This window comes from Heptranchias perlo, chromosome 15 (genome assembly GCF_035084215.1).
Source record: "Heptranchias perlo isolate sHepPer1 chromosome 15, sHepPer1.hap1, whole genome shotgun sequence".
Classification (NCBI taxonomy): Eukaryota; Metazoa; Chordata; class Chondrichthyes; order Hexanchiformes; family Hexanchidae; genus Heptranchias; species Heptranchias perlo.
Window position 1 is genome coordinate 66,060,686 of NC_090339.1, and position 144,179 is coordinate 66,204,864.

Here is a 144,179-nt window from a genome sequence, read left to right on the forward strand (position 1 = left end):
TTCGGGGGTTCTGCAGGTGACACCTCTCTGTCTGAACACGGTGATTGCCTTGGCAACGGGCAGTTGCAGGGGCAGTCTGTAAACACCATGTATTGTTCTGTGATGTATAAATGCGTAGACTTCAAGGAGCTCCTGAACATTTACCTGACGAAGGAGGAAGCCTCCGAAAGCTTGTGAATTTAAAATAAAATTGCTGGACTATAACTTGGTGTCGAAAAATAAGAAGGGAGAGATCACTTTGATAGGATTGTACTACAGACCCCCAAATAGTCAACGGGAAATTGAGAAGCAAATATGTAAGGAGATTACAGACAGCTGCAAGAAAAATAGGGTGGTAATAGTAGGGGACTTTAACTTTCCCAACATTGACTGGGACAGCCATAGCATTAGGGGCTTGGATGGGGAGAAATTTGTTGAGTGCATTCAGGAGGAATTTCTCATTCAGTATGTGGATGGCCCGACTAGAGAGGGGGCAAAACTTGACCTCCTCTTGGGAAATAAGGAAGGGCAGGTGACAGAAGTGTTAGTGAGGGATCACTTTGGGACCAGTGATCATAATTCCATTCGGTCTGGCCCAAAAGTTAAAATTCTAAATTGGGGAAAGGCCAATTTTGATGGTATTAGACAGGAACTTTCAGAAGTTGATTGGGAGAGTCTGTTGGCAGGCAAAGGGACGTCTGGTAAGCGGGAGGCTTTCAAAAGTGTGTTAACCAGGGTTCAGGGTAAGCACATTCCTTATAAAGTGAAGGGCAAGGCTGGTAGAAGTAGGGAACCTTGGATGACTCGGGAGATTGAGGCCCTAGTCAAAAAGAAGAAGGAGGCATATGACATGCATAGGCAGCTGGGATCAAGTGGATCCCTTGAAGAGTATAGAGATTGCCGGAGTAGAGTTAAGAGAGAAATCAGGAGGGCAAAAAGGGGATATGAGATTGCTTTGGCAGATCAGGCAACGGTGAATCCAAAGAGCTTCTACAAATACATAAAGGGCAAAAGAGTAACTAGGGAGAGAGTAGGGCCTCTTAAGGATCAACAAGGTCATCTATGTGCAGAACCACAAGAGATGGGTGAGATCCTGAATGAATATTTCGCATCGGTATTTACGGTTGAGAAAGGCATGGATGTTAGGGAACTTGGGGAAATAAATAGTGATGTCTTGAGGAGTGTACATATTAGAGAGGGAGGTGCTGGAAGTCTTATCGCGCATCAAGGTAGATAAATCTCCGGGATCTGATGAAATGTATCCCAGGGCGTTATGGGAGGTTAGGGAGGAAATAGCGGGTCCCCTAGCAGAGATATTTGAATCATCGACAGCTACAGGTGAGGTGCCTGAAGATTGGAGGGTAGCAAATGTTGTGCCTTTGTTTAAGAAGGGCGGCAGGGAAAAGCCTGGGAACTACAGACCGGTGAGCCTGACATCTGTAGTGGGTAAGTTGTTAGAGGGTATTCTGAGAGACAGGATCTACAGGCATTTGGAGAGGCAGGAACAGTCAGCATGGTTTTGTGAGAGGAAAATCATGTCTCACGAATTTGATTGAGTTTTTTGAAGGGGTAACCAAGAAGATAGATGAGGGCTGTGCAGTCGACGTGGTCTACATGGACTTCAGCAAAGCCTTTGACAAGGTACCGCATGGTAGGTTGTTACATAAGGTTAAATCTCACGGGATCCAAGGTGAGGTAGCCAATTGGATACAAAATTGGATTGACGACAGAAGACAGAGGGTGGTTGTAGAGGGTTGTTTTTCAAACTGGATGCCTGTGACCAGCGGTGTGCCTCAGGGATCGGTGCTGGGTCCGCTGTTATTTGTTATTTATATTAATGATTTGGATGAGAATTTAGGAGGCATGGTTAGTAAGTTTGCAGATGACACCAAGATCGGTGGCATTGTGGACAGTGAAGAAGGTTATCTAGGATTACAACGGGATCTTGATAAATTGGGCCAGTGGGCCGATGAATGGCAGATGGGAGTTTAATTTAGATAAATGTGAGGTGATGCATTTTGGTAGATCGAATCGGGCCAGGACCTACTCCGTTAATGGTAGGGCGTTGGGGAAAGTTATAGAACAAAGAGATCTAGGAGTACAGGTTCATAGCTCCTTGAAAGTGGAGTCACAGGTGGATAGGGTGGTGAAGAAGGCATTCAGCATGCTTGGTTTCATTGGTCAGAACATTGAATACAGGAGTTGGGATGTCTTGTTGAAGTTGTACAAGACATTAGTAAGGCCACACTTGGAATACTGTGTACAGTTCTGGTCACCCTATTATAGAAAGGATATTATTAAACTAGAAAGAGTGCAGAAAAGATTTACTAGGTTGCTAGCGGGACTTGATGGTTTGACTTATAGGGAGAGGTTGGATAGACTGAGACTTTTTTCCCTGGAGAGTAGGAGGTTTCGGGGTGATCTTATAGAAGTCTATAAAATAATGCGGGGCAAAGATAAGGTAGATAGTCAAAATCTTTTCCCAAAGGTAGGGGAGTCTATAACGAGGGTGCATAGATTTCAGGTGAGAGGGGAGAGATACAAAAGGGTCCAGAGGGGCAATTTTTTCACTCAAAGGGTGGTGAGTGTCTGGAACGAGCTGCCAGAGGCAGTAGTAGTGGTGGGTACAATTTTATCTTTTAAAAAGCAATTGGACAGTAAGATGTGTATAGAGGGATATGGGCCAAGTGCAGGCAATTGGGACTAGCTTAGTGGTATAAACTGGGCGACATGGACATGTTGGGCCAAAGGGCCTGTTTCCATGTTGTAAACTTCTATGATTCTATTTCTTATGTTCTAATGGAACTCCCTCCCTAAACCTCTCTGCCACCTTAAAATCAACCTCTTAGACCAAGCTTTTGGTCACCTATCCTTTCCCTACTTTAGAATAGTGACTGCACTTCAAAAATACTTCATTGGATGTGAAGCATTTGGGACAGCCAGAGAGTGCAAAAGATGCTCTATGCAGGTTCTTTCTCTACATCTCCTGTGGACTGGACTGTGGAATACGCAGCCTCTACACATGGCCATCTGATCTTGCTGTCGAACTCATTTTGGACCATTATCGTTAGGACATCAGGTATGCAGTTCATGGCCATTTCCCATCCTAATTTCCAAAGCCTCCCTCTACCCAGCCCACGTATAAAGATAGATTTGTGTATCAGTGAAAGATCCCTATGACAATTTTTTTTTATTCGTTCATGGGATGTGGGCGTCGCTGGCAAGGCCGGCATTTATTGCCCATCTCTAATTGCCCTTGAGAAGGTGGTGGTGAAGGTTCTCCCACAATGCGGTTAGGTAGGGAGGTCCAGGATTTTGACCCAGTGACAACGAAGGAACGGCGATATATTTCCAAGTCGTGATGGTGTGTTATTTGGAGGGGAACGTGCCGGTGATGGTGTTCCATGTGCCTGCTGCCTTTGTCCTTCTAGGTGGTAGAGGTCGCGGGTTTGGGAGTTACTGTCGAAGAAGCCTTGGCGAGTTGCTGCAGTGCATCCTGTGGACGGTACAAACTGCAGCCACGGTGTGCCAGCGAAGGGAATGAATGTTTAGGATGGTGGAAGGGGTTCCAATCAAACGGGCTGCTTTGTCCTGGATGGTGTTGAGCTTCTTGTGTTGTTGGAGCTGCACTCATCCAGGCAGGTGGAGAGTCTTCCATCACACTCCTGACTTGTGCCTTGTAGATGGTGGAAAGGCTTTGGGGAGTCAGGAGGTGAGTCACTTGCCGCAAAATACCCTGCCTCTGACCTGCTCTTGTAGCCACAGTATTTATGTGGTTGGTCCACTTAAGTTTCTGGTCAATGGTGACCCCCAGGATGTTGATGGTGGGGGATTCGGTGATGGTAATGCCGTTGAATGTCAAGGGGAGGTGGTTGGACTCTCTCTTGTTGGAGATGGTCTTTGCCTGGCACTTGTCTGGCACGAATGTTACTTGCCACTTATCAGCCCAAGCCTGGATGTTGTCCAGGTCTTGCTGCATGCGGGCACGGACTGCTTCATTATTTGAGGGGTTGCGAATGGAATTGAACACTGTGATCAATGTCTCACTGATGCGTTGCCACATGTCGGGAGGAGCCTGCTTCCAAAACATCAGAATGAGTTCACAGTGATGGTAAGAAACTCACCTGTGGGCGAATACAGACTCAAAGTTTTACCAGCCCCGGCTCCATATCCCCCTCCCCGCCCACCAATTCCCTCTCCCATTTTCCTCACCCCCAAACCCCCTCCCCTACCCAGGCCTCCAACCCCCCATCCCACCTCCCCGCTCCCCTCCTTCAGCCTGATGTGTTGACCGAGGGGAGTGATGACCGAGGGGAGTGATGACCGAGGGGAGTGATGACCGAGGGGAGTGATGACCGAGGGGAGTGATGACCGAGGGGAGTTATTACCTTGAGTGTGGAAAAATCCGTCTGATTCCAGCCCTTTGACAGAAAGACCGAATCCAGCGAGAGAATCTCCGTGAGAACAGAGTTAGTCGCAACACCAAACAAACAAACACCACTCAAACTGCCAGAGTAAACTCGTGGTTTATTGTGATTTATGCTGTTTCAGGTTCCTTTACCGTTCTCTCACCAATCATTTACCGTTTGCGAAAGCTTAGGAAGTATTTTTGTGGAGAATATAATTCAGGCAATAACTTCACAATGAAATGGAATGACAATAGATACTAGATTTATGTTTGATAATACAAAAATAAAATACTTTTTAAGCTCATGATGGACCCTTTAAATATGTGGATTCACCGACAGCGATGGGCGAGAGTATATGCAGGTTCAGAATTTGACAGCGACTGCGTGCAGGAGCTTTCAACTAAAACTATCCGAATCTCCATTAACGTGTCAGGTCTTCAGGTCTTGTACTTCTCCTTTCCCTTTTCACTGATCACACAAATATGCTGAAAGAGAAAATAAGTAAAAGTGTCAAACACCAGGGACCAATGTTGGAAACATTACTGCTTCTCATTTACACCAACGACCTGGATTCAGAAACCCAATGCAATGTAGTCAAATTAGTAGAGAAGACCAAACCAGGAGGGCAGTGGAATCGAATGAGGCAGTTTAGCAATTAGGAAAAGAGTTGGACAAAATGTGTCCGTGGGCAGAACGATGGCAGATGAGATTTAACATAGACAAGTGGAAAGTACTGTATACAGAAGGAAAAAGGCACAACACACAGACTCCATTACGGGGACTAGCTGCGTTACTCTTGCATAGAGCCGGCGCGGACTTGATGGGCCGAATGGCCTCCTTCTGTGCTGTAACTTATGATTCTATGAATGGTACAATAGCCAAGGATGGAGCCTTAGTGGACTCGATGCTGAACATGTCCAACCAATGCAAAGCAGCAATGAATAAAGCCAATAGAATGTTAACTATATCGTCAAAATAGTACCATATAAGTTAGAGAAAGTTGTGATCAAACTCTACTGGGTTCTGGTCAGACCCGCCTTGAGCACTGTGTCCAGTTCTGGTCAGACCCGCCTTGAGCACTGTGTCCAGTTCTGGTCAGACCCGCCTTGAGCACTGTGTCCAGTTCTGGTCAGACCCGCCTTGAGCACTGTGTCCAGTTCTGGTCAGACCCGCCTTGAGCACTGTGTCCAGTTCTGGTCACTGAGACACAAGGGAGATATTCAAGCACTGGAGGCAGAGCAGTGAAGAGTCACAAGATTGACTCCCAGGGGTCAAGGGAAAGGCTGGAGAGACCTACGTTTATTGAGGTACACGGGATACTTAAAGAAACGGAAAAAGTAAAAGCAGAAAATGACTAAAATGTGAGAGAAGAACAATGGGACACAGGTTCAAACTAGTAAAAGGTAAATTTAGAACTGATATCAGGAAATTTTTCTTCATACAGAGAGTGACCAACACTTGGAATGGCCTCCCAGATATAGTAATGGAAGAATAAAGCCTGCGGTGGGCGCGGGCCTGGGCGGAGGTGGAAGGAGGGGGCCGGGGGCAGTCCGGGGGGAATGGGGGAGCGGACGGTGGGCACAGCCCGGGCGGAGGCGGAAGGAGGGAGGAATGGACCCAGGGATGAGGGGTGAGCGGGAGTGGACCCAGGAGGGGGGGGGGGGGGGGGAACGGACGCGGAAGTGGACCCTGGGGGGGTGGGGGGGGAGGCTGACCCTGGGGGGGGGGGGGGGGGGGAGAGAGAGGAGGATGCGGACCCCGGGAGGGGGGGGGGGGGGGGGGGGAAAACGACGCGCGGCAGACCCGGTGGTTGGGGATGGGCGGTGGGGGGAGAGAGAGGAGGATGCGGACCCCGGGGGGAGGGTTGGGAGGGGGACCCCGGGGGGGGGACGGGGACGCAGTCAGTAGAAATCAAGGCAAAAGGAGAAAAAACAGTCGTGAAGTCACAGGGGAGCAGGTAGATGATTGGCTGGTAACTGTTACAGCTGCTTTTTTTCTCCCCTCAGTTAGGGAATTGGGTAAAATTAAAGTAAAAGCTGGGAGTGTAAATAGAAACATGGAAAATAGGAGCAAGAGTAGGCCATTCGGCCCTTCGGGCCTGCTCCCCCATTCAAATGATTATGGCTGATCGTCTAACTCAGTTCCCTGTTCCCGCTTTTTCCCCATATCCCTTTAGCATTAAGAAATATATCTATCTCCTTCTTGAATACATCTAATGACTTGGCCTCCACTGCCTTCTGTGGGAGAGAATTCCACAGGTTCACCACCCTCTGAGTGAAGAAATTTCTCCTCATCTCGGTTATAAATGACATACCCCGTATCCTGAGACTGTGACCCCTGGTTCTGGACTCCGCAGCCATCTGGAACATCCTCCCTGCATCTAGTCTGTCTAGTCCTGTTAGAATTTTATATGTTTCGATGAGATCACCTCTCATTCTTCTAAACTCGAGTGAATATAGGCCTAGTCGACCCAATCTCTCCTCATACGTCAGTCCTGCCATCCCAGGAATCAGTCTGGTAAACCTTCAATGCACTCCCTCCATGGCAAGGACATCCTTCCTCAGATAAGGAGACCAAACTAGTTTATTAACTAGAGTAATAAAACTATAAATAACCGGTTTTAAGGCTTGATTTGCTTTAGTTTTGTTAATAATCTAAAAACAAAAGCATGGCAGGGCAGCTCAGACCCGGCGAATGCACATCCTGTGCCATGTGGGAACTCCAGGATGCTTCCCGTGTCCTGGAAGTGTCGTCAGCTGGAGGAGCTTGAGCTCCGGGTTTCGGATCTGGAGCAGCGGCTGGCGTCACTGCAGTGTATCCGCGAGGCTGAGAGTTTTGTGGATAGCACGTTTCAGGAGGTGGTCACCCTGCAGCCTAAGAAAGGCAGAGAGGGACTGGGTGACCGCCAGGCAGACAAGGAGGACCAGGCAGGTAGTTCAGGAGTCCCCTGAGGGCATCTCACTCTCTAACCAGTTCTGAATACTGGTGGAGGTGAGGGTTCTCCTGAGGAGTGCAGCCACAGCCAAGACCAGAGCACCATGGGCAGCTCAGCTGTATGGGGGGGGGTGGGGGGAGGAGACAGGTCGGGAGAGCAATAGTGATAGGGGATTCCAGTTAGGGGAGCAGACAGGTGTTCCTGCAGCCCCAGGCATGATTCCAGGATATGTTGCCTCCCTGGTGCCAGGGTCATGGATGTCACTGAGCAGTTGCAGAACATTCTTGGGGGTGGGGGTGGGGGGGGCGGCGGGTGGTGAACAGCCAGAGGTCACGGTCCATATCGGGACCAACAACATAGGTAGGAAGAGGGATGAGGCCCTGCAAGCAGAGTCTAAGGAGTTAAGAAAAAGATTACAAAGCAGGACCTCAAAGGTAGTAATCTCCGGATTACTCCCAGTGCCACGTGCTAGTGAGTATAGAAATAGGAGGATGGAGCAGATGAATGCGTGGCTGGAGAGATGGTGCAGGAGGGAGGGCTTTAGATTCCTGGGGCATTGGGACCGGTTCTGGGGGAGGTGGGACTTGTACAGGCCGGACGTGTTACACCTCAACAGGGCTGGTACCAATATCCTTGCGGGGAGGTTTGCTAGTGCTGTTGGGGAGGGTTTAAACTAGTTCGGCAGGGGGATGGGAACCTGAGTGTGGATTCAGATGGGATAAAGTCAGAACTGGAAATGGAAGGCAGAAAATTAGTGAGTCTGGAAGGCAGAGGGAATGAAGGTTAGAAAATAAACAACAGAAGAGTTTGGCAGTCCTTAAATGTATTTACCTCAATGCAAGGAGTATAGGAAATAAGGCGGATGAGCTGAGGGCACAGATAGACACGTGGCAGTACGATATCATAACTATTACAGAAACATGGTTTAAAGAGGGGCAGGAATGGCAGCTCAACGTTCCTGGTTACAGGGTTTTCAGACGCGATAGAGAAGGGGATAAAAAAGGAGGGGGGTGGTGGCAATTTTGGTTAAAGAAACAATTACAGTTGTGAGGAGGGATGGTATTTTAGAAGGAGCATCAAATGAGGCCTTATGGGTTGAGCTAAAGAACAAAAAAGGTCCAATCACACTGCTGGGAGTGTACTATAGACCCCCAAACAGTCAGAGGGAGATAGAGGAGCAAATATTTAGGCAAATTTCTGAGAAGTACAAAAATAGGGCAGTAATAGTCAGGGATTTCAACTACCCTAATATTAACTGGGACACAGTATGAATGGTGTAGAGGGCACAGAATTCTTAAATTGCATAAAGGAGAATTTTTTTAGCCAATATATAGCAAGCCCAACGAGAGGGGGGGAAGTTCTGGGAAATGAAGAGGGGCAGGTGGAAGGAGTAGCAGTGGGAGAGCATTTTGGTGGGAGTGATCATAATACAGTTGGTTTTAGCATAGTTATGGAAAAGGACAAAGACAGAGCAGGAGTTAAAGTTTTCAACTGGGGAAAGGCCAATTTTACCAAATTAAGAAGTGATTTAGCAAAAGTAAACTGGAAACAGCTACTTGAAGGTAAATCAGTGTCAGAGCAGTGGGAGACATTCAAGGGGGAGATTCAAGGGGTTCAGGGTAAACATGTTCCCACAAAGAAAAAGGGCGGGGCTGCCAAATCTAGAGCCCCCTGGATGACGAGGAGCATTCAGGGTAAGATAAGGCAGAAAAGAAAGCCGATGATAGACACCGGGAACTCAATACTAAAAGCATAGGAGTATACAAAGTTAAAAAGGAAATTAGGAAAGCAAAGAGAGGGCATGAAAAAATATTAGCAGGTAAAATCAAAGAAAACCCAAAGATAAATACATTAAGAGCAAGAGGATAACTAAGGAAAGAGTAGGGCCTATTAGAGACCAAAAAGGTAACCTGTGTGTGGAGGCGGAAGATGTGGGTATGGTTCTTAATGAATACTTTGCATCTGTCTTCACAAAGGAGAGGGATGATACAGGGATTGAAGTTAAGGAGGAGGAGTGTGAAATATTGGATGGGATAAACAAAGTGAGAGAGGAATTATTAAGGGGATTAGCATCTTTGAAAGTGAATAAATCACCAAGGTCAGATGGAATGTATCCCAGGCTGTTAAAAGAAGCCAGGGAGGAAATAGCGGAGGCTTTAACAATCATCTTCCAAACTTCACTGGATACAGGCGTGGTGCCGGAGGATTGGAGGACTGCTAACGTTGTACCATTGTTTAAAAAGGGAGCGAGGGATGGACCAAGTAATTACAGGCCAATCAGCCTAACCTCGGTGGTGGGCAAATTATTGGAATCAATTCTGAGGGACAGGATAAACTGTCACTTAGAAAGGCACAGAGTAAGTGGGCAAGAACATGGCAGATGCAGTATAACGTGGATAAATGTGAGGTTATCCACTTTGGTTGTAAAAACAGAAAGGCAGATTATTATCTGAATGGTGATAGATTGGGAAAAGGGGAGGTGCAACGAGACCTGGGTGTCCTTGTACACCAGTCACTGAAAGCGAGCATTCAGGTGCAGCAAGCAGTTCGGAAGGCGAATGGTATGTTGGCCTTCATTGCAAGAGGATTTGAGTACAGGAGCAGGGATGTCTTACTGCAGTTATACAGGGCCTTGGTGAGACCACATCTGGAGTATTGTGTGCAGTTTTGGTCTCCTTATCTGAGGAAGGATGTCCTTGCCATGGAGGGAGTGCAACGAAGGTTTACCAGACTGATTCCTGGGATGGCAGGACTGACCTATGAGGAGAGATTGGGTCGACTAGGCCTGTATTCACTAGAGTTTAGAAGAATGAGAGGTGATCTCATCGAAACGTATAAAATTCTAATAGGACTAGACAGACTAGATGCAGGGAGGATGTTCCTGATGGCTGGGGAGTCCAGAACCAGGGGTCACAGTCTCAGGATACGGGGTATGTCATTTAGAACAGAGATGAGGAGAAATTTCTTCACTCAGAGGGTGGTGAACCTGTGGAATTCTCTACCACAGAAGGCAGTGGAGGCCAAGTCATTAGATGTATTCAAGAAGGAGATAGATATATTTCTTAATGCTAAAGGGATCAAGGGGTAAGGGGAAAAAGCGGGAACAGGGTACTGAGTTAGATGATCAGCCATGATCATTTTGAATGGCGGAGCAGGCCCGAAGGGCCGAATGGCCTACTCTTGCTCCTATTTTCTATGTTTCTATGTTTAATCAAGGACAGTCAGCACGGATTTGTTAAGGCGAGGTCGTGTTTGACTAACTTGATTGAATTTTTCGAGGAGGTGACAAGGAGGATCGATGAGGGTAACGTGTTTGATGTAGTCTACATGGATTTTAGCAAGGTCTCACATGGCAGAATGGTCAAAAAAGTAAAGGCCCATGGGATCCAAGAGAATGTGGCAAATTGGATCTAAAATTGGCTCAGTGGCAGGAAGCAAAGGGTAATGGTCGACGGGTGTTTTTGCGACTGGAAGGCTGTCTCCAGTGGGGTTCCGCAGGGCCCTTGCTTTTTGTGGTATACATTAACGATTTGCTCTTAAACGTAGGGGGCATGATTAAGAAATTTGAGGATGATAAAGATAGGCCGTGTGGTTGATAGTGAGGCAAAAAACTGTAGGCTGCAGGAAGATATCAATGGACTGGTCAGATGGGCAGAAAAGTGGCAAATGGAGTTCAATCCGGAGAAGTGTGAGGTAATGCATTTGGGAAGAACAAACAAGGCAAGGGAATACACAATAAATGGGAGGATTCTGAGAGATGTACAGCAAGTGAGGGACCTTGGAGTGCATGTCCACAGATTCCTGAAGGTAGCAAGACAGGTAGGTAAGGTGGTTAAGAAGGCATATGGAATACTTTCCTTTATTAGCCGAGGCATAGAATATAAAAGCAGGGAGGTTATGCTGGAACTGTATAAAACACTAGTTAGGTCACAGCTTGAGTACTGTGCACAGTTCTGATCACCACGTTACAGGAAGGATGTGATTGCACTAGAGAGGGTAGAGAGGAGATTTACGAGGATGTTGCAGGACTGGAGAATTTTAGCTATGAGGAAAGATTGGATAGGCTGGGGTTGTTTTCCTTGAAACAGAGGAAGCTGAGGGGTGATTTGATTGAGGTGTACAAAATTATGAGGGGCCTAGATAGAGTGATTAGGAAGGACCTATTTCCCTTAGCGGAGGGGTCAATAACCAGGGGGCATAGATTTAAAGTAATTGGTAGAAGGATTAGAGTGGAAATGAGGAAAAACATTTTCCCCCAGAGGGTGGTGGGGGTCTGGAACTCACTGCCTGAGAGGGTGGGAGAGGCAGAAACCCTCAACTCATTTAAAAAATACCTGGATGTGCACCTGAAGAGCTGTGACCCGCAGGGCTACGGACCAAATGTGGGAAAGTGGGATAAGGCTGGGTGGTTCGTTTCTCAGCCGGCGCAGACACGATGGGCCGAATGGCCTCCTTCTGTGCCGTAAATTTTCTGTGATTCTATGGGCTGAATTCGCGACCTTGTGTTTTGTGAGATAGACTGATGGTGATGCCCATCTGTAAAGCGAGGATGTTAGGCATTCTGATATTAATGAAATGCAGCTTAATTGTCTTCACTTTGCATACAAATGGATAGAATTGCAGCCTAAAGCTCCCTAATATTTGATGATTGTAATCCAATAATACAGAAGCTACCTGGATCAGCTCAGTATCTTACAGTAGTTTCATGGTCTGAACCCCAGGAGATTCATCTCCTCCACACACAAGCCCACACGTGAGCCTCAGCAGAGCAGACACAAGCCCCCTCACTGGCTTCTGAATGAACCACTGGGAGGCAGTTAGATCAGGGCAGGACCCCAGGTCCCAGTCTCCCCCCACCCCATCCCCTCCCACCCCTCCCCCCCCCCTCCCCTTCCCCTTCCCCTTCCTTCCCCCCTCCTCCTCCTCCTCTCCCCCCCTCCCCCAATCTATGGCACCAACACACAGCTTCACCCTAGTTAGAACTTAGTTTGGGTCCCTGTTTATATACAATGCAAGAAACCAGCGACAGCAACAAAATCATCAGAGGAAATAGTAAAATCGGACATTGATTCAATATTCAAATACAAACCTGATTTGCGATCCTGCCTTCAACTAAAGAGTAGAAATTAATATTTCCAAAGTACCACCAAAAACCAGTTAATACATTTGAGAATATGCAGTTCCAAACTTCAGATTGTGAAGTACTTACATTTAAATCTCTGAAGTATTCATTATAATCGAGAGCGTAGCCCACCACAAACTTGTCGGGGATTTCAAAACCTACAACTACAATTGAAGTTCCCCGAGGTTAGTGAAATATTTGCCAGATGACAAACTAGAAGAAGCAGATTAATGTGAAAGAGACAATAATATAATTGTTTGAGACAGCAGTGAAGAGTTTCAACCCCTCCAATACTGCGACCCTCTGGGGCTTGAACCCCGAGACTGATGACATCAGGAACCCCCGAGACTGATGACATCAGGAACCCCCAATACTGACATCAGGAACCCTGTGACGAGAAGGATTAGACTGGGTGGGATATTAAAGGGTACGGGGAGTGAGAGGGAGAGTGGGATTAGACTGGGTGGGATATTAAAGGGTACGGGGAGTGAGGGGAGAGCGGGATTAGACTGGGTGGGATATTAAAGGGTACGGGGAGTGAGAGGGAGAGTGGGATTAGACTGGGTGGGTTATTAAAAGGGTACAGGGAGTGAGGGGAGAGCGGGATTAGACTGGGTGGGATATTAAAGGGTACGGGGAGTGAGGGGAGAGCGGGATTAGACTGGGTGGGATATTAAAGGGTACGGGGAGTGAGGGGAGAGTGGGATTAGACTGGGTGGGTTATTAAAAGGGTACAGGGAGTGAGGGGAGAGCGGGATTAGACTGGGTGGGATATTAAAGGGTACGGGGAGTGAGGGGAGAGCGGGATTAGACTGGGTGGGATATTAAAGGGTACGGGGAGTGAGGGGAGAGTGGGATTAGACTGGGTGGGATATTAAAGGGTACGGGGAGTGAGAGGGAGAGTGGGATTAGACTGGGTGGGTTATTAAAAGGGTACAGGGAGTGAGGGGAGAGCGGGATTAGACTGGGTGGGATATTAAAGGGTACGGGGAGTGAGGGGAGAGCGGGATTAGACTGGGTGGGATATTAAAGGGTACGGGGAGTGAGGGGAGAGTGGGATTAGACTGGGTGGGTTATTAAAAGGGTACAGGGAGTGAGGGGAGAGCGGGATTAGACTGGGTGGGATATTAAAGGGTACGGGGAGTGAGGGGAGAGCGGGATTAGACTGGGTGGGATATTAAAGGGTACGGGGAGTGAGGGGAGAGTGGGATTAGACTGGGTGGGTTATTAAAAGGGTACAGGGAGTGAGGGGAGAGCGGGATTAGACTGGGTGGGATATTAAAGGGTACGGGGAGTGAGGGGAGAGCGGGATTAGACTGGGTGGGTTATTAAAAGGGTACGGGGAGTGAGGGGGAGAGTGGGATTAGACTGGGTGGGATATTAAAGGGTGCGGGGAGTGAGGGGAGAGCGGGATTAGACTGGGTGGGATATTAAAGGGTACGGGGAGTGAGGGGAGAGCGGGATTAGACTGGGTGTGATATTAAAGGGTACGGGGAGTGAGGGGAGAGTGGGATTAGACTGGGTGGGATATTAAAGGGTGCGGGGAGTGAGGGGAGAGCGGGATTAGACTGGGTGGGATATTAAAGGGTACGGGGAGTGAGGGGAGAGCGGGATTAGACTGGGTGGGATATTAAAAGGGTACAGGGAGTGAGGGGAGAGCGGGATTAGACTGGGTGGGATATTAAAGGGTACGGGGAGTGAGAGGGAGAGTGGGATTAGACTGGGTGGGATATTAAAGGGTACGGGGAGTGAGGGGAGAGTGGGATTAGACTGGGTGTGATATTAAAGGGTACGGGGAGTGAGAGGGAGAGTGGGATTAGACTGGGTGGGATATTAAAGGGTACAGGGAGTGAGGGGAGAGCGGGATTAGACTGGGTGGGATATTAAAGGGTACGGGGAGTGAGGGGAGAGCGGGATTAGACTGGGTGGGTTATTAAAAGGGTACAGGGAGTGAGGGGAGAGCGGGATTAGACTGGGTGGGATATTAAAGGGTACGGGGAGTGAGGGGAGAGCGGGATTAGACTGGATGGGATATTAAAGGGTACGGGGAGTGAGGGGAGAGCGGGATTAGACTGGGTGGGATATTAAAGGGTACAGGGAGTGAGGGGAGAGCAGGATTAGACTGGGTGGGTTATTAAAAGGGTACAGGGAGTGAGGGGAAGAGTGGGATTAGACTGGGTGGAAATTCTTTACCCCAAAAAGCTGTGGGGGCTGAGTCATTGAATGCATTCAAGGCTGAGTTAGACAAATTTTTGATCAGAAAGGGAGTCAAAGGATATGGGGAAAGAGCGGGAAAATGGAGTTGAGGTAAAAATCAGATCAGTCATGATCTCATTAAATGGCGGAGCAGGCTCGAGGGGCCGAGTGGCCTACTCCTGCTCCTATCTCTTATGGGTGGGATATTAAAGGGTATGGGGAGTGAGCAGGAGAGTGGGAATATCTGTTTTTTATATAATCTCAAGTAGCTAGGGTTGAAAATGGAGGCCGCTCGTTGCTAAATACAAAATGGAAGACTCGAAAAGCAAGGTTACAATAAAAGGGAAAATCTCTTTTCGTCAGTAATCAATATGACAAACAGTCTGGGAGGGTCCTGTGACTTTTTGCTGCTCTGCTTCATTTTACTTGTAAATAAATCCTGATCAATAGCTTAGCCTGCACAGGACTGTCTGATATGTGTTCCCCATTAGGCGATTCAAACAATCAAACCCCAAAAATGCAGCGATGAGATACTTGGGTTCCCGTCTGTAGCAGATGCAGGCTGTGTACAGAAAATGTCATTAAACTATTTAAAGGAGCAACAGGGAGTTGGACACAAGACATTGGAACACCACCTGCAACAAGTAACAGCCAATTCCCAAATGCTTGCCACTACGAGTCTCTGACTAAAAAACTTTATCATGAGGAAAAACTTTTTTACACAGCGAGTGGTTAGGATCTGGAATACACTGCCTGAGGGGGTGGTGGAGGCAGATTCAATCATAGCCTTCAAAAGGGAATTGGATAAGTACTTGAAAGGAAAAAAATTGCAGGGCTACGGAGAAAGAGCAGGGGAGTGGGACTAGCTGGATTGCTCTTGCATAGAGCCGGCGCAGACTCGACGGGCCGAATGGCCTCCTTCCGTGCTGTAACCTTTCTATGATTCTTTGATTTATATTATATTTACTGCAGTTTTATGAGGAAAGAAGACTCATTAAATGTAATTCACTTAAAACTGAAGCGATGATCAGTAAAAGGAGACCAATAGTCCCACTTATTGGAGCTCAATTCAAAGTTCTTGGGCCAATAAAAGGAGCAGGGAGGGCGGACCTGAACGGTGAACGAGAGAGGTCTGCTCTCGCTGCGAGTTAGAGACACTCCGACACAGAGCTCAGCAGGCTAAGGGGAACCAAGGAGAGATAAAGAAGGAGGTCCCGCAGACACTGGTCCTGTCCAACAGCTACAATTTACTTGCTATCTGTGAGGATAAGAATGCAGGCTGCAGGGAGGACAGCCAGAATCTCTGGACTTTAGAAGAATGAGAAGTGATCTCATTGAAACGTATAAAATTCTTAGAGGGCTTGACAGGGTAAATGCTGAGAGGATGTTTCCCTGGCTGAAGAGTCTAGAACTAGAGGTCATAGACTAAAGATCAGGGGTCGGACATTTTGCACTGAGATGAGGAGGGAATTTCTTTACTCAGAGGGTTGTGAATATTTGGAATTCTCTATGCCAGAGGGCTGTGGATGCTCAGTTGTTGAGTATATTCAAGACTGAGGCGGATAGATTTTTGGATGCTCAGGGAATCAAGGGATATGGGGATCGGGTGGGAAAGTGGAGTTGAGGTCGAAGATCAGCCATGATCTGATTGAATGGCAAACATAGAAACATAGAAAATAGGAGCAGGAGTAGGCCATTCGGCCCTTCGAGCCTGCTCCGCCATTCTATATGATCATGGCTGATCCTCTATCTCAATACCATATTCCCGCTCTCTCCCCAGACCCCTTGATTCCTTTTGTGTCTAAAAATCTATCTATCTCCTTCTTAAATATATTCAGTGACTTGGCCTCCACAGCCTTCTGTGGTAGAGAATTCCACAGGTTCACCACCCTCTGAGTGAAGAAATTTCTCCTCATCTCAGTCCTAAATGTCCTGAGACTGTGACCCCTCGTTCTGGACCCCCCAGCCAGGGGAAACATCCTCCCTGCATCCAGTCTGTCTAGCCCTGTCAGAATTTTATATGTTTCAATGAGATCCCCTCTTATTCTTCTAAACTCGAGTGAATACAGGCCGAGTCGACCCAATCTCTCCTCATACGACAGTCCTGCCATCCCAGGGATCAGTCTGGTGAACCCTCTATGGCAAGTATATCCTTTCTTAGGTAAGGAGACCAAAACTGCACACAATATCCAGGTGTGGTCTCACCAAGGCCCTGTAAAACTGCAGTAAGAAATCCTTGCTCCTGTACTCAAATCCTCTTGCAATGAAAGCCAACATACCATTTGCCTTCCTAACTGCTTGCTGCACCTGCATGTTTGCTTTCAGTGACTGGTGTACAAGGACACCCAGGTCTCTTTGTACATCAACATTTCCCAATCTATCACTATTTAAATAATACTCTGCCTTTCTGTTTTTCCTTCTGAAGTGGATAACTTCACATTTATCCACATTATACTGCATCTGCCATGTATTTGCCCACTCACTCAACGTGTCTAAATCAGAGCAGGCTCAAGGGGCCGTATGGCCTACTCCTGCTCCTATTTCTTATGTTCTTATATAATGCTAACCATGGCACCGTGGAGAAGGAGGCAGTCCAAAGTTGCGGGGGGGGGGGGTGGGGGTGGGGGGCGCTCCAACTGAACCGGGCTGGGACCAGGGTCCTAGCGGAAAGGATAAATAGGGCTGTGGATAGGACTTTAACTAGTAAGACGGGGGGAGGGATCTGGGGAAGAGAACACGTCTGAAGAAAAAAGAATTAGGAAATGAGAGTAAAGGTCAGACCAAAGTAAGGAATATGGGTAACAAATGCAGTTATAGAACATCAGTGGAAAATGACTGTTAAAAACAAAGGGAGGGGAATAATTACAAAAACCAAATTAAATTGCCTGTACAGCAATGTGCACAGCATCCGAAACAAAATGGGGGCACTGGAGGCAATAAATCATCGTGAGGAGCCAGATGTGGTAGGAATAACTGAAATACGGTTACGTGAGGAACAGGATTGGCAGTTAAATATTGCAGGATATAACGTATTTAGAAAGAATAGAGAAGGAAGGGGTGGGGTCGCTGTATTAATTAGAGACAACATAACGGCAAGAGAAAAAAGGGACAAAATATTTAGAAACAGAATCCATATGGATTGAGACAAAGGATCAGAAGGAATCGATCACGTTAACAGGTATATTCTACAGACCACCTAATAGTGGAAGGATGATGGAGGATGAAATATGTAGACAAATCTATGAAATGAGTAAAAAAAAATCATCGAATAATCATGGGAGATTTCAACTCCCCCAAATAAACTGGCAAGAGGTGGAGGGGAATGAGAATGGGGAATGGAGTTTTTACCATGTGTACAGGGCTCCTTTCTTACCCAGTATGTGAGAAGCCCAACAAGAGAGGAATCACTGCTGGATCTAGTAATGGGAAATGAACCAGAACAGATAAGAGAAGTAAGCGTAGGGGAACATCTAGGCAATAGCGATCACAACATAATGAGGTTTAAAATAATGACTTGAGAAAGACAGAAGTAAGACAAAGACCAAAGTAATAGATTGGAAAAAAGCTAATTTTGAGGGGATGAGAATAGAACCAGGGAAGGTAAACTGGAAAAAAATTTGGACAGACAAAGAGATAGAACAGCAGTGATCAATAGAGTTTAGGAGAAATATATTCCTCCAAAAAGTAAGAACAAACTAGCCAACAATGAAATACCATGGATAAATAAAGAGATAAGGGTAAAACTGAAACAGAAGAAAGCATACTCTGAGTACGTAGACAACAATGGGGAGGGGGACAAAAGGGAATATGAAGAGATTAGGAAAGAAGTCAAAAAACAATTAGGAAGACTAGAGGAACTACAAAATTAAACTATTAAGGAATATAAAAAGAGATAGTGAATTATTCTACAGACACAAATAACCAAAGAAAAATCAGGATAGGGATAGGGCCACTAAGTGATGCACAAGATAAATTCACAGGTAGGAACAGCAAAACGGCAGAAATATTGAATAGTTACTTAGTCTCCCTGGTAAATATGGAGACAAACAAGGTGGGCAAGACATTGGAAGAGGTCGAAAAAGTTTTGAAACGTTTAAGATATAAAGGGGAGATCATAGAAAGTTACGGCACAGAAGGAGGCCATTCGGCCCATCGTGCCCTTGCCGATCGAAAAGAGCCATCCAGGTTAATCCCGTTTTCCAGCACTTGGTCCGTAGCCCTGTGGGTTACGGCACTTCAGGTGCACATCCAAGTACTTCTTAAATGAGTTGAGGATTTCTGCCTCTCCCACCCTCTCAGGCAGTGAGTTCCAGACCCCCACCACCCTCTGGGTGAAAAAATTTCTCCTCAGCTCCCCTCTAATCCTGCTACCAATTACTTTAAATCTATGCCCCCTGGTCACTGACCCCTCTGCTAAGGGAAATAGCTCCTCCCTATCCACTCTATCTAGGCCCCTCATAATTTTATACACCTCAATTAAATTTCCCCTCAGCCTCCTTTGATCCAAAGAAAACAACCCCAGCCTATCCAATCTTTTCTCATAACTAAAATTCTCCAGTCCTGGCAACATCTTCGTAAATCTCCTCTGCACCCTCTCTAGTGCAATCACATCTTTCCTGTAATGTGGTGACCAGAACTGTACGCAGTACTCAAGCTGTGGCCGAACCAGTGTTTTATACAGTTCTAGCATAACCTCCCTGCTCTTATATTCTAAGCCTTGGCTAATAAGGAAAGTATCCCATATGCCTTTTTAACCACCTTATCTACCCGTCCTGCTACCTTCAGGGATCTGTGGACATGCACTCCAAGGTCCCTCACTTCCTCTACACCTCTCAGTATCCTCCCATTTATTGTGTATTCCCTTGCCTGGTTTGCCCTCCCCAAATGCATTACCTCACACTTCTCTGGACTGAATTCCATTTGCCACTTTTCTGCCCAACTGACCAGTCCATTGATATCTTCCTGCAGTCTACAACTTTCCTCCTCACTATCAACCACACGGCCAATTTTTGTACCATCTGCAAACTTCTTAATCATGCCCCCTACATTCAAGTCCAAATCATTAATATATACCACAAAAAGTAAAGGACCCAGTACTGAGCCCTGCGGAACCCCACTGGAAACAGCCTTCCAGTCACAAAAACACCCGTCGACCATTACCCTTTGCTTCCTGCCACTGAGCCAATTTTGGATCCAACTTGCCACTCTCCCTTAGATCCCATGGGCGCTTACTTTTTGCCATGAGGGACCTTATCAAAAGCCTTGCTAAAATCCATGTACACTACATCAAATACGTTACCCTCATCGACCCTCCTTGTTACTGCCTCAAAAAATTCAATCAAGTTAGTCAGACACAACATTCCCTTAAAAAATCCGCGCTGACTGTCCTTGATTACTCCATGCCTTTCTAAATGACGATTAATACTGTCCCTCAGAATTGATTCCAGTAATTTGCCCACCACCGAGATTAGACTGACTGGCCTGGAATTACTCGATCTATCCTTTTCTCCCTTTTTAAACAATGGTTAGCAGTCTTCCAATCCTCCGGCACCACACCTGTAGCCAGGGAGGTTTGGAAAATGATGGTCAGAGATAATTGATAAACTAATCAAACTAAGGCAGGATAAGACCCCTGGTCTGGATGGATTGCATCCGGGAATATTAAAAGATGTTAGGGAAGAGATATATTACATATATATAAAAATTCATTAGAAAAGGGAATAGTGCCAGAGGACTGGCGGACAGTTAATGTGATTCCTATATTTAAAAAGGGAGATAGAACAAGTCCAGGGAACTATAGACCAGTCAGCTTAACGTCGGTGGTAGGAAAGATAATGGAATCTTTACTCAAAGATGTAATAGAAAAACATCTAGAGAACGAAAATATAATAAAGAATAGTCAGCACGGATTTCAGAAGGGAAAGTCATGCTTGACCAAACTTATTGAATTCTTTGAGGAAGTAACAGAAAGGGTAGACAAGGGTAATGCAGGGTAATATATTTGGATTTTCAAAAGGCCTTTGATAAGGTACCGCATAGTAGACTCATGACTAAAGTCACAGTATGTGGAATAGGGGACAAGTAGCAGAATGGATAGCAAGCTGGCTACAAAACAGAAAACAGTGAGTAGGGGTTAAAGGTAGTTACTCAGACTGGCAAAAGGTGGGAAGTGGTGTTCCACAAGGATCGGTGCTGGGACCACTGTTCACCATTTACATAAACGATTTGGATTCGGGAATTGGAACTACAATTTCAAAATTTGTGGACGACACCAAATTGGGGGGTATAGTTAATACCGAGGAGGACTGCGACAAAATACAGGAAGACATTAATAAACCAGAATGGGCGTGTAATTTGGGGTGGGGGATGGGGAGGTGCAGTTAATACAAAGGAAGAAAGCGTCAAAATGCAAGGGGACATTAATAAACTTGCAGAATGGGCGTGTAATTGGCAAATGAATTTCAACATAGTGTGAGGTGGTGCATTTTGATAGGAAGAATAAGAGGGCCGCACACTGCTGGGATAGAAGAGCAAAGGGATCTAGGGGTACAGATACACGAATCACTAAAACTAGCGATGCAGGTTATTAAGGCCATAAAAAAAAACTAAGCACTGGGGTTCACTTCCAGAAGGATAGAATTGAAAAGCAGAGAAGTTATGTTAATAGAAACATAGAACATAGGAGGAGTAGGCCATTCGGCCCTTCAAGCCTGATCTGCCATTCAATATGATCATGGCTGATCCTCTATCTCAATACCATATTCCCGCTCTCTCCCCTATCAAACCCTATCATTATCTTAAAGACCTCTATCAGGTCACCCCTCAGCCTTCTCTTTTCCAGAGAAAAGAGCCCCAGCCTGTTCAGCCTTTCCAATAAGTAAATCCTCTCAGTTCTGGTATCATCTTTGTGAATCTTTTTTGCACCCTATCCATTGCCTCTATATCCTTTCTATAATATGGAGACCAGAATGGTGCACAATACTTCAATTGTGATCTAACCAAGGTTCTATACAAGATTATACCTGGAGTATTATGTGCAGTTTTGGTCTCCTTACCGAAGAAAGGTTATACTTGCCCTAGATGGAGTGCAACGAAGGTTCACCAGATTTATTTCTGGGATGGCAGGACTGTCATATGAGGAGAGATTGGGTTGACTAGGCCTATATTCACTGGAGTTTAGAAGAATGAGAGGTGATCTCATTGAAACATATAAAATTCTGACAGGGCTAGACAGACTGGATGCAGGGAGGATGTTTCCCCTGTCTGGGGGGTCCAGAACGAGGGGTCACAGTCTCAGGATACGGGGTAGGACATTTAGGACTGAGATAAGAAGAAATTTCTTCACTCAGAGGGTGGGGAACCTGTGGAATTCTCTACCACAGAAGGCTGTGGAGGCCAAGTCACTGAATATATTTAAGAAGGAGCTAGATAGATTTCTAGACCCAAAAGGCATCAAGGGGTGTGGGGAGAGAGCGGGAATATGGTATTGAGATAGAGGATCAGCCATGATCATATTGAATTGCAGATCAGGCTCGAAGGGCCGAATGGCCAACTCCTCCTATTTTCTATGTTTCTATTAACATAACTTCTCTGCTTTTCAATTCTATCCTTCTGGAAGTGAACCCCAGTGCTTAGTTTTTTTTTATGGCCTTAATAACCTGCATCGCTAGTTTTAGTGATTCGTGTATCTGTACCCCTAGATCCCTTTGCTCTTCTATCCCAGCAGTGTGCGGCCCTCTTATTCTTCCTATCAAAATGCACCACCTCACACTATGTTGAAATTCATTTGCCAATTACACGCCCATTCTGCAAGTTTATTAATGTCCCCTTGCATTTTGACGCTTTCTTCCTTTGTATTAACTGCACCTCCCCATCCCCCACCCCAAATTACACGCCCATTCTGGTTTATTAATGTCTTCCTGTATTTTGTCGCAGTCCTCCTCAGATGTTTCCACTTGTGGGGGAGTCCAAAATTAGAGGTATAAGATAGTCGCTAATAAATCCAATGGGGAATTCAGGAGAAACTTCTTTACCCAGAGAGTGGTGAGAATGTGGAACTCGCTCCCACAAGGAGTAGTTGAGGCAAATAGCGTAGATGCATTTAAGGGGAAACTAGATAAACACATGAGGGAGAAAGGATTAGAAGGATATGCTGATAGGGTGAGATGAAGTAGGGAGGGAGGAGGCTCATGTGGAGCATAGTATTCAGTTTCATTCGCAACCCCTCAGATAATGAAGCAGTCCGAGCCCGCATGCAGCAAGACCTGGACAACATCCAGGCTTGGGCTCATAAGTGGCAAGTAACATTCGCACCAGACAAGTGCCAGGCAATGACCATCTCTGACAAGAGAGTGTCTAACCACCTCCCCTTGACATTCAACGGCATTACCATCGCCGAATCCCCCACCATCAACATCCTGGGGGTCACCATTGACCAGAAACTTAACTGGACCAGCCATATAAATACTGTGGCTACAAGAGCAGGTCAGAGGCTGGGTATTCTGTGGCGAGTGACTCACCTCCTGACTCCCCAAAGCCTTTCCACCATCTACAAGGCACAAGTCAGGAGTGTGATGGAATACTCTCCACTTGCCTGGATGAGTGCAGCTCCAACAACACTCAAGAAGCTCGACATCATCCAGGACAAAGCAGCCCGCTTGATTGGCACCCCATCCACCACCCTAAACATTCACTCTCTTCACCACCAGTGCACAGTGGCTGCAGTGTGTACCATCCACAGGATGCACTGCAGCAACTCGCCAAGGCTTCTTCGACAGCACCTCCCAAACCCACGACCTCTACCACCTAGAAGGACAAGAGCAGCAGGCACATGGGAACAACACCACCTGCACGTTCCCCTCCAAGTCACACGCCATCCCGACTTGGAAATATATCGCCGTTCCTTCATTGTCGCTGGGTCAAAATCCTGGAACTCCCTTCCTAACAGCACTGTGGGAGAACCTTCACCACATGGACTGCAGCGGTTCAAGAAGGCGGCTCACCACCACCTTCTCAAAGGCAATTAGGGATGGGCAGTAAATGCCGGCCTTGCCAGCGACGCCCACCTCCCATGAACGAATAATTAAAAAAAACACCAGCATAGACCAGTGGGGCCGAATGGCCTGTTTGTGATGTAGTTTTGATGTAAAAGGCAGTATTCGGAGCCAATTACAGGCGTACAGAAAACCAGATATTCAAACGCAATTGATGGGCTGCCCTGATTTTAAATGCAATACTCACAGTCTGGCCGATACCCGACACTTCGCGGAGTTCGTTTAACCAGCAGACTATTAAACAGGAAGAGAGTGTTAGTGAAACGATGAATTGATAATTACAGACCCACTTGTACTGCCCAGTGGAATTGGAGAGTCAAGCAGAGAATTTAAAAATGAGGCTAATAGCTAACCCCAGAATTTAATGTTTTCAACGCATGTGTAACTTTAAACCAGTTAAACGCACATAAAATTCCTCATTTAACACAATTGTTAAATCACTCTCCCCTCTTCTTCCTGCCCCCGAGTACAAATAGAAGAAAAGCAAATAATAAACCAAACAGAAACTGTTGGAAACACACAACTGGTCAATTACCAATACCGGGAAAGACAGATTTTGTGTGTAAACCTGTGTTAGAAAACTTCTATTTAATACAAATAGCTGAAGCAGAGTCTGGGGTCTGATTGCTGGTCCCTGCTCATTGACCTGAAACAACACAATCAGCCCCACGGTTACCTGGGTGGGTTCAGGACGGGGAAGGCGGCTGTGCAAAGGACGTAATTGGTCAGGGTTCCTACTCCCCAGCACCGTGTGGTGACCTCATTGAGAGTATGCATGAGCTTTCATCGCTTGGGGGTGGGGGGGGGGGGAAAGAGAGATTTGGTGTTCGGTTGCTGTCTACCCCCCGCCCCCTCCCTCCCCAGGGGGGAGGGGGTGTTGATGATATTTTTAGTGGGGTAACGCCTTCACTAATGGAAGTTACTGACATTTGACTGGATTCTTACAACAGCGACTACACTTCAAAAGTACTTCATTGGTTGTAAAGTGTTTTGGGACATCCTGAGGTCGTGAAAGGCGCTATAGAAATGCAGGCCTTCCTTTCTCACAGGATGCAATGGCACAGTGTCGGGGATCGTGGTACATAAACTGAAATTAACATAAAATATGTACGTCAAGGGACTCTGGATATTTCTGGAGCTGACAGCAGTACAAAGACTTAAAGTGGGGACGCGATCTATTCTTAATACATCATGAGCAGCTGTCACTAGATGGGTTTTAGAAACGAAACGCACCTCACCACTTTCACCATGTTGGGTTTGTACTCCATCAAAATGCTCAGAAGAGTCTGCATCGTTTTACCCGTGTCAATAATATCCTGAGAATAAAAGGAGTTTAACTCAGTGCAACGTTCACAGGAAGCAAACTCACCCCCTGCCCTCCCCACACTCACGCTCGCCCTCCACCTCCACCCCACGCTTGCCCCCCCTACCTTCGCCCCCCCACGTCCACCCTCCCCACCTCCACTCCAGGCTCACCACCCACTCCCCAACACTCGCGCTCGCCGTCCCCTCCACAGCCTCACCCCTCCCTATCTCTGTAACCTCCTCCAGCCCCACAATCCTCCGAGATCTCTGTACTCCTCCAATTCTGGCCTCTTGTGCATCCCCCATTATTGTTCCAACATTGGCAGCCGTGCCTTCAGCCTATGCTTCTGGAATTCCCTCCCTAAACCTCTCCGCCTCTCTCTCCTCTTGTAAGACGCTCCTTAAAACCTACCTCTTTGACAGTCACCTGTCCTAATCTCTCTTTCTTTGTCTCGGCACCCATGTTTGTCTGATTATGATCCTGTGAAGCACCGTGGGACATTTTTCTACATTAAAGGTGCTATATAAATGCAAGCTGTTGTATAAACACTCCTCATTTGCTTATTTCTCCTAACCTCTCTCCTCACTCTCTGTGACTTCAATTTGATGGCCTCTCCTCAGAATCCCTGGCATATCCTGGTGAATCTAAGCTGTAGAATGGTTTTCATGTCCTGTCTATAATGCAGGGTAATAGATTCTAATTTCAGGAGACTACAACCTAGTCACAGATGTCTGTGTAAGGTTACTTTCATCAATTCTGAGAGTAGAGTTTTCCCAAGAGGAAAAATCTGCCAAACACCACGAGAGAGTTCCACTGATTCCAGAGTTGGACTGTTTTGCGTCATCGACATGGAATCCAGAGATTGGACAGAATTCAAAAAGTGAATTGTGTTAAAGCAGAAATCAGCTCCCTAGGGAAGGGACTAAAAATGGGCAGAAACCCCAAACCAGTTGGATTTGGACACATTGGAAGTACTGCAAGTATTGAGTTACGCAATTTCAAAACATTCATTAATATAATTAGGAGAGATTCAAACAAATAAATCGAACTTACCTCAACTATTAAGACATTCTGTCTCCCAGGGAGGTGGGGAAAAGAGAAAGAAAAAAGTTTAAAGGTTGAACATATTATTGCTTCACAATATGACAGACTCGCAATCCTTCACTGAGTGGCCTGATCTACAACACACCCACAAGCTCGGCTAACATTTCCTTGCCTACTGAAGTGTGCAAATACTCTCCTCTTAACTTCTAATTTTCCTGACATCCGATCAACATCCTCACAAATCCAACAAATATATGTCACATTCAGTGTAAAAGAGTTTTTAAATAAGTTTCTTTCTAATAAAAGATACTTTAATCTATCCATTGATCCAAGGTCAGTGATAAACTGAATGGAACTCATTTGATGGTTAAAAGTGACCTGGCCCTTGACTGAGGAACCAATTAGGGAACAGGATATTTTAGATCTGATATTGTGTAATGAGACAGGGTTCATTAGTAATCTTCTCATCAAGGATCCTCTGGGGTAGAGTGATCATAATATGAAAGAATTTCATATTGAGTTTGAGAGTAATGTAGTTAAGTCCGAAACTAGGGTCTTAAATTTAAACAAAGCCAATTATATAGGTATGAGGGGCAAGTTGGCTAAGGTAGATTGGGAAATTAGATCAAAAAATATGATGGTAGATAAGCAATGGCAAACATTGAACTAACTAATTCATAATTCATGGAATCATAGAAGTTACAACATGGAAACAGGCCCTTCGGCCCAACATGTCCATGTCGCCCAGTTTATACCACTAAGCTAGTCCCAATTGCCTGCACTTGGCCCATATCCCCCTATACACATCTTACCCATGCAACTGTCCAAATGCTTTTTAAAAGACAAAATTGTACCCGCCTCTACTACTGCCTCTGGCAGCTCGTTCCAGACACTCACCACCCTTTGAGTGAAAAATTTGCCCCTCTGGACCCTTTTGTATCTCTCCCCTCTCACCTTAAATCTATGTCCCCTCGTTATAGACTCCCCTACCTTTGGGAAAAGATTTTGACTATCTACCTTATCTATGCCCCTCATTATTTTATAGACTTCTATAAGATCACCCCTTAACCTCCTACTCGCCAGGGAAAAAAGTCCCAGTCTAGAGATCTAGGAGTACAGGTTCATAGCTCCTTGAAAGTGGAGTCACAGGTGGATAGGGTGGTGAAGAAGGCATTCAGCATGCTTGGTTTCATTGGTCAGAACATTGAATACAGGAGTTGGGATGTCTTGTTGAAGTTGTACAAGACATTAGTAAGGCCACACTTGGAATACTGTGTACAGTTCTGGTCACCCTATTATAGAAAGGATATTATTAAACTAGAAAGAGTGCAGAAAAGATTTACTAGGATGCTAGCGGGACTTGATGATTTGACCTATAGGGAGAGGTTGGATAGACTGAGACTTTTTTCCCTGGAGAGTAGGAGGTTTCGGGGTGATCTTATAGAAGTCTATAAAATAATGCGGGGCAAAGATAAGGTAGATCGTCAAAATCTTTCCCCAAAGGTGGGGGAGTCTATAACGAGGGGGCATAGATTTCAGGTGAGAGGGGAGAGATACAAAAGGGTCCAGAGGGGCAATTTTTTCACTCAAAGGGTGGTGAGTGTCTGGAACGAGCTGCCAGAGGCAGTAGTAGTGGTGGGTACAATTTTATCTTTTAAAAAGCAATTGGACAGTAACATGGGTAAGATGGGTATAGAGGGATATGGGCCAAGTGCAGGCAATTGGGACTAGCTTAGTGGTATAAACTGGGCGACATGGACATGTTGGGCCAAAGGGCCTGTTTCCATGTTGTAAACTTCTATGATTTTATGATTCTATCTAACCTCTCCCTATGAGTCAAACCATCAAGTCCCGGTAGCATCCTAGTAAATCTTTTCTGCACTCTTTCTAGTTTAATAATATCCTTTCTATAATAGGGTGACCAGAACTGTACACAGTATTCCAAGTGTGGCCTTACTAATGTCTTGTACAACTTCAACAAGACATCCCAACTCCTGTATTCAATGTTCTGACCAATGAAACCAAGCATGCTGAATGCCTTCTTCACCACCCTATCCACCTGTGATTCCACTTTCAAGGAGCTATGAACCTGTACTCCTAGATCTCTTTGTTCTATAACTCTCCCCAACGCCCTACCATTAACGGAGTAGGTCCTGGCCCGATTCGATCTACCAAAATGCATCACCTCACATTTATCTAAATTAAACTCCATCTGCCATTCATCGGCCCACTGGCCCAATTTATCAAGATCCCGTTGCAATCCTAGATAACCTTCTTCACTGTCCACAATGCCACCAATCTTGGTGTCATCTGCAAACTTACTAACCATGCCTCCTAAATTCTCATCCAAATCATTAATATAAATAACAAATAACAGCGGACCCAGCACCGATCCCTGAGGCACACCGCTGGTCACAGGCCTCCAGTTTGAAAAACAACCCTCTACAACCACCCTCTGTCTTCTGTCGTCAAGCCAATTTTGTATCCAATTGGCTACCTCACCTTGGATCCCATGAGATTTAACCTTATGTAACAAACTACCATGCGGTACCTTGTCAAAGGCTTTGCTGAAGTCCATGTAGACCACGTCTACTGCACAGCCCTCATCTATCTTCTTGGTTACCCCTTCAAAAAACTCAATCAAATTCGTGAGACATGATTTTCCTCTCACAAAACCATGCTGACTGTTCCTAATCAGTCCCTGCCTCTCCAAATGCCTGTAGATCCTGTCCCTCAGAATACCCTCTAACAACTTACTCACTACAGATGTCAGGCTCACCGGTCTGGAGTTCCCAGGCCTCTCCCTGCCGCCCTTCTTAAACAAAGGCACAACATTTGCTATCCTCCAATTCTCAACAAATCTACATTCCCTTGAGGAATAAAAACACCATGGGAAAAATGATCCAACCGTGGCTAACTAGAGACGTTAAGGATAGTATTAGATTAAAAGAAAAGGCTTACAATGTTGCCAAAAATAGTAACCTGAAGATTGGGAGGGTTTTAGAAATCAGCAAAGGATGACCAAGAAATTGATAGAAAGAGAAAATTGAATATGTGATTTGATCGAAGTTTTGAAGATATTAAGGGGAACTGATAGGGTAGATAGAGAGAAACTATTTCTGCTGGTTGGGGAGTCTAGGACTAGGGGACATAGCCTAAAAATTAAGAGCCAGGACTTTCAGGAGTGAAGTTAGGAAACACTTCTACACGCAAAGGGTGGTAGAAGTTTGGAACCCTCTTCCGCAAACGGCAGTTGATGCCAGCTCAATTGTTAATTTTAAATCTGAGATTGATAGATTTTTGTTAACCACAAGTATTAAGGGATATGGGGCTAAGGCGGGTATATGGAGTTAGGTGACAGATCAACCATGATCTTACTGAATGACGGAACAGGCTCGAGGGGCTAAATGACCTACTCCTGGTTCCTATGAGAGTAAACTAGCAAGAAATATGAAAACAGTTTGTAAGAGCTTCTACAAGTATGTAAAAAGGAAAAGATTAGCGAAAGTAAATATGGGTCCCTTAGAGGCAGAGACAGGAAAAATTATAATGGCGAATAAGGAAATGGCAGAGACATTAAACAAATATTTTATATCTGTCTTCACAGTGGAAGACATAAAAAACATACCAGAAATAGAATCATAGAAGTTTACAACATGGAAACAGGCCCTTCGGCCCAACATGTCCATGTCGCCCAGTTTATACCACTAAGCTAGTCCCAATTGCCTGCACTTGGCCCATATCCCTCTATACCCATCTTATCCATGTAACTGTCCAAATGCTTTTTAAAAGACAAAATTGTACCCGCCTCTACTGCTGCCTATGGCAGCTCGTTCCAGACACTCACCACCCTTTGAGTGAAAAAAATTGCCCCTCTGGACCCTTTTGTATCTCTCCCCTCTCACCTTAAATCTATGCCCCCTCGTTATAGACTCCCCTACCTTTGGGAAAAGATTTTGACTATCTACCTTATCTATGCCCCTCATTATTTTATAGACTTCTATAAGATCACCCCGAAACCTCCTACTCTCCAGGGAAAAAAGTCTCAGTCTATCCAACCTCTCCCTATAAGTCAAACCATCAAGTCCTGCTAGCATCCGAGTAAATCTTTTCTGCACTCTTTCTAGTTTAATAATATCCTTTCCATAATAGGGTGACCAGAACTGTACACAGTATTCCAAGTGTGGCCTCACTAATGTCTTGTACAACTTCAACAAGACATCCCAACTCCTGTATTCAATGTTCTGACCAATGAAACCAAGCATGCTGAATGCCTTCTTCACCACCCTATCCACCTGTGACTCCACTTTCAAGGAGCTATAAACCTGTACTCCTAGATCTCTTTGTGCTATAACTCTCCCCAATGCCCTACCATTAACGGAGTAGGTCCTGGCCAGATTTGATCTACCAAAATGCATCACCTCACATTTATCTAAATTAAACTCCATCTGCCATTCATCGGCCCAATGTATCAAGATCCCGTTGCAATCCTAGATAACCTTCTTCACTCTCCACAATGCCACCAATCTTGGTGTCATCTGCAAACTTACTAACCATGCCTCCTAAATTCTCATCCAAATCATTAATATAAATAACAAATAACAGCAGACCCAGCACCGATCCCTGAGGCACACCGCTGGTCACAGGTCTCCAGTTTGAAAAACAACCCTCTACAACCACCCTCTGTCTTCTGTCGTCAATCCAATTTTGTATCCAATTGGCTACCTCACCTTGGATCCTGTGAGATTTAACCTTATGTAATAGTGGGGAACCAATGGGCTAATGAGAGTGAGGAAGTTAAAACAATTAAGATTAATAAAGAAAAAGTACTGGAGAAATTAAAGGGACTATTTGGATAGAGTTAAGAAATAGAGGTGCCATTACACTACTGGGTGTATTCTATAGGTCACCAACTAGTGGGAAGGATATAGAGGAGCAAATTTGCATGGAAATTACAGAGAGGTGCAAGAACCATAGGGTAGAGATAATGGGGGACTTCAATTTTTAAAAATTCGTTCATGGGATGTGGGCGTCGCTGGCGAGGCCGGCATTTATTGCCCATCCCTAATTGCCCTTGAGAAGGTAGTGGTGAGCCGCCTTCTTGAACCACTGCAGTCCGTGTGGTGAAGGTTCTCCCACAGTGCTGTTAGGAAGGGAGTTCCAGGATTTTGACCCAGCAACAATGAAGGAACGGCGATATATTTCCAAGTCGGGATGGTGTGTGACTTGGAGGGGAACGTGCAGGTGGTGTTGTTCCCATGTACCTGCTGCTCTTGTCCTTCTAGGTGGTAAAGGTTGCGGGTTTGGGAGGTGCTGTCGAAGGAGCCTTGGCGAGTTGCTGCAGTGCATCCTGTGGATGGTACACACTGCAGCCACTGTGCGCCGGTGGTGAATGTTTAGGGTGGTGGATGGGGTGCCAATCAAGCGGGCTGCTTTGTCCTGGATGGTGTCGAGCTTCTTGAGTGTTGTTGGAGCTCCAAGCAAGTGGAGAGTATTCCATCACACTCCTGACTTGTTCCTTATAGATGGTGGAAAGGCTTTGGGGAGTCAGGAGGTGAGTCACTTGCCGCAGAATACCCAGCCTCTGACCTGCTCTTGTAGCCACAGTATTTATATGGCTGGTCCAGTTAAGTTTCTGGTCAATGGTGACCCCCAGGATGTTGATGGTGGGGGATTCGGCGATGGTATTGCCGTTGAATGTCAAGGGGAGGTTGGTTAAGACTCTCTTTTGTTGGAGATTGTCATTGCCTGGCACTTGTCTGGCGCTAATGTTACTTGCCACTCATGAGCCCAAGCCTGGATGTTGTCCAGGTCTTGCTGCATGTGGGCTCGGACTGCTTCATTATTTGAGGGGTTACGAATGGAACTGAACACTGTGCAATCATCAGTGAACATCCCCATTTCTGACCTTATGATGGAGGGAAGGTCATTGATGAAGCAGCTGAAGATGATTGGGCCTAGGACACTGCCCTGAGGAACTCCTGCAGCAATGTCCTGGGGCTGAGATGATTGGCCTCCAACAACCATTACCATCTTCCTTTGTGCTAGGTATGACTCCAGCCACTGGAGAGTTTTCCCCCTGATTCTCATTGACTTCAATTTTACTCGGGATCCTTGGTGCCACACTCGGTCAAATGCTGCCTTGATGTCAAGGGCAGTCACTCTCACCTCACCTCTGGAATTCAGCTCTTTTGTCCATGTTTGGACCAAGGCTGTAACGAGGTCTGGAGCCGAGTGGTCCTGGCGGAACCCAAACTGAGCATCGGTGAGCAGGTTATTGGTGAGTAAGTGCCGCTTGATAGCACTGTCGACGACACCTTCCATCACTTTGCTGATGATCGAGAGTAGACTGATGGGGCGGTAATTATCCTAATATAGACTGGGATAGTAATACTGTAAAGGGCAGAGAGGGGGAAGAATTTCTGCAGTGTGTTCAGGAGATCTTGATCAGTATGTTTCCAGCCCAACAAGGAAGAAGGCATTGCAGGATCTGGTTCTGGGAAATGAGGTGGGTCAAGTGGAGCAAGAGTCAGTGGGGGAACAATTAGGGAACAGCGATCATAGTATCACAAGGTTTAGAATAGCTATGGAAAAGGAGAAGGAGCAATCTGAAGTAAAAATACTTAATTGGAGGAGGGCCAATTTCAGTGGGTTGAGAACAGGATCTGACTCAGGTAAACTGGAATCAAAGATTGGCAGGCAAAACTGTAATTGAACAATGGGCGGCCTTTAAGGAGGAGATGGTTCGGGTACAGTCTAGGGACATTCCCATGAGGAGGAAAGATAGGACAACTGAAGCCAGAGCTCCCTGGATGACAAAAGCGATAGAGAGTGAGATGAAGCAGAAAAAGAGGGCGTATGACAGATGTCAGGTTGATAACACAAGTGAGAACCAGGCTGAATATGGAAAGTTCAGAGGGGAAGAGAAAAAGGTAACAAGAGGGGCGAAGAGAATAGACTGGCAACTAACATAGAAGGGAATCCAAAAGTCTTCTATAGGCATGTTCACAATAAACTGGTAGTAAGAGGAGGGGTGGGGCTGATTAGGGACCAAAATGGAGACCTACTCATGGAGGCAAAGGGCATGGCTGAGGTACTAAATGAGTACTTTGCATCTGTCTTTATCAAGGAAGAAGATGCTGACAAAGTCACAGTAAAAGTGGTAGTTGAGATACTGGATGGGCTAAAAATTGATAAAGAGGAGGTACTAGAAAGGCTGGCTGCACTTAAAGTAGATAAGTCACCCGGTCATGATGGGATGCACGCCGAGCGAAGTGAGGTTGGAAATTGCGGAGGTACTGGCCATAATGGTAAGGGCTCATGGGATTGGGGGTACTATATTAGCATGGGCAGAGGATTGGTTAAAGGACAGTAAACAGAGAGTAGGCATAAACGGGTCATTCTCAGGTTGGCAGTATGTAACTAGTGGGGTGCCGCAAGGATCAGTGCTTGGGCCTCAGCTATTTACAATCTATATTAATGACTTAGATGAAGGGGCAAAGTGTAATGAATCCAAGTTTGCTGACGATACAAAGCCAGGTGGGAAAGTAAACTGTGAGGAGGACACAAAGAGTCTGCAAAGGGATATAGACATGTGAATGGGCAAGAAGGTGGCAGATGGCATATAATGTAGGGAAATGTGAGGTTATTCACTTTGGTAGGAAGAATAGAAAAACAGATTTTTTTTAAATGGTGAGAAACTATTAAATGTTGGTGTTCAGAGAGACTTGTGTGTCCTTGTACAAGAAATACAAAATGTTGGTATGCGGGTACAGCGGCAATTAGGAAAGCAAATGGCACGTCAAGCACTTGAAGGAGAAATATTTGCAGGGCTACGGGGATAGGGCGGGGGAGTGGGACTAGCTGGATTGCTCTTGCATAGAGCTGGCACGGGCTCGGTGGGCCAAATGGCCTCCTTCTGTGCTGTAACCATTCTATGACTAAAAGCCGACAAATCCCCTGGACCTGATGGCCCACATCCTAGGGTTCTAAAAGAGGTGGCTGCAGAGATAGTGGATGCATTGGTTTTGATCTTTCAGAATTCCCTAGATTCTAGAACGGTCCCCATGGATGGGAAAGTAGCAAATGTAACACTGCTATTTAAGAAAGGAGGGAGAGAGAAAACAGGGAACTGCAGGCCAGTTAGCCTGACATCGGTAGTAGGGAAAATGCTGGAATCCATTATTAAGGACGTAGTAACAGGGCACTTAGAAAATCAAAATATGTTTTGGAATGATCAACACAGTTTTATGAAGGGGAAATCATGTTTGACAGATCTATTAGAATTTTTTGAGGGTGTAACTAGCAGGGTAGATAAGGGGGAACCAGTGGATGTAGTATATTTGGATTTTCAAAAGGCATTCGATAAGGCGCCACACAAGGGGCAGTTACACAAGATTAAGGCTCATGGGATTGGGGTATTATATTAGCATGGATTGAGGATTGACTAACAGACAGAAAACAAAGAGTAGGAATAAACGGGTCATTCTCAGGTTGGCAAGCTGTAACTAGTGGGGTGCCGCAAGGATCAATGCTGGGGCCTCAGCTATTTACAATCTATATTAATGACTTAGATGAAGGGACCGAGTGTAATGTATCCAAGTTTGCTGACGATACAAAGCTAGGTGGGAAAGTAAGCTGTGAGGAGGACACAAAGAGTCTGCAAAGGGATATAGACAGGTTAAGTGACTGGGTAAAAAGATGTGGAGATGCCGGTGATGGACTGGGGTTGACAATTGTAAACAATTTTACAACACCAAGTTATAGTCCAGCAATTTTATTTTAAAAAGATGGCAGATGGAGTATAATGTGGGGAAATGTGAAATTAGCCACTTCATAAGAATAGAAAAGCAGAATATTTATTAAAAAGGTGTAAGACTAAGAAACATTAGTGTTCCGAAGGATTTGGGTGTCCTCGTACATGAATCATAGAAAGTTAACATGCAGGTACGGCAAGCAATTAAAAAGGCAAATGGTGAGTTAGTCTTTATTGCAAGGGGGTTGGTGTATAAGAGTAAGGAAGTCTTGCTGCAATTATATCGGGCTCTGGTGAGACCTCACCTGGAGTACTGTGTACAGTTTTGATCTCCTTACCTAAGGAAGGATATACTTGCCTTAGAGGGGGTGCAACAAAGGTTCACTGGATTGATTCCCGGGATGAGAGGATTGTCCTATGAGGAGAGATTGAGTAGAATGGGCCAATACTCTCTGGAGTTTAGAAGAATGAGAGGTGATTTCATTGAAATGTATAAAATTCTTAGAGGGCTTGACAGGGTAGATGCTGAGAGGCTGTTTCCCCTGGCTGGAGAGTCCAGAACTAGGGGTCATAGTCTCAGGATAAGGGGTCGGCCATTTAGGACCGAGATGAGGAAAAATTTCTTCATTCAGAGGGTTGTGAATCTTTGGAATTCTCTACCCCAGAGGGCTGTGGATGGTCAGTCATTGAGTATATTCAAGGCTGAAATCGATGGATATTTGGATTCTAAGGGAATCAAGGGATATGAGCATAGGGCAGCAAAGTGGAGATCAAGTAGAAGATCAGCCATGATCTTATTGAATGGCGGAGCAGGGGGGCTGTATGGCCTACTCCTGCTCCTATTTCTTATGTTCTTAGGTAGTCCGTGCCCCACTGGTGTGTTCACCCTAACCCCAAGAGCAATTGGCTTCCTCTCTGGGCGATGGGACATCTTTCCAACATGATCAACCTCATTGAAAGATTCAAGTGTCAGGCACAGGAAAGCTCCTGCACTCTCAGTCATGGCTGACCGCACCCACAGGTCAGAGCCACCTCCTACACCACCTCCCCCCCAAACTCCTAATCCTCCCCCCACCCCCTTTCCTGCCCCCTCCCCCGCTCCCTCACCCCCATTTCTTCCCACTGCCCCTCCCCACTCCTGGTCCCCCCCACCCCACTCCTGGTGCCCCCGCCGCTCCCAGCCCCTTCCCCACCCAGAGAAGTTTCTGTTGAAGAAAAGTCGCCGTAAGCTATCAAAAGATAGGTGGACAGCCTTGCAGAGGTCAGAGGTCAGTGAATGGCATGGGGCTTATTGGGTCACTCTATATCAGCCTGTCTTCACTGGGTGTGGATTAGGCACAGAATTGAAACAATTTTCTATCAGTGACTGGCATTACACCGGACATTTTACTGCATCTGGCTTTCTCATCCACCCCTGAATTCAACTTCCTCGTCCAAATTCTGGAATGCTAATAGAACTCCCAAAGGAATTCCCATCCCCAGAGTTTTCTTTGTAATCACTGAAAATGTGGCTGTAAGACTGCTGTAGGAAAGGGAGTGAAGGGAATCTGCCCTCCACAGGCACAGATTAATGGAAGAACGAAAATGTAGATTAAAAGAACGGTTCCATGAATAAAAAGCTAAACTGTGAAACCAACAGTCAAAATTGCAACACAGTCTCCGGGACAGAAGAGAGGACACGAGGATAGTCTAGGATAGGAAAGGTCTGGGCCGGCACAGGGACAGGAGAGGAGAGGACAGTGTGGCCAGGGACAGGAGAGGACTGGCCAGGGACAGGAGAGGACTGGCCAGGGACAGGAGAGGACTGGCCAGGGACAGGAGAGGACTGGCCAGGGACAGGAGAGGACTGGCCAGGGACAGGAGAGGACTGGCCAGGGACAGGAGAGGACTGGCCAGGGACAGGAGAGGACTGGCCAGGAGAGGACTGGCCAGGGACAGACACTTGGGCCCAGTTTCAATAACCGAGCAGCAAGAAACGTGTGACCCCAATGTGGGAGTCGAAGGATAATTATGGAGATTGGTGCCTCAGCCTCACTATAGCTGCCCCATTGGACATAAGGTCTCAGTGTTCCTGATCTCAGGTGCCTTGCTCAATGTTCACAGGCTCATTAGAGGTAGAACCATAGAAAAGATACAGCACAGGAGGGGGCCATTCGGCCCATCGTGTCCGCGCCGGCTCGAAGAACAACCAGGTGCCCATTCTAATCCTACCTTCCAGCACCCGGTCCGTAGCCCTGCAGCTTACAGCACTTTAGGTGCAGGTCCAGGTACTTTTTAAAAGAGTTGAGGGTCCCTGCCTCTACCACCAATTCAGGCAGCAAATTCCATACACCCACCACCCTCTGGGTAAAAAAGTTTTTCCTCATGTCCCCTCTAATCCTTCCGCCAATCAGCTTAAATCTGTGTCCTCTAGTTCTTGAACTCCGCTAGGGGAAACAGGTACTTCCTGTCTACTCTATCTGGGCCACTCATAATTTTGTACACCTCAATCAAGTCTCCCCTCAGCCTCCTCTGCTCCAAGGAAAACAACCCCAGCCTATCCAATCTCTCCTCGTAGCTGCAATTTTCAAGCCCCGGCAACATTCTTGTAAATCTTCTCTGCACACTCTCCAGAGCAATTACGTCCTTCCTGTAATGTGGTGACCAGAACTGTGCACAATACTCCAGCTGTGGCCTTATCAGCGTTTTATACAGTTCCATCATTACATCCCTGCTTTTGTATTCTATACCTCGGCTAATAACGGAGAGCATTCCGTATGCCTTCTTCACAACCTTATCTACCTGTACTGCCACCTTCAGGGACCTGTGCACATGCACTCCAAGATCTCTCACTTCTTCTACCCCTCTCAATATATTCCCATTTACTGCGTATTCCCTTTTACTGTTTGCCCTCCCAAAGTGCATTACCTCACACTTCTCCGGGTTGAACTCCATTTGCCACTTTTCTGTCCACTCCACCAACCCATTGATATCTTCTTGGAGTCTACAGCTATCCTCTTCACTATCAACTACATGGCCAATTTTTGTGTCGTCTGCAAATTTGCCAATCATGCCCCCTACATTCAAGTCCAAATCATTAATATATACCACAAACAGCAAGGGACCCAACACTGAGCCCTGTGCCACACCACTGGAAACGGATTTCCATTCGCAAAGATATCCATCGACTTTTACCCTTTGTTTCCTGTTACTGAGCCAATTTTGGATCCAATTCGCCACATTTCCCTGTATCCCATGGGCTTTTACCTTTCTGACCAGTCTGCCATGTGGGACCTTGTCAAATGCCTTACTAAAATCCAAGTACACAACATCCACTGCACTACCCTCATCAATCCTCCTTGTCACTTCCTCAAAGAATTCAATCAGATTTGTAAGGCATGACCTTCCCTGAACAAATCCATGCTGACTATCCCTGATTATACCATGCCTTTCCAAGTGACAGTTTATCCTATCTCTCAGTATTGATTTTAATAGTTTGCCCACCACCGAGGTAAAGCTGACCGGCCTATAATTGTTCGGCCTTTCCCTCGTACCCTTTTTAAACAATGGTACTACGTTTGCCGTCTTCCAGTCCTCTGGTACCTCCCCTGTATCCAGTGAGGATCGGAGAATGATCCTCAGAGCATCCACTATTTCCTCCCTGGCTTCCTTCAATAGCCTAAGAAACAATCCATCCGGCCCTGGTGACTTATCAACTTTCAAGGATTCCAGTCCCTCTAGTACTTCCTTCTCTTGTTATGTTTACCGTATCCAATATTTCACACCTCTCCCCTTTAACTACTACGTCCGGATCATCCCTTTCCATTGTGAATACGGAGACAAAATATTCATTTAAAACCCTACCCACATCCTCTGCTTCTACACACAAGTTACCCTTATCATCCCTGATAGGTCCCAACTTTTCCTTAGCTATCATTTTGTTCTTAATGTACTGGGTCTGTCAAACCAGGGCTAAGTATCTCTGACTGCACTTCATATAAAACCAGTGATGGGACACCGACTGTGGAAAGCAGAATCTGCAGGTTTTGGTGTTTTTAGTGAAGGAGACAGTATGTTTGTTGGGAATTGTGGAGATTTATTTTAAAATCTCAAGTCACTTTAAAAAATGACAACTTGTACAAAAATAATAGAAATCTCAGCACTGTGAAGTACTTTAGGGGAATAAGGAAGGTTTATATTGTGCTGCTTTATGAGCCTCCCCCTCAGACCCTGACTGCTTCCTCCCCCCTCAGGCCCTCAATGACCCCCAACAGACCCTCAATGACCCCCAACCTCTCTTCCAACCCCCCCACCCTGCCCTCAGGCCCCAATGACCCCTAACCTCCCCCTGCCCTCAGGCCCCAATGACTTCCGAACTCTCCCCCCCACCCCATGACCTCTGACCTCACCAAGCTCCCCGTGTCCCACAGAATCAACACTAAGATTCTCATCCTCGCCCCAATATTGGTGGCCCATCAGTCACCTCCCTTGATTCCTGTATGGAACCCCTTCCTCACTGCCTCCACCTCACCCCCCTCCCTCAATAAGCTGTTATTGACGTTGGCCAAACCTTTCCAGTTAATGTAGAGAGGTCGTCTCCACCGATCACCTTTATCTCTCCTGTCGACTGATCGTTCTGCAATTTAAAAACAATCTATTTTCATTGAGATTCCACTTTAGAGAGTACAATTTAATCCAATCGCTGCTCGACAGAAAGCAGAGCATAATCCTTCACAGTAAACAGGAGTCTTTACTGTTGTCATAAAATAGTCATAATTTAATATCCTGACTTAATAAGCTTAAAAGAACATTTGAACCTCATCTGCTGGTATCTAGAGCCAGAACTAACCCCAGGCGTCCACTCCCCATGATCAATTTCTGTTACTCTGCACACCTTCATCCATGCCCATAACTCCAGGTTCAGGAAACAGGTGAGACAGTGTACACCTGGTGTACAACATGGGAGTTGAGTTAGGGGAGGTGGAAAGTGGAAGAAGGAGACACATATCGCACAGCTTATCATTGTGATCTGACAGTCAGGCGACAGGGAAGGACAATGGGTCACTGATTCAACAAAGTAAATACCACACTAAGGACTGTTTATTGCTGCAATGAGGAAGGAGGGAGTGAGCTTGCATTCATATAGCGCCTTTCACATCCTCGGGACGTCCCAAAGCGCTTCCCTGCCAATGAAGTACTTTTGCAGTGCAGTCACTTTTTTTTTTAGGCAAACACAGCAGCCAATTAGCACATAAGCAAGATCCCACAAACAGCAAATGAGAATTTAGAACATTGATATCACCTGATTTTAAAATTATAATCCTTAAAATAAAACTATTAGCCAAATATTTAAAAAATAAATCAATAAGCCAATTGCGGTGGAAATATTCGGGCTCTTCGACCCGCAACGTGTTACACACACACGAGACTGGGTTCTTGGTCTGATCGATGGGTCAGGAACTGGACACGATGCATCTGCTGCGACCGATTGCTGCTTTTCTCAGCACAGTAGCAAAGTGATATCAGCGTGGCTTGAAAAATGAACTATACTGAACATTAGAAGTGAAATCTTGTTCCTGCACCATTTCCGGGCAGGGCTAGCCGTTCTGATAATCAGGTGCAGTGGAAAGAACGATGGAGTCAGAGTCAGCATTAGTCCCTTTCATGCTGCACACAGATGGATTTCGATGGATGTTAAACCTTAGACACGGCAGCAGGACTTTTCCTGGACCTGTTCATTGTGTTAAATTTACGTTTGGCATCAGATACCTTTTCAGACATACCTCCTGATACACACACCAAGTGTACACTATGAGACCCCCTACACACACCAAGTGTACACTGTGAGACCCCCTACACACACCAAGTGTACACCGAGACCCCTATACACACACCAAGTGTACACTGAGACCCCCTACACACACCAAGTGTACACTGAGACCCCCTACACACACCAAGTGTACACTGTGAGACCCCCTACACACACCAAGTGTACATTGTGAGACCCCCTACACACACCAAGTGTACACTGTGAGACCCCCTACACACACCAAGTGTACACCGAGACCCCTATACACACACCAAGTGTACACTATGAGACCCCTTGCAAAGCCCGATAAACATATACTAAACAAGCATGTACAATAGGAACCTTCAAAAACCACCTAACCTTTCAAAAAAAAAGTTTGCATCAACTGGATAGCAAATGTCACTTTAATCAAGAAGTACTTGTGTTGCGAGAAGTTTTTGAATGGATTGAGTTTTCTCCTCCCTCCAAAGTGACAAATAAAGCAATGAATGGAGGATTCTGGGCAAACGGACCCTTGCAGTGACCTACACTGTCGACCTTGGTTTGACAGCGTCTGTCACATCTTGGGCGACAGGATCTGACTAGAAGCCCAGAGGCTGAGAGTTCAAATTCGATCAGGCAAGATCTGAAACTGAATTCAATAAATCTGGTGATTTGCGGCTGGTATAAAAAAAACCATGAAAGCTGCCAGATTGTTGTAAAATCCCAACTGGTTCACTGGTGTCCTTGTGGAAAGGGAACCAGTCATCCCTCACCCAGTCCGGCCGACACCAGTCTCCAGTCCGGCCGACACCAGTCTCCAGTCCGGCCGACACCAGTCTCCAGTCCGGCCGACACCAGTCCCCAGTCCGGCCGACACCAGTCCCCAGTCCGGCCGACACCAGTCCCCAGTCCGGCCGACACCAGTCCCCAGTCCGGCCGACACCAGTCCCCAGTCCGGCCGACACCAGTCCCCAGTCTGGCCGACACCAGTCCCCAGTCCGGCCGACACCAGTCCCCAGTCCGGCCGACACCAGTCTCCAGTCCGGCCGACACCAGTCTCCAGTCCCACACCATGTGGTTGATTCTTAGTATCTTCTGAAATGTCCGAACACCCAGTAAACAATTGTTCAATAATGAGACAATCAGTGGATCGATGGGAAATGACCCAGCCATCAATTCAGGATCAGGCTTAGGTAATCACAGTCCAATCATCCCTGCAAACTCCTCCTCAAACACCTGGGGTTTGGTTCCCAACCTGACACAGATGAGCAACAGCTTGACGTAGAATCCCATTTATCAGCCCACACATCAGTCTTCTCCATCACTGTCCCCGGTTACACCCTGTCCCAGAGGTGGGGGCACGGTCAGGCGAGGGGTAACCCCACATGACCTCGCTGTCACCTACCTACCTGTGGCAGACACGTCTTTCCACCACAGTGACCAGCGCAGAGTCCTTGTGAAGGCAAAGTCTGATCTCCCTCGTGTCGTGTGGCACTGTCACAGTGTTGAATGGGACAGACTAAGGACAGATCTCGCAGCTCAAAACTGACCATCCATGAAGCGCTGTGGGCCATCAGCAGCAACAGAATTGTATTCCAGCACAATCTGTAACCTCATGGCCAGGAATATCCCTCATTCCTATCACCATCAAACCAGGAAACGAACCCTGGTTCATTGAGAGTGTAAAGGGTGTGTCAGGAGCACCAGGCATACCTTAGAATGAGGCAGGAACTTAGTGCAGCAACTACACAGGGCTACATGCAGCAAAACACCACATGCAGCAGGCCAGAGACAGAGCTAAGCGACCCCACAACCAGTGGATTAGTTCTGATACAAAGATCTGTAGCCCAACCACGTGGTCATGAGCGATGGTAAAGAATCAGGTAACTAACGGGATGAGGAGGCTCCATAAACATCCCCATCCTTAACTATGATGTGGAGATGCCGGTGATGGACTGGGGTTGACAATTGTAAACAATTTTACAACACCAAGTTATAGTCCAGCAATTTTATTTTAAATTCACAAGCTTTCGGAGATTTTCGGAGATTTTCTCCTTCCTCAGGCAAATGTTTCAAGATCTCCTTGAAGCCTACGCATTTATACATATTGAACAATAATACATGTTACCCGCAGATCCGACCAAAGAACACACCCACCAGCTCAACAAACTGATCAAGACCTTCGATCCAGACCTTCAAAGCATCCTACGCATTCTCATCCCACGTAATCCCCGCGTGGGAGACTTCTACTGCCTCCCAAAGATACACAAAGCCAACACACCCGGACGTCCCATCGTATCAGGCAACGGAACCCTGTGTGAGAACCTCTCTGGATACATCGAGGGCATCCTGAAACCCATCGTACAGGGAACCCCCAGCTTCTGTCGTGACACTACAGACTTCCTACAAAAACTCAGTACCCACGGACCAGTTGAACCAGGAACACTTCTCACCACGATGGACGTCTCGGCACTATACACCAGTATCCCCCACGATGACGGCATCGCTGCGACAGCATCAATACTCAACACCAACAACAGCCAATCTCCGGAAGCCATCCTACAACTCATCCGCTTCATCCTGGATCACAATGTCTTCACCTTCGATAACCAGTTCTTTACCCAAACACACGGAACAGCCATGGGGACCAAATTCGCACCCCAATACGCCAACATTTTCATGCACAAGTTCGAGCAGGACTTCTTCACTGCACAAGACCTCCAACCAACACTATACACCAGATACATCGACGACATTTTCTTTCTATGGACCCACGGCAAGGAATCACTAAAGAGACTACACGATAACATCAACAAGTTCCATCCCACCATCAAGCTCACCATGGACTACTCCTCAGAATCAGTTTCTTTCTTGGACACACGAATCTCCATCAAAGACGGGCACCTCAGCACCTCACTCTACCGCAAGCCCACGGACAACCTCACGATGCTCCACTTTTCCAGCTTCCACCCTAACCACGTCAAAGAGGCCATCCCCTATGGACAGGCCCTGCGAATACACAGGGTCTGCTCAGACGAGGAGGAACGCGATGGACACCTACAGACGCTGAAAGACGCCCTAGTAAGAACGGGATATGACGCTCGACTCGTCGATCGACAGTTCCGACGGGCCACAGCGAAAAATCGCATAGACCTCCTCGGGAGACTAGCACGGGACGCAACCAACAGAGTACCCTTTGTCGTCCGGTGCTTCCCCGGAGCGGAGAAACTGCGCCATGTTCTCCGCAGCCTTCAACATGTCATCAATGAGGACAAACACCTCGCTATGGCCATCCCCACACCTCCACTACTCGCCTTTAAACAGCCACCCAACCTCAAACAGACCATCGTTCGCAGCAAACTGCCTAGCTTTCGGGAGAACGGCGTCCACGGCGCCGCACGGCCCTGCCACGGTGGCCTCTGCAAGACATGCCAGATCATCGACACAGATACCACCATCACACGAGATGACACCACCCACCAGGTGCATGGTTCATACTCCTGTGACTCAGCCAACGTTGTCTACCTCATACGTTGCAGGAAAGGATGCCCCAGAGCATGGTACATTGGCGAGACCATGCAGACGCTGCGACAACGGATGAACGGACACCGCGCAACAATCGCCAAACAGGAGGGTTCCCTCCCAGTCGGGGAACACTTCAGCAGTCATGGACATTCATCCACCGACCTTCGGGTAAGCGTGCTCCAGGGCGGCCTTCGAGACACACGACAACGCAGGGTCGTCGAGCGGAAATTGATAGCCAAGTTCCGCACCCATGAGGACGGCCTCAACCGGGATCTTGGGTTCATGTCACGCTACACGTTACCCCACCAGCGAACAAATGTTATCTGTTTTTAATATAATGGGTCATTTGCTGGCTCTCTCTGCCTTCCGGATGTTTCTGCCTCTCTCTGTGTTTTTTTTTCTCTGTTTTTTTTCCCTGTTTGTTTTTTTGTTGAATGTGTATTCGGAGGTTCTGCAGGTAACACCTCTCTGTCTGAACACGGTGATTGCCTTGGCAACGGGCAGTTGCAGGGGCAGTCTGTAAACACCATGTATTATTGTTCAATATGTATAAATGCGTAGGCTTCAAGGAGATCTTGAAACATTTGCCTGAGGAAGGAGAAAATCTCCGAAAGCTTGTGAATTTAAAATAAAATTGCTGGACTATAACTTGGTGTTGTAAAATTGTTTACAATCCTTAACTATGGTGGAGTACCGCTCACGAGTGCAAGAGACAAGGCTGAAGCATTCGCAACAATCTTCAGTCAGAAATGCCGAGTGGATGATCCATCTCGGCCTCCTCCTGAGGTTCCCACCATCACAGATTCCAGTCTTCAGTCAATTCCATTCACTCCACGTGATATCAAGAAACAGATGAGTGCACTGGATACAGCAAAGGCTATGGGCCCCAACAACACCCTGGCTATAGTGCTGAAGACTTGTGCTCCAGAATTAGCCACGCCTCTAGCCAAGCTGTTCCAGTACAGCTACAACACTGGCATCTACCCGACAATGTGGAAAATTGCCCATGTATGTCCTGTCCACAAAAAGCAGGTCAAATCCAATCCGGTCAATTACCGCCCCATCAGTCTACTCTCAATCATCAGCAAAGTGATGGAAGGTGTCGTCGACAGTGCTATCAAGCGGCACTTACTCACCAATAACCTGCTCACCGAAGCTCAGTTTGGGTTCCGCCAGGACCACTCGGCTCCAGACCTCATTGCAGCCTTGGTCCAAACATGGACAAAAGAGCTGAATTCCAGAGGTGAGGTGAGAGTGACTGCCCTTGACATCAAGGCAGCATTTGACCGAGTGTGGCACCAAGGAGCCCTAGTAAAACTATGTCAATGGGAAAACTCTCTTGTGGCTGGAGTCATGCCTGATGTAAAAGATGGTTGTCGTTGTTGGAGTCCAATCATCTCAGCCCCAGGACGTTGCTGCAGAAGTTCCTCAGGGCAGTGTCCTAGGTCCAACAATCTACTGCTGCTTCATCAATGACCTTCCCTCCACCACAAGGTCAGGAGTGGGGTTGCTCAGAGGAGTCCAGTGTTCAGCCTCATTCACAACCCGCTTGATAATGAGACAGCCCCTGCACCAGCCTGCCGCAGGACCTGAACAACATCCAGGCCTGGGCTGGCAAGTAGCAGATGACATTCGTGCTACTTAAATCCCAGTTAATGACCATCTCAAACAAGGCAGTCATCTCTCCTTGACCTTCAATGGCAGCACCATAGTTGAATATCCAACCATCGTCGTCTTGGGGGTCACCACTGATCAGAAGCTGAACTGGACCAGTCACATTAGCACCATTTCTACAGGTGCAGGGCAGAGGCTGGATACTCTGTGAAGAGTGGGTTCATCTCCTCACCTCTCAAAGTCTCTCTAACATCTGCAAAGCTCAAGTCAGGAGCGTGATGGCATATTCACCACTGACCTGGATGATGCAGCAATAATACTAAGGACAGAGCAGTTATATCAGCCCCTGGCCCAAGGCTTAATATCCATCCTCTCCATCACTAGAGCACTGTGATTGCAGTGTGTACGATCTACAGGATGCACTGCAGCAACTCATCAAGGATTCTTCAACAGCACCTCCCTCCCCTGCCACCTCCACATGAAGGACAAGAGCAGCAATGTCGTGGGAACACCATCACCTCCAAGTCATGCGCCATCCTGACTTGGCCATGCATCGTCACTGGGTCAATAGGCTGGAGTTCCCTTCCTCACACCATTATGGAAGCACCATCACCACACAGACTGCAGTGCACGGAGAAGGCAGCTTACCATCACCTCAGGGTAACTAGGGACAGGCAATAAATGCCGCCTGTGCCAGCGACACCCACATCCCCAGAATGATATAATAAACGAAAGGGGAAAATCAGAGCTACATTTTAACAGCTGTGTATTCAACTGAGATAAGAATTCAATAAATGGTAAAAATCCTTACGCAGTAACTCTTCAGCCTGATGAAGTCCACCGTCATTGGGATTGATTGGTCACTGTTCCGATTCAGTGCTTTGATGTAGTCTAAAAGGTCAGCAAAAAACTTATAACCTCCCTTGAGAACACAGAGGGCCATAATGTGGTGATCTCCCATATCTTTCATTATATCCCTCGCCAAACGTTCAGTCCTGTGGACAAAGAAAGAGGTTTGCACTCACACCTTTTCGAATCGCTTTCAAAACTAGACTGTGTGAAATCAGCACTAGAGATATGTTCTCTGAGCAAATTCTTCCAAATCACTCCATAGCATTTTATATCTACAAGTGAATGATTCCTCTCCCTGTAACTGAATTAACTGCACAAATTAACAGCTCCAATACCAAGTAATGAATGGAACTGTACTCTGTGCAAGATAAACTGATAATTCATCCACTGGTAGTGACTCCCCTCGAAGCAACAAAATAACTTAGCAGTTGAAAAGAACATAAAGAAAACAACTTGCATTTCTACAGCGCCGTTCATAACCTCAGGACGTCCCAAAGTGCTTTACAGCCAATGATGTATTTTTGAAGTGTAGTCACTGCTGTAATGTAGGAAACGTACCAGCCATTTTATACACAGCAAGATCCCACAAACAGCAATGTGATAATGACCATAGTCTATTTTTAGTGATGTTGGTTGAGGGATAAATATTGGCCATGACACCAGGGAGAACTCTCGTGCTCTTCTTCGAATAGTGGCCGTGGGATCTTTTACGTCCGCCTGAGGGGGTAGACGGGGTCTCGGTTTAAGGTCTCATCCGAAAGACAGCACTTCCGACAGTGCAGCACTCCCTCAGTACTGGTACTGGGTGTCAGCCTGGATTGTGCGCTCATACTGAATATACTGAATAGGAGGTTTTTATAGGAATTCCTTATTGTTTACAGGAATTGGCCTTTAACAGGACACAGAGCTGGTGCCACAGAGGAACAAGAGATTGGAAAAACAAAGCCCACTGCAATTTCAATAAAACCCTGCAGAATAACTAGCAGAAATTAACTTCCACATCTTGGGGCATTTATGGGATGCAAGCCAAAAACTGTTGCACAGAAACAAACACTCAAGAGTGGTTAGAATGTGGAATTCACTACCACAGGAGTAGCTAAGGCAAATAGCATAAATGCGTTTAAGGGGAAGCTAGATAAGCACATCAGGGCGAAAGGAATGAGCTGATAGGGTTAGATGAAGGTGGGAGAAGGCTCGTGTGCAGCACAAACACCTGTTGGGCCGAATGGCCTGTTGCTGTGCTGTAAGACTCAATGTAACTCTGTCAATTGCCTTCCCGAGCCTGGCTCAGTGACACAGATTCTGTCTGTCAGCAATACGGGTCCTCAGGGAATGAGTTAGGTGGCTGGTCTCAACCCAGCATGGCCACCACAAGATAAAACTGCCAAACTCACTGTCCACACACTCCCGGAGTAGAAGCAGATTTTATCCAGTGTCTAGTCACACTAGGAACAGGAGGAAGCCATTCAGCCCCTCCAGTATGTTCCAGCATTCAATTAGATCATAGCTGATCTGCATCATAGCTTCATTTCCCCGTCTTTGCTCCATATCCCTTCATAGAATCATAGAAAGTTATGGTGCAGAAGGAGGCCAATCGGCCCACAGTATCCGTGCCGGCCGAAAAAGAGCTATCCAGCCTAATCCCACTTTCCAGCACTTGATCTGTAGCCCTGTGGGTTACGGCACTTCAAGTGCACATCCAAATACTTTTTAAATGAGTTGAGGGTTTCTGCCTCTCCCACCCTTTCAGGCAGTGAGTTCCAGACCCCCACCACCCTCTGGGTGAAAAAATTTCTCCTCAGCTCCCCTCTAATCCTTCTACCAATTACGTTAAATCTATGCCCCCCAGTCGCTGACCCTTCAGCCTCCTTTGATCCAAAGAATACAACCCCAGCCTATCCAATCTTTTCTCATAGCTAAAATTCTCCAGTCCTGGCAACATCCTCATAAATCTCCTCTGCACCCTCTCTAGTGCAATTACATCCTTCCTGTAATGTGGTGACCAGAACTGTATGCAGTACTCAGGCTGTGGCTTAACTAGTGTTTTATACAGTTCTAGCATAAACTCCCCGCTTTTATATTCTATGCCTCGGCTAATAAATGAAAGTATCCCATATCCCTTTTTAACCACCTTACTAACCTGTCCTGCTACCTTCAGGGATCTGTGGACATGCACTCCAAGGTCCCCTTGTTCCTCCACATCTCTCAGTATCCACCCAAATGCATTACCTCACACTTCTTTGGATTGAATTCCATTTGCCACTTTTCTGCCCACCTGACCAGTCCATTGATATCTTCCTGCAGTCTACAGCTTTCCTCCTCACTATCAACCACACAGCCAATTTTTGTATCTGCAAACTTCTTGATCAAGTTCCCCACATTCAAGTCCAAATCATTAATATACACAAGAAGCAAAGGACCTAGTACTGAGCCTTGCGGAACCCCACTGGAAACAGCCTTGCAGTCGCAAAAACACCCATCAACCATTACCCTTTGCTTCCTGCCACTGAGCCAATTTTGGATCCAACTAGCCACTTTCCCTTGGATCCCATTGGCTTGTACTTTTTTTGACCAATCTGCCATGCGGGACCTTGTCAAAAGCCTTGCTAAAATCCATGTAGATTACATCAAACGCGTTACCCTCATCGACCCTCCTTGTTACCGCTTCAAAAAATTCAATCAAGTTAGTCAAACACGACCTTCCCTTAACAAATCCATGCTGACTGTCCTTGATTAATCCGTGCCTTTCTAAATGACGATTTATGCTGTCCCTCAGAATTGATTCCAATAATTTGCCCACCACCGAGGTTGGACTGACTGGCTTGTAATTACTCAGTCTATCTCTTTCTCCCTTTTTAAACAACGGTACAACATTAGCAGTCCTCCAATCCTCCGGCACCACGCCTGTAGCCAGGGAGGATGGGAAAATGATGGTCAGAGCCTCCGCTATTTCCTCCCTTGCTTCTCAACAGCCTGGGATACATTTCATCCGGGCCTGGCGATTTATCTGCTTTCAAAGATGCTAAACCCCATACTTCCTCTCTCACTATGTTTATCCCTTCCAATATTTCATACTCCTCCTCCTTAACTATAATGTCTGCATCGTCCCTCTCTTTTGTGAAGACAGATGCAAAGTATTCATTAAGAACCATACCCACATCTTCCGCCTCCACACATAGGTTATCTTTTTGGTCTCTAATAGGCCCTACTCTTTCCTTAGTTATCCTCTTGCTCTTTATGTATTTATAAAACATCTTTGGGTTTTCCTTAATTTTACTTGCCAATATCTTTTCATGCCCTCTCTTTGCTTTCCTAATTTCCTTTTTAATTTCACCCCTGCACTTTCTATACTCCTCCAGGCTTTCTGTAGTATTGATTCTTGTATTACTACATTATTAATACCCTTTATACCCTTACCCAACACAAATCTATCAATCTCAGTCTTGAAAGCTCCAAATGTCTCCCAGCATTCACAGCCTTTTGGGGGAGAGTTTTCCAGATTTCCACTCCCCTTTGAGTGAAAAAATGCTTCCTGATTTCACTCCTGAATGGCCTGGCTCTAATTTTAAGATTATGTCCCCTTGTTCTTGATTCCCCCACCAGAGGCAATAGTTTCTCCATATCTACCCGATCAAATCCTTTTAACATTTTAAACACCTTAATTAGATCACCCCTTAATCTTCTATATTCAGGGGAATACAAACCGAGAGTATGCAACCTGTCCTCTTAATTTAACCCTGGTATCGTTCTGGTGAATCTGCACTGCACCCTCTCCAAGGCCAATATATCCTTCCTGAGGAGTGGTGCCCAGAACTGAACGCAGTCCTCGAGATAAGGTCTAACCAGCAGTAACATAACTTCCACCCCTTTGAATTCCAGCCCCCTTGAGATAAAGGCCAACATTCCATTAGCCTTTTAAATTATTTTTGGTACCTTTCGACTACCTTTTAGTGACTTCTGTGCTTGGACCCCTAAAACTTTCTGTTCTTCCACAGTTCCGAGCTTCTCACCATTTAGAAAATACTGTGATCTATCTTTCTTGGGTCCAAAGTGATTGACCTCACATTTTCCCACATTGAACTTCATCTGTCCCAAATTTGCTCACTCACTTAATCTATCTATCGATGTCCCTTTGCAACTTTCTGCTCCCATCTACACTGCTTACTGTCATCTGCAAAGTTGGGTATATAACAGTCAATTCCTTCAACCAAGTCATTAATAAATGTGGTGAAGAGTTGAGGCCACAGAACAGATCCCTGCAGAAATCCACTTGTCACATCCTGCCGATCAGAGAACGAACTCTTTATCCCATTGTGTCTCCTACCTCCCACCCAATTATCAAACCAAGTCACAAGGTCACCTCTGACTCAGAGCAGTTTTAACCTAGTGTCTGGTCACACGACTGGAGTATCACCGAAGGAGGCCATTCGGCCCATCGTCCGGGGGCGGGAGGAGAGTCCGAGAGGCGAGCGCAGTGTAAAAGGAGAGGCCGAGAGGCGAGCGCAGTGTAAAAGGAGAGGCCGAGAGGTGAGCGCAGTGTAAAAGGAGAGGCCGAGAGGTGAGCGCGGTGTAAAAGGAGAGTCCGAGAGGTGAGCGCGGTGTAAAAGGAGAGTCCGAGAGGTGAGCGCAGTGTAAAAGGAGAGGCCGAGAGGTGAGCGCAGTGTAAAAGGAGAGTCCGAGAGGTGAGCGCAGTGTAAAAGGAGAGGCCGAGAGGTGAGCGCAGTGTAAAAGGAGAGTCCGAGAGGTGAGCGCAGTGTAAAAGGAGAGGCCGAGAGGCGAGCGCAGTGTAAAAGGAGAGTCCGAGAGGTGAGCACAGTGTAAAAGGAGAGTCCGAGAGGTGAGCACAGTGTAAAAGGAGAGTCCGAGAGGTGAGCTCAGTGTAAAAGGAGAGGCCGAGAGGTGAGCGCAGTGTAAAAGGAGAGTCCGAGAGGTGAGCACGGTGTAAAAGGAGAGGCCGAGAGGTGAGCGCAGTGTAAAAGGAGAGTCCGAGAGGTGAGCGCAGTGTAAAAGGAGAGTCCGAGAGGTGAGCGCAGTGTAAATCTAAGGCAAGTCATGGCAGCACAGCTCGCACCCGTGATATGCTCCTCCTGCACTATGTGGGAAGTCATGGACACTACAGGTGTCCCTGGTGACCATGTGTGCAGGAAGTGTGTCCAGCTGCAGCTACTGGCTAACCGCATTTCGGAGCTGGAGTTGCGGGTGGACTCACTGTGGAGCATCCGCGATGCTGAGACTATCGTGGATAGCACGTTCAGTGAGGTGGTCACACCGCAGGTAAAGATTATGCAGGAAGAAAGGAAATGGGTGACCACCAGGCAGAGCAAAAGGACTAGGCTGGTAGAGCAGGAGTCCCCTGGGGCCATCTCCCTCTCAAACAGATATTCCGCTTTGGATACTGTTGGGGGAAATGGCTTATCAAGGGAAAGCAGCAAGAGCCAAGTTCGGGGCACCACGGGTGGCTCTGCTGCACAGGAGGGGAGGAATAAGAGTGGCAGGGCTATAGTGATAGGGGATTCCATTGTAAGGGGAACAGATAGGCGTTTCTGCGGCCGCAAACGTGACTCCAGGATGGTATGTTGCCTCCCTGGAGCTAGGATCAAGGATGTCCCGGAGCGGCTGCAGGGCATTCTGGAGGGGGAGGGTGAACAGCCAGTAGTCGTGGTCCATATTGGTACAAACGACACAGGTAAAAAAAGGGATGAGGTCCTGCAAGGTGAATTTAAGGAGTTAAGAGATAAATTAAAAAGCAGGACCTCAAAGGTAGTGATCTCAGGATTACGACCAGTGCCACTTGCTAGTGAGTATAGGAACAGGAGAATAGACAGGATGAATGCATGGCTGCAGGGATGGTGTAGGAGGGAGGGATTTAGATTCCTGGGACATTGGGACCGGTTAAGGGGAAGGTGGGACCTGTACAAGAATCATACCTTTCAGCCAATGTCCCAGACTCTTCCATCACCATCCCTGGGTATGTCCTGTCCCACTAGCAGGACAGATGTACCAGAGGTGGCGGTACAGTGATAACTCAGGACGACATGCATGCTAAACAGCGGAAGCAACATGCTATAGACAGAGCTAAGCGGTTCCACAACCAACGAATCAGATCAAAGCTCTGCAGTCCTGCCACATCCAGTCGTGAATGGTGGTGGACAATTAAACAACGGGAGGAGGAGGCTCTGTAAACATCCCCATCCTCAATGATGGCGGAGTCCAGCACGTGAGTGCAAAAGACAAGGCTGAAGCGTTTGCAACCATCTTCAGCCAGATGTGCCGAGTGGATGATCCATCTCGGCCTCCTCCCGATATCCCCACCATCACAGAAGCCAGTCTTCTGCCAATTCGATTCACTCCACGTGATATCAAGAAATGGCTGACTGCACTGGATACAGCAAAGGCTATGGGCCCCGACAACATCCCGGCTGTAGTGCTGAAGACTTGTGCTTCACAACTCGCTGCGCCTCTAGCCAAGCTGTTCCAGTACAGCGACAACACTGGCATCTACCCAACAATGTGGAAAATTGCCCAGGTATGTCCTGTCCACAAAAAGCAGGACAAATCCAATCCGGCCAATTACTGCCCCATCAGTCTACTCTCAATCATCAGCAAAGTGATGGAAGGTGTCGTCGACAGTGCTATCAAGCGGCACTTACTCACCAATAACCTACTCACTGATGCTCAGTTTGGGTTCCGCCAGGACCAGTCGGCTCCAGACCTCATTATAGCCTTGGTCCAAACATGGACAAAAGAGCTGAATTCCAGAGGTGAGGTGAGAGTGACTGTCCTTGACATCAAGGCAGCATTTGACCGAGTGTGGCACCAAGGAGCCCTAGTAAAATTGAAGTCAATGGGAATCAGGGGGAAAACTCTCCAGTGGCTGGAGTCATACCTAGCACAAAACAAGATGATAATGGTTGTTGGAGGCCAATCATCTCAGCCCCAGGACATTGCTGCAGGAGTTCCTCAAGGCAGTGTCCTAGGCCCAACCATCTTCAGCTGCTTCATCAATGATCTTCCCTCCATCATAAGGTCAGAAATGGGGATGTTCACTGATGATTGCACAGTGTTCAGTTCCATTCGCAACCCCTCAGATAATGAAGCAGTCTGTGCCCGCATGCAGCAAGACCTGGACAACATCCAAGCTTGGCCTGATAAGTGGCAAGTAACATTCGCGCCAGACAAGTGCCAGGCAATGACCATCTCCAACAAGAGAGAGTCTAACCACCTCCCCTTGACATTCAATGGCATTACCATCGCCGAATCCCCCACCAACAACATCCTGGGGGTCACCATTGACCAGAAACTTAACTGGACCAGCCACATAAATACTGTGGCTACAAGAGCAGGTCGGAGGCTGGGTATTCTGCAGTGAGTGACTCACCTCCTGACTCCCCAAAGCCTTTCCACCATCTACAAGGCACAAGTCAGGAGTGTGATGGAATACTCTCCACTTGCCTGGATGAGTGCAGCTCCAACAACACTCAAGAAGCTCGACACCATCCAGGACAAAGCAGCCCGCTTGATTGGCACCCCATCCACCATCCTAAACATTCACTCCCTTCACCACCGGCGCACCGTGGCTGCAGTGTGTACCATCCACAGGATGCAATGCAGCAACTCGCCAAGGCTTCTTCGACAGCACCTCCCAAACCCGCGATCTGTACCACCTAGAAGGACAAGAGCAGCAGGTACATGGGAACAAAACCACCTGCACGTTCCCCTTCAAGTCACACACCATCCCGACTTGGAAATATATCGCCGTTCCTTCATCGTCGCTGGGTCAAAATCCTGGAACTCTCTTCCTAACAGCACTGTGGGAGAACCTTCACCACACAGACTGGAGCAGTTCAACAAGGCGGCTCACCACCACCTTCTCAAGGGCAATTAGGGATGGGCAATAATTGCCGGCCTTGCCAGCGACGCCCACATCCCATGAACAAATAAAAAAAACCCGAGCAGGACCAGGACCAGGACCGATATCCTCGCGGGGGTGTTTGCTCGTGCTGTTGGGGAAGATTTAAACCTAGAATGGCAGGGGGATGGGAACCTGAGCAGGGAGACAGAGGAGGGGGAAACAAGGATAGAAAGAAAAGACAGAGAGGGAAAAAGCAATAGTGGAAGGCAGAGAAAACAAGGGCGAAAAACAAATAGGGCCATAGTGCAAAATAAAACTAAGATGACTCGCAATCTTAAAAAGACAAGTCTAAAGGCATTGTGTCTTAATGCGCGGAGCATTCGTAATAAGGTAGATGAATTAAGAGTGCAGATAGATATTAACGGTTATGATATAGTTGCGATTACGGAGACATGGCTGCAGGGTGACCAAGGATGGGAACTGAACATCCAGGGGTATTCAATATTTAGAAAGGACAAGCAAAAAGGGAAAGGAGGTGGGGTAGCGTTGTGAGTAAAGGAGGAAATCAATGCAATAGTGAGGAAGGATATTGGCTCGGAAAATCACGATGTGGAATCTGTATGGGTGGAGCAGAAAACGTTGGTGGGGGTTGTCTGTAGGCCCCCAAACAGTAGTGGAGATGTAGGGGAGGGCATTAAACAGGAAATTAGAGACACATGCAAGAAGGGTGCAACTATAATCATGGGTGACTTTAATTTACATATAGATTGGTCAAACCAAATTCGCAATAATACTGTGGGGGAGGAATTCCTGGAGTGTGTACGTGATGGTTTTCTAGACCAATACGTTGAGGAACCAACTAGAGAACAGGCGATCCTAGACTGGGTATTGTGAAATGAGAAAGGATTAATTAATAATCTTGTTGTGAGGGGTCCCTTCGGGAAGAGTGACCATAACATGATAGAATTCCTCATTAAGATGGAGAGTGAAGTCGTTGAATCCGAAACTAGGGTCATGAATATAAATAAAGGAAATTACGAAAGTATGAGGTGAGAGTTGGCTATGATAGATTGGGGAACTTTACTAAAAGGGATGACGGTGGATAGGCAATGGCTAATATTTAAAGAACGTGTGCAGGAATAACAACAATTATTCATTCCTGTCTGGCGCAAAAATAAAACAAGAAAGGTGGCTCAACCGTGGCTTACAAAAGAAATTAGGGATAGTATTAGATTCAAAGAGGAGACATATAAAATTGCCAGAAAAAGCGGCAAGCCTGAGGATTGGGAGCAGTTTAGAATTCAGCAAAGGAGGACAAAGAGATTGATTAAGAGGGGAAAAATAGAGTATGAGAGTAAACTAGCAGGGAACATAAAAACTGACTGTAAAAGCTTCTATAAATATGTCAAGAGAAAAAGATTAGTGAAGACAAATGTAGGTCCCTCAGAGTCAGAAATGGGGGAAATTATAATGGGGAACAAAGAAATGGCAGAACAATTAAACACATACTTTGGTTCTGTCTTCACAAAGGAGGACACAAATAACCTCCCGGAAATGTTAGGAAACCAAGGGTCTAGTGAGAGGGAGGAACTGAAGGAAACCAGTATTAGTAAAAAAAAGTGCTTGGGAAATTAATGGGGCTAAAGGCTGACAAATCCCCAGGGCCTGATAATCTACATCCCAGAGTACTAAAGGAAGTGGCCCTCGAAATAGTGGATGCATTGGTGATCATCTTCCAAAATTCTATAGACTCTGGAACAGTTCCTGCAGATTCGAGGGTGGCAAATGTAACCCCATTATTTAAAAAAGGGAGAGAAAAAACAGGGAGAGAAAAACAGACCAGTTAGCCTAACATCAGTAGTGGGGAAAATGCGAGAGTCTATTGTAAAAGATGTGATAACAGAACACTTGGAAGGCATTAACATGATTGGACAAAGTCAGCATGGGTTTATGAAAGGGAAATCATGCGTAACAAATCTACTGGAGTTTTTTGAGGATGTAACTAGTAGAATAGATAGGGGAGAACCAGTGGATGTGGTGTATTTGGATTTTCAGAAGGCTTTTGATAAGATCCCACACAAGAGGTTAGTGTGCAAAATTAAAGCACATGGGATTGGGGGGAATATACTGGCATGGATTGAGAATTGGTTGACAGACAGGAAACAGAGAGTAGGAATTTTTCCGGGTGGCAGGCAGTGACTAGTGGGGTACCGCAGGGATCAGTGCTTGGGCCCCAGCTATTCACAATATATATCAATGATTTAGATGAGGGAACTGAATGTAACATTTCCAAGTTTGCAGACGACACAAAGCTGGGGTGGAATGTGAGCTGTGAGGAGGATGCAAAGAGGCTCCAATATAATTTAGACAAGTTAGGTGAATGGGCAAGAACATGGCAGATGCAGTATAACGTGGATAAATGTGAGGTTATCCACTTTGATTGTAAACACAGAAAGGCAGATTATTATCTGAATGGTGATAGATTGGGAAAAGGGGAGGTGCAACGAGACCTGGGTGTCCTTGTACACCAGTTGCTGAAAGCAAGCATTCAGGTGCAGCAAGCAGTTAGGAAGGCGAATGGTATGTTGGCTTTCATTGCAAGGGGATTTAAGTAAAGGAGCAGGGATGTCTTATTGCAGTTATACAGGGCCTTGGTGAGACCACATCTGGAGTTGATGTGTGCAGTTTTGGTCTCCTTATCTGAGGAAGGATGTTCTTGCCATGGAGGGAGTGCAACAAAGGTTTACCAGACTGATTCCTGGGATGGCAGGACTGACCTTTGAGGAGAGATTGGGTCGACTAGGCCTATATTCACTCGAGTTTAGAAGAATGAGAGGTGATCTCATCGAAACATATAAAATTCTAACAGGACTGGACAGACTAGATGCAGGGAGGATGTTCCCGATGACAGGAGTCCAGAACCAGGGATCACAGTCTCAGGATACGGGGCATGCCATTTAGAACCGAGATGAGGAGAAATTTCTTCACTCAGAGGGTGGTGAACCTGTGGAATTCTCTACCACAGAAGGCAGTGGAGGCCAAGTCATTAGATGTATTCAAGAAGGAGACAGATATATTTCTTAATGCTAAAGGGATCAAGGGATATGGGGAAAAAGCGGGAACAGGGTACTGAGTTAGATGATCAGCCATGATCATTTTGAATGGCGAAGCAGGCCCGAAGGGCCGAATGATCTACTCTTGCTCCTATTTTCTGTGTGCCTTCGTGGCTCCTTGAAATAGCTATCCAATTAGTCCCACTCTCCTGCTCTTCCCCACTGCCCTGTAAATTTTTCCCCTCCAAGTACTGTGTGCAGTTCTGGTCGCCACACTACAGGAAGGATGTGATCGCTTTGGAGAGGGTGCAGAGGAGATTCACCAGGATGTTACCAGGGCTGGAGCGCTTCAGCTATGAAGAGAGACTGGGAAGATTGGGTTTGTTTTCCTTGGAGCAGAGGAGGCTGAGGGGGGACATGATTGAGGTGTACAAAATTATGAGGGGCACAGATAGGATGGATACTAAGGAGCTTTTTCCCTTCGTTGAGGGTTCTATAACAAGGGGACATAGATTCAAGGTAAAAGGCGGGAGGTTTAGAGGGGATTTGAGAAAGAACTTTTTCACCCAGAGGGTGGTTGGAGTCTGGAACTCACTGTCTGAAAGGGTTGTGGAGGCAGGAACCCTCTCAACATTCAAGAAGCATTTGGATGAGCACTTGAAATGCCATAGCATACAAGGCTACGGACCAAATGCTGGAATATGGGATTAGAGTAGACAGGGCTGATGGCCGGCGCGGACACGATGGGCCGAAGGGCCTCTATCCGTGCTGTATAACTCTCTGACTCTAAGTATTTATCCAATTCCCTTTTGAAAGTTTATATTGAATCTGCTTCCACCACCCTTTCAGGCAGTGCATTCCAGATCATAACAATTCGCTGTGTAAAAAAATTCTTTCCTCATGTCGCATCTGGCTCTTTTGCCGATCACCTTATATCTGCGTCCTCTGGTTACCAACCCTTCTGCCAGTGGAAACAAATTCACATTATTTACTCCATCAAAACCATTCATGATTTCGAATACCTCCTTCAAATCTCCCCTTAATCTTCTCTGCTGTAAGGAGAATAACCCCAGCTTCTCCAATCTCTTCACATAATTGAAGTCCCTCATCCTTGGAGCCAATCTGGTAAATCTCCTCTGCACCCTCTCTAAGGCCTTGACATCCTTCCTAAAGTGTGGTGCCCAGAATTGAACACAATACTCCAGTTGAGGCCTAACCAGTGATTTATAAAAGTTTAGCATATCGTCCTTGCTTTTGTACTCTGTGCCTCTATTTATAAAGCCCAGGATCCCGTATGTTTTTAAACAGCCTTCTCAACTTGTCCTGCCACCTTCAAAGATTTGTGTGTGCGCACTCCCAGGTCTCTCTGTTGCTGCACTCACTTTAAAATTGTACCTTGAAGTTTATATTGCCTCTCCTCATTCTTCCCATCAAAAGGTACCACTTCACACTTGTCTGCGTTAAATTTCATCTGCCATGTGTCTGCCCATTTCAGCAGTCCGTCTATGTCCTCCTGAAGTCTGTTACTATCCTCCACATTGTTTACTACATTTCTGAGTTTCGTGTCGTCTGCAAACTTCGAAATGATACCCTCTATACCCAAGTCCAGGTCATTATTACATATCAAAAAGAGCAGTGGTCCTAATACTGACCCCTGGGGAACACCACTGTAAACTGCCCTCCAGTCTGAAAAAGAACCGTTCACCACTACTCTCTGCTTTCTGTCCCTCAGCCAATTTTGTATCCAAGGTGCCCCTGCCCCTTTAACCACATAGGCTTTAATTTTGCTAACAAGTCAATTATGTAGCACTTTATCGAATGCCTTTTGAAAGTCCATATAAACAACATCAATCGCAATACCCTCATCAACCCTCTCCATTACTTCATTAGTAGAAGCAGATTTTACCCAGTGTCTGCTCACACTTCGAGCTGAAAATGTTTGATACTAAGTCCCTAAATTTAAATATGGCCCAGCACCAATATTGCAGCACTCAAACATTCAGGATAAAATCTCGGAAGCAGCGTTTCTACCCCCAGTGCTGTATACGGACAGCTAGTGCCTGTGTATTTGATGAAAGCACTCCCCCAGTGTTAGATACAGAACATGGCTGTTGGCAATGGATCTAATGACAAAGCACTTCCAGGATTGCTAAATGTCAGGATTGACTTTCCAATAGTTTCCTGTCAGTGGAGTTTAACCGTTCCAAAGATACAGGTTTAAGTAATGGGTCCATGGTGTATAAGAGGCCACTCACCTGTCCATGATTAAACCATGAGGAATAAACACTCTCTCCAGATCGTTGGAATAATGTTTAGGGATACAAAACAAGTCAAGGTCATGGCCTTGTTCTTCATCGGTGATCTGCAAAACACAACCACAACAAAATTACTCAAATCACACTTCTAATTCAAGCCTAGTCTATGTAACCAGGAGCAGATTCAGCTCAAACATCTGAAGCTAGTAACTTCCAGAATATAGGAATTATTCTGAAAGTGCTCCAAGGACGGTCATTCATAAGCCACCTTCAATGTAAAACAAGGTCCAAGCCCTACAATGTGTAAAGTGAGGCGGGAGGGGCGCGGGGAGTTTTCCAGTGGGGCCTTGGCACAGTGAGTAGCACTCTCAACTCTGAGTCAGAAGGTTGCGGGTTCAAGTCCCAATCCAGACACTTGAGTACATAATCCAGCATAACACTCGGGGCAGAACCGAGGCAGCGCCGCACCGTCGGAGGGGCAGAACCGAGGCAGCGCCGCACCGTCGGAGGGGCAGAACCGAGGCAGCGCCGCACCGTCGGAGGGGCAGAACCGAGGCAGCGCCGCACCGTCGGAGGGGCAGAACCGAGGCAGCGCCGCACCGTCGGAGGGGCAGAACCGAGGCAGCGCCGCACCGTCGGAGGGGCAGAACCGAGGCAGCGCCGCACCGTCGGAGGGGCAGAACCGAGGCAGCGCCGCACCGTCGGAGGGGCAGAACCGAGGCAGCGCCGCACCGTCGGAGGGGCAGAACCGAGGCAGCGCCGCACCGTCGGAGGGGCAGAACCGAGGCAGCGCCGCACCGTCGGAGGGGCAGAACCGAGTGAGCACTGTTCTCTTTTGGATGAGACATTAAACCGAGGCCCCATCTGCCCTCTCAGGTGGATCTAAAAGATCCTACGGCACTATTCGAAGAGAAAGAGTTCTCCCCAGTCTCCTGGTCAATATTCATCCCTCAACCTCATCACCGAAACCGATTATCTGGTCAATATCTCATTGCTGTTTGTGGCTGCCACGTTTCCGACATGAGAACAGCAACTACGCTTCAAAAGTATTTCATTGGCTGCAAAGCGCTTTGGGGTGTCCTAGGCGCTGTGGGACTACTTTATTTTTAAACCTTTCTATCAGTGTTTCTCGCAGTCCAAGTGGACACAGCACGGATGTTTACCGAGCCACTCTTCTCTAAACCCTCTGCACCATATCTATATATTGTTGGGCACAGAGTGTCCAACATGGCTGCAATCACTAGTCAGCTGGCAAAAGACGAGAGCAACTTGTTTTAACTTGTGGTCACAAGCCATTTAGACATATTCCAGTATAGGAGCACTCCCACAGACTGGATATTGTGAGTCACAGCCTGACTCACACCCTCACCATCTCCGCCAAGGGAGATCTGCACAAAGACCACTTATACAGTCCAATTGAAACATCTGTTATTAATCTGCAAACTTTGGACCCAAATATATCCAATCTTAGTTACAAAGGACGTACAGCACAGAAACAGGGAATTCGGCCCAACGGGTCTATGCTGGTGTTTATGCTCCACACAGGCCTCCTCCCTCCCTACTTCATCTCACCCTCTCAGCATATCCTTCTATTCCTTTCTCCCTCATGTGTTTATCCAGCTTCCCCTTAAATGTACCTATGCTATTCGCCTCAACTACTCCTTGTGGTAGCGAGTTCCACACTCTAACCACTCTTTGGGTGAAGAAGTTTCTCCTGAACTCCCTTTTGGATTTATTCGTGACTGTCTTATATTTATGGCCCCGAGTTCTGGTCTCCCCACAAGTGGAAACACCTTCTCTACGTCTACCCCGTCAAACCTTTTCATAATCTTAAAGACCTCTCTCAAGTCATCCCTCAGTCTTCTCTTTTCTAAAGAAAAGAGCCCCAGCCTGTTCAATCTTTCCTGATAGGTATAACCTCTCAGTTTTGGTATCATCCTAGTAAATATTTTTTGCACCTTTTCCACCTTTTTTGCGCCTCTATACCTTTTTTTATAATATGGAGACCAGAACTGTTTGCAGTACTCCAAGTGTGGTCTAACCATGGTTCTATACAAGTTTAGCATAACTTCTCTACTTTTCAATTCTATCCCTCAGTGCTTGGTTTGCTTTTTGTTAAATGGTCTTATTAACCTGCGTCGCTACTTTTAGCGATTTGTGTGTCTGTACCCCTAAATGCCTCTGCTCCTCTACCCCATTTGGACTCTTATTTTCCAAGGAGCATGTGGCCTCCTTATTCTTCCTGCCAAAATGTACACTGATCTATATTGAAATTCATTTGCCAATTACACGCCCATTCTGCAAGTTTATTAATGTCTTCCTGTATTTTGTCGCAGTCCTCCTCAGTATTAACTATACTCCCCCCCCCCCCTCAATTTGGTGTCGTCCACAAATTTTGAAATTGTAGTTCCAATTCCCGAATCCAAATCGTTTATGTAAATGGTGAACAGTGGTCCCAGCACCGATCCTTGTGGAACACCACTTCCCACCTTTTGCCAGTCTGAGTAACTACCTTTAACCCCTACTCACTGTTTTCTGTTTTGTAGCCAGCTTGCTATCCATTCTGCTACTTGTCCCCTGACTCCACATACTCTGACTTTAGTCATGAGTCTACTATGCGGTACCTTATTGAAGGCCTTTTGAAAATCCAAATATATTACCCTGCATTACCCTTGTCTACCCTTTCTGTTACTTCCTCAAAGAATTCAATAAGTTTGGTCAAGCATGACCTTCCCTTTTGAAATCAATGCTGACTATTCTTTATTATATTTTCGGTTTCTAGGTATTTTTCTATTACATCTTTGAGTAAAGATTCCATTATCTTTACTACCACCGACATTAAGCTAATTGGTCTACAGTTCCCTGGACTTGTTCTATCTCCATTTTTAAATATAGACGTCCAGCTGGGTGGGACTGCGTTTGCCTGGTTCCATTCTTATCTATCCAGTCGTAGCCTGAGAATCTCCTGCAGTGGCTTCTCTTCCCGCTCCCACACCGTTACCTCTGGAGACCCCCAAGAATCTATCCTTGGCCCCCTCCTATTTCTCATCTACATGCTGCCCCATGGCAACATCATCCGAAAACACGTCAGGTTCCACGTGTACGCGGACGACACCCAGCTCTACCTCACCACTGCCTCCCTCGACCTCTCCACTGTCTCTGATTTGTCACACTACTTGTCCGACATCCAGTACTGGATGTGCAAAAATTTCCTCCAACTAAATATTGGGAAGACTGAAGCCATTGTCTTCGATCCCCACCACAAACTCCGTTCCCGAGCCACCGACTCCATCCCTCTCCCTGACCACTGTCTGAGGCTGAACCAGGCCGTTCACCATCTTCGCATCCTATTTGACCCTGAGATGAGCTTCAGACCACATAACCTCTCCATCACCAAGACCGCCTACTTCCACCTCCATAACATCGCCCGTCTCCACTCCGCCTCAGCTCACCTGCTGCTGAAACCCTCATCCATGCCTTTGTTACCTCCAGATTGGACTATTCCAATGGTCTCCTGGCCGGCTTCCCATTTTCCACCCTCTATAAACTTAAGTTCACTCAAAACTCTGCTGCCCGTATCCTAACTCGCACCAAGTTCCTTTCACCCATCACCCCTGTGCTCGCTGACCTCCATTGGCTCCCGGTCTGGGAATGACTCAATTTTAAAATTCTCATCCTTGTTTTCAAATCCCTCCATGGCCTCGCCCCTCCCTATCTCTGTAACCTCCTCCAGCCCCACAACCCACTGAGATCACTGCACTCCTCCAATTCTTGTCTCTTCCGCATCCCTGGTTTTAATCGCTCTACCATTGGCGGCCATGCCTTCAGCTCTGGAATTCCCTCACTAAATCTCTCCGCCTCTCTCTCCTCCTTTAAGACGCTCCTTAAAACCTACCTCTTTGACCAAGCTTTTGGTCACCTGTCCTAATATCTCCTTGCGGCTCAGCGTGAAATTTTGTTTGATAATCGCTCCTGTGAAGCGCCTTGAGACATTTTATTACGTCAAAGGCGCTGTATAAATGCAAGTTGTTATTATATAGGAATCGCATTAACTGCCCACCAGTCTTCTGGCACTATTATCTTTTCTAATGAATTTTTATATATATGTAATAGTGCCTCTTCTATCTCTTCCCTAACTTCTTTTAATATGCACAGATGCAATTCATCCAGACCAGGGGTTTTATCCTCTCTAAGTTTGATTATTTTATCAATTATCTCCCCCCTTTCTATCTTAAATGTCTTTACATTTTTTTTAAATCTCATCTTCTAATGTCTGCCCGACGTGTTAGTCTCCCTGGTAAATACTGAGGCAAAGTAATTATTTAATATTTCTACCATTTCATTGTCATTACCTGTGAGTTAATAATGTGTATCCCTTAGTGGCCCCATCCCTATCCTGATCTTTCTTTTGTGTGTCTGTAGGATACTTTACTTTTTTTTATATTCCTTGATAATTTCTCTTATCAAGGTATTAAGCAAAGCTAATAATCTCTGCATTACTACCTGAGCCACATGCAAATTGGCACAGAAACAAACATTAGCTGGTTAAATGTGTGGCTGAAAGAGTGGTGTGGGAGACGGGGGTTTCGATTCATGGGGCACTGGCACCAGTACTGGGGAAAGAGGGAGCTGTTCCGTTGGGACAGGATCCACTTAAACCGGACTGGGACCAGCGTCCTGGTGAATTGAATAACTAGGGCGGTAGATAGGGCTTTAAACTAATCATTGTGGGAGAGGGTTCAGGTAAGGGTAATTTTATCAGTCTAAAGAGAAAAGTCAAGACTGTAGAGCAGAGCAGTGATTTGGGCAAAAACAACCAGAGTGTGTCAGGACAGAGTGTCCACTGACACCACAGTGTGAGCCAATGAGGTGGAGGCGGGGCGGTATTTAAAGTAGGACTCACAGCAGTCTATTCTACAGCAAACAAAGTCTATTTACTCAGCAAACAGTCCATTTAAACAGCGCACTACAGCAGTCTACAGAGTCTATTTTAAGAAAAGAGTTTTTAGGAACTACAGCAAACAGAACTCATTCATGACCTAAACTGCAGCAACCTCTCCCGATAAAAGCAGGGTGATTTCTCCAGCAAGATGCAGTGAGTGGAGGGCACTTACAAACAAATTATGTGCTTAAAACCAATCCCAGATACTTACACAATACGGTCTCCAGGCGTGATTGGGTAATTCCCCTGTCAATCATCTCCATTCTGGCCGGGACCCGTGGTGTCATTATATACAGCCGTGTCAGGAAGGAACAGAGTTTAACAAAGGTAATAGGGCATTAGTGACTAAGGTCACATCAGGGAAAAAGGATAGTATTAGATTAAAAGAGGCTTACAAAGTTGCCAAAAAAGAGTAGTAAGCCTGACAATTGGGAAGGATTTAGAAATCAGCAAAGAATAACTAGGAAATTGATAAAGAGGGAGAAAATTGAATGAGAGAGTAAACTAGCAAGAAATGTAACGACAGATTGTAAGAGCTTCTATAAGTATGGCATCAGGTCAAACAGGGACAAGGAAACCTCCTGCTGATTACCACCTACCGCCCTCCCTCAGCTGATGAATCAGTCCTCCTCCATGTTGAGACCACTTGGAGGAAGCACTGAGGGTAGCAAAGGCACAGAATGTACTCTGGGTGGGGGACTTCAATGTCCATCACCAAGAATGGCTCGGTAGCACCACTACTGACTGAGGTGGCCGAGTCCTGAAGGACATAGCTGCCAGACTGGGCCTGCGGCAGGTGGTGAGCGAACCAACACGAGGGAAAAACTTACTTGACCTCGTCCTCACCAATCTACCTGTCACAGATGCATCTGTCCACGGCAGTATTGGTAGGAGTGACAACCGTACAGTCCTTGTGGAGACGAAGTCCTGCCTTCACACTGAGGACACCATCCAATGTTTTTTGTGGCACTACCACCGTGCTAAATGGGACAGATTCAGAACAGATCTAGCAGCTCAAAACAGGGCATCCATGAGGCACAGTGGGCCATCAGCAGCAGCAGAATTGTATTCCACCACAATCTGTAACCTCATAGCTCGGCATATTCCTCACTCTACCATTACCAACAAGCCAGGGGATCAACCCTGTTTCAATGAGGAGCGTAGAAGAGCATGCCAGGAGCAGCACCAGGCATACCTAAAAATGAGGTGCCAACCTGGTGAAGCCACAACACAGGACTACATGCATGGTAAACAGCAGAAGCAACATGCTATAGACAGAGCGAAGCAATTCCACAACCAACGGATCAGATCAAAGCTCTGCAGTCCTGCCACATCCAGTCATGAATGTTCGTGGACAATTAAACAACTAAGGGGAGGAGGAGGATCTGTAAACATCCCCATCCTCAATGATGGTGGAGTCCAGCACGTGAATGCAAAAGACAAGGCTGAAGCGTTTGCAACCATCTTCAGCCAGAAGTGCCGAGTAGATGATCCATCTCAGCCTCCTCCCGATATCCCCACCAACACAGAAGCCAGTCTTCTGCCAATTCGATTCACTACACGTGATATCAAGAAATGGCTGAGTGCACTGGATACAACAAAGGCTATGGGCCCCGACAACATCCCGGCTGTAGTGCTGAAGACTTGTACTCCAGAACTAGCTGCGCCTCTAGCCAAACTGTTCCAGTACAGCTACAACACTGGCATCTACCCAACAATGTGGAAAATGACCCAGGTATGTCCTGTCCACAAAAAGGACAAATCCAATCCGGCCAATTACCGCCCCATCAGTCTACTCTCAATCATCAGCAAAGTGATGGAAGGTGTCGTCGACAGTGCTATCAAGCGGCACTTACTCACCAATAACCTGCTCACTGATGCTCAGTTTGGGTTCCGCCAGGACCACTCGGCTCCAGACCTCATTACAGCCTTGGTCCAAACATGAACAAAAGTGCTGAATTCCAGAGGTGAAGTGAGAGTAACTGCCCTTGACATCAAGGTAGCATTTGTTCGAGTGTGGCACCAAAGAGCCCTAGTAAAATTGAAGTCAATGGGAATCAGGGGGAAAACTCTCCAGTGGCTGGAGTCATACCTAGCACAAAGGAAGAAGGTAATGGTTGTTGGAGGCCAATCATCCCAGCCCCAGGACATTGCTGCAGGAGTTCCTCAGGGCAGTGTCCTAGGCCCAACCATCTTCAGCTGCTTCATCAATTACCTTCCCTCCATCATAAGGTCAGAAATGGGGATGTTCGCTGATGATTGCACAGTCTTCAGTTCCATTCGCAACCCCTCAGATAATAAAGCAGTCCGTGCCCGCATGCAGCAAGACCTGGTCAACATCCAGGCTTGGGCTGCTAAGTGGCAAGTAACATTCGCACCAGACAAGTGCCAGGTAATGACCATCTCCAACAAGAGAGAGTCTAACCACCACCCCTTGACATTCAACTGCATTACCATCTCCAAATCCCCCACTATCAACATCCTGGGGGGTCAACACTGACCAGAAACTTAACAGGACTAGCCACATAAATACTGTGGCTACAAGAGCAGGTCAGAGGCTGGGTATTCTGCGGCAAGTGACTCACCTCCTGACTCCCCAAAGCCTTTCCACCATCTACAAGGCACAAGTCAGGAGTGTGATGGAATACTCTCCACTTGCCTGGATGAGTGCAGCTCCAACACTCAAGAAGCTCGACACCATCCAGGACAAAGCAGTCCGCTTGATTGGCACCCCATCCACCACCGGCGCACAGTGGCTGCAGTGTGTACCATCCACAGGATGCACTGCAGCAACTTGCCAAGGCTTCTCGACAGCACCTCCCAAACCCGCGACCTCTACCACCGAGATGGACAAGGGCAGCAGGCACATGGGAACAACACCACCTGCACGTTCCCCTCCAAGTCACACACCATCCCGACTTGGAAATATATCGCCGTTCCTTCATCGTCGCTGCGTCAAAATCCTGGAACTCTCTACCTAACAGCACTGCAGGAGAACCTTCACCACACGGACTGCAGCGTTTCAAGAAGACGGCTCACCACCACCTTCTCAAGGGCAATTAGGGATGGGCAATAAATGCTGGCCTTGTCAGCGACGCCCACATCCCATGAACAAATAAAAAAGGAAAAGATCAGCAAAAGTAAATGTGGGTCCCTTAAAGGCAGAGACAGGAGAAATTATAATGGGAAATAAGGAAACAGCAGAGACGTTAAACAAATATTTTATATCTGTCTTCACAGTCGAAGACACAAAAAACATACTCTCCACTTGCCTGGATGAGTGCAGCTCCAGAAATAGTGGGGACCCAAGGGTCTAATGAGAGTGAGGAACTTAAAGTAATAAGATTAGCAAAGAATAAGTTTTAGAAAAATTAATGGGACTAAAAGCTGACAAATCCCCTGGACCTGATGGCCTGCATCCCAGGGTTTTAAAAGAGGTGGCTGCAGAGATAGTGGATGCATTGATTATGATTTTCCAGAATTCCAGACTCTAGAACAGTCCCAATGGATTGGAAGGTAGCAAATGTAACCCCGTTATTCAAGAAGGGAGAGAAAAAACAGGGAACGACAGACCAGTTAGCCTGACATCAGAAGTCGGGAAAATGCTAGAATCTATTATTAAGGACGTAGAAAATCATAATACGGTTTTAAGAAAGGGAAATCGTGTTTGACAAATCTATTGGAGTTTTTTGAGGACGTAACCAGCAGGGTAGATAAAGGGGAACCATTGGATGTCGTATATTTGGATTTTCAAAAGGCATTCGATAAGGTGCCACAAAAGAAATCGTTACACAAGATAAGGGCTCAGAGTTGGGGGTAATATATTACCATGGATAGAGGATTGGTTAAAAGACAGAAAACAGAGAGTCGGACTAAATGGGTAATTTTCAGGTTGACAGGCTGTAACTAGTGGGGTGCCGCAAGGATCAGTGCTTGGGCCTCAGCTATTTACAATCTATATTAATGACTTAGATGAAGGAACCGAGTGTAATGTATCCAAGTTTGCTCACGATACAAAGCTAGGTGGGAAAGTAAGCCGTGAGGAGGACACAAAGAGTCTGCAAAGGGATACAGACACATTAAATGAGTGGGCAAGAAGGTGGCAGATGGAGTTTAATGTGGGGAAATGTGAGGTTATTTACTTTGGTAGGAAGAACAGAAAAACAGAATATTTTTTAAATGATGAGAAACTATTAAATGTTGGTGTTCAGAGAGATTTGGGTGTCCTTGTACACGATACACAGAAAGCTAACATGCAGGTACAGCAAGCAATTAGGAAGGCAAATGGCATGTTGGCCTAATTGCAAGAGAGTTGGAGTACAGAGTAAGGAAGTCTTGCTGCAATTGTACAGGGCTTTAGTGAGACCACATTTAGAGTACAGCGTACAGTTTTAGTCTCCTTATCTAAGGAAGGATATACTTGCCTTGGAGGCAGTGCAACAAAGGTTCACTGGATTGATTCCTGGGATGAGAGGGTTGTCCTGTGAGGAGAGGTTGAGTAGAATGGGCCTACACTCTCTGGACTTTAGAAGAATGAGAGATGATCTCATTGAAACATATAAGATTATGAGGGGGCTTGACAGGGTAAATGCTGAGAGGTTGTTTCCCCTGCCAGAGAGTAAGAATTAGGGGGCATAGTCGCAGGATAAAGGGTCGGACTGAGATTTGGAGGAATTTCTTCACTCAGAGGGTTGTGAATCTTTGGAATTCTCCATCCCAGAGGGCTGTGGATGCTGAGTCGTTGCGTACATTCAAGGCTGAGATAGATAGATTTTTGGACTCTAAGGGAATCAAGGGATATGTGGATCGGGCAGGAAAGTGGAGTTGAGGTAGAAGATCAGCCATGATCTGATTGAACGTTGGAGCCTACTCCTGCTCCTATTTCTTATGTTCTCTTTGCCTTCCTAATTATTTTTCTGATATCTTTCCTAACCGTTTCGTACTCCTTTTGTCATCTTCTCCTTTGTTGTCTATGTACTTAGTTAAATGGTGACTGAGTTAAAAATGAGTGCAGTAATTGCATTTATACAGCACCTTTTATCCCTCAAGACATCACAAATCATGATGAAGTAGCTTTTGAAGTGTAGTCTGTTCGAATGTAGGAAACGCAGCACCAATTTGCACACAGCAACGTCCCACAAATAGGAATGACAGGAGATAAATATCAACCAAGACACCAGAAGAACTCTCTAATATTGGAAAAATGGCATGAGATCTTTGGCATTTTCATTTATTCTGGGGAGGCCGGCATTTATTGTCCAACCCTAGTTGCCCTGAGGTGGCGGGGGCGGGGGCGGGCTGCCTTCTTGAACCACTGATAGCGGTTTGATACCAGTGCTTCAAGAAGGAGCTTGCAGTTAAGAATCAACCATGTTGGTGGGGGACTGGATCAACTATGGGCCCAGACCGGGCAAGGACGGCAGGTTTCCTTCCCTGAAGGAAATCAGTGAACCAGTTGGGTTTTTATGATAACTTCATGGTCACTTTTACAAAGGCCAGATTTTTATATTTTAAAATGAATTCAAATTCTCCAACTGCCACAGTGGGATATGAATTCCCGTTCTCTGGATTATCAGTCCAGGCCCCTGGGAAACATCCGCCCGAAGGGACAGAAGGAACATCAGTTTGACACCTCCATCAAAGGAGAGTTCCTCGAACAGTGTGCTTCCCCCCACCCCTCCCCCACCATCAACCCCTCCCCCCCACCCCCACCAACCCCTCCCCCACCCTCATCAACCCCTCCCCCACCTCCATCAACCCCTCCCCCCACCATCAAAGGAGAGTTCCTCGAACAGTGTGCTTCCCCCCACCCCTCCCCCACCCCCATCAACCCCTCCCCCCCACCAACCCCTCCCCCACCTCCATCAACCCCTCCCCCACCCTCACCTCCCACAACCCCTCCCCCACCATCAACCCCTCCCCCCCCATCAACCCCTCCCCCCCACCAACCTCTCCCCCCCACCCCTACCAACCCCTCCCCCCCACCCCCATCAACCCCTCCCCCCACCCCCATCAACCCCTCCCCCCCACCCCCATCAACCCCTCCCCACCTCCATCCACCCCTCCCCCCCCTCACCAACCCCTCCCCCACCCTCACCAACCCCTCCCCCGCCCCCACCAACCCCTCCCCCTCCAACCCCTCCCCCACCTCCATCAACCCCTCCCCCTCCCCCATCAACCCCTCCCCCACCCTCACCTCCATCCACCCCGCCCCCACCTCCATCAACCCCTCCCCCACCAACCCCTCCCCCTCCCCCACCTCCATCAACCCCTCCCCCACCCTCACCTCCATCCACCCCGCCCCCACCTCCATCAACCCCTCCCCCACCCTCACCTCCATCAACCCCTCCCCCACCCACCCCTCCCCCCACCCCCACCAACCCCTCCCCCCACCCCCACCAACCCCTCCCCCCACCCTCATCAACCCCTCCCCCACCTCCATCAACCCCTCCCCCCACCATCAAAGGAGAGTTCCTCGAACAGTGTGCTTCCCCCCACCCCTCCCCCACCCCCATCAACCCCTCCCCCCCACCAACCCCTCCCCCACCTCCATCAACCCCTCCCCCACCCTCACCTCCCACAACCCCTCCCCCACCCCTCCCCTCCCCCCCACCAACCTCTCCCCCACCATCAACCTCTCCCCCCCACCAACCCCCATCAACCCCTCCCCCCCACCCCCATCAACCCCTCCCCCACCTCCATCCACCCCTCCCCCCCCCTCACCAACCCCTCCCCCACCAACCCCTCCCCCTCCAACCCCTCCCCCACCTCCATCAACCCCTCCCCCTCCCCCATCAACCCCTCCCCCACCCTCACCTCCATCCACCCCGCCCCCACCTCCATCAACCCCTCCTCCACCAACCCCTCCCCCTCCCCCACCTCCATCAACCCCTCCCCCACCCTCACCTCCATCCACCCCGCCCCCACCTCCATCAACCCCTCCCCCACCCTCACCTCCATCAACCCCTCCCCCACCCACCCCTCCCCCCACCCTCACCCACCCCTCCCCCCACCCTCACCAACCCCTCCCCCATCAACCCCTCCCCCACCTCCATCAAAGGAGAGTTCCTCGATCAGTGTGCTTCCCCCCACCCCTCCCCAGCCCATTAGTCTGGCCACAGCTCAACGCGCCTCAGGATACGGGCCGGGCCGGAGAGCGGGAGCGGGAGGCCGGGAGCGGGGGGCCGGGAGCGGGAGGCCGGGAGCGGGGGGCCGGGAGCGGGGGGCCGGGCCGGCCTTACAGTCACTGCGGGGCCCAAACTGCTGCCTGATCCGCGTCACGTAGCAAATCCCGATCGCCTCAGGCCCCGACTCGCACCCCCGGGGTCTCCCTCTCTTTCTCCGGTTCCCCTCCCGCCCCGCTCTCTCCCCCCTCGGTCCCCGGGTCTCCCCCCCGCTCTCTCTCTCCCTCCCCGGTCCACCGGTCTCTCTCGCCCTCTCCCCGGGTCTCCCCCCGCCGCTCCCGGTCCCCTCTCCCTCTCTCCCCGGTCCCCGGGTCTCCCCCCCGCCGCTCCCGGTTTCTCACCACAACACAATCCGCGGCCGCCATTTCCCGCTCTGTGCCCCACCCCAGCGACTGCCACCAATCAGCACTCAGCACTCCGCCATCGCCCCGCCCACCGCTCCAGGCGGCGCGGAGCCTGAACCCCCAAACCCCAAAATCACCCAAACCCCAGAATCACCCCCAAACCCCAAAATCACCCAAACCCCAGAATCACCCCCAAACCCCAAAATCACCCCCAACCCCAGAATCACCCCCAAACCCCAAAATCACCCAAACCCCCAGAATCACCCCCAAACCCCAAAATCACCCAAACCCCCAGAATCACCCCCAAACCCCCAACCCCAAAATCACCCCAACCCCCAGAATCACCCCCAAACCCCAAAATCACCCAAACCCCAAAATCACCCAACCCCCAGAATCACCCAACCCCCAGAATCACCCCCAAACCCCAAAATCACCCAAACCCCAGAATCACCCCCAAACCCCAAAATCACCCAACCCCCCAGAATCACCCCCAAACCCCCAACCCCAAAATCACCCCAACCCCCAGAATCACCCCCAAACCCCAAAATCACCCCAACCCCAAAATCACCCAACCCCCAGAATCACCCAACCCCCAGAATCACCCAACCCCCAGAATCACCCCCAACCCCCAAAATCACCCAACCCCCAGAATCACCCCCAACCCCCAGAATCACCCCCAAAATCACCCAACCCCCAGAATCACCCCCAAAATCACCCAACCCCCAGAATCACCCCCAACCCCCAGAATCACCCCCAACCCCCAAAATCACCCAACCCCCAGAATCACCCCCAACCCCCAGAATCACCCAACCCCCAGAATCACCCCCAACCCCAAAATTACCCCAACCCCAGAATCACCCCCAAACCCCAGAATCACCCCCAAACCCCAGAATCACCCCCCAAACCCCAGAATCACCCCCAAACCCCAGAATCACCCCCAAACCCCAGGTATCTCACCCCAAAATACCAAACCCAGGTTTCTCACCCTGAACCCCCAAACCAAGGTATCTTCCTCCAACCTCAGGTATCCCCCGAACCCCAAACTCAGCTATCCTCTCCAAACCCCTAAACTCAGGTATTCCCCCCAAACCCAGGTATCTCCCCTGAACTCAGGTATCTCCACAAACCCCGAACTCAGGAATCCCCACCGAGATCCCTCCCCCTAAACTTGGGTCGCCTCCCCTGAACCCCCTCCCCCGAAACTCAGGTATCACCCCCAAACCCTCACCCACTCAACCCCCCCAAACCCAGGTAGCCCCCAAACCCCCAAACTCAGGTATCTCCACCTGAACCCCCAAACTCAGGTATCTCCCCCCATACTCAGGTATGTCACCCCCCCAAACCTCCCCCTCACCCCCAGAATCTCCCCAAACTCAGGTATCCCCCCTCCTCAACCCCTGAACTCCCAATCTCAGGTATCCACCCAAACCCCCAACCTCAGGTATCCCCCCACCACACAAACTCAGATATCCTCCTCCCCTCACCCGCCGAACCCCCAAACTCAGGTATCTCATCCCCAAACCCCCAAATTCAGGTATCCCCCTCACCCCCCCCCCCCAATACCCAAACTCAAGTAGCTCACCCCTGAACCTCCCCCTCACCCCCCAACTCAGGTAGCTCACTCCCAAACCCCAAACTCAGGTATCTCCCCCCTCACCCCCTGAACCCCAACTCAGGTATCTCCCTCCTCATCCCCCCAAACTCAGGTATCTCCCCCCTCAACCCCAAACTCAGGGATCCCCCTGAACCCCCAAACTCAGAAATCACCCCTCACCCCCCCAAACCCAAGTACTCTCCCGCCCCCAAACTCAGGTATCCCCCCACCCCCAAACTCAGGTTGTCCCCATCACCCCCCAAACTCAGGTATCTGCCCCCCGAACCCTGGTATCTCACACCAAACCCCCAAATTCAGTTATCTCACCCCCTGAACCACTAAACTCAGGTATCCCCCCAAACTCAGGTAACCCCCCCCGATTCCCTCCCCCTAAACCTAAGTGCCCTCCCCTAAACCTGCTCCCCACAATCTCAGGTATCCCCCCAAACCCCCTCACCTCACTCCCCAAACTCAGGTACCCCCACGAACCTCCAAACTCAGGTACCCCCAAACCCCAGTATTTCCCCCCATAGCCCTCAAAAGGTATCTTCTCCCGAAGCCGCAAACTCAAGTATCCTCCAAACCCCCAAACTCAGTTGACCCCCCCAAACCCAGGTAACCTCCCCAAACCCCAGGTGTCTGCCCCTGAACCCCTAAACTCAGGTATTCCCCCAAACCCCTAAACTCAGGTACCCCCAAACTCAGGTGTCCCCCCTCCCCCAAAACTCAGGTATCCCCCAAACCGCCACCCCTCACCTAACAAACCCACGCCCCCACACTCGGGTATCCCCGAACCCCCAAACTCAGGTACTCCCCAAAGCACAAACAAGTAGCCCTCACCCCTCCCCGAACACCAAACTCAGGTATCCTCCTCCCCCCCGAATCCCCAAACTCAGGTATGTCACCCCCTGAATTTCCCCCACTCCCCAAATTCAAGTACCTCCCCACCTCAACCCCCGAACTCAAGGGCAATTAGGGATGGACAATAAATGCCGGCCTTGCCAGCGGAGCCCACATCCCATGACCAAATTTTTTAAAAATCACTCCTGTGAAGCGCCTTGAGACGTTTCACTACGTTAAAGGAGCTGTATAAATACAAGTAGTTGTTGAATCGCAGAGGTTGAACGATGGTGAATGGATATGGGCTATGCGTTCAACAGTGAGGATTTCTGCTAGTTGACAACTCAAAAGAACACCACCCAATGATAGATGGGCCCCAATCTTCAATAAAACATTGCTGCAGTTACCAGATGTGGTTTGGAATTTCTGTGCCAGGCTAGGTCCAGCTGTAAACTAATTTTTGCTTTCTTTAGGTCATTTGAAATGTCTTTAACAAACGTAAGTATAGAATCTTTGTGACTTTGGGTTCAAGCTCTTTACTACTAATAGAGTTATTAGCAATACATAAGGAGTGAGTTTGTTTAATGTGCATTTATTTCTTAATATCCTGAATAAACAGAATTGATATTTTTGAAAGTATTAAGTCTGAGCAATCTACATCCTAAAAGCTCTTGGCTGCTACTTAGAAAACAATCAATCAATTCCATTTCAATTGGTGATGTGAATGCTTTTTAAAAATTGATTTAAGCTGGAACGCTTAAGACTGAATCCTGCTATAAATTAACCCAAATTTTGTTTTCATTGCTGCTACAGTTATCTACAGGATCTAATTGTTTTGTGCTGTATAAGCGACTCTCTTTGAAGTGGTAGCTATTACCACAGACTAGAGGTGAGACTGAAACAATGAATTCTAAATAGTAAATGTGAGCACAAAAATCAGCAAATACTAAATGTTCATTTTTAAAAATGTTTTTCTTGGGATGTGGGTGATGTTGGCATAGTTGCATTTATTGCCCATCTCTAACTTGAACTGCTGCAGTCCTTGTGGTGATGGTGCTGCCACAATAATAGTATGATGTGGAGATGCCGGTGATGGACTGGGGTTGACAATTGTAAACAATTTTACAACACCAAGTTATAGTCCAACAATTTTATTTGAAATCTACAAGTTTTCGGAGGCTTCCTCCTTCCTCAGGTAAATGTCAGGAATTCCTCGAAGCCTACGCATTTATAAATCAGAGAATAATACATGGTGATTACAGACTGCCCCTGCAACTGCCCGTTGCCAAGGCAATCACCGTGTTCAGACAGAGGGGTGTCACCTACAGAACCCCCGAATATACATTCAACAAAAAAAACAAACAGGATAAAAAAGAGGCAGAAACATCCGGAAGGCAGAGAAAGCCAGCAAATGACCAGTTATATTAAAAACAGATAGCTTTTGTTCGCTGGTGGGGTTACGTGTAGCGTGACATGAACCCAAGATCCCGGTTGAGGCCGTCCTCATGGGTGTGGAACTTGGCTATCAACTTCTGCTCGACAATTTTGCGTTGTCGTGTGTCTCGAAGGCCGCCTTGGAGAACGCTTACCCGAAGGTCGGTGGCTGAATGTCCCTGACTGCTGAAGTGTTCCCCGACTGGGAGGGAACCCTCCTGCCTACAATAATAGTAGGTAGGGAATTCCAGGATATTGACGCAGCAGTGAAAGAATGGCGATAAATGTCACGGTCAGGATGCTGAGACTTGGAATTAAACAGAAATTACAAAATGGAACCAGGTTGTTCCGTCCAACGAGCCTGTGTTGGTGATTATCCAGCACATGAGCAGTATTCTAATCCCATGTGTCCACCCTGCTTCTTTCCCCTTATCCTCTTTATCTAATCTATCCTTAAATGTTGATATGTTCTCTGCTTGAATAACTAACTCTGGTACTGCATTCCACACCCTCTGTCTTAAATCTCTTGCATTTAATTTTATATCTATGTCCCCTTGTTCTCCCACCCGCCCCCCCATCAATGAAAAATCTGTTTCTATCTACTCTGTCCAATCCTCTACAACTTTAAACACCTGTAATCACCCTAAAATAACAAAAACAGTACCAACTTTTAAAAAAATTGTACTTGTATTTGCTCATAACAGGCAGCATCCTATTGAATCTGTGCTGTAGCCTCTATTGGAGGGAAAGAGCTTGTAGGTGATGGTGTTCCCAAGGCCTTGCTGCTCTTGTCTTTCTCAGTGGTAAAGGTCAAGAGAGAGGCCTGTTGAAGTATCCTTGGTGAGTTGCTGCAGCCACAGTGTTCCAGTGGTGGAGGGAGTGCATATTGAATCCAGTGGCAGGGGCACCAATCAAGCAATCTGTTACATGGAATGTACAGCACAGAAATAGGCCATTCAGCCCAAAAGGTCTATGCCAGTGTTTATGCTTCACACAAGTCTCCTCCCACCTTACTTCATCAAACCCCATCAACATATCCTTCTATTCCTTTCTTCCTTGTGTTTATCTAGTTTCCCCTTAAGTGCATCTCTGCTAGTCGCCTCAACTACTCCTTGTGGTAGCGAGTTCCACATTCTAACCACTTTCTGGGTAAAGATGTTTCTCCTGAATTTCCTAGACCATCTTAGGGTCGTGGAAGCGGATTCAATTGTGGCTTTCAGAAAGGAATTGGATAAATACTTGAAGGGAAAAAAAATTGCAGGGGTAGAGGGGAAGAGCGGGGGAATGGGATTAACTGGATTGCTTACAAAAGAGCTGGCCCGGGCTCAATGGTCCATTCTATGATCTTATATTTACGGCCCTAGTTCTGGTCTCCCCCGCAAGTGGAAACATCTTGGATGGTGTTGAGCTTCGGGTCTTATTACAGCTGCACACACCCAGGTGAGTGGTGAGTATTTGATCACTCCTGACAAGGCTTGTAGGTAGCGGTGATGAGCAGGAAGTGAGCCACTCATCACTAGGTATCCAACCTCTGCGCTGCTCTTGTAGCCACAGTGATATGGCTGGTCCAGTTAATATTCTGATCACTGGTGATCCCCATGATGTTAAGCATGGGGCACTCGCTGATGATATCATTGAAGATTAAAGGGGAAAGAGTTCTCTCTGATCCCATTGACTCCAGTTTTATTGGGGCTCCTTGGTAACATACTTGGTCAAATGTAAATGTCAAGGGCCGCTGCTCACCTCTCCTCTGGCATTCAGTTCTTGCATCCATGTCTGGATTAAGGCTGTAATGAGGTCTGGAGTCGCATGGTTCTGGTAGAACCAGAACTGAACATCAGTGAGCAGCTTATTGGCGAGTAGATGCCATCTGATGCCAATATTGAAGACTCCTTCCATGACTTTGCTGACCGACCAGTTACAGCCCTAATTAGATTCACTGTTTTCGGTGGATTGCATTTACCTTCCATGTTGTTGGGTAGATGCCAGTGTCATAGCTGTAGTGGAGCCACTTGGCTATACACACACAAAAATACACTGCCAAAGTATGTTATTGACCAATTACCCTCCAAATGATCATCCTTGTATGAATACAAGTGTTGTACTTGATAAAGTACTGGTTTCTGGTATGACAAACGCAGTTAATTTCACTTTGTGTATCAGCCATTATATCCCTCATACAGGATGTGCAAAGTGGCCATCTTACACCAAGAAATATTGTCTTGATACAAACCCAATTTTATTTACCCGTAGGTGTCAAAACCGACACTTCTATAGCCTTCTTATGCAGACATTTTCAGGCAAATTTAATACTTCATGCATCTATACAATTCACAAAAGGAGAACAGATTTCACAGATACAATGTCAAACAACCCAGAAAATAGAAACACTAGGACTCAAACAGTAGAACAAACTAATTATTTTCCATCATAGGATGAATGTGTTGCTCGAATCAGGGAAACAATCCAATTCAATGCTTTTAACAAAGTTACAGATTGGATCTTTAAATGAAACCTGAATTGTGAATTAATTTACCGTGTCCATCTTATTTTGTGGTTTGGTCCTATTATAAATTTTAGAATAGGAAATATTAAATCATGCGTCCTTAATCTAGTTTTTTCGAAACATTTGTAATTCTGTAGTATTCCACTTGACTGATTGTACAGAGCCATAGAAAGTTACAGCGCAGGCGGCCATTTGGCCCATCGTGTCCACACCGACTGAAAAAGAGCTATCCAGCTTAATTTTACTTTCCAGCACTTGGTCCGTAGCCCCGTAGGTTATGGCTCACCACCACCATCTCCAACGTGAAAGAGTCTAACCACCTCCCCATGACATTCAACGGCATTACCATCACTGAATCCCCCACCATCAACATCCTGGGGGTCACCATTGACCAGAAACTTAACTGGACCAGCCACATAAATACTGTGGCTACAAGAGCAGGTCAGAGGCTGGGTATTGTGGCGAGTGACTCACCTCCTGACTCCCCAAAGCCTTTCCACCATCTACAAGGCACAAATCAGGAGTGTGATGGAATACTCTCCATTTGCCTGGATGAGTGCAGCTCCAACAACACTCAAGAAGCTCGACACCATCCAGGACAAAGCAGCCTGCTTGATTGGCACCACATCCACCACCCTAAACATTCACTCCCTTCATCACCGGTGCACTGTGGCTGCAGTGTGTACCATCCACAGGATGTACTGCAGCAACTCACCAAGGCTTCTTCGACAGCACCTCCCAAACCTATGACCTCTACCACCTAGAAGGACAAGGGCAGCAGGGACATGGGAACACCACCACCTGCACGTTCCCCTCCAAGTCACACACCATCCTGACTTGGAAATATAATCCGTTCCTTCATCGTCGCTGGGTCAAAATCCTGGAACTCCCTTCCTAACAGCACTGTGGGAGAACCTTCACCACACGGACTGCAGCAGTTCAAGAAGGCGGCTCACCACCACCTTCTCAAGGGCAATTAGGGATGGGCAATAAATGCTGGCTTTGCCAGCGAAGCCCACATCCCATGAATGAATAAAAAAGTGCACATCCAAGTACTTTTTAAATGAGTTGAGGGTTTCTGCCTCTACCACCCTTTCAGGCAGTGAGTTCCAGACCCCCACCACCCTCTGGGTGAAAAAAATTCTCCTCAGCTCCCCTCCAATCCTTCTACCAATTACATTAAATTTATGCCCCCTGATCACTCATCCCTCTGCTAAGGGAAATAGCTCCTCCCTATCCACTCTATCTAGTCCTGTCATAATTTTATATATCTCAGCCTATCCAATCTTTTCTCATGGCTAAAATTCTCCACCCCTGGCAACATCCTCGTAAATCTCCTCTGTATCCTCTCTAGTGCAATCACATCTTTCCTGTAATGTGGTGACCAGAACTGTGCGCAGTACTCAAGCTGTGGCCTATCCAATGTTTTATACAGTTACAGCATAATCTCCCTGCTCTTCTATGCCTCAGCCAATAAGGAAAGTATCCCGTTTGCCTTTTTAAACCACCTTATCGACCTGTCCTGCTATCTTCAGGGATCTGTGGACATGCACTCCAAGGTCCCTCACTTCCTCTACGCCTCTCAGTATCCTCCCATTTATTGTTTATACCCTTGCCTTGTTTGCCCCCCCCAAATGGATTGAATTCCATTTGCCACTTTTCTGCCCACCTGACCAGTCCATTGAGATCTTCCTGCTGGCTACAGCTTTCCTCCTCACTATCAACCACATGGCCAATTTTTGTATCATCTGCAAACTTCTTAATAATCAAACCCTACAATAAGGATCAAGTGGCTAATTATTCATTGACTATAAAGTACTGGAATGTTTGAGAGGTTGAAGACTAACCCATTTGTAACCATACCATTGAATTGCGCACATAGAATTCAGCACTTTTACTGAACACAGAATGAGTGAACAAAGGCAGACTCATTTTGAAGTAACATTTTAATTTCACAAAAAAACAGTAAGTACATAATGTGATGTAACATTTTATGTAGCAGACTGTACTCACATTTAATAGGAGGCAGCTCTGTGAACGTCCTCAACCATGGTGGAGCCCAGCACACGAATGCAAGAGACAAGACTGATGTGCTTGCCAGTGTCTTCAACCAAAAGTGCCGAGCAGATGATCTTACTCTGCCTCCTCCCGAGGTCCTCATCCTCGTAGATACCAGCTTCCAGCCAATTCGGTTCACTCCAAGATGCAAATGCTATGGGCTGCAGTTCTAATGAAGGGTTACACCCAAAACATTAATACATCTTTTCACAGATGCTGATGTACCCATGTGTCAGTTTGGTTCAGGAGGGGTGGCTAAAAGCTTGGACAAGAGGTGGATTTTGAGGATCTTAAAAAGGCGGAGAGGCAGAAAGGTTTAGGGAAGAATTTCAGAGCGTGGGGCCTCGGCGTCTGAAGGCACAGCCACCAATGAGGGGGTGATGCACAAGAAGCCAGAGTCAAAGGAACAGTGAGGATATGGGTTTGGGGGGGGGGGGGGTTAAACTGAGCTAGGGAGGGGTGAGGCCACGAACAGCTTCAAGTAGAAGGATGAGAATTTTAAATCTGAGGCACTGGGAGACTGGGAGCCAATGTAAGTTAGCGAGAGCAGATGTGAGGGCGAGTGCGAGCGGATAGAATATGGGAGGCAGTGTTTTGGATGAGCTGAAGTTTACAGAGGGTGGAGGATGGGAGGCCGGCCAGGAGAGCTTTGGAGTAAATCAAGTCTGGAGGTGGCAAAGAAATTAATAGTTTTAAAGTTAGATTGTTAGCCATGTACTACCCATGTTTAAAATGTGTTTCAAAACTGTCTGCAATCTGAAGATTAATTTTGCATTTGTTATCTCTTGCATTCTATTCACTCTAATGTGTACTTAGTTATAACATTGCTTAAGGTCAACTTTGGCAAGGACTTGGTCACGGAAATCCAGTTAATCTGCAACTTCATTGACGAGCATACACAACTTTAAATCTAAGGCAGATATACTTTTATTAAAAACATTCAATGACTAAGTGTTGTAGGCAAAAAGTAACACTGATACTTAGAAACTGAAAATGCTAAATACATAAAGATGAAGAAAACATGGGAATGTGGCAAATTTTTCCTGGTGTTTTGTGTCAAATGTCATAAAAGGCAATTTTATGTCCACATGGATTCAAAGCTGCAATACCTGACATCAGTGAACATTTTACATTTTCAGTCCTAACTGTGAGTAAGCACTCCATCACTGCATGCAAACAGAATCACTATTAAACATTATTTAGCACACAAAAAAAAATTCTGAAGATTCATTTAAACTTTTCCAACTCTCTGAGTGACCTACATCTAATACAGATGCTACACAGCACAGTCTCAGGAACAATGGTGAACATTTCCAAACATTGTATTTATGATTTAACATATCGGGAGACCACTGGCTTCAGATGTAGAATAGATTAGAGAGTGACCAGGCCATATACACTATGAACATAAACTGCAGGATTTATACCAAAACTTAGTCCCTATTCAACAGTGTAGCTTTAATCTGATTGACTGAACAGTGTTGTTGTAAGGCAGCTCCTTTGAGGCCCGCTTTCAATTCGCAGAAATGCTGATTCAACTTTAAGATGTTAAAACCTGATCAGACTTGAAATGTATCTTGGCCCAAAAGTTGATGCTGATAGTTGACTATTCTCAAGTCCAACAGCAATGTTTTATTAAAAAAACATTTTAAAAAAATTCTCAGCATGTGGGCGTCGCTGGCAAGGCCGGCATTTATTGCCCATCCCAATTGTCCTGAGGTGGTGGGCTTGATTCTCGAACCGCTGCAATTTTCCTTGTAGCGGTTTGATACGACTGAGGGGCTTGCTAGGACATTTCAGAGGACAGTTAAGAATCAATCACGTTGGTGTGGGTCTGGGGTCACATACAGGCCCAGACCAGGTAAGGACGGCAGGTTTCCTTCCCTGAAGAACATTAATGAACCAGTTGGGTTTTTACGACAATCAGACAGCTTCATCGTCACTTTTATTGATTTTTTTAAAAAGTGAACTCAAATTTTCCTTGGTGGGATTTGAACTCGCGTTCTCTGGGTTATTAGTCCAGTAATATAACCACTACATTATCCTACCCCCTTACAAAGCAAGACAACCAACACTCGTGCAGCTTCAATCTTTTCCAGTCCGGGTTCTTTCCCAACGTGAATCTTCACCAATAGCAAAGCAGCCGTTTACTATAACTATTTGAGAAACCCGGTAATCTGGACTAAATTCACATTCAGATAGAGTTTCTAAACCTCTAGAACTCACATCCAATTAAATGGTTTCAGTTAGAAGACATTCAATGTATCAAAATATTTCCCTATCTGGATTGCAAAGGTTAAATGGAGAGAAACTGCAAGCAGAAAATTTGCCCCACCCAAATGGAATGATTGAATTAGAGCACAGACTTCACCAGAGGATTTGACCACAATATCTCCCATTTCATATTTAAGGCACTTATAATATGTCCATTAAATATAAATCTTGGATTTGCACAAACAGAATGTTTAACTAGCCAATGTAAAATTTGCCAGCAGTTTTAACAGACACAAGACAAATCGGTTTCCAATTTTACAAGAATGTAATAAAAATGAAGTTATGATACTGTAGATTACAAAAATCCAATTCATGTTACAGTAATTTCCCTAAAGGGCGTACAATGTATCTGCTGAAATAGGTCCTTAGGTTTATGTCAACAAATAAAAATATAGAAATCAGACTGGTGACACATTGAGGGAAATGTTGCAACAGCCATTGCTTCACCATTATTACTGAGGATGAGACTAGATATAGGACACTAAAGTTTCCAGGAATATTCATCTTCCAGGAAGAGAAAGTGCACATGTCCTCCATGTATCAGCATCGTGTTACATTCCGATAGTAATTTGTAGACTCACGTCACATTTTGGTAGAATTGTGTGTTGGGTGCAGGGTCAATCACTAAGTATTTCCATGATGTGGAGATGCCGGTGATGGACTGGGGTTGACAATTGTAAACAATTTTACAACACCAAGTTATAGTCCAGCAATTTATGTTCACCTGACGAAGGAGGTAGCCTCCGAAAGCTTGTGAATTTAAAATAAAATTGCTGGACTATAACTTGGTGTTGTAAAATTGTTTACAAGTATTTCCATTTAATGCTAGTTTTCCTTTTTCCATATTTTCATTGTTTCCCTTGAATCCTTCAACCATTTCACATTAGATACTGTGGTTAGAATAATTCAGCAAGAATAGCAGGTGGCAGCCCAAGCATCCACGTGCATTTAACACAATCAACTCTGTGTAAATCACAATCCGTGTAACTGGCTCAAGGGCCCCAATCAGTAATATTGCACCATAGACTGCAGTGGTTCAAGGCGGCGGCTCACCACCACCTTCTCGAGGGCATTTAGGGATGGGCAATAAATGCCGGCCTCGCCAGCAACAGCCATATCCAGTGAACAAATAAAAAAAAAAGACCCCAATCTCTATCATCAATCCCTCAATATCACTGCCAGCACATTCAGTGGAAACTTGGCACTGCCCCACAGGAAAGGGAAGGAATCTGTATTCGTGCCAGAGAACGGAGAGGGGCAAATATAACCCCTCTCTTCAGAGTCATGGATAAGGCAGCAAATTATAGGCCAGTTAATCTTCATTTTTTTGTAACCAGTCTATAATGAAAATATTAAACATAAGCTAATTAGGATAGAAGAAATGCAATGAATATGGTTTATATAGCTTTTCAAAAAGAATGATAAGGTCCCACATAAAAGACTTATGGCAAAGATAATGGCACAAGAAATTAAGGAGAATGTGGCCACATGGATAGAGATGGTTGGAGGTTGATAGAAAGCAAATGGTAGGGTTAAGTTTCCCAGACTGGAACAATGTAATGAACAGTGTTTCGTGGGGATATCTGGACTTTGGGATTGAGGGAACAAAAGCAAAAGTTGCTGATGACACCAAAATTTGGGGGTGGGGGGGCAGGGATCATATTTTGACAAGGACTATGAAAGGATGCTGGAGGACATAGATAGCAAAGCAGAATGAGTAGTTCAATACAGAGAAATGCAAAGTAATTCATTTTGGAATTAAGTATAGGGAAAGGAAAGGAAATAGGCCTTAAATGGTCAGACTTTGAATGGAGCAGAGGGAGCTTTGTTCCCAGATACACAGGCCAATTAAAATGGCAGCACAAATAGATAAGGTCATAAAAGGCAAACACAATGCTTGGTTTTATATAGAGGCATAGAACACAAAAGAAAGGTGGTACTGTTGAACAAGACCGTAGGCTGCAGTTGGAGTAGTGCCTGCAGGTCTGGGTATAAAAGCAATAAAAAAGGTGCAGTGTCGATTCACTGAGATGTTGCCAGGACTGATAGGCTACTGTTATGAAGAGAGACGAGAGAAGTTAGGGCTTTTTCACCCACTTAGAGCCAAGAAGGTTAAGGAGTGGCACGATAAAGGTCTTCAGGATTACAAGGGTTAGGATAGGACAAACAGCAATAGATTGTTTTCACTTTGTCAGCAAGACAGTAAGAGGCCACAAATTTAAGATAAAGATTTAAAGGAGGTTTGAAAGAACATTCTTTACAGAGGGTGATTGGAATGTGGTGCTAGCTCTCTGCAACAATTTGTTGTTGAGTTCTTTTCAAAGGGAATTAAATAGTTGTTTTAAAGAGTGGAATATTAAATGTCACCAAGATCAAGCAGGAGCGTGGGATTAGATTAGGAGGCTCTTGTGGAGAAAAATACCAATGCAGTCTGGTAGGGCCCAATGGCCTGTTTCTGTGCTGGAACATTCCATGACTCTATTGAGCTCATGGTTCCATGAAAACATTTGATCCAATGGTTTTACTATACCTTCCACATGCTCTACAGATATTGGGATATTCTAGCCTACTAATAGCCTCCTTTTGCTGGAGAACCAGAGGGCTAAGTCCATTGTCTTGTGACGTCCCACGACCAGACAGGCCAAGAATGGAGACCCAGACACATTTCAAACAGCAAGTCTGCCAAGGTGAACAGGAGAGGGGTCTCAAGCTGCCCTGATTGGTTACGAATACTACTGATTTAGTGCATTGCTTTTGAAGCACTTGTACACAAGAGTGAATCTATTCAAGCACTTCCATATTTGGTTACTATGCAGCAAGTCAGGGAGGTACAGATAAGTTATTTTCACAGTAACTCTTGGATATTAAACAGCAAGTCTGATTCTATAGGACAGATAGGCAAGAGCAGGATAGATTAACCCACAAGTGAGGAGGACTGGTGGAACCTGCCCTTGTGTGGGATAAACTGTTCTGAACTCATCAAAAATTATTTCTACGAGTCTAGTATGAACAGGATTTGATCAAATTTGCCATTAGTCTACTGTCAGCACGGAAGAAGTTCTAATATTCCCAGCTGGGGATGAAGCTCCCCTCATGTCACATTCTTGGCAGTTTTGAAAATCTGCTTAGAAGAGACTAAAAGGTAGGTATTGTAGTTATATAGTTTCCTCTTTTCTCCTTTCCCCAAATAACCATATCTTGGAAAAATATGGAGTTTGAAGTCAGTATAAATATTGCAAAAATATAAACATAGTTCCATAAAGCCTTACTGCCAAGACTGAGTAACAGATATGCTCACCACTTTCAATAGTTCAGGGAAAGTTTTCAAATGGGAAACCTCAAGTGAGTACAAAGGCTTACATAGCTCTACCATTCCAGTGAGAATAATGCAATACCCAGGAACAAATACATGGGAATAATCTCCTGGGTGCAGATGACAAGAAAATTCAGTGTGGCAGAAGTGGCTGAATTTAACGATGATTCAAGGCATCGCCTGAAGATTACTGATCAATAAATTACTCCTGGTTTGCAGTCAGTTTTTTTTCTTCTCACCAGCTTCCTCTATTTTTCCCTCCTAAAAGATGTTGACTCGTTCCTTGGTGCTGGTCATCCTCCACTATCGTGCCCAAAGGCCATTTGACTGCAAGTGCCAACAGAATATTCAACTGTAGGAGTCATCACTGCTGAACCCAATTCTATTCTCACCAGACACCCACATGTGCACTTCCAGTAAGGGTGGCTGCATAGAGATCAGACCGGCGATGGTAACCCATGTTCCCTCCTTAACGCAGAGACTAGGGTCAACTGCAGCACTCCTGATCAGCTAACTCTCAAACCAAGAATGTAACCTGGGACTAGCTTGATCTGTGTGACTCAGCTACTCACTAGAGAAACTTACTGAGCCATGGAGAGCACCAGTTTACTCTACCCACCAACCTGAGCTTTGTTTTGCATGCAGATACCTCAGCACTCATTAACAGCCAATACACACTCTAAAACTGACACACAATGAAATCCAGTGAACAATTGCTACAATGAAAGTTTGAATTTTCACATTTGAATAACAGGAGTAAATAACTTTGCACTTATAGCTTTGGAATATTTCCAATGCTACTGAATTCTGAAGTTGGAAGTTTAAACTACCTCAGCAACATGCTATAACTGGGGCGCTCGGGTACTGAGGGAAGTTAAGGAATGCAGTCCCTGTCCCCACCTTGCAACTTTACTTCTATTTGCGTTCCACGTTCTATTTTTAAAATCAATACTTAAACAAATAAATGCCCCTCTGGAACATAGGAACAGGAGTAGACCATTCAGCCCCTCGAGCCTGTTCCACCTCTGGTGCAGACAAGGAACTAAGTAAGGGGGTGTAAGGAGCAGCTGTAATTGGCCACTAGATCAGACACAACAGGAAAAACACAATGATTACCTAGAGATGGAAGGGTAAATTAATTGTGCTACTTGTAAAATAAGTTTTGTTCTTCAGCTGGTCCAAAATGAAAAAGGATCTTGCCCAAGGCTTGCTGGCACGTGGAAGTGTCCAATTGTCTCTGGAGCTAACTGTGCAAACGAGACCACTGAGCAAGCTGGTGCAGCATAAATAAGGAAAGCAAAGAAATGACTAAGTACCAATTTTGAAGGTTCTCAGTGATCAAATAGTTTAAAAGGCTTATGCCTCGGCCTCTCGTTCTATTCTTTTGTATAGACTTGTACGTAATTTGGAGCCCACCGTTTGACCATTTTCACACCACTAACATCTATTCCGATAAGCAGCAGATGTGTCACAATTTAGAGGCAATTTTTAAACAGAGCATGTTTACAATCAGATACCTTTTTAAAAATATATGCTAAAACCAGTCTGAGGACATACTCCATTTGTGCTATTGCTACAGTTTACATTACACTGAGCTCATATCTGGTTCTGTGTGCTTTCTACAAAATAACAAAATGCAATTAAAATGAATAGCATTCAACTGTTTTGGCAAAGAGCAAAACACAATGTTTTCCGAGCTATTTTAGTTAGGTCAAGACCACAGGACAGGACAAAATGGGTGAGAACTGCCTTTTTGAAGTGTTGCCTAATATTAACGCAAGCAAGCTATGGAAAATTAAAAGCATTTTTACAGGAGTACAGTAAATTTAGACAAGAATTTGTGATCTAAAATACAGATGCTGGTAAAACCAACATGTAAAAACATTCAGCTGGGCAAGCTATAGAACACATATGAAAACGAGGGGCGTTAGATAATCAGATACATTGAGGCATCAAAACAACAACTAAATATATATATATTTTAAAAAATGAATATCTTGCTTAACACGCAGCCATTCAGACTATAAAAAGGGTTTGAAGAAAAGGCCGGAGGAACAGTGCATCCACCGCAGGCGGGGACACGAACTTCTTGCCTTAAATTTAGTTTTTTTTCCGGCAACTACTTCTAACATCAAAATAGGTGACGTATGAATAAGGAACCAGACTACAACAGCATTGCTTTCTAATCAGAAACAACCTAATCCTAAAACATTTTTATTCCGAAGCCCTAACTTTGATAATCAATGAAACTCTTAACTTTAAGGAAAATCACAATCACAAGAAGAAAATTAAGATGGAAATAATATACCTTACAAATACTGATGTAAATCTAGCAATAGTTAAAATCATCCCCCATTTTCCATTAAACATTTAACACAAGCTTCAACATCTAAGCTAAACCATGATTTCATCGGCATTGCCATTTCTTGAAATTAAAGCACAAGTATGTTTGCCAGCAGACATGGGCCTGATTAGTTGACCTATGTAGACCTTGGTTTTTGCACGAGGTGGAGAATCACAGATTACAATTTCACAGTCGTGCATTTCTGAAGAAGTTTTATTATGCCTTAAATAAAAACTGGGTCAATCACATGCTGGTCAAGGAGGGACACCAACACCTGGGAACCGACTCATCCCCTCTGTGCATCCTAGATTTTCATCAGTTATTTCCAGATGGTGCATTGGAACTGGTTCAATCTAAAGACTCAAACTATATTGGCCTAATACTATCTCAGAGGGTAACTCTCCCACTTCACTACTGTGCTAGGATGGCATTGCCAATCCCAACCTGATGCATGGCTTCACCGAGCAGAATCCCCCATCAACACAGACGTGGACAGTTCCATTATACGGACTCAATTATTGAGAACTGGGTTGAAACTGTAAATGCATTTTGCTTAGGACTATAAACTTGAAACCCACTGTGTCTCCTAAATCTAGATGTCTGTGGTGAAAATACCTTATTCTGGTCATTGGACTGAAGATTTTAATTTGAGCTTTTATTTTCAAGCTCTTCTTATTTGATGTTGAATTCCAGAAGCGTTGAAAGCGCACCCACAGCAGTGTTAAGTGTTGTTCCCTCTTGTGGCCCTCATTATGCACAGGAGTGTAGGCAGGTCAACATGCACCATCTAATCATGAATTCAGCAAACCAATTATTTCCATTTTAATTCAAAAGGCTGTAATAAAGGATATTCTAAATCCATTTTATGGAACCTTCCAATCAGAAAAAGCAGGTATATTTGCCGTGCTATTTCACTACATTGTTTTCCCTCCTTTGAGGGAGGAACATTGACAGAACAAAAAGATTACTTGAAAGATCTTTGGATATTTTCTAAGGTTCTCACAAACCCAAAGTTAGCAGTTTGAGCACAATATACCAGCCTCTTCCACTCAGTCCACAGGCATTTTCTTGGCACTTTTCTGTATCCAAGGCTCCTTTAGTTTTTCTGTTCAACATAAAGGGGAAAAAACAGTTGGCCAAAGTTACTTGCATTGCGCTCTGTCTGACAAGCCACACAACATGCAATATTACCTCTAGAGTTTCAGGCATCCATTTAATCAGAAGGAATTTGAATGCATTTTTCTATACCTCTTCTAAGACCTAATGAACAAACAAAAAATGACTATTACTTATAACGTTTTTAAACTTGGCTAATCTGCTATCAGTACTGAGAAACATGAATGCCATCTTTTATCTCCTGCCCATGTCTCTGCTCCTCGCTCAAAGCTGTGATTCAGGAATGTAGTTTCATAGGGTGCCAGCAGCACCCCCCCACCGTTCCACCCAAGCCCTCAGTCTCCATGTTTATATCGAGACACGAGCAACAGATATTCAAGCTGTCCCCCCCCCCCCCCCCCCCCCCCACACACCCTCCCGGCCATGACCTAAGCCCAGCCTCTCTTCACCCACCATCCTGACATATGCACATTTCCAGCATGGGCCACTGAACAGTGGTCAAAAGCAAGACCCTTGGATGATACTTTTAATATATTATCACGTCCTGGCCCACGGGGCACAGACGTCAAATCCAGTGATTAGTTAATTAAGCACAGATCAAAGATCATCCTGCTCTGTGGGGCTTACTGCTACACCAAGTGGTGGAGGACGCCCATAAATGTCATCTTTAAATTACATTTCATAAGTAGCCAGATTCCAAGCTTTGCCATTTATCTCTTTCCCTGCTCCCATCCCCAACCAATAAAACAAGGATAAAATTCAACCAAGACTAATTTGTGCCACTAATGTTGGATCCTCACAAAGATCCCGGGTGAGAAAGTGCCATTATGGAGCATGACCAGTAAGATTAGGATCATAAGGTGAACAGTCATGAGGGAGGCCATTCTTCACTAATGTGCTCGCCCATCACACCATCCAAATGTTTCCAAACACTAATAAAAAAATAACCTGGTCTACGTAGGCAAGCTGGTTCAACCAGGAGAAAATTGTGATTATCTCTCCAGTACTAGTATTTTAATATTTGTAAAACACAAATGGCTCCCAAGTGCGTCACATTTACGCCCATGTACCTCTCGATCACGCTCAGCTTCTCGCTCTCTCCCACAACGAGAGACACTTTCTCTTTCTTCATCCTCCTCATCTCGATCATCATTCCCACTGTGGTTTTTACAGTACAGCCTGTCAAACAAATCAACTTTAAAATCCATAATATTCATATTGCAATTTCAATTTTCTAAAAGCAAATGCTTCTTAAAATAACACAATTTATTAAAAAAAATCTCAGCTAGGGATTCTCAAACTCTGCAAGAGCCCATTTGCTGAGGAAAGGATGGACATCACTTCAGTTACAACAAATCAAAAGGAGGAATTGCAAAACTGCTGCATTAAAAAACTTGCAAAAGTGACCTGATTTCTTGCTCCCCTCCTCTATGCTCCTTCCCCCTCTGTCCTCTTACTTTTCTCTTTCCTCTTACTTTCACTTCACTCATTTTTAAACCTCTGTCCAACATTTTTTCACTATTTTTTGGAGCCTCGGAGTTATTGTTTCGAGATTGTGTAAGATTGGGGAGGAAGCTGCTTCTGATGGAGACCAGAGTGGGCTGTTGGATGAAGTAGAAATCAGCTGACAGGCAATATAGGAACAGGAGTAGGCCATTCAGTCCCGAGCCTATTCCACCATTCAGATAGATTGGATACACACTGATCACATTAAGGCATTCAAATGGAAGTTTTGTACAAATTGCTCATCACATGCTACATAGTGACACACACATAGCAGGGACCAAGGGCAATGAGAAAAGCCCAATGTCACCGTGACCCTTTTACAGAAACCAATAAAAGGAAATACAGCCTTTGAAAAGATCAAAATGGGGAAATAATGATAATAACTATTAATGATTGAGTTCAGTACCTGTAGATCCCTCGGTCAAGATTCTCAATGAATTTGGCTCTATCTTCAACTGCACAGTGGTAGTGGTAAGTCTTGATGCAAGCTTTAATTTCACAGCCAATGGTTGCACCTATTTGACTGCATAATGTACATTTCTGAAATTTAGCAAACAAACTATTTAGAGTTAGGAAAATAAATCACTGGTTACCCAAATGCTGATCACTACAAAAAGAATTTACTTCTAGGCTTCTCCCCCATTTCTACCACACTCCAAATACAGCCCACTGAAGCGACACCAATTAGCTAAATTATTGAAGAGCCCACAGTCCAGGACACTATCTCAGCACATCAAGCTGAGATCACCTAATGGTTACTGAATGCTGGCATGATTTGTGCAAATTGTTATTCTATAATCTAATATGCCGAGTGCAATACTAAAGTACATTGGAAGCAAAACATTTTGATTACATGCTCATGCCCAATATTACCAACACAAGCAGTAACAAGCTTTGTATCCGCTCAGAATAATACACCAAACATGTGCCTCGGATCTAATCAAAGGAATGAAGATACAGTAATCAAATGCTGTTCTTAATAATTTGTTGGTCAATGAAATGCATCATAAACTAAATGGCCAACATTCTGAATAAATACAAGATTTGATTGTAATTACATTTAAAATTTTGGCTTAACAGAAACAAAGGCAACTATTCATAGTATTAGTTCACATTACAAGTTTTGTACAAACTGCATTAAGATACAAACCATTCTTTTGCCCCTTTTGATTTCTTGAATGACCGTTTTAATATCAAAATCACCAAAATCTTTTCTAGATGAAGTTGTAAGTTGGACAGTACCAGAAGAAAATAGCTGAAATTAAAAAAAGTTCATTAAAATATTGTGTAACACATGGCTATGTTTAACTAAGGATCTTTGGGGTTAGAGAGGGACAGACCCAGGATTTGTAGATTGCTAAAGTTTTTTTTAAAAGTTTTCAAGCAGCTTTCGCTATCAGCCTAACGTCAATGGTGGGGAAACTTTGAGACACAATAATCTAGAACAAAATTAATTGGCACATGGAAAAGTATGGGCTAATAAATTAAAGTCAGCACAGATCTGATTAAGGAAAATCGTGTTTGACTAACTTGATTTACTCTTTGATGAAGTAACGGAGAGGATTGATGAGGGTAGTGCGGTTGATGTGGAGTATACGGACTTTCAATAGGCATTTGATAAAGTACCATATAATGGATGTGTCAGTAAAATTAAAGCCCATGGGATTAAAAGGACATTGGCAGCATGGATAAAGAATTGGCTAAGGGACAGAAAGCAGAGAGTATGGGGAACGGTTGTTTTTCAGACTGGAGTGAAGTATACAGTGGTGTTCCCCAGGGGTCAGTATTAGGACCACTGCTCGAAGATATATTAATGACCTGGACTTGGGTATAGAAGGTATAATTTCAAAATTTGCAGAGGACATGAAACTCAGAAATGTAGTAAACAATGTGGAGAATTGTTAGGCCACAGCTGGAGTACTGTGTGCAGTTCTGGTCGCCACACTACAGGAAGGATGTGATCGCTTTGGAGAGGGTGCAGAGGAGATTCACCAGGATGTTACCAGGGCTGGAGCGCTTCAGCTATGAAGAGAGACTGGGAAGATTGGGTTTGTTTTCCTTGGAGCAGAGGAGGCTGAGGGGGGACATGATTGAGGTGTACAAAATTATGAGGGGCACAGATAGGATGGATACTAAGGAGCTTTTTCCCTTCGTTGAGGGTTCTATAACAAGGGGACATAGATTCAAGGTAAAAGGCGGGAGGTTTAGAGGGGATTTGAGAAAGAACTTTTTCACCCAGAGGGTGGTTGGAGTCTGGAACTCACTGTCTGAAAGGGTTGTGGAGGCAGGAACCCTCACAACATTCAAGAAGCATTTGGATGAGCACTTGAAATGCCATAGCATACAAGGCTACGGACCAAATGCTGGAATATGGGATTAGAGTAGACAGGGCTGATGGCCGGCGCGGACACGATGGGCCGAAGGGCCTCTATCCGTGCTGTATAACTCTATGACTCTAATAATAACAGACTTCAGGAGGACATAGACAGACTGGCGAAATGGGCAGACACATGGCAGATGAAATTTAACGCAGAGAAGTGTGAAGTGATGCATTTTGGTAGGAAGAATGAGGAGAAGCAATATAAACTAAATGGTACAATTTTAAAGTGGGTGCAGGAACAGAGAGACCTGGGGTGCACACAAACAAATCTTTAAAAGGTGGCAATGCAAATTGAGAAGGCTAGTTTAATACATTTCTGAATTTTGCATCATCTGCAAACTTTGAAATTATACCCTCTATACCCAAGTCCAGATCATTAATACATATCAAAAAGGAGCAGTGATCCAGCACTGTTTCCTTCCTTGTTGGGCTGGAACCACACAATTCCAGAAAGTTCTCGAACGCATTACAGGAATTCTTCCCCCTCTTTGCCCTTTACACTGTTACTGTCCCAGTCTACACTGGGATAATTGAAGTCCCCCATTATCACTACTCTATAGTTCTTGCACCTTTCTGTAATTTGCCTGCAAATGTTCTCCTCTATCTCCTTCCCACTATTTGGTGGCATATAGTATACACCCAGTAGTGTAATAGCTCCTCTGTTGTTCCTTAATTCTAACCAAATAGATTCTGTCTTTGAACCCTCAACTACATGATCCCTTTCCAGTACTATAATAGTTTCTTTGATCAATATTATCACCCACCCTCCTTTCTTCCTTCCCTATCTTTCCTGAATACCTTGTACTTAATATTAAGTACCTAATCATCCCCTTCTTTGAGCCAGGTCTTTTATTGCCTCTATATTATAGTCCCATGTGGCTACTTGAACCTGAAGTTCACCAACCTTATTAACCACGCTATGTGCATTTAGGCACATGCACTCCAATCACATCTTAGACTGCTTCGCATTTGCCCCCTGTCTGATCCCTCCTATTTCTAAACTATTCTTTACGCTAGTACTATTTGGCCCTCCCAGTCCTCTGTGCACCTTGCTCCTCCTCTCTAATGTTTCCTCCTGGTATCCACCCCCTGCCAAATTAGTTTAAACCCTCCCCCACAGCACCAGTTACCCTCCCTGCAAGGACATTGGTCATAGATCTGTTGAGGTGCAACCAGTCCATCTTTAACAGATCCCTCCTGCCCCAGAAGGGGGGTGGGAACCAAAGGGCAGGTATAGATACGACAAATTCAGACCAGGAAACGGGAAGAAAAACAGTTAGTGACGTAGTTAGCGTCTCAAAAGGCAAAAGAAGCAAAGGTTAGAGTGTTCAGCACAGAAATTTGATGGGGTTAAAGGGTATATACTTCAATGCAAGGAGTATTACAAACAAAGCAGATGAGCTAAGGGCACAGATAGACACATGGCAGCATGATATCATTGCTATAACGGAAACCTGGCTTAAAGAGGGGGATAATTGGCAGCTCAATATCCCTGGATATAGAGTTTTCAGGCAGGATAGAGTGGGTGATAAAAAAGGAGGGGGGGGGGGAGGTAAGCATTATTGGTAAAAGAATCAATTACAGTTGTGAGAAGGGATGATATGCTAAATGGAACATCAATTGAGGCCAAATGGGTTGAGCTAAGAAATAAAAAAGTGGCAGTCACACTACCAGGAGTGTACTATAGACCCCCGAATAGCAAAAGGGAGATAGAAGAACAAATATGCAGGCAAATTTCTGAGTGCAAAAATAAGAGGGCAATAATAGTAGGGGACCTCAACTACCCTAACATCAACTGGGATTCAAACAGTGTGAGGGGCACAGAGGGCGCAAAATTCTTGATCGGTGTCCAGGAGAACTTTTTTAGCCAGTACGTGACAAGCTCAACAAGAGGGGATGCAATTCTAGATTTAGTCCTGGGAAATGAAGATGGGCAAGTGGGTGAATTGACAGTGGGTGACCATATTGGGGATCGTGACCACAATTCAGTTAGTTTTAGCATTATTGTGGAAAAGGACAGAGTTAAATCAGGAGTAAACGCTTTCAATTGGGGGAAGGCAAATTTTACAGAACTAAGAGGTGATTTGGCAGAAGTGGACTGGTCAAAGCTACTTGAGCAAAAATCAGTGGCAAGCCAGTGGGAGGCATTAAAAAGTGAAATTCTACAGGTAAATGCAGACACGTCCCCTCAAAGAAAAAGGGTGGCACTGCCAAATTTAGCGCCCCCTGGTTGTCTAGAAGTATACGGGGCAAGATAAAGCAGAAAAAGAAAGCTTATGACTGTCACAGAAAACTAAATACTGCAGAAAGCCTCGAGGAGTATAGAAAGTACAGGGATGACGTAAAAAAGGAAATAAGGAAAGCAAAGAGAGGGCATGAAAAAATATTAGCTAGTAAGATTAAAGAAAACCCAAAGATGTTTTATCAGTACATTAAGAACAAGAGGATAGCTAAGGAAAAGGTGGGTCCTATCAGGGATGATAAGGGTAACTTGTGTGTAGAAGCAGAGGATGAGAGTAGGGTTTTAAATGAATATTTTGTCTCCGTATTCACAATGGAAAGGGATGATCCGGACGTCGTAGTTAAAGAGGAGAGGTGTGAAATATTGGATAAGGTAAACATAACGAGAGAGGAAGTACTAGAGGGACTGGAATCCTTGAAAGTTGATAAGTCACCAGGGCCGGATGGATTGTTTCCTAGGCTATTGAAGGAAGCCAGGGAGGAAATAGCGGATGCTCTGAGGATCATTTTCCAATCCTCACTAGATACAGGGGAGGTACCGGAGGACTAGAAGACTGCAAACGTAGTACCATTGTTTAAAAAGGGTACGAGGGAAAGGCCGAACAATTATAGGCCGGTCAGTCTTACCTCGGTGGTGGGCAAACTATTAGAATCAATACGGAGAGCTAGGATAAACTGTCACTTGGAAAGGCATGGTTTAATCAGGGATAGTCAGCATGGATTTGTTCAGGGAAGGTCATGCCTTACAAATCTGATTGAATTCTTTGAGGAAGTGACAAGGAGGATTGATGAGGGTAGTGCTGTGGATGTTGTGTACTTGGATTTTAGTAAGGCATTTGATAAGGTCCCACATGGCAGACTGGTCAGAAAGGTAAAAGCCCATGGGATACAGGGAAATGCGGCAAATTGGATCCAAAATTGGCTCAGTAACAGGAAACAAAGAGTAAAAGTCGATGGATGTCTTTGTGAATGGAAATCCGTTTCCAGTGGTGTGCCACAGGGCTCAGTGTTGGGTCCCTTGCTGTTTGTGGTATATATTAATGATTTGGAATTGAATGTAGGGGGCATGATTGGCAAATTTGCAGACGACACAAAAATTGGCCGTGTAGTTGATAGTGAAGAGGATAGCTGTAGACTCCAAGAAGATATCAATGGGTTGGTGGAGTGGACAGAAAAGTGGCAAATGGAGTTCAACCCAGAGACGTGTGAGGTAATGCACTTAGGGAGGGCAAACACTAAAAGGGAATACGCAGTAAATGGGAATATATTGAGAGGGATAGAGGAAGTGAGAGAGCTTGGAGTGCATGTGCACAGGTCCCTGAAGGTGACAGTACAGGTAGATAAGGTTGTGAAGAAGGCATACGGAATGCTCTCCGTTATTAGCTGAGGTATAGAATACAAAAGCAGGGATGTAATGATGGAACTGTATAAAACGCTGGTAAGCCACAGCTGGAGTATTGTGCGCAATTCTGGTCACCACATTACAGGAAGGACGTAATTGCTTTGGAGAGAGTGCAGAGAAGATTTACAAGAATGTTGCCAGGGCTTGAAAATTGCAGCTCCGAGGAGAGATTGGATAGGCTGGGGTTGTTTTCCTTGGAGCAGAGGAGGCTGAAGAGAGACTTGATTGAGGTGTACAAAATTATGAGGGGCCCAGATAGAGTAGACAGGAAGTATCTGTTACCCCTAGCAGAGTTCAAGAACTGGAGGACATAGATTTAAGCTGATTGGTGGAAGGATTAAAGGGGACATGAGGAAAAACTTTTTTACCCAGAGAGTGGTGGGTGTATGGAATTTGCTGCCCGAATTGGTGGTGAAGGCAGGGACCCTCAACTCTTTTAAAAAGTACCTGGACCTGCACCTGAAGTGCTGTAAGCTGCAGGGCTATGGACCGGGTGCTGGAAGGTGGGATTAGAATGGGCACCTGGTTGTTCTGCGAGCCGGCGCGGACACGATGGGCCGGATGGCCCCCTCCTGTGCTGTATCTTTTCTATGGTTCTAACTGGCCCCAATGCCCCAGGAATCTGAAGCCCTTCCCTCCTGCACCATTGCTTCAGCCACTTATTAACCTGTCTTATCCTGCTATTCCTATACTCATTTACACGTAGCACTGGGAGTAATCCAGAGATTATGACCTTCGAGGTCCTGCTTTTTAACTTCCTCCCTAGCTCTTGAAACTGACTGCAGGACCTCGACCCTTTTCCTTCCTATGTCATTGGTTCCACATGGACCATGACTTCTGGCTGTTCCCCCCCGCCCCCCCTTAAATGTTCTGCACCCTCTCAGTGATGTCCTTTACCCTGGCACCAGGGAGGCAACACACCATGTGGGACGCATGTCAGAGGTTGCAGAAACGCCTGTCTATCCCCGACTATCAAATCCCCTGGAACAACTGCATTTCTTTTGCCCCCGTGCAGCCGAGTGTCTCGGTGTCGTGGATTTGCTCCTGACTGCATTCCTGAGGTGTCAAAACCCTCACTGGTATTCAACACTGTATAGCGGTTAGTGAGAGCCACACTCCCAGGGGACTCCTACACTGCCTGCTCCTCCTGGTCTGTCTGGTGGTCACCAGCTCCCTCACCGCCTGAACACTGTAGCTGTGGGGCGACACCTCCTGAAACGTGCTATCCACAAGACTCTCAGCATCCTGTAGTGATGCCTGCGCCCCACAAACTCAAAGCTCGAGCAGTTGGCGGCACTTCCTGCACGTGGTTTTCAGGACACACAATGTTCTGGAGTTCCCACGTGGCACAGGATGTGCATGCGACAGGCCCTAGCTGTCCTGTCATGTTAGCTACAGTTATTTAAACTGTTTTAGCTTTAAGGCACTTTACTGTGTACCGGACACTAAAACACTAACCACTAAAAAACATTAACTGGTGAACATAAGAACATGAGAAATAGGAGCAGGAGTAGGCCAATCGGCCCCTCGAGCCTGCTCCGCCATTCAATAAGATCATGGCTGATCTGATCCTAACCTCAAATTTAAATTCATGTCCAATTTCCTGCCCGCTCCCCGTAACCCCGAATTCCCTTTACTTCTAGGAAACTGTCTATTTCTGTTTTAAATTTATTTAATGATGTAGCTTCCACAGCTTCCTGGGGCAGCAAATTCCACAGACCTACTACCCTCTGAGTGAAGAAGTTTCTCCTCATCTCAGATTTGAAAGAGCAGCCCCTTATTCTAAGATTATGCCCCCTAGTTCTAGTTTCACACATCCTTGGGAACATCCTCACCGCATCCACCCGATCAAGCCCCTTCACAATCTTATATGTTTCAATAAGATCGCCTCTCATTCTTCTGAGCTCCAATGAGTAGAGTCCCAATCTACTCAACCTCTCCTCATATGTCCACCCCCTCATCCCCGGGATTAACCGAGTGAACCTTCTTTGTACTGCCTCGAGAGCAAGTATGTCTTTTCTTAAGTATGGACACCAAAACTGTATGCAGTATTCCAGGTGCGGTCTCACCAATACCTTATATAACTGCAGCAATACCTCCCTGTTTTTATATTCTATCCCCCTAGCAATAAAAGCCAACATTCCGTTGACCTTCTTGATCACCTGCTGCACCTGCATACTAACTTTTTGATTTTCTTGCACTAGGACCCCCAGATCCCTTTGTACTGCAGTACTTTCCAGTTTCTCGCCATTAAGATAATAACTTGCTCTCTGATTTTTCCTGCCAAAGTGCAGAATCTCACATTTTCCAATATTGTATTGTATCTGCCAAATCTCCGCCCACTCACCCAGCCTGTCCATATACCCTTGTAGGTTTTTTATGTCCTCCTCACTCTCTACTTTCCCTCCCATCTTTGTATCATCTGCAAACTTTGATACGTTGCCCTCGGTCCCCTCCTCCAAATCGTTAATATAGATTGTAAAGAGTTGGGGACCCAGCACCGACCCCTGCGGAACACCACTGGCTACTGGTTGCCAGTCCGAGAATGAACCATTTATCCCAACTCTCTGCTTCCTGTTCGATAACCAATCCTCCACCCATGCCAGAATATTACCCCCAATCCAGTGATTCTTCATCTTGAGCAATAATCTTTTATGTGGCACCTTGTCGAATTACGTACTGACTTACTCTCGGCACGCCTCCTTGCCTTGTTCTGATTCCTCATGCAGCTCCCTTTATGCTCCGCTAAGTCTATAATTCTTTGGTTTAAATCATGTAGCACCTCCTCACCCCCCCCTCCCCCACCTAATCCTCACACTCACCAATTCCCAGCTGAATACAGTTCACTCTTAGCGGTCCACTCTGTGCCTTTCCCAACCTCCATAACATCGCCCACCTCCGCCCCTGCCTCAGCTCATCCGCTGCTGAAACCCTCATCCATGCCTTTATTACCTCCAGACTGGACTGTTCCAATCCTCTCCTGGCCAGCCTCCCATCTTCCACCCTCCATAAACTTGAGTCCATCCAAAACTCTGCTGCCCGTTTCCTAACTCGCACCAAGCCCTGTTCACCCATTAGCCCTGTGCTCGTCGACCTACATTGGCACTCGGTCCAGTACATAAGAACATAAGAAATAGGAGCAGGAGTCGGCCAATCGGCCCTTCAAGCCTGCTCCACCATTCAATAAGATCATGGCTGATCTGATCCTAACCTCAATCTAAATTCATGTCCAATTTCCTGCCCGCTCCCCGTAACCCCTAATTCCCTAAGCCTAGATTTTAAAATTCTGAGCCTTGTTTTCAAATCCCACCATGGCCTCACCCCTCCCTATCTTTGTAACCTCCACCAGCCCTAAAACCCTCCAAGAACTCTGCGCCCCTCCAATTCTGGCTTCTTGCACATCCCCGATTTTAAATCGGTCCACCATTGGCGGCCGTGCTATCAGCTGCCTAGGCCCGGAGCTCTGTAATGCCCTCCCTAAACCTCTCTCTCCTCCTTTAAGATGCTCCTTAACACCCGCCTCTTTGACCAAGCTTTTGGTCACGTCCTAATATTTCACGTGGGTCAGTGTCAAATTTGTTTGATAACGATGTGAAGCGCCTTGGAACACTTTACAACGTTAAAGTATTACATAAATGAAAGTTGTTGTTGATGTCTAATCACTTTCGAACAAAATCGGACTCACGTTACCAGGAGTAATGTACTGGCATTTACTCTTCCCATCTCCACAAACATTTCCTCCACTCAGTTATGATGATTGTGAAGGATACATTTAATTTGCCACTTTACTTCCAGTGGATTTTTTTTTTAAAAATACGTTCATGGGATGTGGGCGTCGCTGGCGAGGCCGGCATTTATTGCCCATCCCTAATTGCCCTTGAGAAGGTGGTGGTGAGCCGCCTTCTTGAACCGCTGCAGTCCGTGTGGTGAAGGTTCTCCCACAGTGCTGTTAGGAAGGGAGTTCCAGGATTTTGACCCAGCGACGATGAAGGAACGGCGATATATTTCCAAGTCGGGATGGTGTGTAACTTGGAGGGGAACGTGCAGGTGGTGTTGTTGCCTGCTGCCCTTGTCCTTCTAGGTGGTAGAGGTCGCGAGTTTGGGAGGTGCTGTCGAAGAAGCCTTGGTGAGTTGCTGCAGTGCATCCTGTGGATGGTGCACACTGCAGCCACTGTGCGCCGGTGGTGAAGGGAGTGAATGTTTAGGGTGGCGGAAGGGGTGCCAATCAAGCGGGCAGCTTTGTCCTGGATGGTGTCGAGCTTCAAGTGTTGTTGGAGCTGCGCTCATCCAGGCAAGTGGAGAGTATTCCATCACACTCCTGACATATGCCTTGTAGATGGTGGAAAGGCTTTGGGGAATCAGGAGGTGAGTCACTAGCTGCAGAATACCCAGCCTCTGACCTGCTCTTGTAGCCGCAGTATGTGTGTGGCTGGTCCAGTTAAGTTTCTGGTCAATGGTGACCCCCAGGATGTTGATTGTGGGGGATTTGGCGATGGTAATACCGTTGCATGTCAAAGGGAGGTGGTTAGATTCTCTCTTGTCGGAGATGGTCATTGCCTGCCACTTGTCTGGGGCGAATGTTACTTGCCACTTATCAGCCCAAGTCTGGATGTTGTCCAGGTCTTGCTGCATGCGGACACAGACTGCTTCATTGTCTGAGGAGTTGCGAATGGAACTGAACACTGTGCAATCATCAGCGAACATCCCCATTTCTGACCTTATGATGGAGGGAAGGTCATTGATGAAGCAGCTGAAGATGGTTGGGCCGAGGACACTGCCCTGAGGAACTCCTGCAGCAATGTCCTGGGGCTGAGATGATTGGCCTCCAACAACCACTACCATCTTCCTTTGTGCTAGGTATGACTCCAGCCACTGGAGAGTTTTCCCCGATTCCCATTGACTTCAATTTTACTAGGGCTCCTTGGTGTCACACTCAGTCAAATGCAGCCTTGATGTCAGGGGCAGTCACTCTCACCTCACCTCTGGAATTCAGCTCTTTTGTCCATGTTTGGACCAAGGCTGTAATGAGGTCTGGAGCAGAGTGGTCCTGGTGGAACCCAAACTGAGCATCGGTGAGCAGGTTATTTATGAGTAAGTGCCGCTTGATAGTACTGTCAACGACACCTTCCATCACTTTGCTAATGATAGAGAGTAGGCTGATGGGGCAGTAATTGGCCGGATTGGATTTATCCTGCTTTGTGGCCAGGACATACCTGGGCAATTTTCCACATTGTCGGGTAGATGCCAGTGTTGTAGCTGTACTGGAACAGTTTGGCTAGAGGCCTGGCTAGTTCTGGAGCACAAGTCTTCTGCACTACAGCTGGGATGTTGTCGGGGCCCATAGCCTTTGTTGTATCCATTGCACTCAGCCGTTTCTTGATATCACGTGGAGTGAATTGAATTGGCTAAAGACTGGTTTCTGTAATGGTGGGGATATCGGGAGGAGGCCAAGATGTATCATCTACTCGGCACTTCTGGCTGAAGATGGTTGCAAACGCTTCAGCCTTGTCTTTTGCACTCACGTGCTGGACTCCACCATTAGTAATGCAGATTTGTCCCATTTTCCATAAGAAATAGGAGAAGGAGTAGGCCATACGGCCCCTCGAGCCTGCTCCGCCATTCAATAAGATCATGGCTGATCTTCAACCTCAACTCCACTTTCCTGCCCAATCCCCATAATCCTCGATTCCCCTGGAGTCAAAAAATCTAGCTGTCTCAGCCTTGAACACACTCAATGACTCAGCATCCACAGCCCTCTGCGGGTAGAGAATTCCAAAGATTCACAATCCTCTGAGTGAAGAAATTCCTCATCAGTCTTAAATGGCCGACCCTTTATCCTGCGACTGGGCCCTCTAGCCGGAGACAAGGTCAATAGTTCCCTCTTTCCCCAGTACTGGTGCCAGTGCCCCATGAATCGAAACCCTTCTTCCACGCCACTGTTTGAGCCACGCATTTAACTCTCTGATCCGTTTGTCCCCATGCTAATTTGCACGTGGCTCAGAGAGTAATCCAGAGATTATTACCTTTGAGATTCTTCTTATTAATTTAGATCCTGGCCCCTCAAACTGTCTCAGCAGAACCTCATTCTTAGTTCTACCTATGTTGTTGGTTCTTACATGGACCACGACAACTGGATCCTCCTCCTCATGCGCTAAGTTCTTTTCCAGCCGCAAGGAGATGTCCTTAACCCTGGCAACAGGAAGGCAACACAGCCTTCGGGACTTGGTCGCGGCTGCAAAGAACAGTGTCTATCCCCTACCACATTCCTTTTTATTCCCCCCACTTGAATGGCCCCCTGTACCATAGTGCTATGGTCAGTTTGCCCATCCTCCCTGCAGTCCTTGCTCTCATCCATGCAGGTAGCAAGTACCTCGTACCTGTTGGACAAGGTCAAGGCTCCTCCATCACTACATCCTGGGACCCCATACCTGTCTGACTCGCAGTCACATCCTCCTCTCCCTAAATACTGAACGAATCTAAACGACTACCTAATCTAAGGTTGTGTGACTGCCTCCTGGATCAAAGTGTCCAGATAACTCTTCCCCCCCCCCCCCTCCCAGATGCATTGCAATGTCTGCAGCTCAGACTCGAGCCCCTAACAGACATCATTCACCATGATCTAGATTTGTGCCAACAAAGCTTCACACAGGGTTTTTAAAAAACATTAAATGGCTAATTTGGGATCTACATTTAATGATTTTAGCATGAGTTATTTAATTAGCTACATATTCCACTGAGCCAGAAATCCAAGATGGCGCTGGAAACACTTGGAAAAATAAATTGATTCGAATTGCAGCACTTGCATTGGTTTTCTCTGGGATCTGCCCTGATCTATATTTCAGTGATTCAGCTTGGTGACATTTCTTTGAGTTCATCAAAACACACCTGAGGTTTCTGATATGGACAGATGTAATCTGCCACTCCCACTTAACATGTTACATGCTGAACGAAATACCTAATTTATGAATAGAGTGATGTTTAAGCCTGGTCTTAAGACTATAGCATGCAAGTCCATCATTTGCAATCAGGCCTCAAAAACATAAATAACAACAGGAGGCAGAGGGATCCTGATGTTTGGTAGAAAGGATGGTCCCAAAATACATTAGAGTTCATGCAAAATCTTGGCAATCCCTATCCCGAATTGTATTGACCACTACTCATCAGGCCCCCTTACCATGCATTTGTAATGTGCTGCAACTTTTTTAGCATTTGACGTGTGGAGTTTTCCTCTGGTCTCATTTTCTTCATCTCCAGCGTGGCAGAATCCACACTTTGGTCCGGTAATTGTGGGACTGCTGCAGTGAGACTGCTCCCTCTGCAAAGGTAAATATACGTACAAAATAAAAACAAGAATAGCACGTTTAAGGAGGTGGTCACCCCGCAGCTTAAGGGAGTGCAGGCAGAGAGGGACTGATTGACCATCGGACAGACAAGGAGGACCAGGCACATAGTGCAGGAATCCCCTCAATGCATCCCATTCTCTAACCGGTAGCGAGGGAGAGGGTTCCTCTGGGCAGTTCAGCCAGAGCCGTCCACGGAACCATGGGCGGCTCAGCTGTACCGGGGGGGGGGGGGGGGGCGGGGGGGAAGAAAGGTCAGGAGGGCAATAGTTAGGTGGTCAGTCAGGCGTTACTGCGGCCGCAGACATGGGTCCAGGATGGTACGTTGCCTCCCTCGTGCCAGGATCATGGATGTCACGGAGTGGCTGCAGAACATTCTGGAGGGCGAGGGTGAACAGCCAGAGGTCGTGGTCCACATTGGTATTTGCCAGGTGACCTCAGCGAATCAGGCAAATGCTTCTCTTTCCAGACACTGCACCAGAAAGGTCAGTGATTCACCTTGTGGTGCCATTTCACAGCTTGCAGAACTCTCTCACAGTAAGTAACAAGCGCTGCAAGACTGACATTGACGGCACCAATGGAGAATTCAACTGTTTGAAGGCGTGTGTATGACATTAATTCAGATAGGAAAATTACCATCTTATCAAATTTTGGCAAGTTACTTAGAGGTCCTACAGGCAGATTTTAGGGAGCTAGTAAAGAGATTAATAAGCAGGATCTCAAAAGGTAGTAATCTCCGGACTACTCCCAGTGCCACGTGCTAGTGAGTATAGAAATAGGAGGATAGAGCAGATGAATGCGTGGCTGGAGAGATGGTGCAGGAGGGACGGCTTTAGACTCCTGGGGCGTTGGGACCAATTCTGGGGGAAGTGGGACCTGTATAGGACAGCCGGGTTGCACCTCAACGAAGCTGGGACCAATGTCCTCACGGGGAGTTCTCTAGTGCCGTGAGGGGGTTAAACTAATTTGGCGGGGTCATGGGCACCAGGATGTAGCATTGGAAAGGAGAAACGAGGTGCACAAAGAATTGGGAGACAGAGATAGCACTACAGTAAGAAATGGTACAGTATTAGGTGGGATCAGACTAAGGGAGAATACAAGAAGATCTAAGATAGGTCTACAGTGCATGGGTGCAAACACACAAAGCGTAGCAAACAAGGTTGGTGAGCTGCAGGCAGAATTAACCACATGGGAATATGATGTTGTGGCGATAACAGAGACCTGGCTCAAAAAAGGGCAGGATTGGGTACTAAATGTTCCTGGAGTTCAGGAAAGATAGGGAAGAAAGGAGGGGGGTGGCAGCATTGATTAAGGAGAATATTGCAGTGCTGGAAAGGGGGGATGCCCTGAAGTTTGTGGGGGGGGGGGGGGGGGAAAGAGGGAGAGAAGAGGGGGTCGAGGACAGAATTCTATTTGGTTAGAGTTAAGAAACAATAGAGGAGCCACTACTGGGTGTTTTCTATAGGCCAGTTAGTGGGAAGGATATAGAGGAACAAATCTGCAGGGAAATTACAGAGGTGCAAGAGTGATAACGGGGGACTTCAACTATTCTAATATATACTGGGATAATAAGGGGCAAAGAGGGGGAGGAATTTTTGAAGTGAGTTATGGAATCATAGAAAGGTTACAGCACGGAAGTCGGCCATTCGGCCCATTGAGTTCGCGCCGACTCTATGCAAAAGCAATCCAGCTCGTCCCACTCCCCCGCCCTATCCCTGTAGCCCTGCAAATTTTTCCCTTTGAAGTACTTATCCAGTTCCCTTTTGAAGGCCATGATTGAATCTGCCTCCACCACCCCCTCGGGCAGTGCATTCCAGATCCTAACCACTCGCTGTGTAAAAAAGTTTTTCCTCATGTCACCTTTGGTTCTTTTGCCAATCACCTTAAATCTATGTCCACTGGTCCTTGACCCTTCCGCCAATGGGAACAGTTTCTCTCTATCTACTCTGTCTAGACCCTTCATGATTTTGAAAACCTCCATCAAATCTCCTCGCACCATCTCTGTTCTAAGGAGAACAACCCCAGCTTCTCCAGTCTATCCATGTAACTAAAGTCCCTCATCCCTGGAGTCATTCTAGTAAATCTCTTCTGCACCCTTTCTAAGGCCTTCACATCTTTCCTGAAGTGCGGTGCCCAGAACTGGACACAATACTCCAGTTGTGGCCGAACCAATGTTTTAAAGGTTCATCATGACTTCCATTATTTTGTACTCTATGCCTCTATTTATAAAGCCTAGGATCCCATTTGCTTTTTTAACCACTTTCTCAACCTGCCCTGCCACCTTCAATGATTTGTGCACATATACCCCCAGATCTCTCTTCCTGTATCCCTTTTAGAATTGTGCTCTCTAGTTTATATTGCCTCTCCTCGTTCTTCCTAACAAAATGTATCACTTCGCATTTTTCGACGTTAAATTTCATCTGCCACATGTCCGCCCATGCCACCAGCCTGTCTATATCCTCTTGAAGTCCATCACTATCCTCCTCACTGTTTACTACCCTTCCAAGTTTTGTGTCATCTGCTAATTTTGAAATTGTGCCCTGTACACCCATGTCCAAGTCATTAATATATATCAAGAAAAGCAGTGATTCCAGCACTGACCCTTGGGAAACACCACTGTACACCTCCTCCAGTCTGAAAAACAACCGTTCACCACTACTCAGTTTCCTGTCCCTTAGCCAATTCTGTATCTGTGTTGCTACTGCCCCCTTTATTCAATGGGCCACAATCTTGATAAGCCTACCGTGTGGCACTTTATATCAAACGCCTTTTGAAAGTCCATATACACCACATCAACCGCATTGCCCTCATCTACCCTCTCTTACCTCATCAAAAACACTCAGGTTAGTTAAACAAGATTTGCCTTTAAGAAATCCATGCTGGCTTTCCCAAATCAATTCACCCTCGTCCAAGTGACGGATAATTCTGCCCTGGATTATCATTTCTAAAAGTTTCCCCACCACTGAGGTTAAACTGAATGGCCTATAGTTGCTGGGTTTATCCTTACACCATTTTTTGAACAAAGATGTATTATTTGCAAGTCGCCAGTCCTCTGGCACCATCCCCGTATCTACAGATATTTGGAAGATTATGGCCAGTACCTCAGCAATTTCCACCCTTACTTCCCTCAGCAACCTAGGATGCATCCCTTCCGGACTGGATGATTTATCTACTTTAAGTACAGCTAGCCTTTCAAGTACCACTTCATCATCAATTTTTAGCCCATCCAGTATCTCAACTACATCTTCCTTTACTGAGACTGTGGCAGCATCTTCTTCCTTGATAAAGACAGATGCAAGGTATTCATTTAGTACCTCAGCCATCCCCTCTTCCTCCATGAGTAGATCTCCTTTATGGTCCCTAATTGGCCCCACCCCTCCTCTTACTACCCGTTTACTGTTTACATGCCTGTAGAAGACTTTTGGATTCCCTTTTATGTTAGCCGCCAGTCTATTCCCATACTCTTTCTTTGCCCCTCATTTCCTTTTTCATTTCCCCTCTGAACTTTCTATATTCTACCTGGTTCTCACTTGTGTTATCAACCTGGCATCTGTCATACATCCCCTTTTTCTGTTTCATCTTACTCACTATCTCTTGTCATCCAGGGAGCTCTGGCTTTATTTGCCCTACCTTTCTCCCTCATGGGAATGTGCCTAGACTGTACCCGAACCATCTCCTCCTTAAAGGCCGCCCATTGTTCAATTACAGTTTTTCCTGCCAATCTTTGATTCCAATTTACCCGGGCCAGATCTGTTCTCATCCCATTGAAATTGGCCCTCCTCCAATTGAGTATTTTTACTTCGAGTGATCCGTGTCCTTTTCCATAGCTATTCTAAACCTTATGATACATGATCGCTGTTCCCTAAATGCTCCCCCACTGATATTTGCTCCACTTGGCCCACCTTATTCCCTAGATCCAAGTCCAGCAATGCCTCCTTCCTCGTTGGGCCGGAAATGTACTGGTCAAGAAAGTTCTCCTGAACACATTTCAAAAATTTCTCCCCCTCTGTGCCCCTTATATTATTGTTATCCCAGTCTATATTAGGATAGTTGAAGTCCCCTGTTATCACAACTCTATAGTTCTATAGGGTGGGGGTGTGGGACCTGGAAATATATCGCCATTCCTTCATTGTCGCTGGGTCAAAATCCTAGAACTCCCTACCTAACTAGATGCCTGACCGATCTAGGTAGAGTGGATAGGGAGAACCTATTTCCCTTAGCAGAGGGGTTAGTGACCAGGGGGCATAGATTTAAAGTAATTTTCTTTAGAAGGATTAGGGGGGAACTGAGGAGAAATTTTTTATCCAGAGGATGATGGTGGTCTGGAACTCACTGCCTTAAAGGGTGGTAGAGGCAGAAACCCTCAATTCATTTAAAAAGTACTTGGATGTGCACTTGAAGTGCCGTAACCTACAGGGATATGGATCAAGTACTGGAAAGCTCTCAGCCGGCACGGACACGATGGGCCGAATGGCCTCCTTCTGTGATGTAACTTTCTATGATTCTAACAGCACTGTGGGAGAATCTTCACCACACAGACTGTAGCAGTTTAAGGCAGCAGCTCACCACCACCTTCTCAAGGGCAATAAATGCTGGCCTTGCCAGTGACGCCCACATCCCATCAATGAATAAAAAAAAGCTGGACTGCTGTTGCAGAGCGCCGGCACAGACTCAATGGGCCGAATGGCCTCCTTCCGTGCTGTAACCATTCTATGATGCTATAGTCTGCAACAGCACAAAGGCAAGAAAACATTACATTAATTACAAAACTAATGCAATTTGGGGTTCAGATAACATCGTACATTACAACAGCCTTGAACTCGTCAATGTGTATATCAATAATACATGCTTGCATGCACTGCCTGCGATACTCTACTTCCTGTTCTTGCCACACAGTGTCAACATTACCCATTAGAAATTCCTGTGTATCACAATGTAAAACACGACAGCAGGGGCCAGTCGCAGCGAGAGCGGGAGCCAGTCATAGCAAGTGAATGGTCCTCGGTATCACCATGATAGTGGCGCGGGGGGGAAAAGAGTGGGGGGCAGTCGCAGCGAGAGCGACGCCGGTGGTCATTTATTCTTTAGTTTCTGCTCAAATGTTCTTCAAAATTATTTGAAAACATCATGAGGATAGTGTGGTGAACTGGGGTAGGGGTGTAGGAGCGGACTTGGGAGGTGAACCAGGGGAGAAGGGAGGAAAAGGAGAGTGAGTTGGGATCGGGGAGGTGTAGGGGATTGGGTCGGTGTGGTGGTGGCGGGGGCGAATGAGTCGGGGCGGTTGGGAGGTGAGGGGGGTAAAAAGAGGTGGAAGGGGAGTGAGCTGGGACGGTTCCTTTACCTCTCACCCAAAAGAAAAATAAGTTGAAAGCAAAAAGGGGTTAAGGGGAGAAAAAAAAAGAGAAACAGAACCAGGAGGCGAGGCAGAGAAAGAAACATCAACAAAAATGTTCCTTCTGCCAACTCTATTATAAATGCCTCCGCCATCACTTACAATGGAGACTGCCCGTGGACTGGTCACGCTGCTTAGACACTCTCCGTCCAGTAGACACACTGTGGCTCCACCACTGGCCGAGGGGCCTTATTACATGACAAGTTCACACCGTGTATCCCTTTATAAAGGTGGACACCAGAATTTATAATGGAAAACAAAAATAAAGATTGAAGAAATGACTTTAAAGTGGAGATTGAATTCCGCCTGTGCGCTCTGGTCCCATTATTCACCTCATCTGAAGACTATACTTGGCTTTGAGGAGTGCCATGCCATGGGAGATTGCCTGGTAACATTATAACTTCACATATCTTGTGCTTAGGTTTCACTATACTCTGATTTTAGATTCAATATATCTTTAGAAGGAATATGCAGTGAAATGAGAGGGGGGGGGGGGGGTCGGGGACAGCTACCACAAAGCAACTGAAAGATTTCAGGAATATAACACCATCCCTTCATAATATAAATCAGTTTTAAATAATTTCTAGGATGACAAAATGGGGTCTCAGGGAGGGGGACAGAAAGAAAAATAAATGAAAATGACTTATCAGATATTGTTCCATAATAATTTAATTACTCACATAGGAACTGCAACTAGTTTCATCTCTTCCTTGAGAGGATGTGGACATGGCATCATCTGACTCATCTTTTGAGTTAGGAGCTCTTGGTTTTCCTCTGTGCCCTCTCCCAGCACCTCGCCGAGGACCTGTGGAACACTCATTCAAGTTTCCTTGTAGCCCATCTGTGAAGAGCACATTTAAATCAACTACTTTACCAACAGACAATAATGATTGGTTTAAAGTGCAAATTAAACCATTGTTCAGAGGCAGAAAGCTCTAAATTTCAATTTGTGTCATGACTCATTCTGTATGCTTGTCTCCTTATCCCTTTCGGTCGCCCTCTGGAGACCTTAAAAAGACTATCTCCCATTACCCTCGCTCCCTAAAGGCTAACTTGTAATGGATTAGTCAAATGGGCAACAGCGGCCTCTGGTATCTCATCTTTCTTGTTTCTCGGCTTGTAGAAGCCTGAACAGATTGAGCGGTGGGGACCATCATGATTGTCTACATCCGATGCCCACGCATGGACTTCCACCAGCAATGGACAATGGTCAGGAATGTAAATCCTAACCAATTTTTTCTTGTTCTCTAGCCCAACCAATTGCCCTGGTTAATGAAATTCCCTGACTCAGTGTAGATGAAAGATCTAACCTGGGGCCTTATGGTCTCCATAGCTCAATATTGCAGCATGCAGTACACCTTCCCACTCAGCCATCAGGGGAGCATTTCTCAGCAACTGAAGGAGATGTTGCCTCAAAAGATCAGTTTCATCAGACATTTACAGCACAAACCCACTCTCTCCCCCCCACAAATAACATGGGAGCAAATCACTAAGTTCACTGAGTGCAGGCAGCTAATTCCTCTTCTGGGGTTTGAAGACAGTGACACGACTGCATTGAATAGAACGGTTTCAGCATGGAAGGAGGCCATTCGGCCCATCGAGTCAGTGCCGGCTCTCCAAGAGCAATCCAGCTAGTCCCACACCCCTGCAAATTTTTTCCCTTCAAGTACTTATTCAATTCCCTTTTAGAAAGCCACGATTGAATCTGCCTCTACCACCCTTTCAGGCAATGCATGCCAGATCTTAACCACTCGCTGTGTAAAAAAGTTTTTCTTACTTTAAGTACTGCCAATCTTAAGTACCTCCTCTTTATTTTTATCCCATCTAATATCACTATCACTACTACCTCCTCCTTTACTGTTACAATGGTAGCATCCTCTTCTCCAGGAAGACCGATGCAAAGTATTTATTTAGTACCTCAGCCATGCCCTCTCATTAGACCGTGACATGTACAAAAACAATGTTAAGTTTGGGGCCACTAAATATATTTTTACTTATCCCCAGTAGAGACAACCAAGTGAGAGAAGATTTGAGATATAATTTACATTTTTCCTTCCCTAACTCTGTTCAACTTTGCCTTTTGAAATCCAAACCACAGATGATCACATTTACACTAGAGTTTGGTCTCAAACCACCAGGCGGTGGAGGTTTAACTTTTGGGCTTACCAACGGATTCAATCAGACATCTACCCTGTGTATACACTATCTTTACCTTCACCATTACACGAAAGGCGGTATGAATGCACCCTTCACTGACTTGATTCAAACCCTGTGCTGTGGACAGAGTGGTGGCTTTGTGTGATGTGAAGCTGCTGGGGTTGCATCTGATGTGGAACAAAAGGTGGCCGATAGAAGCAGAAAGGTTCTATTGGGTGAAAAATAAAACAGTAGCAACTGGAGACAGCTGGTGTGGGAAGATCACGGAACAGTAATTTAACAGGGGTTATATGGTAGGCCTGTTACGAGTACTTCCTTGGTTTACAATCTACAGTACTGCACATGCATGTTAGAAGAACAGGCAGCAACACCAGATATATTTTCAAGTTGAGAGCGACAGGAACCTAAAAGCAACAGAACACAGATCAGAAACACCATGCAAGATTACGAGATATCAACTGCAGTAAAAAGACAGGCCAAGTGAGGGGAAAATCAAGAACCAGAGTGGAGAGCAGGGAGAACAGACAGGATTGGGTTTAGTAAATGAAGTTTACATTTACCTAGTTTACCTAGATCTTAATTAGGATTGTAGTAGTATGTAAATTGAGATGATGAATTTAAAGCAACATTTAAGCATGTTGGCTGAGGTACAGTTTTTGCTGTTGTGTATATTGCTATCAATATTCTAACAACAACTTGCATTTATAAAGCAAAATGTCCTAAGGCGCTTCACAGGAGTGTTATCAAACTAAATTTGACACAGAGCCACATAAGGAGATATTAGGACAGGCGATCTAAAGCTTGGTGAAAGAGGTAGGATTTAAGGAGAGGTTTTGGGAGGGGAATGCAGAGCTTTTGGCCGAGACAGTTGAAGGCACAGCTGCCAATGGTGGAGTGATTAAAATTGGGGAAGCGCAAGAGGCCAGAATTGGAGGAGCGCAGAGATCTCGGAGGATTGTAGGGCAGGAGGAGGTTACAGAGATAGGGAGGGGCGAGGCCATGGAGGAATTTTAAACTCTAGGTGTTGCCGGACTAGAAGCCAAGGTAGGTCAACGAGCACAGGGCTGATGGGTGAATGGGACTTGGAAAGAGTTAAATCAGTCATTGTCAACTCGGATTAGCTAGGAGCAGAATCACTTGTGTTATTTACAGTTAGCTGAAACTAGTCTTGCTGCAGAGACATTCAGGACTATTGCAGAGGGATATTCGCAAAGGTGGATTTACACGAAACTGGTAGGTTTGAGGAGATGTGGTTACAATATCGAGAAACAGGCCAATATCCCACAATACTTATAAATTCATCCCAATATTACCTGCCCAGATTAATGCTGATCAGAATGAAAGGGGACAATACTACATGCTGCCCTCATCAGAACATGCTGTCTGGCTATTATTTGAATGTGATGGGGGCAAACGTTATATTGGATCGCTGCATTCAGGAGCTGATGTGAGAGATATCCCAGCAACATGTCACCAGATAAACTCCTCAAACATGGAAAGCAGAGAGGGACAAATCTGAACAGTACTGAAAGTTAACCACCTCTGGTCAATTGTGGCAATGAATTAGTATCAGCAGACTCTAACCCTACTTCACACCTTTCTCTCCATCTCTCCCCCTGGCAGGCACTTACGCTGTGGCTATTAAACTACAGCAAACCCATTTTCTCACTTGAAGTCCACACATGTGCACTGTCCAGCTGGCTGGTTAGCCACCAGGAATGGGAACTCTGATACTTCGATTATAGGCCGGTCAAGTCTTACCTCAATGATGGGCAAACTATTAGAATCAATACTGAGAGATAAGATAAACTGTCACTTGGAAAGGCATGGTTTAATCAGGGAAGGTCATGCCTTACAAATCTGATTGAATTCTTTGAGGAAGTGACAAGGAGGATTGATGAGGGTAGTGCAGTGGATGTTATCTACTTGAATTTTAGTAAGGCATTTGACAAGGTCCCACATGGTAGACTGGTCAGAAAGGTAAAAGCCCATGGGATACAGGGAAATGTGGCAAATTGGATCCAAAATTGGCTCAGTAACAGGAAACAGAGTAAAAGTCGATGGATGTCTTTGTGAATGGAAATCCGTTTCCAGTGGTGTGCCACAGGGCTCAGTGTTGGGTCCCTTGCTGTTTGTGGTATATATTAATGATTTGGACTTGAATGTAGGAGGCATGATTGGCAAATTTGCAGACGACACAAAAATTGGCCGTGTAGTCGATAATGAAGAGGATAGCTGTAGACTCCAAGAAGATATCAATGGGTTGGTGGAGTGGGCGGAAAAGTGGCAAATGGAGTTCACCCCAGAAAAGTGTGAGGTAATGCACTTTGGGAGGGCAAACAGTAAAAGGGAATACGCAGTAAATGGGAACGTATTGAGAGGGGTAGAGGAAGTGAGAGAGCTTGGAGTGCATGTGCACAGGTCCCTGAAGGTGGCAGTACAGGTAGATAAGGTTGTGAAGAAGGCATTCGGAATGCTCTCCGTTATTAGCCGAGGTATAGAATACAAAAGCAGGGATGTAATGATGGAACTGTATAAAATGCTGGTAAGGCCACAGCTGGTGTATTGTGCGCAATTCTGGTCACCACATTACAGAAGGACGTAATTGCTCTGGAGAGAATGCAGAGAAGATTTACAAGAATTTTGCCAGGGCTTGAAAATTGCAGCTATGAGGAGAGATTGGATAGGCTGGGGTTGTTTTCCTTGGAGCAGAGGAGGCTGAGGGGAGACTTGATTGAGGTGTACAAAATTATGAGTGGCCCAGATAGAGTAGACAGGAAGTACCTGTTTCCCCTAGCGGAGTTCAAGAACTAGAGGACACAGATTTAAGCTGATTGGCGGAAGGATTAGAGGGGACATGAAGAAAACATTTTTACCGAGAGGGTGGTGGGTGTATGGAATTTGCTGCCCAAATTGGTAGTAGAGGCAGGGACCCTCAACTCTTTTAAAAAGGTACCTGGACCTGCACCTGAAGTGCTGTAAGCTGCAGGGCTACGGACTGGATGCTGGAAGGTGGGATTAGAATGGGCACCTGGTTGTTCTTCGAGCCGGCGCGGACACGATGGGCCGAATGACCCCCACCTGTGCTGTATCTTTTCTATGGTTCTATGGTTCATCCTTTCTAGTCCATGGTACTGAAGCCAATTGTATTGGTGCTCCCACCTACTGAGATCAGCTATCTCACAACAACCAAGCATCAAACCTGTGACCTGGGTTTCATATCCTTCGGTCACCTCCCCCAACGCTACTACTAATGCTCAGGATCCAAGTCTCCTTTAAGCACCTTAGGATGCTCGCTGTGTTAAAGGCACCCTATAGTAAGGCTGTTGTACATCTCAGTTACTGACCCACAGTCATCAGGAAAATGCTGTACGTCAGATTCATTATAATGAACTTTGAATTCTGGCAATAATGGCTTACAGTGATAACAGCTGAACTGGGCTGAGATTTGGCAGCTGCATACTATATCCCTGCACCAAATTTTGTTGCTTAAGTGTCAATTCAGTGCAAAAATTGTAGACGGCCACAAATTGCAACTACCATAATAACGCAGGAGTAGGCCACATGGCACCTTGAGCCTGCTCCGCCATTCAATCAGATCGTGGCTGATCTTCGACATCAACTCTACTTTCCCACCCGATCCCCATATCCCTTGATTCGCTTAGAGTCTACAAATCTGTGTCTCAGCCTTGAATATATTCAACGACTGAGCATCCACAGCCCTCTGGAGTAGAGAATTCCATAGATTCACAACCCTCTGAGTGAAGAAATTCCTCCTCATCTCGGTCTTAAATGGCCGATCCCTTATCCTGAGACTTTGCCCCCTAGTTCTAGACTCTCCAGCCAGGGAAAACAACTTCTCAGCTCTACCCTGTCAATCTTATATGTTCAATTAGATCACCTCTCATTCTTCTAAACTCCAGAGAGTATAGGTCCATTCTACTCAACCTCGCTTCATAGGAAAACCCTCTCATCCCAGGAATTAATCTAGTGAACCTTCGTTGCACCGCCTCCAAGGCAAGTATATCCTTCCTTAGATAAGGAGACTAAAACTGTACACAGTACTCCAGGTGAGGTCACACCAAAGTCCTGTACAACTGTAATAAGACTTCCTTACTTTTGTACTCCATTCCATTTTGAAAATGACCTGTTTATCCCTACTCTCCGTTAACCAATCCTCTATCCATGATAATATGTTACCCACAACCCCATGTGCCCTTATCTTGTGTAACAACCTTTTATGTGGCACCTTATCGAATGCCTTTTGAAAATCCAAATATATGACATCCACTGGCTCTCCTTTATCTACCCTGCTAGTTACATCCTCAAAAAACTCTAATAAATTGTTAAACATGATTTCCCTTTCATAAAACCATGTTGACTCTGCCTAATCACATTATGATTTTCTAAGTGCCCTGTTACCACTCCCTTCATAATGGATTCCAGCATTTTCCCGACAACTGATGTCAGGCTAAATGGCCTGTAGTTCCCTGTTTTCTTTCTCCCTCCTTTCTTGAATAGCGGGGTTACATTTGCTACCTGCCAATCTGCTGGGACCATTCTAGAATCTAGGGAATTTTGGAAGATCAAAACCAATGCATCCACTATCTCTGCAGCCACCTCTTTTAGAATCCTCAGATGTAGGCTATCAGGTCCAGGGGATTTATCAGCTTTTAGACCCATTAGTTTCTCAAGTACTTTTTCCTTTACTGATATTAATTACTTTATGTTTCTCACTCTCATTCTACTATTTCTGGTGTGTTTTTTGTGTCTTCTACTGTGAAGACAGATATAAAATATTTGTTTAATGCATCTGCCATTTCCTGATTCCCCATTATAATTTCTCCTGTCTCAGCCTCTAAGGGACCAATGTTTACTTTTGCTACTTTCTTCTTTTTTACATACTTGTAGATGCTCTTACAATGCCTTTTTATATTTCTTGATAGTTTACTTTCATTCTATTTTCTTCCTTATCAATTTTTTGGTTGCCCTTTGCTGGTTTCTAAAACACTCCCAATCCTCAGGCTTACTATTCTTCTTGGCAACATTATAAGCCTCTTCTTTTAATCTAATACTCTCCTTGACTTCTTTAGTTAGCTTCGGGTGGATCACTTTTCCTGTGGAGGTTTTATTTCTCAATGGAATGTATATTTGTTAAGAATATTGAAATATTTCTTGAAATATTTGCCATTGCTTTTCACCCTTTAATTTAATTTCCCAATCTACCTTTGACATCTCGCCCCTCATACCTATGTAATTGGCTTTATTTAAGTTTAAGACTCTAGTTTCTGACTTAAGTACGTCACTTTCAAACTCAATGTGAAATTCTATCATATTATGATCACTCTTCCCCAGGGGATCGCTTACCGTGAGATTACTAATTAACCCTGTCACATTACACAATACAAGATCTAAAATAGCCTGTTCCCTGGTTGGTTCCATGACGCATTGCTCTAGGAAACCGTCTCGAATGCATTCCATGAACTCGTCCTCCAAACTACCTTTGCCAATTTGATTTGTCCAGTCTATATGCAGATTAAAGTCCCCCATAATGACTGCATTACCTTTGTTACAAACTCCTATTATTTCATGATTAATACTCTGTTCAACGGTATTGCTACTATTAGGGGACCTATAAACTACTCCCACCATTGTTTTCTGCTCCTTGTTATTTCTAATTTCGACCCAGACTGATTCTACTTCCTGATCTTCCGAGCCAAGATCCTTTCTCACCACTGTCCTTATCTCATCCTTTATTATTAGGGCTACACCCCCTCCTTTTCTGTTCTGCCTCTTTTTTTCTAAATCCGTGTACCCTGGAATATTTCGTTCCCAACCTTGGTCACTTTGTAACCATGTCTCTCCAATGGCTAAGGATTTCTGCTTCTCCACTTGCTGGCCCACGATTTTTCATTCACTTTAACGGGTAGATAATCGCAGCCATCAGGCCAGTGTCCCCAGACAAGAGAAGGGAGGAATTAAAGGTCAGCTCAGGTTCCTGCTCCCATGACTGAGATGTACGTGAGCTGCATGAGTTGATGAGTCTTTCAATTTTCCATTCTTCCCTCTGGGAAGCAGGCCACACTAGCTCAATATAACCTCCACAAGGTCAGGAACGCCACATCACTCTGTAGCTAATAGGTAGATAGTACAGGTGCTATCAGTAGAAAGTACTGCACTCCCAGTATTAATTGACATTGAAACGACCCTGTTCAGCAGACAAATTTTACTGGAACTCAGCTGAGGCACTTCACAGTAATAGACGACCATTTAATACTAAGCAGAAGCTAGTAGGACCAAGCTTGTCCTGCAGAAGTGCGCTGCTCTTTGGCTGATCAAGTTCCAGATTAACAGCAGCTGTACAGATGTCTGCAGCACAGCCTGGCCTAACCAGACAATGGCAGTGACAAGATTACACAAAAAACATAGTAGGAAGGAAAAGAAAATTGGATTCAAGTTAGCAAATAACTTAATGAATTGTGCTGATTTACTTTTACTGTGTACCAGTTACCTTCACTGGAATCCTCTGCACCTTCTTTGTGTTTTTGACAGAGAATCCTGTCAAGAAAAGGATTTAAAAAGTACAGATCAACATTTCATCTCATAGAACAAGCAGAAATATAACAGCCCGCAAACGAATCTGAAATAAGACTAAGAGTAATGTGCCATACGTACAGATATATTCCCTGCGATGGGTCTTCCTTTATTTGAGCTTTATCGAGTTTTGCACAATAGTAGTGATATGTTCTACGACAAGTTTTTACGTCACATCCGATAGTTGCTCCCGGGCGGTGACAGCAAGAACAGCTCTATAGCAGGAGAGACGAGACTATTAATTTGTCACTACCGCTGGCCTTTCAGTACAGGCCAAATAAACTTATGGATAAGAAAACAGTCTTTACTACAAAGGCAAATAACAGGAATGCTCAGAGAATCCTATTTAACTTAATTTTTGCTAATCTGCTTTCCCCCTCCCAAGCCCGATTGAAGGTGGAGACACTCCTGTCCCAAGTGGCCGCCCTTCATGTGAAAGTCTAGACTGTGTCAGCAAGCTACCTGACCAGGGATTACACGGAAATTATAACATGGAAACAGGCCATTTGGCCCACCCAGTCCGTGTTGGTATTTATCCTCCACACGAGCTGTAGTCCTAATTCCATGTGTCAGCCCTGTTCCCATATCCCTTTATCCTTCAACCATCGATCGATCCTATTAAACGTCGACATGGTCTCTGCTTTGATCTCTAACTCCGGTAGTGCTTTCCGCAGCTTCGCAACCCTCTGTGTAAAAGTTTCTTCTGATCTTTGTCCTAAATCTAATACATGTAATCTTACATTTATGCCTCTGATTTAGGCATCACAGCTGAGCCCAATTTGTTCAATCCGAATATTTACATGCGTACAGCAGGGATCAGTGGATAAGGGGTGAGAACTTTTGTTAATTCCTCCCCTCCCGCTACAAACAGCCCAGGGACGGTGAGGCCAATTGTAGCACCTTTACTGCCATCCCTTCTGGTCAGTATGGCTCAAACTGAATCAGTTGAACCATCAAGGAGTCTAAGTAGGAAAAAAAAAAACTTGTATTTCTACAGCGCCTTTCACAACCTCAGAACATCCCACTTTACAGCCAATTAAGTACTTTTTGAAGCGTAGTCACTGTTGCAATGTAGGAAACACGGCAGCCAATTTACACACAGCAAGGTCCCACAAACAGCAATGTGATAATGACCAGATAATCTGTTTTAGCGATGTTGTTTAAGGGATAAATATTGGACAGGACACCAGGGATAACTCCCCTGCTCTTCCTCGAATAATGCCAGGGGATCTTTTACGTCGACCTGAGAGAGCAGACGGGGTCTCGGTTTAAGGTCTCATCCAAAAAATGGCACCAGATAGTGAAGCGCTCCCTCAGTCCTGCCCTGGAGTGTCGGCCTGGATTTTGTGCTCAAGTCTCTGGAGTGGACTTGAACCCATGACCTTCTGACTCAAGAGGCGAGTGTGATACCCACCGTGTCCAAAATATAACACCACATTCATAAAGTCACCAATAAAATTAAGTTAAGAAAAATCAATTCTCCAGAAGAGGTCTGGCTACAACTGGCCCTGCCTGGTGTCTCTAAATATAGTAAAACATTTAGAAACATTTTAATCAAATTAAAAGAATCTGCTTTGGATGAGTTTCCATATTAACTTCCTTAGCCATCTTGAGGGAGCTAATGTTTTAGTTTTGCTTTATTCAAACACGACGCAAGCGCACAAGCGAGTCAGTCAGTGATGCTCTTCACTGGCAATATATGGAGCTACTTCATGTTATGTAGGTTTGGTGCAGCTTTTATCTTCCAACTTTCCTCCATCCTCTGCTGAAAGCATCAGCTCTCTGGAGGTCAAGAGCCTTGTCTAGTGGTCATTCCCTACTGGTGAGTCTCGGCAGTGAGTGGTAGCAGACCAGTCACTGCCACCCTGAATTTATTCTCACCCGATGCCCATATGTATTGGCAAGTTTCAGGATCTTTTGACCAGTTTTTCACAAAGAATTTAGAAAAAAGTTACATTTAATGCTGGGTTTTTAAAAGCAATGTGTATTCTAATGTGTTTAAAAAAGGCACCTTAAATGGAAGCTGTTTCTCCCAGAGACTAAACAATAAGCAATTTGTTAGCTTGTTCAGGTATTCAGAAGAACACCTCTCACCTATTATGTTGAAAAACCCTTTGATCACTGTTGGTCTGTGAGGCAGAGGATAACAGGACAGACAGGGAGACAAAGTGAGGGGCCTTTGGAACAGCAAGGCTGTCGCAGCAGTGAGTTTACTAAAGGTACAGCTGTGAGGGCTTTGTGAGATCAGGTTAGAAATGCTGGAGGACAGTTAGATGATCTCTTTAAATCAACAGATGATCCACTGATGTGCTAAAGCATGGCACGATCTTCAGTTTGTATCATTACACGAATATAAGTTGTACTGACTGAACTAAGTGAAACTGATTATAACTGCTCCTCTGTACATTTCACCTCATTGTGGAATAAAGCAGCTTAACCTCACCCAGTATTAACTTGGTCTGCCTTCAGAGAGATTGAAGAAACATACATGCAAAAGATACAAGCACCCAGTCCAGTTCACAAGGCAACACTATTGTAACATCCTGGGGTTATGCTATTGCACGTGTAGATAGGACAGTGAGAGTCAACTCCTATAAAAGACCTACTGACTGCTAATGAGAGTGAATGACGTCACTGAACCCAAGAGTATCCATGGGAGACCTAAATCCATGTGCTCCAGTAGGAGTTATTGGATTGGGTGCAGGAGCAGGTATGCTGGTTGTTTGCCCCCTTGCTAGCCCAGCAGTGCTGATGCTAATCACGGCACCCCCACTATACCTGGGTACATCAGCAACCTTAGCAAAGACTAGGAATGAAACCGGAGTCCTTCGGGTTGGTATAGCTCAGTGCTACACCATGAGGTGACTTTACCCACCAGGCCAAAGAGCAGCGTCTGATTCAGTTGCTACTTACACAGCACCTTTAGAAATTGGAAACCAGTAAATTACAGACATTCATAAAAGCAAAAATGTAGCCACTCTTCCTCCAAAGATATCTCTGTACATATTTTACAAAAATCAAGGCACGTGTATGTACACTTTGCACACGAGCCTCAAAATTCACTACAGAATGTCACAAAGAATAATTACGAAAGCCACAAACCAGTTTATTTCCTCTTTTTATTTCCTTCTTGATATCTTCAAGCAAGAAGCCTCCAAGGGTCTCATTCTCAGAATGTGAGGTCACTAGAGCAGATGAAAATAACTAGAAATAGCAAGAAAAAGTATCAGCTTGCTGCTGTACAAACAACATGTTATTTTCCTGCAGAGTCTGTCAGATTACAAAACTGAAAATCTCCAAACATAACACATGGTAGATGGGTTTATGTAGCATTTGGACCACTATAACCTGGGAGGTCAGGGTGAGTGGGAGAAGAGACACTGCCAATCTAAGTAATGGAGGGAAACTAGCCCAGCTGAAAGTGGGATGGCTCATTACTGAGGGAGGGCTATTGATGAGTCTATAGAGATGTCCGCACTTCTCTGCTGTCGCATTATCTCAATGGGTGAATGCTTGTGCAATGGGTTCACGATCCCAATTGCTATCCAGTGACTAACTGCTGGAAGCATTCATGCAATAAGATTGAGCCCTAATCATGCACCTCTTCAACACCCATTATCCAGGCTCATTCATCATTTGAGTACAGCAGCCAAGAGTCAGCAGCACCAGCCAACCGTACTTAGGATTTGCTAACTTCAGGAGAGACGTGGAAATATCTGAAGGTGGGGGAAGCATCACTGTCAACCCAATTGTTAGGTTAGGATTCTAGATGATTACCTCTTCTCTTCACTTACCATACATCTGTGATGTGCTGCCATCTTCTGACTTTGGGCTACTAACAATTGACCACAATGCTCCTCTTTATTTAGTTTACAGAAACCACATTTTGGTTGTCTTGAACCCCTTCTCTTCCCCTTGGAATCAGCCATCATTCAAATTGTCCTCAAACTGGAATCTTAAAGAAAGTATATAGAAAGACATAAAAAGTTGAGTGATTGGAAGGGATTGGCAAGATTAGTTGGCACATTTATAGCTTTAAGACCTTTTTAGTATTTACAATATCAGGCTGGTAAGTGCCTCGTTTTAAAAAGTCCAATTTAGTAAAATGGGGGAGAACCCAAAACTAGTTTCAAGAGATAATATGCTTTACATTATGACTTTCTTATGAAGCTTACGATGTCCAGTGCACCTAATTTCTTCTTTTTACATGTCTGAATGCATTTAACAACATGTCAAGCAATTTTAAGTTCTATATGGAAATGCCGTTATCTTTTTAACTGCCTATGTATTTTATTTTTTCTTGACGTATCTAGTCCATCATAATTGCGTTACCAGGATCACTGTAAACGTGTACATAACAAGAAACCACAGTTAATATTTAGGTAAGCTTAACATTTGATAGGATCTCCCCATAGCTATTGTACACCAATAGATAATGAAAACATTCTTGTGCAAACCAGCAATTAATTTAATAATAAACCAGGACTGAAGTTAGAAACTTTGGTTTCTAATGACAGAAATTGTCTTTAGGATGTTTAATCAAAAAGGCTTTGAAACGTGGCAGTATTAGCACCAATCTAGACATGCCACTTAGCAAGCTGCAGATAAAAATAACTGGGGAAAGGGTAAAGTCACACCACAGTAATGCACATGTTCTTCTGAGATTAGTGTGCAAGAACAGAAACAGTCAGGGTAGCAATTCGAGCTCCTTGAAAGTCAGCAGGTTTGAGAACTGCCGTCAGACACGAAATCGGAAGCAGAGTGTGCAACACCTCTGAAACCTCAGACACATCGACAAGAAATGTAGTGACTGAAATCAATCATATCTGCATGATCACAACAGAACCTCTGCTTACACTGCTTCAAGTCTTCTATATATAGAAAAATGGAGCATTTTGTGATACTCAATTGATTTTCTTTCCCTCCGACATTACTTGGGGTGGCACCTCACCTTGCAAATGTATCTAATTCATATTAACTCAATCCCATAATAGGTGGGGCAGCAGTCGCGACAAGAAAGTCGGCACCTCCAACTGTGCGGCACTGAAGCATCAGCCTAGATTTTGTGCTCAAGTCTCTGGATTGGTTGGGGCTTGAACACAACCTTCTGAGTCAGATGAGAGTGATACCACTGAGCCAAATGGACATGAAGATTCTAGTGTTCCAGAAGTGCCATAATCAAGACAAATGATTAGTTAATCAGGTAAATATAATTACATACAATGCACAGAAACAGACCATTTTGCCCAACAGGTCCATGCCGGTGTTTATGCTCCACACCAGCCTCTTCCCTCCCAACTTCATCTCACCCTATCAGCATATCCTTCTATTCCTTTTGCCCACATGTGTTCGTCTAGCTTCCCCTTAAATGTATCTAAGCTGTTAGAAGAATCAGAGGTGATCTCATTGAAAGGTATAAAATTCTGAGGGGGCTTGACAGGGTAGATGCTGAGGAGCTGTTTCCCCTGGCTGGAGAGTCTAGAACTAGAAGGCAGTCTTAGGATAAAGGGTCAGCATTTAGGACTGAGATGAGGAGGAATTTCTTCACTCAGAGGGTTGTGAATCTTTGGAATTCTCCACCCCAGAGGGCTGTTGAGTATATTCAAAGCTGAGATTGATAGATTTTTGGACTAGGGGAATCAAGGGATATAGGAATAGGGCAGGAAAGTGGAATGGAGGTTGAAGATCAGCCATGATCTGACTGAATGGCGGAGCAGGCTCGAGGGGCCATATGGCCTACTCCTGCTCCTATTTCTTATTCACCTCAATTACTCCTTGTGGTAGCAAGTTCCACATTCTCACCACTCTCTGGGTAAAGAAGTTTCTCCTGAATTCCCTATTGAATTTTTTAGTGACTATCTTATATTTATGGCTCCTAGTTCTGGTCTCCCCATCTACCCTATCAAACCCTTTCATAATCTTAAAGACCTCTATCAGGTCACCCTTTAGGCCTTCTCTTTTCTAAAGAGCCCCAAAGCCTGTTCAATCTTTCCTGATACGTATAATCTCTCAGTTCTGATATCTTCCTAGTAAATTTTTTTGCACTTTCTACAGTGCCTCTATATCCTTTTAATAATATGGAGACCAGAGCTGGTCACAGTACTCCAAGTGTGGTCTAACCAAGGTTCTATACAAGTGCAACATAACTTCTCTGCTTTTCAATTCTATCCATCGAGAAATGAACCCCGGTTTGCTTTTTATATGGCCTTATCAACCAGCGTTGCTACTTTTAGTGATTTGTGCATTGTACCTCCAGATCCCTCTACTTTACCCCATTTAGCTTATTATCCAAGCAGTACAGGGCCCTCTTATTGTTCCTAGCAAAATGGAATACTTACCTATACTGAAATTCATTTGCCAATTACACACCCATTCTGCAAGTTTATTAATGTCTTCCTGTATTTTGTCGCAGTCCTCCTCGGTATTGACTGTACCCCCCAATTTGGTGTCGTCTGCAAATTTTGAAATTGTCCTTCCGATTCCAGAGTCCAAATTGTTTGTGTAAATGGTGAACAGTGGTCCCAGCACTGATCCTTGTGGAACACCACTTCCTACCTTTTGCCAGTCTGAGTAACTACCATTAATCCCTACTCTCTGTTTTCAGGCCAGCTTGCTAGCCATTCGGCTACTTGTTCCCTGACTCTACATGCTCTGACCTTAGTCATGAGTCTATTATGTGATACCTTATCGAAGGCCTTTTGAAAATCCAAATATATTACATCTACTCCATTAACTTTGTCTCCCTTTCTGTTACTTCTTCAAAGAATTCAATAAGGGGGTTGGTCAAGCATGACCGTCACTTTTGCTATCTGTGCTGACCATTCTTTATTATATTTTCGGTTTCTAGATGTTTTTCTATTACATCTTTGAGTAAGGATTCTATTATCTTTCCTACCACCGACGTTAAGCTAACTGTCTACAGTTCCCTGGACTTGTTCTAACTCCCTTTTTAAATATAGGAATCACATTAACTGTCGGCCAGTCCTCTGGCACTATTCTCATTTGTAATGAATTTTTATATACATGTAATAGTGCCTCTGCTATCTCCTCCCTAACTTCATTTAATATGCATGGATGCAATCCATCCAGACCCGGGGTTTTATCCTCTCTAAGTTTAATTAGTTTATCAATTATCTCCCCCTTTCTATCTTAAATGTCTTTATTTCTTTTGTCATGACCACATTGTTCGTCTCCCTGGTAAATACTGAGGCAAAGTAATTATTTACTTTTCCTGCCATTTCACTGTCATTACCTGTGAGTTTATTGTGTATCCCCTCGAGGCCCTATCCCTATCCTGATTTTTCTTTTGTTATTTATGTGTCTGTAGAATACTTTATTTCTTTTTATATTCCTTGATAATTTAATTTCATAGTTTCTCTTTGCCTTCATAGAATAGAATCATAGACGGTTACAGCACGGAAGGAGGTCATTTGGCCCATCGAGTCCACGCCGGCTCTATGCAAGAGCAATCCAGCTAGTCCCACTCCCCGTAGCCCTGCAATTCTTTTCCTTTCAAGTACTTATCCAGTTCCCTTTTGAAGGCCATGATTGAATCTGCCTCCACCACCCCCTCGGGCAGTGCATTCCAGATCCTAACCACTCGCTGTGGAAAAACGATTTTCCTCATGTCGCCTTTGGTTCTTTTGCCAATCACCTTAAATCTACGTCCTCTGGTCCTTGACCCTTCCGCCAATGGGAACAGTTTCTCTCTATCTACTCTGTCTAGACCCTTCATGATTTTGAATACCTCCATCAAATCTCCTTGCAACCATCTCTGTTCCAAGGAGAACAACCCCAGCTTCTCCAGTTTATCCATGTAACTAAAGTCCCTCATCCCTGGAATCATTCTCGTAAATCTCTTCTGCACCCTCTCTAAGGCCTTCACATCCTTCCTAAAGTGCGGTGCCCAGAACTGGATACAATACTCCGGTTGTGGCCGAACCAGTGTTTTATAAAGATTCCTAATTGTTTTTTTTAAAAAAAACATCTTTCCTAACCTTTTCGTATTCCCTTCTGTCATCCTCTCCTTTGTCATCTATGCACTCAGTGTGTCCCTTGTCTCTCTAGTTTCAATTTTGCCCTTATTTCTTCATTCACCCATGGTGTATCATTACTGGCTAGTTTGTTCTTGCTTTTTAGTGGGATATATTTCTCCTGGACTCTATGGACCGCTGTTTTAAATGTTTCCCACTGCTGTTCTATTTCTTTGTCAGTAAATTTTTCCAGGTTATTTTCCCTAGTTCCATTATCATCCCTTTAAAATCAGCTTTTCCTCCCAATTGATGACTTTGGTCTTTGTCATAGTATCACAGTAGGTACAGCACAGGAGGAGGCCATTCTGTCCATCATGCTGTGCTGGCTCTTTGAAAGCTATCCAATTAGTCCCATTCCCCTGCTCTTTTCCCTTCAAGTATTTATCTAATTCCCTTTTAAAAGTTACTATTGAAACTGCTTCCACCACCCCTCCAGGCAGCGCATTCCAGACCATAACTGGCCGTGTAAAAAATGTTTCCTCATGTCGCATCTGGCTCTTTTAGCGATCACCTTAAATGCGTGTCCTCTGGTTACCGACACTTCTGTTACTTGAAACAAGTTCACCTTATTTACTCTGTCAAAACCATTCATGATTTTGAACACTTCTATCAAATCTCCCCTTAACCTTTTCTACTCTAAGGAGAACAACCCCAGCATCTCCAGTCCCTCATCTCTGGAACCATTCTAGTAAATCTCCTCTGCATTCGCTAAAAGGCCTTGACATCCTTCCTAAAGTGTGATGCCCAGAATTGAAGGCAATATTCCAGTTGAGGCCTAACCAGTGATTTATAAAGATTTAACATCACTTCCTTGCTTTTGTACTCTATGCCTCTATTTATAAAGCCAAGGATCCCATATGCTTTTTTAACAGCTTTCTCAACTTGTCCTGCCACCTTCAAAGATTTGTGTGCACACACCCCCAGGTCTCTCTGTTCCTGCACTCACTTTAAAATTGTACCATTTAGTTAATATTGCTTCTCCTCATTCTTCCTACCAAAATGCATCACTTCACACCTCTCTGCATTAAATTTCATTTTCCATGTGTCTGCCCATTTCACCAGATTGTCTATGTCCTCCTGAAGTCCGTTACTCTCCTCCACATTGTTTACCACATTTCCAAGTTTCATATTGTCTGCAAACTTTGAAATTATACCCTCTATATGCAAGTCCAGGTCATTAATATATATTAAAGAGAGCAGTGGCCCTAATACTGACCCCTGGGGACCACCATTGTATACTTCCCTCCAGTCTGGAAAAACAACCGTTCACTAATACTCTGCTTTCTGTCCCGTGACCAATTTTGTATCCATGCTGCCAGTGTCATTTTAATCCCATGGGCTTTAATTTTGCTAACAAGCCTATTATGTGATACTTTATCAAATGCCTTTTGAAAGTCCATATATACATCAACTGCACTACCCTCATCAACCCTCTCCGTTACTTCAGAGAACTCAATCAAGTTAGTCAAGCACTATTTTCCTTTAACAAATCCGCACTGACTTTCATTAATTACCCCATACTTTTCCAAGTGCCAATTTATTTTATCCCGGATTACTGTCTCAAAGTTTCCCTACCACCAATGTTAGGCTGACTGGCCTGTAATTGCCGGGTTTATCACTCTCCCCTTTTTTGAACGGGGTATAACATTTGCAATCCTCCAGCACCATCCTCATATCTAAGGAGGATTGGAAGATTGTGGCCTGAGCCTCCACAATTTCCACCCTTATTTCCCTCAGTAACCTCGGATGCATCCTATCTGGACCAGATGACTTTTATCATAGAATGGTTACAGCACGGAAGGAGGCCATTCAGCCCATCGAGACAGTGCCAGCTCTCTGCAAGATCAATCCAACTAGTCCCACTCCCCCGCCCTTTCCCCGTAGCCCTGCAATTTTTTTCCCTTCAAGTACTTATCCAGTTCCCTTTTGAAGGCCACGATTGAATCTGCCTCCACCACCCCCTCGGGCAGTGCATTCCAGATCCTAACCAATCGTTGTATAAAAAGATTTGTCCAAAAACTTTTTTTTTTACTTTGAGTACTGCCAATCTTTTAAGTACCTCCTCTTTATCTATTTTTATCCCATCTAATATCGATACTACCTCCTCCTTTACTGCTACAATGGCAGCATCCTCTTCTCCAGTGAAGACCGATGCGTAGTATTTATTTATTTAGTAGCTCAGCCATGCCCTTTGGCCTCTACAAGATGATCTTTTTTGTCCCTAATCGGTCGGGCACTTCCTTTGACTACCCTTTTACTATTTATATGTTTATAAAACACTTCTAGGTTCCCTTTTAAGTTAGCCACTAATCTATTTTTATACTCTCTCTTTGCTCCTCCTATTCCACTTTTTTTAGATCTCTTTATTTTCTGTATTCAGCCTTGATCTCTACTGTATTATGAACCATACATACATCATAAGCCTCCTTTTTCTGTTTCATTTTATTTCTATACCTTTAGTCATTCAGGGAGCTCTAGCTTTGGATGCCCTTCCTTTCCCCTTCGCAGAAATGTGTCTACTCTGTACCCGAACCATCTCCTTGAAGGCCTCTCATTGTTCAATTACTGTTTTGCCTGCCAATTTTTGATTCCAATCCACCTGGGCAAGATCCCTTTTTAACTCACTGTAATTTGCCCTGCTCCAGTGAACCATTTTCCTTGTCCTTTTCCATAACTATTCTAAACCTAATGATATTATGATCACTGCTCCCCACTGAAACATGCTCCACTGCCCCACTTCATTCCCAGAACTAGATGCAGCACTGTTTGCTTCCTCATTGGGCTGGAAACACACTGATCAAGAAAGTTCTCGAACACATTTCAGGAATTCCTCCCCCTCTTTGCCCTTTACACTGTTACTGTCCCAGTCTATATTGGGATAATTGAAGTCCCTCATTATCACTACTCCACAGTTCTTGCATCTTTCTGTAATTTGCCTGCAAACGTTCTCCTCTATCTCCTTCCCACTATTTGGTGGCCTGTAGTGTATACACCCAGTAGCATAATAGCTCCTCTATTGTCCCTTAATTCTAACCAAATAGATTGTCTTTGACCCCTCAACTACATGATCCTTTTCCAGTGCTATAATAGTTTCTTTGATCAATACTGCGACCCCCTTTCTTTCCTTCCCTATCTTTCCTGAATACCTTGTAGTCAGGAATATTAAGTACCCAATCTTCCCCTTCTTTGAGCCAGGTCTCTGTTATTGCCTCTATATTATAGTCCCATAAGAACATAAGAAATAGGAGCAGGAGTAGGCCAATCGGCCCCTCGAGCCTGCTCCGTCATTCAATAAGATCATGGCTGATCTGATCCTAACCTCAAATTTAAATTCACGTCCAATTTCCTGCCCGCTCCCCGTAACCCCAAATTCCCTTTACTTCTAGGAAACTGTCTATTTCTGTTTTAAATTTATTTAATGATGTAGCTTCCACAGCTTCCTGGGGCAGCAAATTCCACAGACCTACTACCCTCTGAGTGAAGAAGTTTCTCCTCATCTCAGTTTTGAAAGAGCAGCCCCTTATTCTAAGATTATGCCCCCTAGTTCTAGTTTCACCCATCATTGGGAACATCCTTACCGCATCCACCCGATCAAGCCCCTTCACAATCTTATATGTTTCAATAAGATCGCCTCTCATTCTTCTGAACGCCAATGAGTAGAGTCCCAATCTACTCAACCTCTCCTCATATGTCCGCCCCCTCATCCCCGGGATTAACCGAGTGAACCTTCTTTGTACTGCCTCGAGAGCAAGTATGTCTTTTCTTAAGTATGGACACCAAAACTGTATGCAGTATTCCAGGTGCGGTCTCACCAATACCTTATATAACTGCAGCAATACCTCCCTGTTTTTATATTCTATCCCCCTAGCAATAAAAGCCAACATTCTGTTGGCCTTCTTGATCACCTGCTGCACCTGCATACTAACCTTTTGATTTTCTTGCACTAGGACCCCCATGTGGCACTTGAGCCTGCAGCTCACCAACCTTATTTACCACACTATGTGCATTTACGCACATGCACTCCAATCTCATCATAGACTGCCTTGCATTTGCCCTGTCTGATCCCTCATATTTTTGAACTGCTCTTTACTCTAGTGCTACTTGTCCCTCCCAGTCCTCTGTGCACCTTGTTTCTCCTCTCTTTCCTCCTAGTGCCCACCCCCCTGCCAAATTAGTTTAAACCCTCCCTCACAGCACTAGTTAACCTCCCCACGAGGACACTGGTCCCAGCTCTGTTGAGGTGCAACCCGGTCCATCTTTAACACATCCCTCCTGCCCCAGAACTGGTCCCAATGCCCCAGAAATCTGAAGCCCTATTCCTGCTCCTATTTCTTATGTTCTTAGAGAGTATAGTAATTTTCCCCCAAAAATAGCGCACACAATATTGAAAGGCATTTAATGTATTCTCACATTAGGAACCGCACATTGCAAAAAAAAAAGTCACTTTTTTGGCAATAAGAATTGGTCGTGCCATTTTACCGTGCTATTAGGGCAGCTGCTGTTATCGGAGCATAGGATGTATTAAGTGGGATAAAAATAGAAAATCCTGGAAGTACAGAGGTTAGTCAGCAATAGAAAAATAGGTTAATATTTCTAGTGCGACTTCCATCTTGTTTCATATTTACAGCATTCACGTTTTAATTTCTATTGTATTAGTGATGCTGCTTTGTATTCGCCATCCTCTGAACTGAACTGGATTGCTCATTTTAGATAGTGAGAAGAAGTAAAAAGAGAAAGAGGAAATTGCGCACAGTATTTTAAACATAAACAGTTCGCAAATTCCCATCTGGATAACTTGCTATGCCCCTGCCCCCTGGATTGCCTTTCTAAAGACCTCACGTTGCCTTCTCCTAAAAACCCTTCTCTTGCACTTTCACCCCCCTGCCCTGCCTCACACATCCCTCCCCCCAAAATCACACTGGTCCTTTCTCTCCCCTGCTCACTAAATTTTTGTTCTTTGCCCATAAAGTGGTCAGAGGTAAAAACAAAAAATGCTGGAGAAGCTCAGCAAGTCAGGCAGCATCTGTGGAGAAAGAAACAGTTAACGTTTCAGGTCGAAGACCTTTCGTCAGATCTGGAAGATGTTAAAGAGTTAAAGTTTTTAAGCAAGTACAGAGCCAGGGGGAGCGGAGGGATGGAAAGAACAAAAGGGAAGGTCTGTGATAGGGTTGAGTGCAGGAGTGATTAAATGACCAAAGGGATGATGGTGCGAGGCAAGGAGGGTGGTAATGGGGCAAGTTAAGAAACTAAAGGTCAGTCTAGAGTAGAACCATACAGCAGAACCATAACCAGCTCATGCAGTCCAATAAATCAAAAAAAGGGAGCAGTGGTGATGGTCTGAAGTTATTGAAATCAATGTTGAGTCCGGAAGGTTGTAAAGTGCCTAAACGAAGGATGAGGTGCTGTTCCTCAAGCTTACATTGAGCTTCATTGGAACAGTGCAAGAGGCAGAGGACAGAGAGGTCAGAGTGGGAGTGGGACGGGGAATTAAAATGGCAAACGACCGGCAGGTCAGGGTCACGCTTGTGTAGGTGTTCAGCAAAGCGATCACCCAATTTGCATTTGGTCTCCCCAATGTAGAGGAGACTGCATTGTGAGCAGCTAATACAGTATACTAAATTGAAAGTAGTACAAGTTTCACCTGGAAGGAGTGCTAGGGGCCCTGGACAGTGGGAAGGGAGGAGGTGAAGGGGCAGGGGTTGCATCTCCTGTGCTTGCACAGGAAGGTGCCGTGGGGAGGAGAGCTGGTTTTGGGGGTGACCAGGATGGCGTGGATGGAGCTGTCCCTTCGGAATGTGAAAGGGGAAGGGAGGGGAAGATGTGATGGTGGCGGCACCGCACTAGAGGTGGCAGAAATGGCAGAGGATGATACGTTGAACATGGAGGGTGGTGGGGTGGAAGGTGAGCCCGATCATGATTCTGGGAGGGAAGGGGTGAGGGCAGAAGTGCGGGAAATAGGACAGTCGAGGGCCCTGTCAACTACAGTGGAGGGAAATCCTCAGTTGAGGAAAAACATTCACTCCCTTCACCTCCGGCGCACAGTGGCTGCAGTGTGTACCATCCACAGGATGCACTGCAGCAACTCGCCAAGGCTTCTTCGACAGCACCTCCCAAACCCGCGACCTCTACCACCTAGAAGGACAAGAGCAGCAGGTACATGGGAATAACACCACCTGCACGTTCCCCTCCAAGTCTCACACCATCCCGACTTGGAAATATATCGCTGTTCCTTCATCGTCGCTGGGTCAAAATCCTGGAACTTCCTTCCTAACAGCACTGTGGGAGAACCTTCACCACACGGACTGCAGCGGTTCAAGGCGGCGGCTCACCACCACCTTCTCAAGGGCAATTAGGGATGGGCAATAAATGCCGGCCTCACCAGCGACGCCCACATCCCATGAACGAATTTTTAAAAATCTAAAGCACTGGTGTGAAATGTGGCATCGTCAGAACAGATGCGACGGAGAAACTGGGAGAAGGAAATAGAGTCCTTACAGGAAGCGGGGCGGGAGGAAGTGTAATCCAGGTGGCTGTGGGAGCCAATGGGCTTATGATAGATATTGGTTGACAGCCTATCCCCAGAAATGGAGATAGAGAAGTCGAGGAAGGGAAGGGAAGAGTCGGAGATGGACCATATGAAGGCGAGGGAAGGGTGGAAATTGGAAGCAAAGTTGCTGAAATTTTCCAGTTCAAGGCGAGAGCAGGAAATGCCACCAATACAGTCATCAATGTTCCGGAAAAAGAGGTAAGGGAGGGTGCCTGAGTAGGACTGAAACAAGGAATGTTCCATGTATCTGTGAACGGTTGTTTTTCGGACTGGAGGGAGGTGTATAGTGGTGTTCCCCAGGGGACAGCTTTTCTTGATATATATTAATGACTTGGACTTGGTGTACAGGGCACAATTTCGAAATTTGCAGATAACACAAAACTTGCAAGGGTGGTAAACAGCGAGGAGGATAGTGATAGACTTCAAGAGGACACAGACAGATGGCATCTGCGGACACATGGCAGATGAAATTTAATGCAGAAAAATGCAAAGTGATACATTTTGTTAGGAAGAACGAGGAGAGGCAATATAAACTAGAGGACACAATTCTAAAAGGGATACAGGAACAGAGATCTGGGGGTATATGTGCGCAAGTTGAAGGTGACAGGGCAGATTGAGAAAGCGGTTAAAAAAAGCATACGGGATCCTGGGCTTTATAAATAGAGGCATAGATTACACAGGCAAGGAAGTCATGATGAATCTTTATAAAACACTGGTTCGGCCACAACCGGAGTATTGTGCCCAGTTCTGGGCACCGCACTTTAGGAAAGATGTGAAGGCCTTAGAGAGGGTGCAGAAGAGATTTACTAGAATGATTCCAGAGATGAGGGACTTTAGTTACGTGGATAGACTGGAGGGTTGTTCTCCTTGGATCAGAGACAGTTGCAAGGAGATTTGATAGGTATTCAAAATCATGAAGAGTCCAGACAGAGTAGATAGAGAGAAACTGTTCCCATTGGCAGAAGGGCCAAAGATCAGAGGACATAAATTTAAGGTGATTGGCAAAAGCAGCAAAGGTGACGTGAGGAAAATCTTTTTTACACAGCGAGTGGTTAGGATCTGGAATGCGCTGCCTGAGTGGGTGGTGGAGGCAGATTCAATCATGGCCTTCAAAAGGGAACTGGGTAAGTACTTGAAAAGAAAAAATTTGCAGGGCTAGGGCGGGGGAGTGGGACTAGCTGGATTGCTCTTGCATGGAGCCGGTGCTCAATGGGCCGAATGCTGTAATCTTTCTATGATTCTATCCCACAAAATAGCAGGCACAGGGACCAGTAGAGATTCCCACAGCAACACCTTTTATTTGGAGGAAGTGAGTGGAGTCAAAGGAGGAGTTGTTCAACGCAAGACCAAGTTCAGCCAGGCGGAGGAGGTTGGTGGTGGATGGGCACTGGTTGGGCCTCCGTTCAAGGAAGAAGCGGGGGGCCCACAGGCCGTCCTGGTGGGGGATGGAGGTGTCGAGGGACTGGTCATCCATGCTGAAAAGGAGACGGTTAAGGCCGGGGAACTGGAAACTGTTAAAGTGGCGGAGGGCATCGGAAGAGTCACGGGTGGTCAGAAGTGTGTTTCCATCTGCGAGCAGCACCACAGTTGCTCTTGTGAGCAGCCTAATCCGAGCGCCCTGGCCTTGTCATTTATTGGCTGGGTCGCTAGGTAATGGCAGAGAGCACAGCGATAGCAGAACATTCCAGTTCTGGAATAACAGTCTTATTTCGCTACCAGCACACCACCTGCCAACCAATCTTAAAGTACCATTAGAGGCAAGCAATTGCAAAAGACTTCAGCAGTCTCACTCACTTGCTGCCTTCCTGAATCGAAGTGAGTAAAATACATGTACTATACTACTTGCATTTAGATTTATAGCACCATATCACATCAAAATGTCTCAAAGCACTTCACACAAACAGCGATGAGATGAATCACCAATTATTCTGTTCTTTTAGATGCTATTGGTTGAGGGAGGAATATTGGCCAGGATACTGTGCAAACTCCCTGCTCTTCTTCAAAGAATGCCGTAGGATATTTAACACCCGAACCATTGGAACAGTAAACGGGATCTTGGTTTAGTATCTCATCCAAAGGATGGGACCTCTAACAATGAAGCTCCTGTTAAATACTGGACAGGGGTGTTGGCCTAGATTATGTACTCAACTCCTGAAAGAGGGCTTGTACCCACAACCTACTAACTCAGAGGTGGGAGTACCTTAGAACTTGAAAGTGGTTTTGTTTTTTTTTGTTGCCCAGGATAATCATAGTATAGTATGTTACAGCACAGGAGGCTGCCATTCGGCCCATCGTGCCTTCCCCTGCTTTTTCCCCATAGCCCTGCAAATTTTTTCCTTTCAAGTATTTATCCAATTCCCTTTTGAAAGTTATTATTGGGAAGCTGCTTCCATCGCCCTTTCAGGCAGTGCATTCCAGATCAGAACAACTCACGTTTCCCCATGTCGCCTCTGGGTCTTTTGCCAATCACCTGAAATCTGTGCTTAAATCCCTGGAGTGGGGACTTCAAACCACGACCATCTGACAAGTGAGAACCAGGCAGAATCTAGAAAGTTCAGAGGGGAAGTGAAAAAGGAAATAAGAGGGGCAAAGAGAGTATGAGAATAGACTAGCGACCAACATAAAAGGGAATCCAAAAGTCATCTACAGACATGTTAACAGTAAGGAGGGGTGGGGCCGATTAGGGACCATAAAGGAGATCTGCTCATAGAGGCAGTGAACATGGTTGAGGTATTAAGTGAGTACTTTGCATCAGTTTTTACCAAGGAAGAAGATGCTGCCAGAGTCTCAGTAAAGGAAGATATAGTTAAGAAACTGGATGGGCTAAAAATTGAGAAAGAAGAGGTACTTGAAAGGCTGGCTGTACTTCAGATAGATAAGTCACCTGGTCCAGATGGGATGCACCCTAAGATGCTGAGGGAAGGGGGGAAATTGCAGAGGTATTGGCCATAATCTTCCAGATATCTTTGGATATGGGGGCAGTGCCAGAGGACTGGAGATTTGCAAATGTTACTGCCTTGATCAAAAAAAGTGTAAAGGTAAACCCAGCAAGTACAGGCCAGTCAGTTTAACCTCGGTGGTGGGGAAACTTTTGGAAATGATAATCCGGGACGGAATAAAGTCACTTGGATGAGTGTGGATTGATTAGGGAAAGACAGCACGGATTTGTTAAAGGCAAATCGTGTTTAAACAACTTGAGAGCATTTTTTGATGAGGTAACAGAGAGGGTCGATGAGGGCAATGCAGTTGCTGTGGTGTATATGGATTTTCAAAAAGCGTTTGATAAAGTGCCACATGGTAGGCTGCTATTAAGATTGCGGTCCATGGAATAAAGGGGGCAATAGCAACATGGATACAGAATTGGCTAAATGACAGGAAACAGAGGGCAGTGGTGAGCAGTTGTTTTTCAGACTGGAGGAGTGTGCAGTGGTGTTCCCCAGGGGTCAGTGCTGGGACCACTGCTTTACTTGATATATATTAATGACTTGGACTTGGGGGTACAGGGCACAATTTCAAAATTTGCAGATGACACAATACTTGGAAAGGTAGTGAACAGCGAGGAGGATAGCGATAAACTTCAAGAGGATATAGACACTCTGGTGGCATGGGCGGACACGTGGCAGATGAAATTTAACATGGAAAAATGTGAGGTGATGAGGAGAGACAATATAAACTATAGGGCACAATTCTAAAAGGGGTGGAGGAACAGAGGGATCTGGGGGTATATGTGCACAAATTGTTGAAGGTGGCAGGGCAGGTTGAGAAAGCATACCGGGATCCTGAGCTTTATAAATAGAGGCATAGAGTACAAAAGCAAGGAAGTCATGAGGAACCTTTATAAAACACTGGTTCGGCCACAACTGGAGTACTGTGTCCAGTTCTGGGCACTGCACTTTAGGAAGTATATGAAGGCCTTAGAGAGAGGGTGCAGAGGAGATTTACTAGAATGATTCCAGGGATGAGGGACTTAAATTACGTGGATAGACTGGAGAGGCTGGGATTGTTCTCCTTAGAACAGAAAAGGTTGAGCGAAGATTTGATAGAGGTATTCAGAATCATGAAGGATCAAGACAGAGTAAATAGAGAGAAACTGTTCCCATTGGCGGAAGGGTCAAGAACCAGACGGCATAGATTTAAGGTGATTGATTCTTTTGCCAAAGGTGATTTGAGGAAAAACCTTTTTGCACAGCGAGTGGTTAGGATCTGGAATGCATTGCCTGAGGGAGTGATGGAGGCAGATTCAATCATAGCCTTCAAAAGGGAACTGGATAAGTACTTGAAAGGAAAAAATGTGCACGGCTACGGGGATAGGGTGGGGCAGTGGGACTTGCTGGACTGCACACTCAGAGCTGCCGCGGACTCGATGGGCCGAATGGCCTCCTTCTGTGCTGTAACCTTCTATGACTCAGAGGCGAGAGAGTGCAACCGACTGAGCCACGGCCTGACACCTTCAGAGAGAGGCATAGCCCTCTGGGACAGAGAACTGAAACGAAGGGTGAGTTGGCTGCCATCCTTTACAGGGGAGCCTGGCAAGTTCCTGAAAGAAAATCTCTGTTTCCAGTGAGAGGCTGCGTTGCTAGTTAGCTGGGATGATCATGAGTAATGGGCTATCACGGTTTCCCGGAGATATATGATATTATATATTTTTTAAACTGTAAGAACACCAAAGCAAAATGTCAGTATTCATACATTTTCCACATATTCTGGTAATATTTACTCAATTCTGTAATGAATGTTTAGTATTCAGACCAACCCGGAATATTACACTGTGACAGGGCATTATAGTAGAGATCTTTTGTCAGATTAAAAAACCTCTACCTGAATATTAGACAAAAACACCACCAGGAACAAACAGAAGAATTACATAGAATACACAGCACAGAAACAGGCCATTTGGCCCAACAGGTCCACACCAGTGTTTATGCTCCACACGAATCTCCTCCCAACCTTCATCTAACTCCATCAAGGTGTGTCCATCAGAGAGCAAATAGTTACATCAAATATAAAATTATACATTTATACAGTGCCTATTACATCAAAATGGCTCAAAGCACTCCACACAATTACTATGTTTTTTTCATTTTTGAGTCACTTATACTGGCAGAGGTAGAAATGTGTGAAATATATGCTATTTCAAATTCAAAGCAATTTTTGTACAATAGGTTGGTTCTAATTGTTTGCCACCAAACCATTGTTGAAGCAGAGTCCACAAATTTTTCGAGAAGGGACTTAGATAATTGCTTAAAAAAAAATATTAAAAGTATAAGGAGTGAGGACAGTGGGATTGGAGTAGGTGGAGCATGGGGAGGAAAACATGGGCACAGACTGAAGACCTGTTTCTGTGCTGTAACATTCTACGTTTGTACAAGCCCAGAAATGCTCAGAATGTATTTGCTTCGCTCAAATAACTGATTACTAGATGTAACACCAACTTTACTCGAGTTACTTTAAGGACACAATATACTAATAAATTCAGTCTGAAATATGTCATGAAAGGACCCCCTCCCCATCTCCACTGGTGAAAAAAGAACAAGTGTAGTAAAATACAATTATACTCAATCACTCTGGGCAGGGAATGGAGTATTTAATCAGAATTACAAGTTACACAACCACAGTCTGTATACTTCAAAAATGTAATTCATTGTGAAGCACCTTCTAAGATGTTTCAACATAAGGTGCTATATAAATGAGTGAAATGAACCAAAACTGAACATGTCCACTAGTTATTATCCATGTGCAGCATGTGTACAGAAGCAAATTTAATGGCTCACTATTTGAAATAAGCAAACATGCCCATCCGATTAGTTGGCTACTGGAGAACTTCATTTAATGAAAGAGTGTCATGTTTATCAGTAGTCACTTTCCATTTGAACAAGACTTCAGGAAACGTACACAGTACGGGTCTAACCAGACCAGCCTGTAGTTTCTGCTGAAACAGACCTCTGTTCCATCAACATCCAACGCTCTACCCAAAGAATCAGGTCACAGTTACAGAACATCCTGCCTACAGGCTACATCTCAGGGCACTGACACACAATCCCATTCACATTTACCTCAGCAATCCTTTCATACAAATGGTGGACATTCTTACTCATGCCAACCATGACAGCTTATAAACCTGTAAAACTTAACAGCATTACTTACCCACTGGTTAAGTATAGCAAATAGAAGTTACCTCTTTTCAGCTGGAAGAAAACAAATAAAAGTTACTTTAAAATAAATCACCAATGGTGCACTGAAGTAAGCCATAGCATCAGGAAGGTCACAAAGGATGCGACCATGTGTGCACTTCGTTAGCTGATATTTGGGGCAGCACTGCAGCATTACAATTAGTATCAGCATTCTCACATGAACATCAGAATTGGGCTCAGTAGTAATGTGTCCTCAGTAAATGGTATAGAGAAAAGGACTAAGTGGATAGCTCCTTCAGAGAGCCAGCACAGCCACAACTGGCCTCCTTCTGTGCTGTAAACTCTTTGATTCTAAGTCACAGCCTTCATGTCAGAAGTGGAGAAAACTGGAAAGAGGTAGTTATTCATTGTGGACCAGCTGGTTAATCTGTGTGCAACACATGAAATGTTATAACCTGGATGGCACTTTAATCCACCTCTTGAATATTTTCAGTTTCTCTTCTTCTGGAAGTGAAATACAAATAAAATCACAACTTCACTTATGCAAAGCCTTTGGGCCTTTGTTATATACATGTATTGCATGTGGATAACTGTGGAGGAAATCATACTAAACAGACAACCATAAAACATACTTGGTGCAAATATACTATGCCCCAGTTGAGAGAGTAGTACCATTGCCAAGGGACCAAGTAGGTGCTGCCATTACCTGCCTATGACAGCTTTTCTGCATTTTTTGCACTAACTCGGTTGACTCTGCTCAGATGGTTCCTCCCAGTGGAGGACAGCCACCTTCAACTGAACTATTGACATGAACCCAGGTACCAACATTCTTGGCACATTAATGTTAGCACCAGCCTAATGCAGCTCAACAGAAGGAAGCCATGGAGTTAAGATTTGCTACTGAGATATTTTGCCTGATTACATCTATGTGAAGAACACTGGAGCGTTTCACATTTAAAGGCACTATATAAATCCAAGTTGTCCTGGCTGTGACATTATAAAAGCACAATATACTGCTGAGAGAGGTGGAATATTGTGAAATGATATACATTTATTCACTACATACATAATGACTTTCATATTTATTAAACATTATAAATCACATTCCAATAAATCCAACTGTCCACTATCCATTTCACACTTCAATTCCTTTAAAGTGGACCAAATTACATGGACAGACTGGTGAAACGGGCAGACTCACGGCAGATTAAACTTAATACAGAGAGGTGCAAAGTGATGCATTTTGGAAGGAAGAACGAGGAGAGGCAATATAAACTAAATGGTACAATTTTAGAGGTGCAGAAAGAGAGAGATCCGGGGGTTTATGTACACAAATCTTTGAAGGTGGCAGGACAAGTTAAGATGGCTGTTATAAAACCATACGGGATCCTTGGCTTTATGAATAGAGGCTTAGAGTACAAAAGCAAGGAAGTTAAGCTAAATCTTTATAAAACTACTGGTTAGGCCCCAGCTGGAGTATTGTGTCCAATTCTGGGCACCACACTTTAGGATGTCAAGGTTTTAGAGAGGGTGCAGAAGAGATTTACTAGAATGGTGCCAGGGATGAGGAACTTCAGTTATGTGGAGAGACTGGAGAAGCTGGGGTTGTTCTCCTCAGACCAGAGCTTAAGGGGAGATTTAATAGAGGTGTTCAAAATTATGATGGTTTTGATAGAATAAGGGAGAAACTGTTTCCAGTGGCAGGAGGGTGGGTAACCAGGTGACAGAGATTTAAGGTAATTGGCAAAAGAACCAGAGGCGAGATGAGGATAATTTTTTTTAAAAAACGAGTTGTTATGATCTGGAATGCGCTGCCTGAAAGGGCGGTGGAAGCAGATTCAATAATAACTTTCAAAAGGGAACTGGATAAATAACAACTTGCATTTATATAGCGCCTTTAACATAGTAAAACGTCCCATTGTGCTTCACGGCAGTGTTATCAGACAAAAATGGCACTGAGCCACAGAAGGAGATATTAGGACAGGTGACCAAAAGCTTGGTCAAAGAGGGGGGTTTTAAGAAGCGTCTTAAAGGAGAAGGGTAGTGAGGAGAGGTTTAGGGAGGGAATTCCAGAGCTTAGGGCCTAGGCAGCTGAAGGCACGGCTGCCAATGATGGAGTGATTAAAATCAGGGATGTGCGAAATGCCAGAATTGCAGGAGTGCAGAGATTGCAGAGGGTTGTAGGAGGTGATAGGGAGGGATTTGAAAACAAGGATGAGAATTTTAAAACAGAGAGGCGGGCGCTCTCGGGCCGGGGCCGGGCGCTCTCGGGCCGGGGCCGGGCGGGCGCTCTCGGGCCGGGGCCGGGCGGGCGCTCTCGGGCCGGGGCCGGGCGGGCGCTCTCGGGCCGGGGCCGGGCGGGCGCTCTCGGGCCGGGGCCGGGCGGGCGCTCTCGGGCCGGGGCCGGGCGGGCGCTCTCGGGCCGGGGCCGGGCGGGCGCTCTCGGGCCGGGGCCGGGCGGGCGCTCTCGGGCCGGGGCCGGGCGGGCGCTCTCGGGCCGGGGCCGGGCGGGCGCTCTCGGGCCGGGGCCGGGCGGGCGCTCTCGGGCCGGGGCCGGGCGGGCGCTCTCGGGCCGGGGCCGGGCGGGCGCTCTCGGGCCGGGGCCGGGCGGGCGCTCTCGGGCCGGGCGCTCTCGGGCCGGGGCCGGGCGGGCGCTCTCGGGCCGGGGCCGGGCGGGCGCTCTCGGGCCGGGCGCTCTCGGGCCGGGCGCTCTCGGGCCGGGCGCTCTCGGGCCGGGACCGGGCGGGCGCTCTCGGGCCGGGACCGGGCGGGCGCTCTCGGGCCGGGACCGGGCGGGCGCTCTCGGGCCGGGACCGGGCGGGCGCTCTCGGGCCGGGACCGGGGCCGGGCGCTCTCGGGCCGGGACCGGGGCCGGGCGCTCTCGGGCCGGGACCGGGGCCGGGCGCTCTCGGGCCGGGACCGGGGCCGGGCGCTCTCGGGCCGGGACCGGGGCCGGGCGCTCTCGGGCCGGGACCGGGGCCGGGCGCTCTCGGGCCGGGACCGGGGCCGGGCGCTCTCGGGCCGGGACCGGGGCCGGGCGCTCTCGGGCCGGGACCGGGGCCGGGCGCTCTCGGGCCGGGACCGGGGCCGGGCGGGCGGGCGCTCTCGGGCCGGGACCGGGGCCGGGCGGGCGGGCGCTCTCGGGCCGGGACCGGGGCCGGGCGGGCGGGCGCTCTCGGGCCGGGACCGGGGCCGGGCGGGCGGGCGCTCTCGGGCCGGGACCGGGGCCGGGCGGGCGGGCGCTCTCGGGCCGGGACCGGGGCCGGGCGGGCGGGCGCTCTCGGGCCGGGACCGGGGCCGGGCGGGCGCTCTCGGGCCGGGACCGGGGCCGGGCGGGCGCTCTCGGGCCGGGACCGGGGCCGGGCGGGCGGGCGCTCTCGGGCCGGGACCGGGGCCGGGCGGGCGGGCGCTCTCGGGCCGGGACCGGGGCCGGGCGGGCGGGCGCTCTCGGGCCGGGACCGGGGCCGGGCGGGCGGGCGCTCTCGGGCCGGGACCGGGGCCGGGCGGGCGGGCGCTCTCGGGCCGGGACCGGGGCCGGGCGGGCGGGCGCTCTCGGGCCGGGACCGGGGCCGGGCGCTCTCGGGCCGGGACCGGGGCCGGGCGGGCGGGCGCTCTCGGGCCGGGACCGGGGCCGGGCGGGCGGGCGCTCTCGGGCCGGGACCGGGGCCGGGCGGGCGGGCGCTCTCGGGCCGGGACCGGGGCCGGGCGGGCGGGCGCTCTCGGGCCGGGACCGGGGCCGGGCGGGCGGGCGCTCTCGGGCCGGGACCGGGGCCGGGCGGGCGGGCGCTCTCGGGCCGGGACCGGGGCCGGGCGGGCGGGCGCTCTCGGGCCGGGACCGGGGCCGGGCGGGCGGGCGCTCTCGGGCCGGGACCGGGGCCGGGCGGGCGGGCGCTCTCGGGCCGGGACCGGGGCCGGGCGGGCGGGCGCTCTCGGGCCGGGACCGGGGCCGGGCGGGCGGGCGCTCTCGGGCCGGGACCGGGGCCGGGCGGGCGGGCGCTCTCGGGCCGGGACCGGGGCCGGGCGGGCGGGCGCTCTCGGGCCGGGACCGGGGCCGGGCGGGCGGGCGCTCTCGGGCCGGGACCGGGGCCGGGCGGGCGGGCGCTCTCGGGCCGGGACCGGGGCCGGGCGGGCGGGCGCTCTCGGGCCGGGACCGGGGCCGGGCGGGCGGGCGCTCTCGGGCCGGGACCGGGGCCGGGCGGGCGGGCGCTCTCGGGCCGGGACCGGGGCCGGGCGGGCGGGCGCTCTCGGGCCGGGACCGGGGCCGGGCGGGCGGGCGCTCTCGGGCCGGGACCGGGGCCGGGCGGGCGGGCGCTCTCGGGCCGGGACCGGGGCCGGGCGGGCGGGCGCTCTCGGGCCGGGGCCGGGCGGGCGGGCGCTCTCGGGCCGGGACCGGGCGGGCGGGCGCTCTCGGGCCGGGACCGGGCGGGCGGGCGCTCTCGGGCCGGGACCGGGCGGGCGGGCGCTCTCGGGCCGGGACCGGGCGGGCGGGCGCTCTCGGGCCGGGACCGGGGCCGGGCGGGCGGGCGCTCTCGGGCCGGGACCGGGGCCGGGCGGGCGGGCGCTCTCGGGCCGGGACCGGGGCCGGGCGGGCGGGCGCTCTCGGGCCGGGACCGGGGCCGGGCGGGCGGGCGCTCTCGGGCCGGGACCGGGGCCGGGCGGGCGGGCGCTCTCGGGCCGGGACCGGGGCCGGGCGGGCGGGCGCTCTCGGGCCGGGACCGGGGCCGGGCGGGCGGGCGCTCTCGGGCCGGGACCGGGGCCGGGCGGGCGGGCGCTCTCGGGCCGGGACC

The 144,179-nt window shown here is 46.4% G+C and overlaps 2 protein-coding genes across 4 annotated transcripts in view; both read right to left on the reverse strand.

Moving 5' to 3' along the window:
* Window positions 1-4,489: 4,489 nt before the first annotated feature.
* Window positions 4,490-72,263, reverse strand: hprt1 (hypoxanthine phosphoribosyltransferase 1). 2 transcript variants are annotated; one of them, XM_067997348.1, is made up of 9 exons: window positions 72,188-72,263; window positions 59,721-59,827; window positions 46,520-46,703; window positions 39,349-39,414; window positions 26,054-26,071; window positions 24,928-25,010; window positions 23,882-23,928; window positions 12,533-12,609; window positions 4,490-4,873 (listed from the first exon to the last, which is right to left on the reverse strand). In XM_067997348.1, exons 1-9 carry the CDS (start codon window positions 72,209-72,211, stop codon window positions 4,826-4,828), a joined length of 654 nt encoding a protein of 217 aa, XP_067853449.1. In that variant the 5' UTR covers window positions 72,212-72,263; the 3' UTR covers window positions 4,490-4,825. The 2 variants fall into 2 exon arrangements, with proteins under 2 accessions (XP_067853449.1, XP_067853450.1); XM_067997349.1 differs by lacking the exon at window positions 12,533-12,609.
* A 9,268-nt stretch (window positions 72,264-81,531) lies between these two features.
* The window catches only part of phf6 (PHD finger protein 6), a 63,569-nt gene continuing 921 nt past the window's right edge, over window positions 81,532-144,179 (reverse strand). Inside the window, exons 2-13 of one of the 2 annotated variants that reach the window (XM_067997350.1) lie at window positions 139,406-139,446; window positions 122,476-122,636; window positions 121,784-121,885; window positions 118,763-118,896; window positions 118,599-118,645; window positions 110,611-110,771; window positions 104,373-104,513; window positions 92,326-92,430; window positions 91,582-91,715; window positions 90,740-90,848; window positions 89,745-89,813; window positions 81,532-89,658 (exon numbers count right to left, since the gene is read on the reverse strand). In XM_067997350.1, coding sequence (XP_067853451.1) covers window positions 89,796-89,813; window positions 90,740-90,848; window positions 91,582-91,715; window positions 92,326-92,430; window positions 104,373-104,513; window positions 110,611-110,771; window positions 118,599-118,645; window positions 118,763-118,896; window positions 121,784-121,885; window positions 122,476-122,613 — 1,089 coding nt within the window. In that variant the 5' untranslated portion in view covers window positions 122,614-122,636; window positions 139,406-139,446 and the 3' untranslated portion in view covers window positions 81,532-89,658; window positions 89,745-89,795. The remainder of the gene's footprint in view (window positions 89,659-89,744; window positions 89,814-90,739; window positions 90,849-91,581; window positions 91,716-92,325; window positions 92,431-104,372; window positions 104,514-110,610; window positions 110,772-118,598; window positions 118,646-118,762; window positions 118,897-121,783; window positions 121,886-122,475; window positions 122,637-139,405; window positions 139,447-144,179) is intronic. The other variant, XM_067997351.1, reaches the window with a different exon arrangement.

Coding starts and splice junctions, on each gene's coding strand:
- hprt1 (XM_067997348.1), bottom strand. CDS start 72,211: ATGGCGGCCGCGGATTGTGTTGTG. Junction 46,704..59,720: donor CATGGTTTAATCATGGACAG/GTGAGTGGCCTC, acceptor CTTTGTCCACAG/GACTGAACGTTTGGCGAGGG. Junction 4,874..12,532: donor AATACTTCAGAGATTTAAAT/GTAAGTACTTCA, acceptor TTTCTCTTTCAG/CATATTTGTGTGATCAGTGA.